We start from the raw sequence: 121,896 nt of genomic DNA on the forward strand, positions 1-121,896 counted from the left end.
CTCAGCAGCGTGTCAAAGCAAGCTCACATCTCAGGCACCTTCCATCACTCTAAAACATCTTCTTGTCATAGCCATTTGTCCGAGTCTCCAGAGCAGAGAGCCTGGCCACTCAAGCTGTACAAGCACAAGTTGATGCCATGGTAGCTGCAGCAGGTTTACATGTGGCAAAGGAAGAGCAGCTGCTTAAGGAAGAAATGGCAAACTGGAAGACAAACAAAAGGAAGAAATGGCAAAAATGGCCATGCATCAGGCCAGACAGAAGGAAGAAATGGCCAAACTGGGGCCTAACAAAAGGAAGAAATGGCCATGGTGCACGCCAGATATGAGGAAGGAATGGCCAGGGCTCAGGCCAGGCTTGAGTTTCTACGGCGTCAACAGGAGACAGAAGAGAAAGTGGCAAGAGCGGAAGCTTCAGAAGGCAGTCCAAGGCACTAACTTCATGCCCAATTTTGAGAGGCCAGAGGGTGGAGTCTCAATCATGTTAAGGCCTATGTGAATGACCAGAACGCACTACATCAAGAACAGGAGGAGGTGATGTGGTCAGCCACAGATCTCCCAAGGTCAAGTGACCACGGTGGTGAATCTCGACCATCAGATGTGACAGCCAGTCAGGAAGCTGACAATGCACCACCTGAATGATGAGAAAAAACCCCCTCAGATCTGGAGAATCTCAACCACCAGATGTGCCAACCAGTCAGGAAGCTGACAACGTACCATCTGACTCACAAGACCTTCCCCTCAGATCTGTGAAATTCACCCCAACAAACCAAGATGCAAGGGGTGAGTGAATTAGCCCATCTACAACAAGAAAGACTCTTCAGCAGGTAGACATACAAGAAGTCATGATTCCTGAGCTCAATGCGAAGGCAAAGGAATTCCGGCCAAATCTTCAAGGTGATTCAAAGATGGATCGGCAGCGAGGAGAACAACCCCCGGCTGGGTCATGGGAAGATGCCATCACCAAGGAGTCCAAAGTCTGCTACGAGTGCTGTGACTCTACAGAACATGCGGCCAAAGCTTGTGCAACTAAGGTGAAAGGCCACCTATGCAAGAGTGACAAGCACCCAGGAGCCTTGCATTCAGACTCTGAGCAGCTACCATGAGCAACTTCTACTCCTCCTCTAACCAAAGAGCTTCAGCATGGCTCTAAAGAGCACCCAGAGGTGCCCACCAAGGTCCACCACACGTCAGTATGTGGTGACTCATCGTTCCCTCGTTCATGCACCCAAGTCTGTTTAGCTAAAGGCTACCAAGATGGATGCCCAGAAGAAGCTATGAAGATGTATGTATCAATAAATACACAAAGCTATTGCTCATTAGCTAGGTGAGCATTCTTCAACCTCTTTGATGTCCCAAGTGAAAAAATGTCTTTCACGATATGAACATGCACTGTGCCACAGAGCACAGCAGGAAGGAAAGTCACTGGAATCCAAATCCAGTTGTTAGATGGGAGTTCACAGTTCCTATTGCCACCATTACTAGAACATAACGTCTTACGCATCTAGTCGTTTGATGGAAGTCCACGGTTCCTACCACCGCCATTGCTAGAATGGGACTCCTTACCAGATGATCGCAGTCAAAGTCCAACACCAGAGGTAGCAAGAACCACACCTCACCTGTCGCACCTGGTGGATCACTTCCCTGCCCTGGATAAGATGATCCAGAGTGGAGTCATAGAGCTTGCCCCACCACTGAAGAAAGATGAAGAATGCTGGTACCTATCATTCTCTGGAGTGTATCACCCACTGAGGAAAGATGAATGCTGGTATCTATCATTCTCTGGAGTGTACCACCCACAAAAACCAGGTCAGATAAGAGTAGTCTTCGATGCCAGTGCGCAGTTCCAAGGCATCTCTTTGAACAAAGTCCTTCTCATAGGGCCTAACCTCACCAACAGTCTGCTTTGGTGGGCTCCTCCACTTCAGAAAGGAAGCTGTAGTGATCATGGCTAACATCCAGCAGATGTTTTATTCGTTCTACATCAGAGAAGATCATCGCAATTACCTGCGCTTCCTGTGGTTCAGCGATGACCAGCACAGCCACCAGATAACAGAATACAGAATGCAAGTACACGTTTTTGGGAATGGCTCTTCCTCTGCAATCGTTAACTATGGCCTGCAACACACCACCCGTATAGGTGAAGCCAAATACGATGCAGATGCCAGACACTTCATAGAATGGAATTTCTATGTGGACAATGGCCTAAAATCCGTACCCACTCCAGCAGAAGCCATAGATCTATTAACAAGGACACATCAGATGTTAGCAGCAGCCAAACTTAGGCTGCACAAAATTGCATCCAACAGCGAAGAAGTGTTGGAAACCTTCAATCCTGAAGACCATGCTAAGGGTCTACAGGACTTCAACTTTGGCACAGACGATCCTCTTATCCAATGCAGTCTCGGTCTGTGTTGGGACTTGAAGAAGAATGTCTTCACCTTTGGAACTCTAGCAAAGAACACTGCCTTCACAAGAAGAGGAGTCCTGTCAACAGTGAATAGCCTGTTCAACCCTCTAGAGTTTGCTGCACCCGTAATAGTCCAAGGGAGGCTTCTTCTGCACGCATTCTCCCAAGACACCACAGATTGGAACAAGCCGCTTCCACCAGAACAGAAGCAAGACTGGGAGATGTGGCATGGATCCCTAAGTTGTCTCCAAAGTGCCCATGTACAGAGCAAGCATGTTCCCACTTGCCACCACAATGAAGAAAGAGCCGCACGTGTTCTCAGGTGCTTAAACAAAGGCAATAGCAGCTGTAGGATACACCAGAGTCTATGGTGGGGAGAGCTACAACATTGGTTTTGTCATGGGAAAGGTGAAACTAGCAACACAAGGCCACACCACACCAAGGTTAGAACTCTGTGGTGCCATACTGGCCGTAAAAATCACAAACCTGACAACAAAAATGATAGACCTTGAGCTACAATCCACCACCTTCTACACAAATAGCAAGGTGGTGTTGGGCTGCATCTACAACCAAAGCAAACACTTCTATGTCTATGTAAGCAATAAAGTAGAAAGAATCAGAAGATCTTCAAATCCTGAACAGTGGCAATATGTGCCAACAGATCAGAATCCAGCGGACCAGGCTATGCAGTCCATTCCTGCTTTACAGTTGGCAGACTCAATCTGGCTAAAGGGTCCTGAGTTCTTGGCTCATCCAGATAACCAGACATTAGAAAAACCAGAACATTACAAGCTTCTAGATGCAGATAAAGAGAACAATGTTCGACCTCAGGTACCCAGCAGATCGCTCAAACAGAACGAGGAAACGGTTGTCCAGACCATCTGCTTTTCAACAATGGTCGAGGAAACAGAGAAACTGCCCTCTAACCGTTTCCTAGAACCAGCCCACTTCAAATGCTCCTCCAAATGGAGACTCCGTATATTTGGCATACTAGTGATCATCCTGCTCCCATGTCTTACCATCCTGGTCCTGTTGCTGAAGAAGACCGAACTTGAAGATTGATCCTCGAACTATGCATATTGTGTCTACCTCATAATTACATTGTTTGATGTTATGACTTTGTTTATCTCAGTTATAGCTATGCATATTTGTATTTACCTCATAATTGCATTGTTTGATGCTATGTTTTTTGCTTATTCTAGTTAATGGTTAGTTAATAGTGGAAATTGTACATTTCCAAGCGGGGAGTGTGCTGGACCAGTATATAGTCATCTGGTCCATTATATAGCTAGCTTAGGAATTAAGAACTGTGTTAGAGCAAGTAGCATTTTAAGGGTTAAAAGCCGTCTCCTTACGAGATGGACTTCTGGGAAATGTAGTTTAGTTGTTACATGGTTATATCTGTGTTCTAATTGGCCACTGGGAGGGTCTTGTGTCTTTATTACTGGACATCCTGTTATGTGCCAGGGTTTTATTATCTCTTTGCATGAATCCTAGCCACAAGGCTAGGCTAGGAGCTCCGTAGCAGCATGTAACATGTACATAGAATGGGGAAATCCATTATTCTTTTACCTACGAGATGGGTCCAGATTACAATCTACATTTCAGAGGAACTTCTGCAATTACTGTGAGTTAATGTCTTGAGGATGCCTGAATAAAAGTAATTTGTATGGCTCATCCGTTGAGTTTATTCTGCCTGTTTCATGTGGAATCTAGCAACCTTCTCTGCATGGGACAGGACATCTGGAGACTTTCTACTCCCCATCTTTCATTCTACAAAGCAGTTCTCATTACTGCTCATTCACAAAGATGTCTTCAGTCAGTCATGATTCACAGTAGAAATGAAAATTTCACTGTATTTTGACTTTTCTTCTGATTGTTCCTGCTGAAAGCAAAATTACCCTGGCAAGCTTTCTTTCCCAGAGACTCTGTTTTGATTTACATTCCTTTCTTTGTCTCTCAGTTATCTATTCAGCCATGAGTAAATTACTATTCTCACCTAGTAATTGTATTGTGAGTTTGAAACTTGAAACAAGACAACAATCAACTTCGTTCACACAAGGTATTTTGGATTTACAAATTTATTACAGTTCTCTACACAATATTAAAACAAATATAGATGTTAAAAATATAAGGTATAATTCCAAATGCAACTACTGGGAAGTAAGTCACAAAGAACTTTAACATGGGAAATTATCATGTTGTGGGGATGAAAGCTAGAATAAGAAAGATAACATTATTGTATGCAATGCAAAAAATGGGAATGGTTAATATAATACATAATAAAGCTTTCAGTCCAAAAGTGATCTAGAACTTTTCACAATGCACGGATACCTCAATATATAGTACCTTAAATTGCCTGAAAGACAAGAAGAGTCAAACAATAGCTCAACTCTCTATAATTTTCATTCAATAGCATTTCTACAATATCAGCAAAGATTAGTTGATTTATATAAAATAGTGCCTCCCACTTCAAACTCCAGGTAGTGGTCCATAACAATGCCATGATTTATGGTGTCAGAAGCTACAGAGAGATTTACCCTTATTTCATTCCCACAAGAAAGTATCAATGTACTTTCAGAACATACCCAGGTTTGAAATCCAACTGAAAAAAAGACTCAGATAAGCCATTTCTTCTACAGTTTCCCATAGGGTCCACCACCTTCTTAAGAACCTGCCCTAAAAAGAGAAAATTGAAAACAGGGAAATAATAATCTAATATTGCTAATTCAGATGATGGTTTCCTCAGGAAAAGGTATAGCTCTGCTACCTTCAAAGCTGATGGCCAAAGCAGACACCTCTCTCAAGGATGCCTTAATCAGCACCTTTACACAATCTCTTGTTTTAATATGTTTTCATCTTATATTATATTAAAAGGTAGTGATCTAAACCACAGGTATCTTAGCTAATTTCCAACTCCATCTTAAAAAGCAATTATTAAAACCTGATTTTTTATTTCATTTTCATTCATTTACTTAATCACATTAAAATATTTTTCCTATATGCCTGAAAAAAATATTCTTGTTCTAGTCTGCTGTAATTGTATATCTCAGAAAGACATTTTGATTGGACTATTATTCTTGCTGTATTAAAGCAATAATTACCTAATATTCATGGCATAACATTTTATGGGTGAAAAAATGAAAGGAAACACAGTAAGCAATATTTTTCATCTCAATAATTTCTTGCCAAAGCTAAATTGCTTGCAGTCATTTTCAAGAATTGTCCTATAGTACTGTACAAATGTGATAACATTTCTGAAACTCTTGCATTGTAGCCTCTTTGGTGTACCATAGGTTTATTATCCTTATCAATTCAATCAATTTAGTTTGAAAAATCAGCACATTTGTTTTACTAAAACAATTGATCCACTGATGGGTGCTGATGTGGATGCATAAAACAGCACAAAATTATTTAATCTATTTTATCCTCTGTGGCTTGTCACTCCATGCTTGGGATTTCTTTTTGGCAAGTTCCATCCATGAGGGTTGATCTGGAGAATGACCAATCTTCCTAAGTGGCTTTACATCTCCTCTTTCAGTTGGCAATGATGGCTGAGCTGCATATGGGGGGAAAAAGTTTCTATTACAGTATTTCTCAAACCTGCAATTGTGAAATGTCAAATAAATATCTGAAAATATGTGGATCACCGATTTAAACAGAACCCATTTACTATTTTTACCAAAGTATTAATTCCAAACTAAGTATGTATTGAAAATTGTTTTTTCATACTTCATGCTGTAGTGTAACTTTTGTCACAGGTGTATTGGTCACAAAAGTTCTTCAATAGGTATCTGAGTACTAAAATCTCCAAAAGGATGGCCAGCTGGTGGTTGATCATACAGGAAAAGCAGGAGCTGAGGGAGCAAACTCACTCTGGCTAATGAATGTAGGGAGATGTAGCAGACTATCTGAAAGACCTTGTGGACCATCAGGGATCTACAGATCCTAGTCTGAGAATCCTTTTTCTGGAAACTCAATGTTCTGTAGTATTGGCTAATCCTCTGAGATTCTATTAGGCAAGGCTGGGTAAGAATTTGATATGTGAAAATGAACTATGAATACAATTTTTATATTGTCTACAAAAGTATTCTAGCACTAAATGTCAGGTTCATCCCATGCAGTATTTTTAGAGAATTAATGTTTTCTAAACATAATAAAGAGAATAAAGGTAAAGGTAAAGGTTCCCCCACACATGTGTGCTACTCGTTTCCAACTCTAGGGGCCGGTGCTCATCTCCGTTTCAAAGCCGAAGAGCCAGCGCTTGTCCGAGGACGTCTCTGTGGTCATGTGGCCGGCATGACTAGACGCCAAAGGCGCACGGAACGCTGTTACCTTCCCACCACAGTGGTCCCTATTTTTCTACTTGCATTTTTACGTGCTTTTGAACTGCTAGGTTGGCAGAAGCTGGGACGAGTAACAGGCGCTCACTCTGTTACGCGGCACTCGGGATTCGACCCGCCAAACTGCCGACCTTCTGATCGACAAGCTCAGCGTCCTAACCCACTGAGCCACCACGTCCCTTTAATAAAGAGAATAAATCTGTATAAAAAGAATCTTCTACATAGGCCACAGAAACAAAACCTAGATTCTTCTACTCCTTCAGCAAGTGAACACTAGATCTTCAGCTCATCTGGATTACACAAGATTCCATATAGAACTGCATATACATTCACAGAAAGCACTTTTATACTTTTGACTATATATTTGAAACATGTATATGAACAAAATCTTAATGGCATGTGACTTAGGCACAAAATAATATTACTATAAATAGCAAATAAAAAGTACTATAGTAATAGTTAATGGGTCTACATATTGTGTAAAGGCATGTTTTGTTTAACCACAGTTTTTTAATTACCCACAATTGGTCGAATTGATACTGCTTGCCAAGCCAAAGCCCAATCCTATTATGGCTTAGTACAAGTCCCTGCATACTGTGGAATAATAGTAGCCCAGTATTTTGACTACTTTTTTCATACCAGGGCTCTGATAGGATGACAAGCTATTTCTTAGTGAAGAGTCTTGCATTTCCAGCTTTGTCTCTTTCTTTGTTTCTCCAACAGAAGCTGTGAATAGGGAAGGTGACACTATGTTCTGAGGCAAATCTGACTGTTGCCTTACCATTTCCTAAATACAAGTACAAAGAGACAATTAGTAAAGTTTTAAATAATTAATTTGGAAAGAGAATATGAGTGTAGTTAACAAACAACACATAAGTAAACAACAGAGGTGGGTCTCCTGCTCATATTTGAAATTATCTTGTTACCTATTACAGTTGCTGCACTCTTCACATGTAATGGACCTGTGGAATTTATTATGATAAGACTTGATAATTGGAATTTAATTCATGGAAGACAGATTTATCAACAGCTATTATAACCCTGCTAGATCAGGTAAAAGGAGTTGCTTATTCCTTTCCAAATTTATGATTTGGAGCCTTTTCAGTCAAGTTTCAGACCTAATTATATTACTGAGATGACAATGAATATGCACTGATAATCTTTGGTGGGACTGGGGTGGGAGTTATACATCCATTGCAGCTCTCCTTTATCTCTCAGCAGCTTTTGATACCATCAACACAGTACAGCTCTGAGGATTGGGAGTGGGAGGTGTACTATTACATTGGTTCTTCTCCTTTCTCCAGGGCCAATTCCAGTTGGTTACAGTAGAAGGACTAGTTCTGGATCCCTGCTGTGTGGAATGCTTCAGGGGTCTACTTTTCCCCCATCCATATTAAACATTTTTATGAAGCCACTGGGTAAGGTCATCCAACAACATAAGTGAGGACACTGATGATATCCAGTTATCCAAGTACCTAAATGATTCTGTCAATATATTTTTCAGTGTTTGGAGGCTGTTTGGGTCAAGCTTAATAAGCCCACCTGGCTACATCCCTGCCCTCATTTTTTAATATCTAACTTTAAATAGAGTTACATTCCCCCACACAGTGTTGGTACACAATTTGGGGATTTCTTGGACTCACAGGCCCTGCCATGGCCCAGAGGCCTTTTCAGAAATGCACTTTGGATGCCAATTTCTAGATTGTGCCTTAGTGATCCCACATTTGAACTATTATAATAAGTGATGGAATGTAGTCTGGATTTCTAGGATGGAGGGAGCACATTGCAGAAGAATAAGAGGCAACTCAGTTCACATCATTTGTGTGAGAGAAAGAGGGTAAAAACAGCCCCTCTCTAATAGTTATGTGGAAAATAACTGGAAGTAGTGAGGAAATTTAAAAATAAATATATATATGCTTTTAGTATTATCATGTAATCATATTTTATATTTTATAATAATCATTTTATAATCAATTGCCTGAGTAGATGCTTTGAGTATATGGGGAAAAATACAAGCCTCAAATGGAGCGGGGGGAGGAGTTACAATGGGGCCCAGTGTGAGTCACCATCTAGGAATTGTTTTTAAGTACCTTCTGGTGCCTGGTACCCCTGGAAGGTGTAGAAGATGGGAGACATCTCTCCTCTAGAATTGATAAGCATGTACACATATGGTCTGAGTAAACAGGATAGTAGGGGAGGGATCTTATTAGTATAATGTAAGCAAACAGGGGCGGAGATAATGTATTCTGTTTAGGTGCTTCTGATAGATTGTAACCTCCAAAGCCTAAGCCAATGGGGCCATGGGGGAGGGAATGGGGCATCGCCATAGGATGTATAATAATATGTGATTTTGGAATTTGGGGGTGTGGTTCAGTGCTTGGCTACATTGCATTGTTTGCCTTCCTGAATCCACCACGCTTTGCAAACTGTTACTTTTTAGATTTTGTTGTGAAGTCTAATAAACTTCTTTTCTATTTGTAACTCAAACAGAGTGGATTTCAATTTGTGGCTATTTTTGTGCCTAACAGTTACCAGAGTATATGTTTCACGTAGGGAGTAGTTCACTTTAGCTTGGCAAGATTCTGTCTATAGGTGTGAAAAAAATGTGCTTAGAAGAATCGTTATATGATAACTTGATTCTTGGGGCCTGACATCCTGTTCCATATGTGGGACTGCTGTTGAAGAGCAATTGAAAGATGCAGCTACTTTGGCAGCAAAGATAGTGTTGGGCATCTCATGATATGCTCATGTATTATTAGGACTCTATGAACTGCACTGGCTCTTGATGAACCTCAAGATGCCGGCTGTCTTCTATAAAATCCTGTGGGGACTTTATTTGGGGGACAGCTTTTCCCTAATTGTTTCTGTTCACTTCATCAGATCTGTCATGGTAGGATGCTTTCGGTCTTTATATTAAGTAGTCCTGGCAGAACTCAGGACATGTGTCTTCTGTTTTGTAGCATCTATCCTGGGGAACAATATCCCCTCCCTTTGCAAAGATCTGGAGAGCTCTCAGCTTATTAGTGTTATATATAAAGTGCAAAGATCTGGCTTTTCCCTCAAACCTTGAAGATTGGTTCTTAGGTAAATCTGTTGGCTAACTTCTTGTTACTGATCTGTAAGAGGAAACAGACTTATTTTGGACCTTGGTGCCTTACTGTGTATATTGATGTAATGTAGATTTTATCATTATTTTGCATTGCTGTTGGTTTTGGTTTTACTCAAGATGGGCAGCCACATAAATTGTATAGACTAAACAAGTATAGAAGAATAATGCAAAAAAAGAAGAAGTTGTACTATTCATGCTAGGATGGAGAAATTGTGGTCATGAAATGCAGTGTTTAATAGCCTAAGGAGTATAATTTGTAGCAAAGGATACAAGTTGTTCATTTCAAATACAGTATGTAAGTACTTTGTGTACTTAAATGATTTATTTAGAGTTTGGGAGGACAAAGTTCTCAACCTATTTGTCATTGTTGAATAGTTTATATGTAAATGAAATACACCCATACATACACATACTTATACATGCACTAAAAGAGGTTCCTGCTAAGAGTTAATTGTAAAGTATAGATGCAAAATAGCATTTGAGGGAGTAAATATACTTTCAGTGCATACTATAAAAGGTTGTCAATGCTGTTTATTATTTTAACACTTTTTAAGATTTTTGGACATCTAAAAAGAAAAAAAACACTAATTTAGTATACTTTTGTCTGTATGGTAAAGCAAGAAGAGGATCATGAATGAAAGATTAATGAATCTGAATAGAAGTTAGAGTCACTAATTATGAAAGACGTATTTTAATCATATAGAGCAGAGGTCCCCAGCCTTTTGGGCACCAGGGACTGGTTCTGGGGAGAGGTTTTTCCACGGACTGGAGGGGGTGTGGTTTTGTGTGCTGCCTGCACCCATGGATGGGGCTTTGCTTGTTTGCGTGGACCGGTTGCTGGCATGCTGCGGACCGGTCCCATTCCACTGACTGGGGTTGGGGATCCCTGATATAGAGAGAATGATCAAGGATTGAATTACAAAAATATCTGAAGAAAAAGCAAATGGATTTAGAACAATGGGAAAACAATAAAATCATGGTTGGGTTGATCCCAAAAGAGAGGCAGAAAATAAATCAGTATATTTATATTTATTATTTTTATAAATAACTCAAGGCAGAAAACATCCAACATATCTTCCTCCTCCTATTTTCCCCACAACAACCCTGGGAGGTGAGTAAGGCTCAGAGAGAGTGAGTGGCCCAAGCTGACTTTCATGGCTAAGGTGGGACTTGAACTCACAGCCTCTTGTTTTCTAGTCTAATGCCTTAACTACTAGACCAAACTGACTCTATATAAAGATCATAGAAGCAAGGATGGTTTGTAAAGGTAAAAAAGTATGTAAGGATACGAAGAATTGTGGTATGAAACATAATTTTAGATATAATTCCATTTCTTTTTATCTTCCAGCTTTAATATCTTTGGCTTGCTATTTCTTGCTACTTTTTTGCACATCCAAATGAGAATAGTTTGGTGAGATATACAAGGAAACACTACAAAAAGGGACACTATTTTTGTTAGAAAGTGCTAGTATTAATAAAGGAATTGGAGCCTTTGTGGGAATTTGGAATTTAAAGGGCAGATCATAGTGAGGATATCTTATACATTATGAGATTTTACATTCCGACTGCAAAGGTGGCGTGATTTACATGGTTTTGATTCCTGATTTAAAGTGGGCATTTTTTCCACAATGACATACATAAAAGGTAAAGGTAAAGTTTCCCCCGCACATGCGTGCTAGTCGTTTCCGACTCTAGGGGCCGGTGCTCATCTTCTGATCGACAAGCTCAGCGTCCTAACCCACTGAGCCACCACGTCCCTATATGACATACATATGCATGTACAATTGAGCAATTTTATACTGACAATTATCAGTATAAACAACTCATTCTAAAATGTTCAGCTTATGCTGTCTTGGTTATAATAGCAACATTCAGAAGTGACACACTTGAGATTCCAACTTAACATTGGTGCCTAATTTGAATGTTTATTTAAGTGTTCAACAGATACACACTTGCAGAATGAAAGAAGTTGTCCCAAAGGTGCTTTTTCTAGAGGCAACTGGATTTTCTTGTTTTTTCTTTGAAGACATTTCCCTTCTCATCCAAGAAGCTTCTTCAGTTTTTTTCAAAGAAAGTTTTGTTCAAAGAAAAAACAAGAAAGTTCAGTTGCCTCTTGAACAAGCACCTTTGGGACAACCATGACATGGATGACTGAGAATCTCCATAGACAATGAAAGAAATAAAATATCTAATAAAGATCATTTTAATATTCACAAAGCTACACTGATACAGAAGGAGTGGCAATATATCTAAAAGTGTCTCAAGTGAAAGACAGACTGGCTTATCCCTAATCACAATAAGGCAGACACATTTGGAAAAATTCAAGGTTTGGGATAGGTTGGAATACATATTCAACTGGAATAGAAAGTAGCAGGCCATCAAAAGGAGGATTCTCACTCAGCATCAGCTTTGTATGATGTCATAAAGGTTTGTTTTCCTGCATGTACCTGGGATATACTGCATTTATCTGGAATAAATGCAGGAATGGTTTATATTAAACTATTATAACTAAAGAGTTATATTAAACTATTATACCGGTAACTAAAGAGTTTGGCTTATTTAAGGAAATTCAAATTCCTAACCAACCTGACCAAACTGTAAGGCAAGGGTCCCCAACCCTGGTCCACCATGCCCCCTCCAGTCTGTGGAAAAACATCTCCCAATGGGACTGGTCCCTGGTGCCCAAAAGGTTGGGGGCCGCTGCTGTAAGGAATATAAATTGATACACCATTTCCCCATAATTTCCTCATAACATAACATATAATCACAGTTTCATGACGGAGATGATAAGACACCTGTCATTACTGGCTGAATTCTCTGAAGCAGAACAGGTTTAGCTGATTAGATTAAAGAGTATCAAGGCTTAGAGGACTGATCAACAAAACTGAAAGATCTGCCAGTGAGATGACACACACCAATCAATCAATGGTAAATTACATACTTCCATTGTTTTCTTCTCTTTTATTTGTTTTTCTGCATCTGCTTTATCCGGTTCCTCTGGCTTCTCTTCTTTGCTAAGATCTTGTTCAACAATCCTTTGCTTTTGCTTTGCTATGCTAATCCAAGCTGGCATTTCAGTTGTTCTTCCATAATCTGTAACAGTCACAAGAGGAGACACACTTGTCTCTGTTGAGATAAGATTTAGGAAGATTATTATAATGGGTTCTCCTTGCCTTTTAGAACCATCTTCCCAAGGCACAAAGTTAAAAAAAAAAAGAGAGCAAACCTTGTCTTGTAAACCTTACAAATGTCTAGCAGTATTTCTAAAGAGAAATATTCACATACATCAAACATCACATACATGCCAAGCTAAGAAATCCAGAGCTGATGTAGGTGTATCATTTCACATACTCACCCCCCAAAATTAGAGCATCCGGACCCTGTTGTCCTTTTGCATGGTCCTAAAGACATGGTTCTGTCACAGTGTCTGGGGATCTGAAGGCATAGCTGAACCCATGCTCTAGTCATATTGATTTCTTATGGGTGAATATGTTTTCTCCCTAGTTGCAAATTATATGTTGTTTGTTTTTATTTTTATATGATTTTAATTATTGTTAGCTGCCCAGGGTCATGAACTTGAGATGGACAGTCATATATACTGAGATGACAATGATGATGTTGATAATGTCAAACATTATAATGTAAAAGTAGACACTGCTGATATAGTGAAAATAATTGCTGTTCTTCTACAGCCGCAGTTATTCAGAGCCAGAAGAAGTAAAAGAAGCAAGAACAACAGAAGTTCATAACTTACCCCTTCCAGGAAATGTCATTATGTATAGTTGCACCTCTGATCTGGACTTCCTTTCAGGTCAGTTATTGAGATTTTAATAAATTAATACAGACTATAGTAAAGGAGATAATTCACATTGATACTAGAAACTAGAGTTAAAGCAACTGGATGGGACTTGTGGTAATTTCCATAAATAGATAAGAGCTCAGGAATTCTTGATCCATGATTTATGGAATAAGGACTGTTCTTTTATCCCATTATCCCATAATCCTGAAATTACATATTCTGGGGTACCTTGTAACATGCTGTATGTTTTTGAGTCAGTCACAGACTAAATGGTTGAAGGAGGAGAATGGCAATTTTGAACACAGTATTTGTATTTTATGTAATTTTAGATTTGTCTTCAACAAACTATCCATGCAACCAACTTACCAAAAACATTTATTGAGCCCAGAATAAAAACAAGTATATTTGTCTCAGATTTTCAATACACAAAAGCAGCTTAATCTTTTATTGATGTATTTATTACATTTAGGAATGGCCTGACTCCAAAACATTTCTGGGCAGCTGCATGTGTGTGAATGAATCAAGTGGGTACATACTATAAAACTTGCATTTGTTAGGAATCAAAATATTTCAGAATCCATTCTACCTTTAATGTTCTTAAATATCAAGGAAAGCAATGCATTACAAAGTAAAAATGAGAGGTATATAAAAATATTTTCTTGGCTTTGTAACCTTTATCAATATAAACCCAATAAGCTTTTCTAAAACAAATAGCCATTATTATGCAAACTGAGCAAGAACCACAACCTTGTTTTTGAAATATCTGTAGAATAAAAGCTCTCTCTTTGTCTTCTATGGAATTTGTGCTTTGTTTGGAAAGTCATACAGGCTTACCATAAAACCACAAATCAATCAACTACATCTACTGATGATGGGATTGAGAAAAAACAACAACTGGCTTTCATACAAACTTTCCAATCCAAGATCAGAATGAAAAAGTAGTACCTCTCTATTAATTTCTTCTCAGTTGGGCAAGAAGCTACCAGTCATATTAGATGTATAACTTTCATTTAACCAGCAGATGTTTCACTATTCAACAAAAGCAACTCAGTTCTTTTGATGTGTTTACAATAAAGACCTATTGGTTTTGTTTCAGAATGCCAGTCAATCATCTGTTATAACTTAAATACTATTGTGCTTTCAGCATTAAGTGTATATTCCAATGTTTATTTTTATTAAAAATGAAGTATTAAACTACCAGATTAAACTCACAAATTAAACACAAAATGTTAATAAATATAGTCTTTGCTTGCAAATTGTACTTTGGAAAGTTGTGGCGAATAGCTGCTCTATACTGGGAAAAGCACATCTAGTTCAAAATATTGCAGGCAGGTGTTATGTTTTGCCTCCCACAAACTCTGAAGCATTTTGGAGGCTGAAATGCTGCACAACTTGTGGAGAGGTTTCTCCCATATCTGGGAGAAAGAGGAGGAGAAACTATCTATCTATGACTATTCATCATAAACTTGTAACTTGTGATCTGATCTGCTGTTTATGATAACTACTTACTTATCAAGTACTGCAGGATTGGAAGACATGGAGAAACCTGGCCCACAGAATCGCCAAGAGTCAGATACAATTTAATGGATAACATCCTCCTCCTCATCATCACTTACTTATCAGTTAAGACTAGGGCCTTAGAAACAAATTTCATAAAGAAAAATAGTATGGAAAGGACTGAACTGATTGAGCTGTACTTAGCATTCCTGCTTTTCAAGGAAGGGAGTAGATTTGGTGCCAATGTGGAAGACGATTGTATTTCAACTTTAGTTACATGTTTTGATTTCTCCTTCATATTAAGACAAGGCTAGAACTCATTCTGAGCTAACCTGCTTGTTTTTCACTCTTGCTTCCTGGGGGGGAATCTTCACACAACTGCAAAGCTTTTTTTATTTGCGAAAGTCTCAGACTTTCAGTTTCCATTATGTGCTACCTGGTCAAGGTCAGGTTTTGCAGGCTTGTGACCATAGGTCCATGAAATCATGGTGCCAGATTTTAATAAAAACCCTAGTACTAACTACAGGTAGCCTTTATGTTGGGAGTTTTTTCATAAAACCTAGCACTGAATTCTATGGATCATCCTTGGGTATCTCTGCTGTCATTGTTAAGGAGCTTCCCACAGTTTCCAAGAGATTTGGGTATTTTTTTCCTTGCTTTGTCTGCTTTTTATATTATGCTTTAAATTTTGTTTTCTTTAATTAATAATAAAGCTTAAAATCTACCATTGGTGTGCTCACTGTCACTGGATCCAAAGAACCAATTGCCTGAGCATCTGATGACTGCCCTGACATTTGACAAAACAGTAGATTAGATGGGCCTCTGGCCTAATCGAGCAAGGTAACATAGAAAGTCAACTTGTCTGCATCTAAACAGCACATCTTATTCTCATCCTTCAAAATTGTATTGATTTGCATTGCATTGTCACTGAGGCTAAGACCACACATGGTGGAAGTACATTTACATCTCTTCCCAAGAAATAGGATTTTATATTTAAAAACTCAGCAACATGGATGAGTTGATCTCTCTCCTCTTTGCTTTTAAAATCAGCTTCACCTTCATTTGTCATTATTTGTATTTTGAACCTAAGATTGTTTATAACCTTCAAATTCTGAGACAAAATGGCAGCAGATATCACAGCTGGCAACGACTTCCCTCAAGATAAGCTTGTTATCTGCTTATTTTGATTTCTTAGTATAATACTGTAGAACAACAACTTTATTGATTAGCCCTTGGGCCATATCAAAGTGCAAAGTTCCAGCAACAAACCGTCACCAAAACTTGATAAAAGCAATCCAAAATGGAATTTGATAAAATACAATTTAAAATGGAATTAAAATAAAATACAATTTAAGATGAAATAGTAGTAAAATACAATCTAAAATGAAATTGTAATAATGTACAATAATTTAAGATATAGATAAAATATGATAACATTATATTTCGGAGTCGCCCTTGCAATCTACCCCAATCAGTCCCACATATGCAGATCTTAACCGCATCATTTTGTTTAAATACTGTGCTACATTAAATGTTATTTTCAAGTTCTGACCAGACATAAGATAAGTTATTTTGATATGGGGATCCCAATGGGTCATTTGTTTGGTATATTGACCAAGATACCTGTCTCTCACCCTCTTATACAGACAACAGTCAAATAGGATGTGAGCCAGGTCCTCTACCTCTGCTGCTCCGCTAGTATAAGGTAAAGGTAAAGGTTCCCCCGCACATGCATGCTAGTCGTTTCCGACTCTAGAGGCCGGTGCTCATCTCCGTTTCAAAGCCAAAGAGCCAGCGCTTGTCCGAGGACATCTCCATGGTCATGTGGCCGGCATGACTAGACGCCAAAGGTGCACGGAACGCTGTTACCTTCCCACCGTAGTGGTCCCTATTTTTCTACTTGCATTTTTACGTGCTTTCGAACTGCTAGGTTGGCAGAAGCTGGGACGAGTAACAGGTGCTCACTCTGTTACGCGGCACTCAGGATTCGACCCGCCAAACTGCCGACCATCTGATCGACAAGCTCAGCGTCTTAACCCACTGAGCCACCACGTCCCTGAGCCACCACGTCTGCTAGTATAATACTGTAATAATGTAATTCTTGCTTTTCTTTCATTTGTCAGTCTAATAAGCTCAAAACCACTAACCTTTAAAGGCATCCTGGCAAAGACAGAGAATACTGGCATAATGTTAGCTTTATTGGATATGTATTAAATAAAATAACTTTCTTATTGTAAAATATTTTATGTATTTCTTTCTTTTTTATACATGCACAGATAGTCCTCACAAATGTTTGTTTAATGACCATTTGGAGTTACAATGGCACTGAAAAAAGTGTCTTATGACCTTTTTCACACTTAAACTGTTGCAGCATCCATCACATGATCAAAATTCAGACACTTGGCAACTGACTCATATTTATGACAATTGCAGTGTTCCGAGGTCATGTGATCACCTTTTGCAACTTTCTGACTAGCAAAGAATGGGGAATCCAGATTAACTTAACATTTTACTAACTTTGCAACTGCAGTGATTCACTTAACAATTGTGGCAAGAAAAGTCGTAAAATGGGGCAAAACTCACTCAACAACTGTCTCACTTAGCAACAGAAATTTTGGGCTCCGTTGTGGTCATAAGTAGAGGACTACTTGTATATATTTCCTATTGTTATTTGTTTTTGTTTTGTTTTTAATGAGGAAAGTGCTTTGGGAATTGTACTGCAATATTAAAAGTCTATGTAACAACTCCCTAAATCATACATGTCAAACACAAGGCCCGGGGGCCAGATGCGAAGTGGTTTCATGTGGCCCATGAAGCCATCCTGGAAACAGTGAGGGAACGGCCCCCCGGCCCAGGCCAGCCAGAAGCCAATGTACAATTTCACGGTGTTCATCTATGCTGAAATGCATTCAGTCTTAGCTCCACAAGGCCAGCTGGAAACAGTGAGGGACCGGCCCATGCTGCGTCGGCACTGCCCCCTGGGTGCATGGTGGGGAGGTATCACCCTTTGTGAGGAATGAAGAAATGCACCATCGCCTGGAAGTGGCCAGCACATGGCCCTGCCTACTTTGGGCAGGCTAGGGCCTGGGCAGCGTTGCGCTTCTCTTCAGATTCAAGCCACCTGGCTCAGCCTCTCAGCACTGTGAGGACAGCACCCCGCTGTCTGCCAAAACCGGGCAGGCTGGGGGCTGGGCAGCATTGTGCAGGTAACATCGACTCTCATGCTGCTCATGGCATCCCCTCCACCAGAGCCCACCAAGCCGGATATGTGAAGTAGACGAGAGTTATGTGCTGGTCACTTCCAGGCGATGATGCATTTCTTCATTCCTCACGAAGGATGACACTTCCCCAGCAGCATTTCTTGCCTGTTTTTCTCCCTCCCTCATCTCAAATATTTTCCTACCACTCTGTTCTAGGAAGGAAGGCCCCCAGGCACCTTTGATGTGAATGATGTAGAGCTGGCCACGCCCACCCAGTAGGCCATGCCCACCTGGCCCGCCAAGGGCAACTGCAATGCTCATGCGGCCCTCAGTGAAATTGAGTTTGACACCCCTGCCCTAAATAAATTAAATGTGTACATTAATGCCTGCAAGTGAAAGCTATCAGTTAGATAGGATGCTAAGACCACATATGGTGGAAATACATTTATATCTCTTCTCAAGAAATAGAATTTGATTTTTAAAAAACAAGGAACTAAACTTAAACACTTTAAATAACCACAGTGCTTTATACATGCCTTACTTCCTGGTCAATGTACATCTATGGCTTTAATTCCCTCATTTACTGTTCTTAACCCATTCAGGGACCAACATTCATTTCTACATTCAGGCAAGTATTTCACATTGCTCAGTGACTTGCCAAGAAATAAATAATAAAAAAAATCTGATCTGCAACCTGCTGCCTCACATAAAACTGTTCTGACTTCCCAAACTTTATTCATTGTAATCTCTCATAATCTTTTGATCAGAATTCTGCCAAACACCTCTTAACAAACTAATATCTTTTTTATAAAGTTTTATTATTTTTTAACAGAATTCAATAATGATTATTCAACAAAAACATGTTGTCTGAGTATCTTATTAACTAATACAAATTAAATTCCTAATCCCTAAATCTTTTCTCTAACCATTGATAAAATAGGTCCCAAGTTTGAAAATATTCTGTTTCTTCTTTTTCTTTCAACCTTAAAGTAAGTCTGTCCATTTCCGCACAGTCTAATATTTTTTTAATTAATTAAACTAATATCTCTGTAGATTTTGTATTTGTTCTGCCTATCTTTTCTTTTGAAGTCAACCATGCAACCATGAAATATTAATTCTTACTGATAGGGAACCACAGAAACTGTGGAATGAAATCAAAGAAAAGTTATTAAGGATAAATATTGTGGGAAGACAGTATACACCCCAGAGAAAGAAATACTTTTGGAAATATTAAAAAGGCAGAATATATTTCCCCAAAGGATCTTAAAGGCAGAAACCCCCCCCCCAAGTCTCTGCCCCAAACAGAAACAAAATCTGCACAAATGCAGATGTGATTAATCTTATCAGAAAGATTGGACCCAGGAAGATTTGAGTTGATGGGATTAGAAAGACAAAGATCCCTAGAATCAACAATACTGCAAACCAAAAATATCCAACACAAGACATCTTATTAAACTGTGATATGCATTTAGAGAAATAGGAATCCCAGAACATCTCATTGTTTTTTTTGCAAAACGTATACACTAGCTAGAAAGCCACAATTTAGATGGAATATGAGAAATAGATTGGTTCCAGTTCAACAAAGAAGTGAGGCAAGGCTGTGTACTCTCTTCTTTATTTATTTAACTATATCCTAAATATATTTTGCAGGAGGTTGAATTGGAAGAAAATGGTTTTAAAACTAATGGAAGAAACATCAATAACCCGCACTAATGACACTATTGTAATACGTGAAAATGCAAATGTTCTGCAAGCTCTAGTTATAAAACTCAAGGACCATAGTGGAAAAATGGAAAATATGAAAGTGACGAAAATAATGAAAACAGCTATAGGCTTGCCTGTTAGGATTGATCATTAATAATGAACTAAAATATACCAATCAAAATCAATCAAAAATACACCACAACTACCACTCAATTGGTTAGAAATGAAAACCTTAGAAAAAATTGTCAGAATCCATTTATATCATATTCATAAATGTATGTTTAAAAAATTATCCCATGGATTCTGCCATCTCCCGAGGAGGAAGGAACGAATGTGGATTCAGCCTGCCTTAGGCATTTCAAAGATTCAGAGAAGCCTTTTGAACTGGGGGAACAAAAGGGGGGGCTAGGATAGGAGGTATCTGGCTTGTGTCTCCTTTGAAGGAAAAGAGCAATAACCATAAAATCCAAAGTTCCTTTTGCCATGAAAGGGATGACACGAGGTGAATGATGGGGGGCTGACCAAATGGGGTTAGGGAAGGGGGGTTGAACAGGGAACTCTTTATAAGGTTTCAATTTGTAGAACAATATTAGATCCTGTCTTGCATTCCCACAGCCAAGCATGACATAGTAAAGATTTCTTTTTGGACTAGAATTGGCTCCAAGAGTTTTGTCTTCCTAAGACGTGGTTTGGGGTGGGTCCTGACAAAAATATTCAAATGCCATGATCTGATTATAACCACAAAATCAAAACTGGGCAGACAAATGTTTTCCTGTGACACTTTATGGAAACAAAAGTTCAACTTGGAAGGAATAAGGCAGAAAGTACCGACACTTTTGAACTTCAGTATTAGTAAGTTTCCTGGGAATACCACAGATAGCCAAGGAAACAAACAAAGCAATACTTTTTTTTAACTTCTTCTCACATTGACATCTTCCCCAAATGCCACTTTGTTACTCAGCCAATGAAGTGTACAATATCCCTTGTTTTTTCCCCTACTTATTTTCATTATCCTGCCACTGCAATAAATTTTGATGGCCAAGACTCAATTTCAAAACATTTTCCTTCTTCCTTTTATTTTACATGGCTATCTTGGTGCTTCTTTTAACAGATGTTTTACTCCTTATTTTTTATCCTAAATTTCTCCAGATACAATTAAAAATCATTGTGATGTTGCTTTTTGCTCCCCCTCCCACCAAAAAACCCCCACATACCTATTATAACTTTTTTACTGGAACAGAATATTGTAATTGAGGCAACTAGATATTTCACCAAGACATACATACGCAAAGCACTTCTGGACACTTTACCAAAAGTGTCCTTGAGTAAAACCCATGAATATACATTTGCTTCCAGGTAGCAGACTTGGCTAACAAACTTGGCCAGTTCCATCTATATTTTAATTCCAGTTATTTGAAAATATGAGTGTTGGTTTGTTTCCCTCCTAACTAGTTACAGTTATAAGTCATGGTCAATTCTAAACAAATAGTGTGTTGAACTGTCTAGAATATTAGTCATATTCCCAAATAGGATGAAATAGAAATAATGGAGTACTGTATAACTCTTTGGTTATAACATAGTAATATGTGTGCACTCTCAGTATATATTTAGCTTTGTCCATAATTTTGATGCCTTTTCCACCTGCTTCCCAAATTTCAGTTAAATCCTCATGGAACCTATACAAGAAATAATGTCTCCTAGGAATTTTCCAAATTAGGAAGTATGTACAGTTAAAAATGTGCAAAATGATGAAGAGATATACGGTACTGAAAAACAGTACTTCCAATAATTTAATTTACTTAAAATCAGTATCCTCAGAAAAGATTCTGCAGAATCCCAAGGATGGGTTAAAACAAGAAGAACATAAGTAGTAGCAAACTTTCAGGATACAGGAAAGCAGATTTTAATAGTTTTCTTTTTTTAAAAAAATCTTGAAAATATGATCTAAATGCCCAGAATAAGGGAAAAAGTAAGGGAGACTTTTCTATCTTTAATATCATTTACGTAAAATCTAGTGACTCTGTGACTTCATTTATTGCACTAAACCATGGTTTGCTGAATAAGATACACACAAATATATAAATATGTCAAAGTCTTACCAGGCACTTCGGAGGGATTTTGTTTCTTTTCCATATTTCTGCTTTCTGTTTTAAATTCTGGATATTTGGTTATCTTTTCCTGCTTTTCTGTGCTTGTGTTAAGGCTAGTAATACTGGAGTGTTGTAAAACAGGTTTTCTTGGCAGTGGAGGTTTTATGCTACCCTGTTCAGAGGATTTTAATTTAGTTTTGAAACTTTCATTGGACAAATCAGTAACATTTTCATCCATTGTCTTCCTGATTTCTCCTTTTTCAACTTTCAGTGAAGATAAAGTCACTTCCCCTTTTACTAAATTAAGTTCAGCATTATCTCCTTTACGTTCCTTTGATTCCTGTCCAATGTCTCTGTATTTCAGTAATAAAGATGTGGACCTAAGTTTGACTTGGAAGGGATTTTGCCCCTCAGAGCTTGAATGGCTTGGACTTGACAGCTGCAGAAGATTACCAAAAGAGTTGCTCAATACTGGTTTTGAATCCAAAGGCTGTGAGGCAAAAGTCTTTGAGTCTAATGCTCTACCAGTAATATCAGATTCTGACTCCAATGAAGATTTCTGTTTATTAATGCATCTTTTTTTCTCTTGTGAAGAATTCATCTCAACATCCTTCTTTGTCTTTTCACAATTTGTGGAAAAATTTACCTGCATGGCAAGAGGCTTCTCACGCTCTGAAGCATCCTTCGTGTCCAGGCTGTTAGATCTAGATCTCCACCGCGCTGATGACACTGAAAACTTTCTCAACCCACAAAGGTCATTGGTTTCTTTCTCTGCTTTCCCACCCAATATACCATCAGATATAGCTGGGAGAGAGTCTTCATCATTAGATTCCAGTTTCTCTTGAGTTGCTTTCATTTTGCCTTGACTCAAAGAAGGCCTCTCTTCCAGTGAAGAGTTTCTGCATGAAGCCAGAGAAATACTACTGTTCTCTGAATGGAGTAAATTAGGAAGCTGGGAAGGATTTGTGGATAAAGAAATGTTAGAATTGGCCAATAAAGATGTTCTCTGTGTAGCTTCCTTATTAGAAACACTTTCCAAAGGTTCCTTAGCATCTTTCAATGATTTTTTAACTGATACATCTGATTCAGAAATCACATATTTTTTGGCAGGGATATTTTTAGCAGGTCTCATGTCATTTTTGGATAGAATACAAGAAATCTGTTTATTTTCTTGGTTTAAAACACTTAAGGGCACATTACTTAAATTCTTAGGAGATATCTCTAAAGTTTCACAGTGGTCTTTGTCATACTGTGAAGCAATATTTTCTTTGGGGTCAGAAGCTGAAGATTGCCTTACAGTGTATACTAATCCCTGGACAGATTCACTGCCCTCTGAAGAGTTCTCATAGCAATGTGAGTCCATCAGAGAAGTGGAGTGTGATGTGTAAGTCTTTTCATCTGGGTGACTCAAATTAGATTGAAGCTCGGAGGAAACCATATTGGACAAAGCTATATTGTCAATCAGTTCCTGTGGACTGGAAGTCACACCTTTGTAGGACTCTTCAACCAGCACTTCTTTCCCAACATTTTCATCTTCCTCAAGAGTGCAGACCATGTCTTTCTGAGATTCAGATAATTTCTTCTGTAAGAAACAAAAAGAGCTTGCACCTTTTCTCTACATCACAGCAGTACTTTTTTAAAAAAAGATTAGTTACTCCTAAGATGGAAGTATCATTGACAATAAAAACTTTTAGCAACCTAAATTAAAAGAGTTTATTGTGGAATTTTGTGATTTTACTCACTTCAACAGTGTGAAAGATTTTCAAGAGGTAGTGGTGCATGTGATGAAATTCACAAGGCACATATATAAGAGTGGTCACTATTTCCCTGTGATTTCAATTACATTTCCCTTTGAACCAGTTCCCATTTCATTTCACTGTTCAAATGAACCATGAGTTCGTGTGCTAATAAATTCAGTAATCATTAAGATGTACAAATTTTGTTGTTCTGATTGCAAAGATTAAGACAGTCATCATTTGGAAATTGTTATAATTCAGAAAAGCCATCCTACTATCCAGGAAACAACTTTCCATTGGTTATCTCTAAAAAAGTTATACATTCATTTTTTTCTTGTATCTACCTGGAATATATAATTTTTTCATTACTAATTAGGAATCATTATACAATAAATGGAAGAGAAATACTGTCAGTCTCTTACTCTCTTTCTATCTTTAACAACTAAATAGTAGGACTGTAAAAAAGGAGATTTGGAAGTACCTCTGAACCTTTAAAACAGCTGCATCTTTAAACATAAGAGAATATTTGTAGTTCAGGGTTTAATTGGAGAGTCCTTGGTGATCTCTGAGCTTGGTTGTTTGCTTGCAAATGTTTCATTACATGACTAGATAACATCATCAGTGAGAGTGAGTGTTCTAGCACTACCTAGGTGGGTAATGAAATATCTACAAGCAACCGAGCAAGCTCAGAGAGTACCAAGGACTCACGACCACATCTTTGTACAGTAGCTGCTTCAGAAGCTACTTCCATATTCTTTGTATGATTTGCATGGAATGGTCCTACTAAATACCAAATCAATGGAATTGTTTTTATGTAAGAACTGATTATTTCAAAACTTCTTCATTCTTCATAGTGCTTTTTAAAAAACTGCATAATTTCAGCCTACAAATGTGGCTAACTTTATTTTTTACACTAGATTTTTTATTGGAAGTGTGCAATATTTTGAATTTAAAGGCAAGAACGTATCTTTGAAATATATGATGAGGCAAATGTAATAGTTATCTGCAGTTCCTTGAAGCGCTCATGCCTTTCCTATGATCATACAGCCATCCTCTGCACTTGCTACATGATGCTAGGAAAACACGTATGGTTTAATGAACTGCAGTGGAGGGCTAAATAGTATACCACAATATATCTTTTTGTCTTCACATAAATTAGAATTCAGTGTTACTTCTAAACATGTCCTTATAATTCTTGTATCTACCTACTATCTATACATTTTCATTTTCTGTTTAAATAATGGTAAGATAGTCTTGGACTACTGTCTTTCCCCGAAAGTAAGACCATTGGGCTCTGAAATAAGCAGAAGGTCTTACTTTCAGGGAGGGCTTACTTTTTGCTAGTACCAGCACCAGTAGGCCACGAGCACACAGGAGTGGGGTGGGGCCTGTTAATGGGATGGAGAAGCAATGCGGCGGCAGACCAGGTACAGTACTGGTATGGCCATAGTGGGTGCGGCAGAAAGGGTGCCAAGCCTGGCGCTGGGTGAGTTGGCCCAGATCTTCCCTGTGACCTCCAGAGCACCCCCCCACACACACACTGCCAGCCTGCCAGGGCCCTTTGCCAGTGGCCACTGGTAGAACTGGCTACTGCCGGTCCTGCCCTCTCCATCCCACTGTCTGCTTGCCTGCAGCCTGAATGAATCAAACCCTCTGCGAGCCCCAGCCTCCACCCACCCTGCCTGCAGGCCCTACTGCTGCTGGGACATTTCTCAGCCACATTGGGAGCGGTGCAGCTGCCAAGTGGCTGCCCGTGCTGCTGGTTTGGTTTGTTGCAGCCGCAGGCAAGCAGATGGTGGGACAGAGAGGCGGGGTGACCGGTAGCCACTGGTGAAGGGCCCTGGAAGGCTGGCAGCAGGGGGGGCGCTCCGGCAGCCACAGGGAAGATCTGGGCTGACTCACCCCACTCCGCACTAGGACTTACTTTTGGGGCTTATATTAGGCCCACCCCTCAAAAAAATCAGCTGCGGCTTACTTTTTGAGTAGGGTTTACTTTCGGGGAAACACGGTATTATAAGCATGCTGTGTACACCCAACTACAGTGGTTTATTCAAGCTGTAGCTTAGCATGAGGTGTGAAGCAAGCTTGTAACTACAATATTAGGCTTACAGGGACAGGAAATATGAATCCGTATAAAGCAACTTTTTAGGGTCCTAAGAGTATAAATCCTTTTATTCAATGGATTTCTATTCAAGTGTTTCCTTCCACTCACTTAATCACCATATGACAGAAAATACTCACATCACTAGTAATACAGGCAGTCTTCAACTTATGTCTTCAACAATTGAGCCCAAAATATATATTGCTAAGTGAAACAGTTGTGAATTTTGCCTTGTTTTACCTTACCACACTTGTTAAGTAAATCATTGCAGTTGTTAAGTTAGTAACATGATTGTTAAGTGATTCTGGCTTCCCCAATGACTTTGTCAGAAGGCTGCAAAAGTTGACCATATGACACTACAACTATCATAAGTATGAGCCAGTTGCCAACCATCCAAATTTTGATTATGTGACCATGGAGATGATGCAAAGGTGGTAAGTGTGAAAAATGTTCATAAATCATTTTTTTCAGTACCATTGTAACTTCGAATGGTCACTAAATACGAGATTGTAAGTTGAGGACTACCTGTATTTCAGGGTGCACCTATTCAATAGGACTGTGCAAAGCATTAGAAAGGCATTTATCACAAAATGCATTAGCATAGTGCAGAGGTCACCAACCTGTGGGCCACGGCCCAGTAGTGGGTTAGGGTTAGGGCATACCCCTTCACTTGTGCTAGTGCCATGGCTGTGGGGTGCAAAAGCAGGCCATTGCTGCACCTTGGGGCACAAAAATGGGCCACTGCAGTGCCTCAGGGCACAAAAATTAATGCACTGCAGGGCATTAATTCACAAATATTTCTTCTTTCAAATATTCCTCTTTCAAATGCTCCTCTCTCTCTCTCTGTCTGTCTCTCTCTCTCTCTCTCTCTCTCTCTCTCTCTGTCTCTCTCTCTCTCTCTCTCTCTCTCTCTCTCTCTCTCTCTCTCTCTCTCTCTCTGTCTCTCTCTCTCTCTCTCACTCTCACTCTCTCTCTCTCCCTCCCTCCCTCCCTCCCTCTCCCTCTCTCTCATCAATTACCAAAGGTAGTCTTCTTATTTTACTAGATCTCTGGTTCCGTGGTTTTATTGAAAGCTTGTGCTTAGCAGCAGAATTGTCCAAGCAAGAGGATAATTCCGGAAGAATATCAAAATCAGCAGCAGGCAAACAGCTGCTATCAAATGTTTGTTGAGTTATAATTGTAGCTTTTGGATGATGGGAGAACAGCTGACTTTCTCTAGAACAGACTCTTGAAGGACTTTTTGTGACCTAAAGCAAAGGGAGAAGGGGAATAGCATCAAAGCAAATCAATAAGAATTTTAAAAGAAAACAAAATAAAACCAAGAAATTCCTAAATGATGTTGCATACTTATTTTATCATCACTAGAATTAACAAATTATCCATAGTTTGTTTATATCTGTTTATATTTTTCTGTAAGTAGAATTTAATTTTCCTATTTTATTTATTTATTTAAACTATGGGGGAGTCACAACTATAACAAAAAAGGAAAAACAAAAAAAACAGGCCCCTAACTTGGGAATAGCAAGCACTTTGCAATTTGCTGACACAGATTATTACATTTCAATTTTTGCTACAGCAAAACAACAAATAGTCGTATTGTACATTAAAAAGTAAAAGTTATAATACTGCATTAGAAAGACAGGCATAAAAATTTTGGTTATGATAGATGTTTAATCCTAAATCAGAATACTTTTTAAATAGAATAATATGGGGAAGCCCATGGTCCCACAGATGATGCAAACGGCAATCCCTGTGTTCAATTATGTTAGTTGCAGCTTCTGAGAATTGTAGTTAACAATATGTAGAAGGTCACAGGTCTGCCCTGTTTATGCTGCAAAGAAAGATCTAAGGTCACCTGGGGAAATCAGGTTGCACAAATATGCAATAAGCAACTTTCTAATTTCTATGGGATATGGACTTTTTCCAGGAAATGTTCCAAAATATACACAGAGAAATATATATGTGTGTGTGTGTGTGTGTGCGTGCATAAGAGAATAGTCAATAGCCTTCATCAGCCAAGTAGTTGCAATTTCAATTGTTAAGGGGGGAATGTGGCCAATCAATAAGAGAAGAATAATAGGGCTACTCAAGAGACCCTGGAGATAATCATTGGACCTGTACAAAATTAACTTTTAAAAACAATCTGAGGGAAATAGTTTAAAAACTCTTTCTGTTTGGGTGACTGCCAGCTTAGCAAATAAAATATGCCTGCATTTGTTTCCAGCTCATTTCTTCCTTAGCCATGTTTGAAAGAAAAATAGATGACAATAGGTGTAATGCAGCTAATGATATCCTTTAATGATATGCTTCATTAATCACTGTTAACAAAACTATTGCAACCTGTCCCTGCAACCTTTCTGAGGCATCCCATGAGATATTACAGCATTGCTGTGAAGTATACAGTAGATACATTTAAATTACCTGTTCTTCTTCTTCACTGCCTGTTCCAGCTAAACTCAAAGAGCTATGATGCTTGTGAGAGTCTGAAAACTGTGGGATGGAATGAGGAAAAGTTTCAGTATCAGTTGACAATATGAAATGAAATATAAACAAAAGCTATAGTCTCTACTATGCCAGTATTTTTTTCAAACTTGGCAACTTTAAGTTATGTGAACTTCAACTCCCAGAATTGCCCAGCCAGCATGCTGTGCTATATAAACACAATATTATACAAACACCACATAGGCAACAAGAATATTTCTATAGAGCTCTAAAAATTAGGAGAAATATGTAAATATGACAGTGGAAACTGTTTTTAGAAGAAAGCTGACCATATTTTCTAGTATTTACGCAGCTTTCTTTAAAAAAAGATATCAGAGTAAGGGATTTTTATGACTGATGAATTAAGTGTTCTCCACTCAGTCTTGAACCAATCCCTCTCCTGTTAATATATCAAAAGAAGGGAGAAAGCACTACTTTAACATTGGTATAGCTCAAAAAACGTAATGTCTATCTCACTCATGTACTAGAAATGAAGTAAAGGTAACATTATGAGAAAAACTACAGGAAAAAAAAGATGTTGTCAAGACATGTTTGTGCTGTGATTAAGTGAAAGTTGGAAAGGCTTTCAGATTAGCTGTCTTTTTGTTTCTACTTCATTTTTAAAAACTTTTGAAGCTGTTCTTTCAGAATAGTATCACAGTCCTGAAGGAATCAAATAGATCTCCAAGAAATCTACTACAATAAATATTCCCTCTATCATTTGACATGATTCTAGGATATTCCATTTCTTACAGTTATTTTTGTGTTTATGCATTTTTCAAGACATCTTTCTGTTAGTAAAACAGGATCTTATCCATAACATACCAAAAAATGAATATTTTTATTATAAACTTCTGTCATTTAGTATTACTACAAAGTGCAATATGAATTCAGATGACAAATACAATCCATAAATATAAAATGTTTTCCCCAATTTATCCTACTTTTGATGTATTGGGATTTAGAATTTCTTGTAGCAAATATGTTTCTGGTGGACTCCTGGGTAAACCATCATCTTCTGAACTCATTCCAGCATCCTCTTGTTTTTTGGAAGGAGTTCCAAACGGATAAGAGAGGCCCATCTTCCAGTTTTGCTGGAGTTTCATCTACAATACCAAATATTGAGTTTTAATATATTTATTATACTATTAAAAAAACAGATTTGCTTTCGTAGATGAAAAAAAATGATGTAATCACCTACTGTTCCTAAAATCACAAGTACACATTCTTTTTGTGCCGTGCAGAAAGATGCATGTGGATGATGTCATTTTATTCTGCCTCTTGCCCTTTACCTTATTTGACTATATACACGGAGAATGTGATTTTATACAATGCTTACATACTACTAAATTATGATGTTGTAAATAATAAACTAAACAATGTTGATCTTGCCCTTGAGACCCAAGGCTTAGAACAAGAGAGTTTAGTAGCAGGAAGATGAACAAGCAATAATATTCTGTTCAATTACTAACAAAGAAGGACAGGATGTTTGTTCCAAAACTATGCACTGAATGAGCACATCCTTACTGCACTGCCCAAAAGGTACCTTTTGGCTTTCAGTGTAGATCATGTGCTACAGTATAACCATCATATAATCACCCTGATATTCAAGTTCCTTAGATGACTAAATTCTCCACATCATTAATTTTATCCATGGGCTGTTAGGCTTTTGAACGGGAAATAATTTTTATAAACTTTATGCATAATTGACTTGCGAGGCCAGTGTGTTGTGCAATTAGTTCACATGGTGTAATAAGATGGAGGGTTTGTGTCACTGTAAGTTGGGGGGTGGGGGTACAAAGGGAGGCTCAGCCAATCTCAATGTATACATGGTTGTACTTTGACAATAAAGGTTCATTCATTCATTTAAATAAATCCTATTGGAAATATTTCTGTTCATTCATCTGTTGAATATCATACTGTCTATACCAAAATCATATTCAAATCTGCAATCATACCAGAAATGAAAAAATCTGGAAATAATGGAAATCAATTATTTCAACAGAATTACCTGCAAAGTCCTAATTCGATCAGAAACATTTTCCTGAGAAAATACTCGAACTGGTGTAGGTGGTTCTTGTGGAGTCTCAGAAATGAAAATGCTGTCATGTGACAAAGCTCTGTTTCCCATAATAGTTCTGTGCATCCTAGGAGAATATGGAAACCTAATTAAAACAACACATATTTAAACCTGGTCTTTCTTTTCAAGTAATGAAGTCTATTTAAAATGCAAATTTGAGTAGGAATATAATGAAGGAAGGAATGGCTGAAGAAAGATGTCCTATAACAGTATATGATGTATTTTGATCTTCATAATTTTAGATACAGAAATCATTTTTGAATACCAGGTCCACCAGAGATCTAGATTCTCTAGGTAGAACAAAGTATAACCCATAATTTAGTCAGAAGGATATAACCAATATATGGTTGATGAATAATTTGGGATTCAGTCATAAGAGATGACCAATATGTTTGCAGAACTGAAAAGGATTCTAGAGAACATTTCCAAATCATGTCAACAATTCTTCAGGTAACCTTAGACCAGTCAGCTCCAAGCTGAAGTTGTCAGCCCCACTAGGTAGATTAGACCAAAAATCAACTCCATGCAAATGCCAAAATTAATTTTATTGAGATAGGCTATGAAAGCAAAATCTTACAAATCTGTTCTGTATTTACTCCTAGTTTAATGAATTAGGAAGGTGTCTGTCAGAATTGCTTCTGAATATTAACTAATTCTGAATTTTAAAAATGCTTCAGCTCCTTTTAACTAGTTAACAATTCTTGCATATCACTATCAAGGTCATCTTCCTTACTTTCTACACCAACCAAGACTCTAATGAGAACCAAAGGAGCATTCCTGTTTATCAAACTTTATATAAAAGTTTATCACCATCAATTATTCTACACTAGTTACAAACTTATGATTCTCTCCCACAGTTTCTGAGAATCTCTACTTTATGATTACTTAGATAATGTTGTTGTTTAAAAACAGTTTTTAATATAGATAATCATTATGCTATAAGTGTCCTTTTGTGGCTTGCTATATTTGTTACAGGAGATAATTTTGTCCTAACAAAGAAAATATAATTTTCCTACAAATATAATACATAGGCATCAGAATAGCCCAAAGCCCTTTCGAAAGAAAAAAATTAGGGGCAAAAAGCAGGGTGCTCCTTGTATTTATTGCAAGGTTACTTAAGGTAAGTTTCATAATTTTTTATGTCTTTGCCGGTTGATGTTAACTTATATTATCCTTCCAAATATTAAGACTTAAAATTAAATATTTCTTCATTAAATAAATGTGCTATAGCAAAGAACACAAAAAGAGAAACTGATAAATAAGAACTATGAGGGTTTCCTAGCATCTGCTACAAATATATTCGGTAAAAGTAACAAAGTAATATTATCCTTCCTAAATATGCTTTCTGTTAGATACTGGGTTCGTTGCTTGATTGACGAGACAAGGCGAGTGAGTTCAGCAAACATCATTGTTTATTTGGTTGCAGGAACTGAACTGAGGAACAGGGCTGCAAATGCGGCAATTTATACCCTGGCCTCTAGGTGGCGGCCAATAGGTTTAAAGCAACCTATTGCCACCCTAGAAGCAGCTAATGGCAGCACTGGAGACGGGTTGTCTGAGGAGCTGGGAGCCATTAGCCAGCTTCCCTGCTTGAGCAACCTTCCAGCAATTAACCCCACGTGATATTTCTAAGCAAGACAAAGCCCAGTACATTACACTTTCCATATTTATTGAACTATCATTTCCATAGCTCTTTTTATACTGCATGAGGATACATTTTTACATTAGCCTTTCTGTACATTGGCTTTGAAGTTATTTTAATAGTAGTACTAATAGGAGATAAAATCATTATGATTTTGTACAATAGCACCTTCTAATGGCAATATTGAGCAAAACATTCATTAGCCTTATAAGACGACATTCTGGGACATTTACTTATTTTTTTGACTTCATAAAGTTTACTTTTCCCAGTATAGCTTACAACAAATGAAAATCACCACATAGTTTGAAAATATTCTAAAATAGTAATGAAAATACTATATAACACACATACACACAATAGGCCTATGCTGCACTTCAGATCCAAAATTGAAAAGGTGCTTTGACGTAAGACATGGGTACACACCTTTCACCTTTTGGTGCTTCCTTAAAGAAACTGCATCTTTTCCTGGGATCACAAATAGTTACACAAATCCAAGAGTTGGAGTTGGAGTTAAAGAAGCACAGAAAAGGTTAGAGCAGGTGTGAATATGCTGTCGGAGTCCACTTAATTCAAATACATTTTTCTGATACTGCACAACTACAAGGAGAAGTTGTTTATGGAACCTGCCCCACAGCATTTTTTCAGTTTCGACTCTGAATGTCTTAAAAAAGTACCTTTCGGATGTTTTGACTCTGAAGCATAAATGTTTAGAAAGTCATGAAATCAAACAGCAGACTAACTGATTGAAAACCTTCCATTCTAGAGACATAAAAGGGAAGAATTTTGGGAGGATATTATTCTCTCACATAATACTGGGATGGTAAAAAGAGGTTGCTGGCAGGATAATGAAGTGTGCCTGTTATGTACTGGGCTTTTGGAATATCACCATGTGCTCTGCTGGAGAACCAACGGCGCCAGTCCTGCTATTGGTCAACTTTGGGCGGCAAGTATAGCTTCAATCCGATTGGTTAATACCATAGGGCCTGGCTATATATTGAGGCAGGGTGAATCCAATCACTCAGTACAGTTTCTGCTTAAATAAAGTATGTGTTCGTCTGTACTCCTCTGCGTGTTCTCGTTCCTGCTCATCAGAGCCCACGACATAATAGTGGCGACGAAGGTGGGATCCTGCTTCTCCACCTGAGGGCTGAAGTCATGAGGGGACGGCATTAATAGCCTTGGTGGAGCAGTGGGCTAATGCCTGCTTAAGTAACACCAGCTGCCTGCAATTAGTGCAGGTTCGCATCCCACCAGGCTCAAGGTTGACTCAGCCTTCCATCCTTCCGAGGTAGGTAAAATGAGGACCCAGATTGTTGGGGGCAATAAGCTGACTTTGTAATAATGCCGCTTGGGGGGGGCGAAAGCCCTAATAAGCAGGCATATACATAGAATGAAGGCTTATTGCTAAGCACATTGATTGTGCTTAGATTGTAAGCCACCCTGAGTCTTCGGAGAAGGACGGGATATAAATGGGATTAAAAAAAAAAGATTGGCCGTCTTACCTCTCACAGGTAGAAAATTACCTATGAGCTAACCAGATAGCAGAGGAAGGCCTAAAAGCTGCAACATTGCTGTGTGTATGTAGGCCAGCGACTTTTGATTTAGCTGAGAACCTCTTCACGCCAATGCCTATCGAAGCAGTATCTTTTGCTGACCTGAAGAAGAAGCTGACCGGGCATTTCCAGCCCAAAATGTCGGAGATGGCCTGGCAGTTTAAATTTGACCAAGTGCAGCTTCCTGGTGAGACAGCATCCGAGTTTATCGTGGGCCTAAGACAGGCCATACATCTCTGCAAATTTTCGAATTTGGAGGAGCGTTTGAGAGACCGACTCGTCTGCGGACTACGAGACAGAACTTTGCAGCAGAGACTATTTGCCAGACCAAACCTCACGTTCGCTGAAGCTCAAGACGAGATCATGGCTGACGAAGCAGCCGGAGGTGCAGTACAAACTGTACAGCCCACCAAACCCCCAAAGACAGAAGTTTCTGTCCAACACGAGGTCGCCATTGGCACCGGAGAATCATATGAAGAAGAGGAACTCAAAATTAACAAACTCCAGAGACAGCCAAGAGAGCAAAACCACCAAAATCAACAAAGAGAGAATAATTACAAGGTAGTTCTCTTACCGAGATGTAAAGGGTGCAGAAGCAACCACTCCCACGCAGACTGCAGATTCCATTCGGCCACGTGCACGGCTTGCGGGAGGACCGAGCACATTGCGGTGGTATGCAGGGCTCACCAGAGAGACAGGCCACCCAAGCACCAATCAGAGGAACCGACTAGGAAAGGAACTGGGGCCCTGGGTCCAGTCAGTGTGGGGTTCTTCAGGAGCCGGAGAAGCATTTGTCGCACTGGGGCTCGACGTCCCCTTAAGCCTAAACTTAAGCTCTCAGTAGAGCTAAAAGGAATTCCATGCAAAATGGAATTGGACTCCGGCTCGGCGGTCTCAATTATTTGACAGGACACATTCAACCTTGTTTGCAGACACAGCAACCAGTGGGCTACATTAAGACCGTCAGACATTATTTTAAAAGATTTTCAGAATGCTCAAGTTAAAGTTAAGGGTGAAGCCATGGTATTGCTGAAATTTAAAGGGTTTTTGGGGCACCTGGATGTCATAGTAGTAGAGGGGCATAGAACAAGTCTTATAGGACTTGATTGGTTTGAGGCTTTGGGCATTCAAATAACGGGCATTAACCGGACACAGACGGCAGATCTCAAGGCTGTTTGTGAGGAATTTGCGGATGTGTTCGAGTCAAAACTAGGAACTTATAATGGGCCACCCATCTCGTTTAAGTTAGATCCTAACGTTGTTCCAATAAGAGTCAAACCTCACAGAGTTCCTTTCGCCTTAAAACATAAAATCGATGCTGAATTCGATAAGTTAGTAGAGCAAGGTGTATTGCAGCCTGTTGATGGGGGGGAGTGGGAAACTCCTATTGTCACCCCACTTAAGCCCAATGGATAGATTTGCATTTGCGCAGACTAAAAATACACGATAAATAAAGCTTTAAAGCAACATGCATACCTGGTTCCAATAGTCAGCCATATTCTAGCCTCATTGCAAGGGGGCACCATTTTTGCTAAACTCGATTTAGCACAGGCATATCAGCAGCTGCTGGTAGACGAGGCCACAGCTGCAGCTCAAACTATAGTGACTCATAGAGGAGCATTCAAAGTCAAACGCTTGCAGTTTGGGGTTAGCGTTGCACCGGGCATCTTCCAAGGAATTATGGAGCGTACACTTAAAGGAATTCAGGGTGCCTGTCCTTATTTTGATGATGTTCTCATTGCCGGGGAATCCCCAGAAATATTGGCCAACAGGCTCAGGGCTGTGTTACAAAGGCTACACGATGCGGGCCTCAAGTTAAAGAAAAACAAATGTAGTATTGGGGTTTCTTCAATGGAATTCTTAGATTTCCGTATTGATGCTAGTGGAATTCACCCCGCTGAGTCAAAAGTTAAGGCCATCAAAATGGCTCCTAGGTCACAATCAAAGGCAGAACTGCAAGCATTTTTGGGCCTCCTGAATTTTTATCACACATTTCTACCTCATAAGGCTGCAATAGCTGAGCCCCTCCACAGGTTACTTGATAAAAAAGCCCCTTGGAAGTGGACTGAATTACATGAAAAAAGTTTCCAGAATCTAAAGGCCCTCCTTTCAGATAAGTCCACTGTCACTCATTACATTGAGTCTAAACCTGTTTGCCTTGCATGTGATACATCTACCTACGGGGTGGGGGCAGTCTTAAGCCACATTGAGAAGAATGGGGATCAAGTTCCTATTGCATTCTATTCTAGAAACTTATCTGCGGCTGAGCATAATTATGCACAGATCGATAAAGAAGCCTTAGCCATTGTGGCTGGAGTCAAAATATTTCACGATTACAATCATGGCCGAAATTGTTGGCACCCCAGAAGTTTTTCCAGAAAATCAAGTATTTCTCACAGAAAAGTATTGCAGGAACACATGTTTTGCTATACACAGGTTTATTCCCTTTGTGTGTATTGGAACACAACAAAAAAAGGGAGGAAAAAATGCAAATTGGACATAATGTCAAACAAAACTCCAAAAATGGGCCGGACAAAATTATTGGCACCCTTAACTTAATATTTGGTTGCACACCCTTTGGAAAAAATAACTGAAATCAGTCACTTCCTATAACCATCAATAAGCTTCTTACACCTCTCACCCGGAATTTTGGACCACTCTTCCTTTGCAAACTGCTCCAGTTCTCTCTTATTGGAAGGGCACCTTTTCCCAACAGCAATTTTAAGATCTCTCCACAGGTATTCAATGGGATTCAGATCTGGACTCAATTGCTGGCCACTTCAGAACTCTCCAGCGCTTTCTTGCCATCCATTTCTGGGTGCTTTTTGACGTATGTTTGGGGTCATTGTCCTGCTGGAAGACCCAAGATCTCGGATGCAAACCCAGCTTTCTGACACTGGGCTCTACAGTGCAACCCAAAATCCTTTGGTAATCCTCAGATTTCATGATGCCTTGCACACATTCAAGGCACCCAGTGCCAGAGGCAGCAAAACAACCCCAAAACATCATTGAACCTCCACTATATTTCACTGTAGGTACTGTGTTCTTTTCTTTGTAGGCCTCATTTCATTTTCGGTAAACAGTAGAATGATGTGCTTTACCAAAAAGCTCTATCTTGGTCTCATCTGTCCACAAGACGTTTTCCCAGAAGGATTTTGGCTTACTCAAGTACATTTTGGCAAACTGTAATCTTGCTTTTTTATGTCTGTATCAGCAGTGGGGTCCTCCTAGGTCTCCTGCCATAGCGTTTCATTTCATTTAAATGTCGACGGATAGTTCGCGCTGACACTGATGCTCCCTGAGCCTGCAGGACAGCTTGCATTCCTTTGGAACTTGTTTGGGGCTGCTTATCCACCATCCGGACTATCCTGCGTTGCAACCTTTCATCAATTTTTCTCTTCTGTCCACGACCAGGGAGATTCACTACAGTGCCATGGGTTGCAAACTTCTTGATAATGTTGCGCACTGTGGACAAAAGCAAATCTAGATCTCTGGAGATGGACTTGTAACCTTGAGATTGTTGATATTTGTCCACAATTTTGGTTCTCAAGTCCTCAGACAGTTCTCTTCTTCTCTTTCTGTTGTCCATGCTTAGCGTGGCACACACAGACACACAATGCAAAGACTAAATGAACTTCTCTCCTTTTTATCTGCTTTCAGGTGTGATTTTTATATTGCCCACACCTGTTACCACTGCCACTAATGGATCCTGATCCAGCCCCCGCTGCTAAAATATTGTCTATTCAGGATTTACCTGAGTTTCCCCTCTGTGCTGGGGATATTGCTGCTGAGACTGCTACAGATAAATGTCTGAGCAGAGTATTATCATGGGTACACATGGGCTGGTCGGAAAAACGTCCAGGCCCTGAGTTCCAAAGTTATTTTGTCAGGAGACATGAATTGTCTGCACATAAGGGTTGCATATTATGGGGCAACAGAGTTATTATTCCCACAACTTTGAGGGACAGAGTCTTACATTCCTTACATGAAGGCCATCCAGACATTGTATGGATGAAAGCGTTGGCTAGGAGCTACCTGTGGTGGCCTGGCCTGGATAAGGCTGTAGAGGATCAAGTTCATGGTTGCTATACCTGTCAGAGGTCTAGGTCTGAAATGCCTCAGGCCCCAGTTCATAGGTGGGAGGAAACACATACCCCCTGGTCCAGGGTTCATATTGACTACGCTGGGCCTTTTCAAGGACAGCTTTTTATGGTAGTAGTGGATAGCCACTCAAAATGGCTGGAAGTAGTTCCAGTCCCTAATATGACTACTGCTAGGACCATCCAGGTGCTGAGAAAACTCTTTGCAACACATGGGTTGCCTTGGTTTCTGATAATGGGGCTCAATTCACTGCTGCTGAGTTTCAGGCTTTTCTCAGAGCTAACCTCATCAGACATGCTATGTCTGCACCATTTCACCCCTCTACGAATGGACAAGCCGAACGCATAGTGAGGACAATGAAGGAGGCGTTCAAGCGCATCATCACAGGTGACTGGCATCATAGACTGGCAGATTTCTTGCTCTGTCAACACACTACACCCTGCACAGCTACAGGAAAAAGTCCTGCTGAGCTTCAATGGGGACGACGATTGATTACTAAACTGGACAGGTTGTATCCAGACAGAGTGGCATTCGAAGCCTCTAAACCTAAACCCCCGAGGGGGCTGCAAACAGGTGATTGGGTGTGGGCCAGGAACTATGGGCCTGGAAACTTGTGGGTTCCTGGTCAGGTGGTCAAAGAATCCGGACCCCTATCTTACAAAGTGGGGTTGGAGGGAGGGCAACTGGTCAGAAGGCATATTGACCAACTTAGAAAAAGATTCCCAGAGCGGTCACTAAGTGAGGACTATGGTACAAGTCCCGAAGTCCTCAAGTTGGCATCCAGGCCAGCTCACACCAGTACCACCAGGGTTTTCCTTCCTCAGTGGAACTTGATCCAGAAGAGGAGCATGGCAGCTCAGAAGTGCAACATGGAACCCCTGACCAGGCAAACCAGCCGAATTTCAGTGACTGTTGTGCACACTCTGCTAAACAGTCAGACTCTGGGGTGGGCCCACCGGAAGAGGCCAGCCAGAGCAATGCAACTCCCCTAGACACAGGAGCTCAGGGGGACATGGGTCTACCAAGCCCACTGGGTAAGATGGTAGACCCCAAAGTGACTGGAACCCCTAGGTGATCATCCAGACCACATAAACCTCCAGCATATCTTAAAGACTATGATGTAAAATAAAGTGATGTGTAACTATATGACAATCTGCTACTATCTACAGAAATTGGGGGCACATTTAACTGCTGTATGGCATGCTCATTGAGACGTTGTTTTATCTCTTTGTAGTAATTGCATTGTTACATCGTTCTTTAATATCTTTGTAGTCCACTCTACAAGACACGTCTGAGAAGGTCGCGTAAGGACTTCTAATTACCTTAGCTTACAAATCATCACATTTAGTATTGTTTAATATTATTCAGTTTGGGCCTTGACAATTGTCAAGGGTATTATAGTCTGATCTTAGGAGGGAGGGTTGTTATGTACTGGGCTTTTGGAATATTACCACATGCTCTGCTGGAGAACCAACGGTTCTCCAGCATCTCAGATAGGACAGCGCCAGTCCTGCTATTGGTCAACTTTGGACGGCAAGTATAGCTTCAATCCGATTGGTTAATACCATAGGGCCTGGCTATATATTGAGGCAGGGCGAATCCAATCCCTCAGTACAGTTTCTGCTTAAATAAAGTATGTGTTCATCTGTACTCCTCTGCGTGTTCTCATTCCTGCTCATCAGAGCCCACGACATAATAGTGCCTAATGTACTTCACTGGCAAGAATATTCACAATATTTATTTATTAAATTTATATGCCACCCTCTCATTGGGACTATCACTAAGAATGTCTATTTCTAACAATGCTTGCTGTTCTCCAGAATGGATGGATATCAGAACATTCTTCTAATTATGTCTTTTTAACAGCTTCAGAGAAGTGTCCTAGATATTCAACAAATGAAACATTTGTACACATGGAGGATAACCCTTTAGAAATAACACTGCTTTTCAGTCAATAACAACAACTTGCTTTGGAAAGAAGGAAAAGGCAAGCATGTGACTTACTTCAGATCATCTTCAGAATCATAATCTACATGCCTAGATGGTATAGCTGAGATATCAATTGCAGACTGACATGTGTTGATATTACTACTTCCTGAAGATGCTAATGTTTCTTTCCTTTTTCTTTTCCCAAAGAACTTTTTAATAGATTTAAACTTTGACTTCTTCTTTCCTAGGTGAATAGGTATTAATGAGAAATAATTACTTTTATTCAGTGTTTTCAAAGAGACACAAGGTCAGAACAAAATGATATGAGAATCGTTTTCCAACCTGGGCAATTCCTCAATTTTTATTCCTAAAATTGACTGCAGCTTTCATTGAAAGAGATATGAAAACAGGAACCAGAAATTAATGATACTAAAAGAAAACTAACTGTTTTTCCCCAAAATTGATCATCTAAGTTACAAATATAATTCTGGCTTTAAATTATACATATAGGAATAATTAATCTAACCTAACTTGAAATTGCTAAATGTCCATTCCAAGTTTAGAGAATGTCTCAATTTACTCATAATAAAATGTAAGCTTCAGAATGAGCATATTTTTAACTATAGAGGACTATAAGCATATGAATATTTTTCTTTAAGGTGTTATATTTCTTCCACATAACATAGTTACACTTTCCTATAGATAAGAATCAGTGAATTCAGTGCAGTTCTTTTTCAACAGAATAGAATTGTACCATAGAATTGTACCACCAACTAATAAAACAATGTTTAAATATGTTTATTTTTAAATATGCCTTTCATTATTTGGTCACCAAGTAAAATGGTGTTTCTAAATACTTACAAGTCAGGAGATACCATCTTGATCTTTAAAAAATAAGGTAATGTTACTCGCAAATGTGAACATACAACAACACATAGCTTCTTCTTTGGAATAATTTCCATTCAGATACAAATCATAAAATAGACAGGTTGATTAGTTATATACATTTTAACTGACTATAGTGCATGAAGATTACATTGGATAATTGACCTAAAACAAACAGAGTTCCTATTCTGCACAGCAAAAAGAATTGTTAGTAGTTATCAGCATTTTCTCAAACATATAACTAAAAAGAGACATTTACCTGAAACCTCTTCCCCAAATCCTTCTGCTTCTTGAAACTTGATATCCATTGACCTTGTGAAATTCATATATTGTAGTAGTCTCTAACATAGAAAAATAAAAAGTAACATTTGAAAGTTAAATGCATGGGGTTTTTTTGACAATACATATTTCTTACTCTTGACCACACTCACTTGATCAGCTACGAACCCTAGTTAGGGTGTCCCATTCAATGACCAAATCCTGGTCATATTTTTAAAAAGGATTTTTTAATTGGAATAATCCTCTTACTCAGTTTTGAAAAAACTGGGTGCAAGATTATTATAAATGCATCAATATGGTGGTATTTTAATACAATATTGCTTAGTTAGAGTAATTGACACTATCTGTTTTCATAGCTGAATATTTTAACATACAAACTAGTTAATCCCTGAAATATATCATTGCTCAAAAATGATTTAGAAACTGCTTGCTTTGTTTATTTGCTACCTCTCAGAGCCCTTCCTAAAATTTAATTACAGGTAGTCCTTGATTTATGACTAAGGAGATCCTCAGTCATCTGGGTCATGCTTTTTTCTCCCCAAAAGGCAACTAAACTTTGTTTTTTCCAAATAAAGTCCAGTTGCCTTTTGAAAAGAAAGAAAAGCACCTTTGGGACTTGACTTACGACCATATTTGAGCTGAAATTATGGCCGTATATTGTGCTGATCATTAAGCAGGTCATATTTATTTATTAAATTTATATGCCACCAACCTCCCTGATAGAGTGACTCTGGTATGTGACCAACCCAATTTTACAACATGTTTTGCAGCAGTTGTTAAGCAAATCACCATGGTCGTCAAGCAAATCCACATTTATTAAGCAAACCCTGGGATTTTTTTGCTTAAAACCAGAAGTAAATGCCAATTTCTAGAAAAAAAATGTTGTGAAACAGTCATGTGACTGTGGGATGCTTCAAATGGCCACAAATGCAGTCTAGTTGGTGAGCACCAAAATGTGATCACATGACTGGGGGTAGTGGTCAGAATTTTGAAGTTCGGTTGTGTCTTTTTTTTTAATTTTGTGTGCTATCTGTAAATTTATTAAATTTATTTATTTATTAGGGGTTATTGCAAGATTTTGGGGAAGTCTGAAAATCTTCCAAATGTCTTTGATCATTCCTGCCCAAATTACAGATACATTTTTAAAATATATTTTATTGATTTTTTACAATAGCAATCTTTATTGCTTAGTAAACAGCATGTTGTCTGAGTTCATATATTTTTAAAAAATAATTTCTAAAATTCCATAATCAATATATTAATGATATATTTCTTTGATCTTCTCTTCTTCCAGTAGTATTCTACTTTGTCAACATTAAGTGAATATAATTCTTAATACTTTCGATACATACAAGGTTTGATATAAACATTTTTCTTGTGTTTATACAAATAACAATAACATCCAGTTTAAATTTTAGCTAATTCTTAAATAGAATAATCAAATGTCTTTTAACATCAAAAGTGGGATCTATAAACCAAATTTCCATTATGTATGTGCACAAATTATAATGTCTAAAATATGCCTAATAGATACATAAACACATTCTAGTTCTATCTCATAAATATTTTCTATTTTAGATCCTGATAGGTCACTGATTACTAAAAGGATAACCTTTAATGGTTCTCTAAGAACTCACTTTTTAAATCTAACTCTGGCTTTTCTTCTTCTTTTTTTTTTGCCAATCAGGTTTCCAGACCAAGGCCTTTGAATTGCCAGATAGGTCTCCCTTCGCTCCAATACATATTGTTTGAATCAAAGGAAGCCATCTAGCCATCAGTGATTCACAAAAACCAAACCATTTGTAATAATTATGTTGTTGCCCTGTTAGTTCTAGTCTTTGTATTTGCTCTAAAAACTTTATCTTCAGTTCGGTCTGGATTCCTCTTCCATCTGGGTTCATCTGTGAAGAGTCTTATCCAATTTTGTAATTAAAGCTTGGCTATCCAGGCTTTCAGGAAACTGTCTTTGTTGATCTTCCACGTCCTCTATGTTAGTATCACTATCTTGCACATAGTATACTTCTAAAGTTGTAGGCTTTTTTAATGGAGTCAAATGTTGAGTATTAAGTTTTCCCATAGTTTGTTGTTGGCGCTTAAGGTTATTTGCCATAGCAATAGTTCCTTGTACTTGTAGATTTGTCAGTTCGTTGGATAGTTGTTGCTTATATTCCTCTGTCTCAATAGTAATATTTTCTAATTTTGTTATATTCTGAAGTATAAATACTTTAGTTGCAGTCTGGGTTTCAATTCGTGACTTAAGGTTAGCAAGTAAATTATTAAATCTGGAGATCGACATCTCAGTGACTCTGTAGATTGTTTCAAGTAGGAGGTTATAATCAAGCAAGGTTTGTGGCTGATCCTTCTCCATTTTGTAATAACTATAAATAGTTCTTGGTGGAGGCTATTTTTCAAACAAAAATCAATGAGTCCACCTCCACAAGTCTAAGCCAAATTCATCTCCAACTGTTTCAGGTTTTTATCTTAATGCCAAGGTCAGTCCAAAATGTAAGCAAACTTGTGTGCCAATAGTATTCACTAGATATCTCCAGAGTACTTTAAATCCTTTTCAGACAGTATCTTTTTATTTATTGCTTTTTTGTCCCCTTTTTTAGATTAACAGGTAGAATAGTCCATTTCTGTAAATATAGGAACTTTGGGCCAAACGTAGAAAGGCAGTAAGTCCAATAAATCAGTACAATTTAGTAGAAGGCTTTTTCTTTTTTCTCCCAATGTAGAGAAAGGACACTCTTAAGGAGGGTGGGAAAAAAAAATCCCTTCCCTCTCTCCTCGCAGGGGGAAGCAAATCCAAGAAGCTTTTGACAGGGAAAGTAGACAATTAGGAAAACAAGAAGGCAATTCTCACCCAGTTTTCAAGTGCTTTGTTGTGCTTTTGGCTTCAGCAGGAAATGGCTAAATGATGGTCCATGGGAGTGGCTGACCCTTTCTTCTTCAGTTCAGAGAGTAGCTCCAAGCTGACGGGAGGGCCACCCGCCTTCTACCGCTGACTGGAGAGACCTCTCACCCACTCATCGCCCCTCCAGGGTGACTTTTGACCCCTTTACAGGGGCTCCCCGATGAAGAAATCCAGGCAACACGAGGAGCAATTCCCTCATGCATCTGGCTGCACTGAAAATTTGGAACCAGAAGCCCACATATAACATCTTTTCTGATCTGTTTCAATTGTATTTGTAAAAGTCATCTTATTAAGTCACTATGGGTCCTGTTTTCAAGATTCTTATTTAAGCTTAATTTCCCCTCAGTATTCAGACCATTCTTATCAGTCATAATTTTCTCAACTTTTCATTCACATACACCATCCCATTATTTTTACATCTCATATATTATAACAAATACTATACTACTTATATATCTTATCCCTCTTGCTGTCGGGCCCTTTTATATTCAAAATTTATCTATTCTTTTAACCATATTCAAACAAGTGTTTAATCATATAGTACTCCATCTGGTAAGTTGAACTGAGTCTCTTGAATCTAACTCTAGACTTCTTCTTTTGCCATGTAGCTGTCCATATTAGTATGTTCCACTTGCCAGGGGATTCTTCCTCTATTTACATCGTGGTGACCAAAACTGGATGCAGTATTCCAGGTGTGGCCTTACCAAAGCATTGTAAAGTGGTATTAGTACTTCACTTGATCTTGATTCTATCCCTCTGTTAATGCAGCCTAGCACTGTGTTGGCTTTTTTGGCAGCTGCAGCACACTGCTGGCTCATACTGAAGTGATTGTCTACTAGGACTCCGAGATCCCTCTCACAGTTACTACTATTGAGCAAGGTACCACCTATACTATACCTGTGCATTTGATTTTTCCTGCCTAAATGTAGAACCTTACTTTTTTCACCATTGAATTTCATTTTGTTAGATAGCGCCCAGTGTTCGGGTCTGTCCAGATCCTCTTGTATTTTTCTTCTGGAGTATTGGCTATTCCTGCCAGCTTGGTGTCGTCTGCAAATTTGATGAGTTCCCCATCTATCCCCTCATCCAAATCGTTAATGAAGATATTGAAGAGCACTGGGCCCAGAACAGAGCCCTGGGGCACCCCACTACACACTTCCTTTCATGTAGATGCAGTTCCATTGAGGACCACACGCTGAGTATGGCCTGTCAGCCAGCTACGAATCCATCTGGTGGTGATGCTATCTAACACACATTTTTCTATCTTATCAAGTAGTAGGTTGTGATCTACTTTATCAAATGCCTTACTGAAGTCCAAGTAAATTATATCTACAGCAAGTAAATTATATCTACATTTGTGAATATTGTTGGGAATAGGAAAGACAAGTTAAGTAGAATTTTTTGTCTTCCAAATTCTAATGATTCTCCTGGCAGCCCTATAATCCATTTTGTTACATTTTCTTTCTTATCCTTAAGTTTGTTTTGAAGTCCTGAAAGATAAAATATCTTTTCCATTTTCATTGTTGTGACAAAATCTTGCAGATTTTCTTTTGTTTGTATTAGCTTTGGTTCTCTTCATTTGTAGCTTCCCCATTTGGCTCACTTTCCTCTGGTTTATGTTCTTTTATCTGATTTGTTTGTTCATTCTTTATCGTTGTTTTCTGAGAGTTTTTTAATTGTAAGTTTAAGTTGGAGATGTGCTCATTTTATGTCATTAAAATTGTTTTTAATCTCATCATTGTTGTTGTTAGTTGCGAAGTCGTGTCCAAACCATCGCGACCCCATGGACAAAGTTCCTCCAGGCCTTCCTGTCCTCTACCATCTTCTGGGAGGGTGATGTCTCTGCTTTTTAGTGTGCTGTCTAGATTTGCCATGGCTTTCCTCCCCAGGAGCAAGCGTCTTTTAATTTCTTGGCTGCAGTCCCTGTCTGCAGTGATCTTGGAGCCCAGGAAAATGAAATCTGTCATTACCTCCATTTCTTCCCCATCTATTTGCCAGGAATTGAGAGGGCTGGATGCCACAATCTTGGCTTTCTTAATGTTAAGCTTCAAGCGAACTTTTGCACTCTCCTTCTTTACCAGAAACAAGAGGCTCTTTAGTTCTTCTTCACTTTCTGCCATTAGAGTGGTATCATATGCATATCTTAGGTTGTTGATATTTCTCCTGGCAATCTTGATTTCAACTTTTGATTCATCTAGCCCTGCCTTTCTCATGATGTGCTCTGCATATAAGTTAAACAGGCAGGGCGACAGTATACAGTGGTTCTGTGTCCAGTTCTCACTGTTGCTTCTTGACTCACATATAGGTTTCTCAAGAGACAAATAAGATGGTCTGGTACTCCCATCCCTTTAAGAACTTGCCACAATTTGTTCTGATCCACACAATCAAATGCTTTAGCATAGTCAATGAAGCAGAAGTAGATGTTTTTTCCGGAACTCCCTAGCTTTCTCCATGATCCAGCGTATGTTGGCAATTTGATCTCTAGTTCCTCACATCCCCATTAGGTTGAATGAAATTGACCGGTTCTATGAAGCCCTACAGCACCTTATAGAACTAACACCAAAAAATGATGTCCTTATCATCATAGGGGATTGGAATGCTTAAGAAGGAAACCAAAAGATAACCAGAATAACAGGCAAGTTTGGTCTTGGAGTACAAAATGAAGAAGGGCACAGTCTGAAAGAATTTTGTCAAGAGAATATGATGTTCATAGCAAACACTCTTTTCCAACAACCCAAGAGATGGCTCTACACGTGGACATCACCAGACGGTCAACACAGAAATCAGATTGACTATGTGCTCTGCAGCCAAAGATGGAGAAGCTCTATACAGTCAGTAAAAACAAGACCAGGAGCTGACTGTGGCCCAGACCATGAGCTTCTCGTTGCAAAATTTAGGCTTAAACTGAAGAAAGTAGGGAAAAGCACTAGGCCACTCAGGTATGAATTAAATCATATCCCTGATGAACACACAGTAGAGGTGACAAATAGATTTAAGGAATTAGATCTGATAGACAGAGTGCCTGAAGAACTATGGACGGAAGTTTGCAACATTGTACAAGAGGTAGCAACTAAAACCATCCCAAAGAAAAAGAAATGGAAGAAAGCAAAATGGCTGTCTGAGGAAGCTTCGCAAATAGCTCAGGAAAGGAGGGAAGCAAAAGGCAAGGGAGAAAAAGAAAGATACACCCAATTGAATGCAGAATTCCAGAGCATAGCTAGAAGAGATAAGAATGCCTTCTTAAATGAACAGTGCAAAGAAATAGAAAAAACAATAGAGTAGGGAAGACCAGAGATAAGAATGCCTTTGTATCCTAGAATGTGAAGTGAAGAGGGCCTTAGGAAAGCTGAGCAACAACAAAGCTAGTGGAGGTGACAGTATTCCAGCTGAACTATTCAAAATCTTAAAAGATGATGCAGTAAAAGTGCTACACTCAATTTGCCAGCAAATTTGAAAAACTCAACAGTGGCCACAGGATTGGAAAAGATCAGTTTACATTCCAATTCCAAAGAAAGGCAGTGCCAAAGAATGTTCAAACTATCGCACCATTGCACTCATTTCACATGCTAGTAAAGTTATTCTTAAAATCCTACAAGCTAGACTCCAGCAGTATGTGGATCAAGAACTACCAGAAGTACAGGCAGGATTTCGAAGAGGCAGAGGAACTAGAGATCAAATTGCCAACATACACTGGATCATGGAGAAAGCTAGGGAGTTCCGGAAAAAACATCTACTTCTGCTTCATTGACTATGCTAAAGCATTTGATTGTGTCGATCACAACAAATTGTGGCAAGTTCTTAAAGGGATGGGAGTACCAGACCATCTTATTTGTCTCTTGAGAAACCTATATGTGAGTCAAGAAGCAACAGTGAGAACTGGACACAGAACCACTGTATACTGTCGCCCTGCCTGTTTAACTTATATGCAGAGCACATCATGAGAAAGGCAGGGCTAGATGAATCAAAAGTTGGAATTAAGATTGCCGGACGAAACATCAACAACCTAAAATATGCAGATGATACCACTCTAATGGCAGAAAGTGAAGAGGAACTAAAGAGCCTCTTGTTGCGAGTAAAGAACGAGAGTGCAAAACGTGGGTTGAAACTAAACATTAAGAAAACCAAGATCATGGCATCCGGCCCTCTCAATTCCTGGCAAATAGATGGGGAAGAAATGGAGGTAGTGACAGATTTTATTTTCCTGGGCTCCAAGATCACTGCAGATGGGGACTGTAGCCAAGAAATTAAAAGACGCTTGCTCCTAGGGAAGAAAGCGATGTCAAATTTAGACAGCACACTAAAAAGCAGAGACATCACCCTGTCAACAAAAGTGCGTATAGTCAAGGCTATGGTCTTCCCAGTTGCAATGTATGGCAGTGAAAGTTGGACCATAAGAAAGGCTGAGCGCCAAAGAATTGAAGCCTTTGAACTATGGTGCTGGAGAAGACTCCTGCGAGTCCCTTGGACTGCAAGGCGATCAAACCAGTCAGTCCTAGAGGAGATCAACCCTGACTGCTCTTTAGAAGGCCAGATCCTGAAGCTAAAACTCAAATACTTTGGCCACCTAATGAGAAGGAAGGATTCACTGGAGAAGAGCCTAATGCTGGGAAAGATTGAGGGCAATAGAAGAAGGGGACGACAGAGAATGAGGTGGCTGGATGGAGTCACTGAAGCAGTAGGTGTGAGCTTAAATGGACTCCAGAAGATGGTAGAGGACAGGAAGGCCTGGAGGAACATTGTCCATAGGGTCGCGATGGGTCGGACACGACTTCGCAACTAACAACAACAACAAATGGTCTTCCGAGTTGCAATGTATGGCTGTGAAAGTTGGACCATAAGAAAGTCTGAGCGTCAAAGAATTGAGGCCTTTGAACTATAGTGCTGGAGAAGACTCCTGTGAGTCCCTAGGCAATCAAACCCGTCAGTCCTAGAAGAGATCAACCCTGACTGCTCTTTAGAAGGCCAGATCCTGAAGTTGAAACTCAAATACTTTGGCCACCTAATTAGAAGGAAGGACTCACTGGAGAAGAGCCTAATGCTGGGAAAGGTTGAGGGCAAGAGAAGAAGGGGATGAGAGAGAATGAGGTGGCTGGATGGAGTCACTGAAGCAGTAGGCGTGAGCTTAAATGGACTCCAGAAGATGGTAGAGGACAGGAAGGCCTGGAGGAATGTTTTCCATGGGGTCGCGATGGTTCGAACACGACTTCGCAACTAACAACAACAATTTCATCAATACTCTTTCAGATGTGAAATCTTAATAGTATTCATAATTTTTAGATTTATCCATACTGTAGTATTATTAACTTCATTTCAATATATTTCTGTCCCCCATAAACATTAATTTGCCGCTTCCATCTATGGAAGGGTGGGGATGTGATCCCCTCCTCACTTTTGGAGAATTTTTTGCTTCTTGGGGATCTTTTCCTGGAAATCAGTTACAAAATAGGAGAAAGAAGATCGATATTCTCACCCAGTTCCAAGCATGCTGTTCACAGTTGTTTTGGTTAGTGCTTTTGGACTTCAGCTGCCGGTAGCTTGGGCTAGTCCTGCTTGGTTGGAGGGCTTCTCCCAGATCAAACAATCAACTGCTGTCGTTCCGTGATCAGCGGGGGGGGGGGTGCCTTTTTCTTCATTGCCTCTCTGGGGCAACTTAAGACCAATTTTAGGATGAAACCAGTCATGGGATGCGGAGCTCCGCAATCCCTCGGCTACATCACTATGACGCAAGTCCGGAATTACAAATACATTTACAAATTACAAATACATTTTCTCAGGATATTTTATGTAGTTTTCATTGATTCTGGTTTTCTGCCTTCAATTTTGTAAGATTTTAAATGAAATAAGTGTTGCAGTTATTATGTATATATACTTCAGGGAGAGGGGACAGAATACATTATGTCATTTTGTAAAATGTAAAAGTTAAATTTTGTTCCACATCAGTTCATATTCCCATTGGTATTTTTTTTCTGGTCCTGCTGCAGACAGATTACAGTATTGTTCTCCTTGCATCTTTCTCCTGCCGATATTCTTCAATTGGAGGAACAGCTCCTTTCTATGAAAAGAGTTCAGCTACTTTATTTATCTGACTGAGTTTAGGGTTAGAAGGAATTAAGGATAAATAGGGGAAAGATGCTTTGGATATAATGTTCCCTGGAAGAGTTTGAAAAATTAGATGGGTGGTAGAGAATTCATATTTTAACACACTGACTGTTTTAGTCTGGATGATGAAATTTTTATGTTATCTTCTACAATATGTTCATTTACTAAAGCTATAGTTTTAATATTAATTTCTCTTTAAAGTTTAAACAAGGAGCTAAGAATATACTATTCTCCAATACCTACAGTATGAATACTTAAATAATTGTATAAAGAAGAACAGTAAGTTAAAGTGATGAATTTTCAGGCTCTGGGGTGTGGTAGAAAGACAAGGAATAGCATAGCCTCAAATATTACAATTTTAAAAAAATAATAAGAGCCACTTTGGTCTAGTAGTTAAGTCACCAGGCTACAAAATGGGAGACTGTGAGTTCAAGTCCCGTCACAGCCATGAAAGCCAGCTGGGTGAGTTTGGGCCAGTCACTCTTTCTCAGCCCAACCCACTTTACAGAGTTGTTACTGTCGGGAAAAATAGGAGGAGGAAGGTGAGTTATTTCTAAAAATAATAAACTTGGGTTTCACCTCCTCATCTCCCTCCTAGACATCTGTTTCTAATTTTATGGCAGACTCTGGGGTCCTATATCTTGGACAATACATTTCAAATGTCTAACTTGTAATTTATCTTGACAGTGCTAGTAATGAGCCTTCACTTTAACCAATCTAGCAACAGGCTACATGGCCAAGGAGAAAGAAGAGAATACAACTCTGAACTGACTCTCAAAGCAGATACACAATGTCCAGCATTCTCAGCAGACCTTAAATATCTGCAAACAGAACCATATCCTACATTTATTTAGCAAGTAGCAGCTTTATTAGAACAGCAAGGAAATAATGATTTTTCCAGAGCTGCTGCCACAGTTTGAAAGCTTTGCAAACAAAAGCTTTTTAATGATGCATGACAAAAAAAATTAAACTTCCCCTTAAACTTCTGGGGGTGATATTTTTTGCTTCTCTCTCTTTTATTGAATATTTTTTATTGTTTATTTTTCAAGGTTTTTATTATTTTACTATTTATTACTTTAACCAAATGCCTTTTATTTCTTTTTCTTTTTTTCTTTAATGTTTTTCAGTGAAGTTGCTTTTTGAAAAAGTTATTCTATATTATTATTATTATTTTATCTATGGAAATATTGGGGTGTACCTCGGTGTGCTTCACATTTAGGTCATCTTTAATTGCCAATTGAAATTGGAATATTAAAGGGCTTAGATGTCCTTTGAAGAGAAGATACATGGCAGGCAAAGTCTCCCTGTCCTCAGACTTTCAACAGCAAAAATCACTAACTTCCCTTGGAGACATTATCTATGAAATAAAAACAATCTCAACTTGCTGTAATAATTCTAGGCAGCCAAGCTTATTTGACTTTAATAATAACCACTATGTGATAAACACATTTCCTCATCTGACGTAATCCCCAAGGATCTAACACAAAGCTGAAAAAAACTGGAGTTTAACATGGAACATAATGCTAAAATATCCATATACTTATTGTTATGTCAGTAGCTTTGTTGCAAAGAAGGTTCCTTTGAAGCGGGAGATTTGGGTGCAATTATTGGCTAATGTTGTAAAGGCGGGAAAACCCGGGCTTGGGATTGGATACAGTTCAAACAGCTCGAGTATATAAGCCGGAGTTATTTTGACAGTTGTCAGTTGACATATGTGTATTAATAAACCTTATTGCTGTTAACCTTCACTGAGTCATTCGTCTGTCCGGACTAAACAACTGGCGACGAAGGTGGGATTGACGGCGGACTAGTGAAGGATCGGCGACAAACAGCTGCGCGTAAGGCGGTAAATTTAAAAAAATTCAGTCAACCGCAAGCGGCCGCGGCGGAATCAACAACCCTCCGAATGGCGCAAATTGGTTCTTTAAAAGAATTCGATCCTAACTTCCCAGAGGACTGGGAAGAATATGTGGGACAGGTCGAAGGGTTCTTGCTCGTGAACGGCATAACCGACAACCGAAAAAAGGCAGCTGCCTTACTAACTATCTGTGGCACACCTGTGTACCGGGTTGCCGTAGGACTTTGTCAACCATTGCCGGTATCAAGCGTTTCGTATGCGGATTTACTGGCCAAATTAAAGGTACATTTTACGCCGAAACGATCAGAACTCTTTTGGCGGCGCATTTTTAAAAAACGAAATCAGAGACCGGGCGAATCAATAACCAAATTCGTTGCTGCGGTTAGAGAAGCAGCGTTACGTTGTAAATATGACAATTTAGAAATAAGGATCCGTGATAGAGTGGTGCTGGGCTTGAGAGACGAGCAGTTACAAAATAGAATTATCGCTAAGCCCACCGGCGACTTGCAAGAAGTCCTCGACGAACTTTTGACATATGAATCCACTGGGTATCGCGACCCCCCCCCGCAATAGCACGGCTGCTTCTTCTGAAATTAACCAAGAAAGCCTTGTGAACAGTGGGGAGGTGGACCAACAATGGGAAGCCGACATAGCCGAAGTCACCAGAAGGTTTGGGAAAATGGCGGCAAAACCATCCCGCAGCGAAGGACAAGAACCGAGTCGCCGATTCCAAACAACAACACCACAACGACAACCGAAAGATATTCCAACAAGACCGCACGACAGCGACAACAGATGTGGAAGCTGCGGGGGCAACCATCCCCGTGCAACATGCAGATTCCGCTCTGCTAGATGCAGATTGTGAGGAAAGACCGGCCACATTCAAGCCATTTGCAGGGGTCATGCACGCGACAATCGTCTACACGAAATCGACGTTTGGGCCGAAGGTAAGGTAACCCCTTACTATAGTGGCAAGGAGACCCCTAGACCTAGGACACAATACCCCAACCGCGGGGAGGTGGCGCGAGTCAATCACATAGGAAAGGGAAAAATAAACTATATTTTGAGACCAAAATTAAAAATCTTAGTCCAGTTGCAAGGAATTCCTTGCAAAATGGAAATTGATTCTGGGGCCTCAGTGTCCATAATTTCTAGCGAGACCCTTAAACAGATTGAACTTAAAAGTGGTCGTAAAATTCCACTTAGTTCAACCAAAATTCAATTGGCAGATTTCCAAAAAACCCCAATAAATATTAAGGGAAAAGTTACCCTTAAAGTTAAATATAAGGGGTTTAATGGATTCTTAGACTTAATAGTCACAGAAGGCCATAGAACTAGTTTAATAGGCCTTAACTGGTTTCCTGCCCTGGGAATTTGGGTCGGGGGAATAAACACCATTAATAATAATAAGACCCTCAAATCTGTCTGCGATGAATTCGCAGACGTATTTGATGGGTCTTTGGGTAAATATAAAGGGCCCCCAATTAATTTTAATTTAGACCCAGCAGTTAAACCCATCAGGCTTAAGGCCCGACGGGTGCCTTTTGCCCTTAAGCAAAAAATCGAGGCCGAGCTCGATAAGCTTGTAGGCCAAGGCGTTCTAGAACCGGTCGAGGGTGGCTTGTGGGAGACGCCAATCGTCACACCCCTTAAACCTAATGGGGATGTGAGGATTTGCGCTGATTACAAGGCCACCCTGAACCTCGGAATGAAAAAGCATGCTTACCCGGTCCCGACGGTGAAACAGGTCCTCGCCACGATACAGGACGGCGCCATATTTGCCAAGTTAGACTTGGCGCAGGCGTATTTGCAACTTACTGTTTCCAGGGAAGCTGCTGAAGCTCAAACTATTGTTACCCACAAGGGGGCGTTCCGAGTCCACAGACTGCAATTCGGTATTGCAGCAGCTCCAGGCATCTTCCAGGAGGTGATGGAGAGGACCTTAAAGGGCATACCTGGTGTATGCCCTTACTTTGATGATGTTTTAATAGCTGGAAGAAATGAAGAAATTTTAGCTGAGCGTCTGGAACAGGTATTGGGAAGATTTAGGGAGGCTGGACTTAAATTAAAAAAGGAAAAATGCTGTATAGGAGTTAAATCCACAGAATTCTTAGGATTTAGAATAGATAAAAATGGAATTCACCCTACAGCTGATAAAATTAAGGCAATTAAATTGGCACCAGAACCAAAAAACAAGGCTGAATTACAAGCCTTTTTAGGATTAGTCAATTTCTATCATACATTCTTGCCACATAAAGCTGCCATCGCGGAACCATTACACAGACTATTAGATAGAAAAACCCCATGGCAGTGGCAAGAAAAACATAGACTCAGTTTTCAAACTTTAAAAGATATTTTATCAAGCCAATCCACAGTTACTCATTTTATTGAAAACAAACCGATCTATTTAGCTTGTGATGCTTCACCTTATGGTGTAGGGGCTGTTATCAGCCACATGGATAGTCAGGGCATTCAAAAGCCAATTGCATACTATTCCAGGACGCTTACTAAAGCTGAACGGAATTATGCACAAATTGATAGAGAAGCATTAGCTATTGTGGCAGGAGTAAAAAAGTTCCATGATTACCTTTATGGTAGGAACTTTACCATACTCACTGACCACAAACCATTATTGGGACTGTTTACCACTGATAAGCAGACACCCCAAATAATGTCTCCCAGAATGCTGAGGTGGTCAATTTTCCTCTCAGCATATTCATTTTCACTGCAACATAGACCAGGTAAGGAAATGGGCCATGCAGATGCCCTTAGTAGACTGCCTTTAACCAACACCGAGGAGGACCCTGCCCCAGTAGGACAAATTATGTCATTACATGAAATTCCTGAATGCCCCTTAACAGCTAGAGACATAGCTGAGGCTCTAAAAAAGACTTTATTCTCAATAGGATTATGACCTGGGTACTAGGGCGTTGGCCAAGTACTAACCCTGATTCCAAGTACATCCCATATTTTAGGAGGAAGAATGAACTATCATCCCATTTGGGGTGTATATTGTGGGGTAACCGTGTTGTTATTCCTGAACTTCACAGGAATACAGTTTTAACTGAATTATATGAAGGTCACCCTGGAATTGTTCGAATGAAGGCATTAGCTAGAAGTCATTTGTGGTGGCCGGGGCTGGATAAAGATATTGAAGAATGCGTTTCAGGGTGTTATCTGTGTCAGCGATCTAGACCAGAGCTGGCACACGCACACACGCATAAGTGGGAATTGGCCAGGAATCCTTGGTCTAGGATTCACATTGATTTTGCAGGGCCATTTCAAGGCCTAACCTTCCTAGTTGTGGTGGACAGTTTCTCTCGGTGGCTGGAGGTAGTGCCTGTTAATTCAATGTCATCTGGTAGAACAATACAGGTTTTAAGGGGCCTCTTTGCCACTCATGGGTTACCTGATGTGATTGTATCTGATAATGGGCCCCAATTCACCTCTGCTGAATTTCAGGATTTCCTCAGGGCCAACTCGATTAGACATACAACATCAGCACCTTTCCACCTGTCCACCAATGGCTTGGCTGAACGCAACGTGAGAACCACCAAAGACGCCTTGAAGCGAATCATCCGTGGCGACTGGCACCAAAGACTTGCAGACTTTTTGCTGACTCAACACACAACCCCTTGCACGGCTACTGGGAAAAGCCCTGCGGAAATGAGGTGGGGCAAACGGCTAACCACTAAACTGTTACATCCTGACAAACTACCCTCAAGTGCTGAACCTGACATCCCAAACAGGTCCTTCAACATTGGAGACTTAGTTTGGGCCAGAAACTATGGACAGGGAGACAAATGGGTTCCAGGGGTAGTCACTGACAGAATGGGGCCGTTGTCTTACACCATTGAGGGGGAAGGGAATAGAGTAAGTAAAAGACATATTGATCAATTAAGGAAGAGGGTTGCCGGAAGTTTGCCAGTCAATGGGGGTCAAAACGTACACGGGGGCGAGACCGCATCTTGGCTTAATCAAAACAACTTGCCAGTCAGTGGAGAAGTGGAAACTCAAATCAGCGTGGTGGCAGCAAACCCACAACATTGTCAGATTGATTGGGAGCTGTCCCCTATGAACAGGCCAGCAGTACCTGAACAACCACAACTGACACAACAGCAATCACAATCAGTTAGTAGTGAATCTTCAGAGCCTGTAACCCAAAATTCCAGACCCATAAATATCAGCCAGTCAATCAGACAGTCAGTTAACAATGACATAGGTAGCCAACCCAATAGATACCCATCTAGGGTCCATAGGCCACCCAAATACTTAAGAGATTACGTCAACAAATAACATCAACTGGGGGGGAAGGGGTGTTATGTCAGTAGCTTTGTTGCAAAGAAGGTTCCTTTGAAGCGGGAGATTTGGGTGCAATTATTGGCTAATGTTGTAAAGGCGGGAAAACCCGGGCTTGGGATTGGATACAGTTCAAACAGCTCGAGTATATAAGCCGGAGTTATTTTGACAGTTGTCAGTTGACATATGTGTATTAATAAACCTTATTGCTGTTAACCTTCACTGAGTCATTCGTCTGTCCGGACTAAACACTTACCGTATATCCTTGAAGACCACCTGGAAATTTCAACTTGTCCATAATGCAACATCATGCATAGTGATAAGGGCTCCTAGGTTTGTCTAAGTAACATCTTTGTTGTGCAAGCTGCACTGACTTCCTCTTTGTTTCTGGGTGCAATTCAAGGTGATGCTCCTTACCTTTAAAGCCCTATATGGCACAGAGCTAGATTATTTGTGGGACCATCCTTCCCTAAGGATATCTATCCATCTTCCCAGGTCAGATATGATGAGCATGCTCCTCATCCCTTCCCCTAATATTGCCATAAGATAGGAGCTAGGAAATAAACCTTTTCTGTGGCAGCCCCTGCCCCATTAATATCCCAAAGGTGCTTTTCAAAAGGCAATTGAACTTTCTTGGGTTTTTTTTTCCTTGAAAATGTTTTGCTTCTCATCCAAGAAGCAACCATGACCTGGATGATGAAGAATCTCCGTAACATTCTGCCCCATGAAGTTCAGGAGGTCTGTACCTACCTAACTTCATAAAGCACTGAGGACCTGGCTTTCCCCCCAAGCCCTCAGCTAAGATTAGATAGCTCAGCTGTACATCTGAAGTTTGACTTGGCACCAGGTTTTTGTTGTTTTCAATATTTTAATACGTTTAGTCTTATAATTTTAATAGGGTTTTGTATGTTGTTTAATTTCTAATTGGGAGCTATCTAAAGTTGGTTATAAGATGGGCAGCTATATAAAAGTTTTCAATTAATAAATAATTCAATCTGTGATTTTTTTTAAAAAAAATCTCAGTTTTCAATTAAAAAATTTAAAAATAATGCACAGGAAGTATACTTACTTATACCTAATGATTATTGTTAATTGAATTCCTCAGAAACAATACTACATAATCATCTAAGATGAAAAGTGCCCCTTTGATGACCTCTTAAAAGATACCATAGTCCATTTTGTATGAAATTTGAAAACACTGAAATCTTTATTTTAAATTTATTAAGGATTTTATTTTTTTTGTTCAAAAAGAGATGTACTTTTTAAATTTTATAAATACTTACATATACATAATGAAATTGTAATTTTATGACATGTAAGGCTCCTTGTTTATTTATTTATTTAATTTATTTATCAAATTTTAAAATCTTATTCCCACCTATTTGCATTCTGCTCTTTCATTCTTTTCTCATGTCATTTCTTTTTTCTTGTTTAAATTCTGTAAAATATTTAATTAAATATTTTAATTAAAATATTTTACAGAATGAATTTAAAGAGAGCAAGAGAGAGTACATGAACTTAAAATAATAAAACCAATATCTTATTTCTTACTTCTCTATCTTGATAGAATAGAATATCTATGATAGAACAATTAATAAAATATTCAGGCATATCTAAGTCCATTGAGACTTCCACACATTGGGCACCAATGAGACTTAAGCTCATTTTTGTTTCAAAGAGATTACAATATACCCAACTGTCTGATACCAATAAAAGGTAATCAACAAAAACCACCATTTTCAGAAACAGAAGCTAATTATTATCAATGCATTTTTGAGCTTTATAATCAACCTTCATAACAGACTTTTTATCTCCAGAGATATAGGATTAGCAGATGAGAGACAAGCATGGATAGTGCTAGCAAATTTCTTCTGTCTGTGGAAGATTAATGTAGTATATCAATATCTTCAGAACTAACATACTATCATCTGGAATATTAGTGCCCTTTTCAAACAACCCCAAATGCTCATTCCAAATTCTAAATAACCAATTCTTCCCTTGGTGAATGAAAACAGCCTTGTACACAGGCTGATATGTCACCAGATAGGTAATACTTGAATTCCACTTGGGCTTCTTGTCCATTAACAAGCATCTGACATTTTAATAGCCAAGCAAGGTAAGGGATTATATGGACACACTGTCAGCTGCCACCTCATGCTTGCTTGTGATTCGCTGTTATGTGGTGACAGTCTGCCATGAACTATGAAGAAGTGGGGATGCTTGGGAAATTGAAAGTAGATGCTGTGCCTTCTCAAGAAGCTGCTTCAAGGTCACCCAGCTGGAAGAAGGAGGGAGCAGCATACCAGATCATGTTGAACTGACCATTAGGAAAACAGTTGCAAGACTTTAATTGGTTACCTTGGGGTAGGAAATGAAAGACAATTGAGGAGGGGAAAGAAGAGGAAAGTATAATGGAGGGATTTTGGTGTGTGAATCTCAGTTCTGGCTATGCATTACTGCAATACACTTGACCTCTAATAAAAATATACCTTACTCAGCAAATGGAGTCAAGGATTGTTTTCTACTTAGAAGGTTTAAGTCTGTGGCAAGTCTGACACACATATGTGATTTTTATGTCTTTACTTATGAAAATACAGTACACTGTTGTCCAAGTTTTATTATTTTGATGATTAACAATATCCAACTTAAAAATATTATCATTTTCCCTTCCAGATACTAAATATAATGGAATGAATTCCAAAAATATTATTCAATATTATCATCAAATTACAATTACCATGGCAAGTTACAAGGGAAAGACAATGATGCAGAGTTGTACACAAATATATTACAGAGGATAAGGAGAACACCCCAGTTGTTTTGTTTGGTACAGCTTAAGAGATATCATGTGATAAAATGTGGTACAGTATAAACTTTGAACTTATAGAAATTGCTTAGGTTTTGTAATCTTGCTATTTTGAGGGGATACCAATATAGAAAATTTTGCTTTGACAATGTTTATTTCAATAAATTTGTTTATTACAAATAAATAAAAAATCAATAAGCACCAATCAATTCAGATAGCATATCCAAAATGATCTAACTATCACTATTATATCTTGACTGCAGAAACAGTTACTTTGGAAATTAATTGCCCCCAACTCCAAATGATGCAGGGCTCTTCACAGTATAACCCAAAGACTAAAATACAATACAATACAGAAAAAAACCCAACCACGAACAAATAAGAAAACCGGTAAAGAGTGGCAAATGAGGCCAATAACAACAGAGAAACGAGGCTCCAACGCCATTTAGAATGCTGGTAGTCCTCAACGACCACAATCAAGCCAAAAAATTCTGTTGCTGAATGAAACATTTGCTCTAGCATTCATTTATGATATAATAGTTTTTGTTTCCAACCAATCCTTTTTTATTATTTTATTATTCACCTAATACAGGTAGCCCTTGATTTACGACCACAATTGAGTCCCAAATTTCCATTGCTAAGCAAAATGGTTAAGTGAATTTTGCCTCATTTTTTGACCTTTCTTGTCACAGTTGTTAAGTGAATTACTGCAGTTGTTAAGTTAGTAACATGGTGGTTAAGTGAACCTGGCTTCTCCATTGACTTTATTTGTCAGAAGGTAACAAAAGGTGATCACATGACCCCAGGACATTGCAACTATCATGAACCAGTTGCCCAGCATCCGAATTTTGATCATATGATCATGGGGACACTGCAGTGGTTGTAAGTGTGAAAAATGGTCATATGTCACTTGTTATGTACTGGGCTTGTGGTGATACACCACGTCCATTGCTGGAGCAGCCAACGGCTCTCCAGTAACCCAGACTGGCTGTCTCTGGTCCTGCAATTGGCTAGCCCCAGGCGGCAAGAGTGGGTTCAAACCCATTGGCTGCCGCCTAGGGGCTAGACTATATATTGTGGCTGGTTGCAGCCCAAGTTTCAGTACAGTTCTAGCAAGAATAAAGTATGTGTTATCCTGTACTCAGCCTCGTGTCTTCCTTCCTGCACCAAAGAGCCCACTACTTAACAGTGGCGACGAGGGTGGGATCCTGCTTCGCCAATTAAGAGCTGAAGTCAACGAGGGGTCGGCAGCACATGCCGGAGGAAAGAAGCATTTCCCCCCCCCTCTAGGCTGGCTAGCAAGCCACACTAGCGGCCTCGCGCTCAGCGGACACATTCCCTGAGCCTAGAAGCAGAATCCGAAGATCGCAGGAATTTGAAGGAAGAATTTAAATGCCTTACATATTCATACTTATCCTCTAAGCAGAAACATGGAGCTTTTTCAACTTTAGATTTCTAGTTCTGCATCTCAGAGTAAATCTGATAAATCTAATACAGAATGTAGGAGAGTATCTGGTAAGCCATAGTTAGGTCATGAGTTTAGTTATTTTAGGAGAGATTACCAATAATTTTTAATTAACTAAATAGCAATGTATGCACAGATAACTAAATTCATTTTTATATGAATCTATCATGTTGTAATCCGGGTAAACATAATATCTTGTCCATATAACTGCTGAAAAGGAGGGCAAGAGCTAACAGTGTAGTGACTTCATATATGAGTAATTAAGACCCCTACAACTGTGTTAATTTAGAAATATTGTTATTATTATTATTGGCAGGGATAGTTTACACTGGCTTCAGTAAAAGTGGTAAAGATATGATTACCTATTGTCCATATTGGCTTGTCACAATTAAGAGAAAAGAAAAAGCAATTGCCTAAACATAGTACCAATATGGCAAGAAGTAGTACAAGGAGATATTACTGACCTTGAGTGATCTAGCACAGTTTCTGCAATATTAGGCTAGGTTTTTAGTCTTGCAAAATTGAGTATGTGAAGATTATTTATTTGTGATCAAGGAACCACACTGAATTTAAGGTCCACAAAAGCAATCCACAGAAAAAGGGAGAAGTCATGGTCATCTATCTGTTCTATGGTATCCTTGAATATCCTGTTTCAATATCATGCAAAGACAAAATTAAACAAACAAAATTACAGTATAATGTGATCTGGGAATCTAGCCAAAGTATGATTTGATTTCATTATCTGAATAAGGATTCATTTATTTAAATAAATTAAACAAAGATTCTAATACATAATTCACAAAATGTTGATCATAAACAAAAGCAGTAAACACAAAGAAGTTTTAGAAATTTAAATTTAAAATTCATAGTCTGCTTTGCATACTTATAAATTAAATAAGCAAAATAACATTGAAAAGCTGCATTTGTAGAGAATTCTCATTTTAAAACATTAAAAATGTATGCAGTTTATTTACATTATTATCATAGTCAACAATGTATCAATTTTCTTGAGGGTCATATACATATACTATACTATCACTCCAACAAAGTTTTTTTAATTACATCAAACCTGATTAATCATAAAAATGTAAAGGCTGTTTCCTACACTATAAAAATGGAAACAATAAGCAACATTTGGCAGTATTCCTAATTAAATTAAGTACAATAGAAAAATGCTTGCTCTCTTCTATTTTGTTTGCATTAGTAACCAAGAAATCTTTGGAAATCTTTGCTTCAGTTAGATCAATAGGATGTGGAAGTCTTTACCTGAATACAGTTTTGATTTACCAAATCCAGTAACTAGGAAAGTACATGGTTGGAAGATAAATGCCTCACCTTGACAACCAACAAAGCAGTAATAAAAGCGGAATCCTAATCCTATTCTTCACATTAAAGGAGGCTGAAGTAATGTTGGTTCAATGTGATTTAAACGGCAGAGCCCTCCTCTTATAAACAGGCAGGAATGTGTTATGTTACAGAGCTTCTTCCCAAGTGTATGCAAAATATCGCCTTGGGCCGTGCAAATGATCCTGGTCTCCGTTGCTGAATGATTTCATTCAAACAGAAAAAGCCCCACTATCCGAAGTTGCTAGGAAACAAGGAAGGAGTCCCTGACCTGAATTCTTACTAGAATTTGATGTTGCCCAGGAAGCTATGGTCTCCACAGTTCCTTAGAATTGGATATATAACTTTACACAATATATAGAAATCTCAAAAGTGAAATTGTTAAGATAGTTTGTGGAAAAAGATAGTTAATATTCAATTATACACCCCTAGAGAAAATATATTGTTTTCAAAGACTACAAGAATGCCATTTTGCTTTATAGTTGTGCTTCTGATAGAAGCAAAGTACTTCCCCCCCCAAAAAAAAATTATGTGATCAATAACTGCTTTGGGTTGTGGGCTGCTCTATAAAGAGAATTCCCTTTCCCCATATGTATTGTTCTGTGGTCCCACCTCTACTTGCTCTGACACTCTTAACACTCCCCCTAATTGCACAACACTAACTTCATCCAATCCTTAGCTCAAGCATCCAACAGCCTTGAGTCATCAGTAAGGGTATTGGACTAAGGATTATTTTCTCCTTGAAACCAATACTATGTCAGTCATGCCCCTTGGTCCTTTAATTAAGAATGACTCTTAACTCCATTCAGTGTGAAAGGTTTAGTTTACTAAAGGCCAAGTGGATTACAGCACAGCAAAGCCAAAACTGAAGTTTGCATGACAGATTTTCCCAGTTAACTTTCTGTGTCCAGTTCCTCCCCCTTGCTGGTCCCTTATTGTCCAATTATATTTGAATAAATTGTTTTGGGAACTATCTCAACAGGAGGCTGGTTGGTGAGCCATTCCATTTCATTCCCAGCATTTTGACCTTAAGTTGGTGTCTCTGGAAGGTATGATGAGTAGTTAACTTCTCCCCTCTCCCAACCAGCTCCTTCTCCCCATAGTTCATAGCAAACTGGCAGCTAGCAGATACGAAGCTCAAGTGTATGATAGCAGTACTGACATTCCACTTCTCTCCTACCTTTGTAAGCCTTTGTCAATTCATTATCTTGGAGATAAGACAAGTTGACCTATTGTAGATGTGAGCAGAGTTGGGAAGGTATTCCTCTGGTCACTAGATAGCCTTGACTGTACTCATGTCTCTCCTACATTTGTCCTCTCCATTAATACTATCCTGAAGGGAAATTAATTTATTCCCAGGCTTTCAAGAAGATAGAGGAATGGAAAGCAAACCAGCGGTATTTCAAGAAATGGTGTATTTGAATAAATTTGTATCTACTATATTTTGAAATTACATCCATGAGGCTATTTATCTTTTGATACAGCAGCCTCATTTTTCCATGTGTACTTTCCAGAAAATGGAGAATGATAAACTACACTTTTGCTGCTTTTTTGCTAGTTTCCCTGCATTTACCAGTTTCAACTACAAATACTAGTCAGTTTCAGCTATTCTGCTCTAAAACACCTATCCAACTGCATATGAATTTTAGCCACCTTTTATCTGAATGCCAACTTCCTGTTATTTCTGCCTGTGATTCTTGATTCACCTCAAGGTTTATTTTAAATTGTGGTGAATTTAAAATAAACTGTCTCTGATCTGGTCTTCCAATGGTGCACTCCCTGCCATCATAACTGAGTCTATCCATCTTGCTGCTGATCATCTTCTTCTCTTTCTTTCCACCTTAACCAGCATTAGAACCTTCCTTTGAGATGCCAGGCCTCCACATAAGGTATACAAAGTAGGATAATTTAAGTTTGATCAGTTGAGCCTCGAGTGAGAACTCTGGGTTGTTACTATATAAATGAGTGACTGGATATTTCCCAGACCATCTTTTCTATGTTGAAACTGCTCTCTTGCTCAGAGTTACAAATCTGAAGGAATGTGATCTGCAGGGACCCTTGCTTGAGCCTTCTAAATGATGGTTCCCCAGTCTCTAGGACCACTCTCTCTCTTTCTCTATTATATTATCAAAGAACTGCAAAAAATGTCACTCTACAAAAAGGCATTGGGACTTAATCAGCTTTCTTGCTGTTACATTTATACTATGATTTTTTATAGTATAAATTGAATTTTATGTTGTTATGTAAACTGCTAGAGTATTCAGAAATGGAGTGTCACATAAACCAAATAAATAAATTCTAGCCCCCTTATTACAGAGGTAAAAACTGAGAGACACGCAAAAATTCTTTCCAAATTTTTTTACCTACAATATATGGAATACTGTCAGAATATGGTAAATCTTCTGCTGGTCCAAGCATTTAGAATGACCCTGTAAAATGTATTTGCTAGGATCACTACAGTTACATCAATTCAAACATTTTAAAATGAATATTGTGTTATAATGTAAAGTTCCACAAACTTCCAAAGTAATAAATTAGTCCCGTCTCTTCTGTAGAAACATGCATCATTAAAACATCCATCTCTGAATCCTAAACAAACAATAATGAAACTTTTAAAATATGTTAACAACACATACTGAACCCATACATTTATATCTTTTTTTAAAAAAGTAATTATTTCAATTATTAATATGAATTGGGAAGAACACTTGTATAATAATTAAGTATAGGGTTGAGAAGGGGTTTTTTTTTCTTTTTCCTTTTTTTTTGTCCTTAATATATGTTTAATACTATTAAGGTTTGTTCCATTCTATATAAGCTAGAGAGTGTCCTTTTCTTATTCTAGTTTTTTTTTATATATATATTTAATATTGTTAAGGTTTGTTTTATCCTATATAAGCTAGAGAGTGATGGATTTTAGAATTTATAGTTGTTAGTATATGGTTGCTTAGGTTTGCTTTTTTTTATATATATATACCTTGTATTCAGCTCTGGGAAGTAGGGGGGGGAGGGGGGGAGGTAGGGGGGGGAGGAGGGAGGGGGGAGGAGGGGAGGTAGGGGGGGAGGAGGGAGGGGGAAGGGGGGTTTTTTAAAGGAAAATTGTATTTTAAAACTTTTCAATAAAAAAAAAAAATAATAATTAAAGTCTGACAAATATTATTTCCACCTGAGCATATTTCACTAATAAATTACTTGAGAAATCCCTTTGGAGTCTAATGCAAACTGAGCCATGTGGAGCACTGATTCCCAAGTGATAAAATGTAACCAAGCAACACTACCATTTTTACTCTACTCCATTCTTATTGCAGCCTATAAAGAAAGAATAGCCTTTCCATTGCCATAAGACAAGCACTGAAAACTGATAGAGAAAGTAAAGTAAAATGTAATAGAATGTGTTTCTCCTGCTAAAATTATAATTATACAATCTATCATAGCTCTAGACCTGTTTTTCCATCTTACTATTCTTTAGAGCAGGGGTGGGGAACTATGGCCCTGTTATGATCTGTGGAATTCAACTCCCAGAATTCCTGAGCCATTATGGGGTCATAGTTCCTCACTCCTGCTTTAGAGGGAAAGGAACCATAATTTATATAACACAACTAGCTCAGAACAATAAATTATTAATTGGGACACTGAGAAGAAGCAGTGCTTCTTGATAGCTTGAACGCCATTAATACAAATCTCCCACAAATTCACACACAATATTTAACCAATCCAGCTATATTTACAGCTTAACATGTCATATGAACCTGCTCTGACTCCAGCTCACTGAAAAAAAAACCATGATTAAAACAAAACTTTGCTCAGTGAGACATGTCCAAGATCAGAAGGTCGGCAGTTTGGTGGGTCGAATCCTGAGTGCCGTGTAGCTGAGTGAGCGCCTATTACTCGTCCCAGCTTCTGCCAACCTAGCAGTTCGAAAGCACACAAAAATGCAAGTAGAAAAATAGGGACCACTACAGTGGGAAGGTAACAGCGCTCCATGCGCCTTTGGCGTCTAGTCATGCCAGCCACATGACCACGGAGACGTCCTCAGATGAGCGCTGGCTCTTCGGCTTTGAAACGGAGATGAGCACCGGCCCCTAGAGTCAGAAACGACTAGCACACATGTGCAGGGGAACCTTTACCTTTACCTTTAATGTATAATCAGAAATAAGAAAAAAATGTTTTACTTAGGCTCACCAACCCTCTTTAGGTTGACTGAGATCAATAAATTCTGAAATTTGGCCAGCACTGGGGTAATATAGTGCTCAGTAACAGGAACTGAAAGCTAACTGGGGAGCAGGCTGTAGGAAGAGATATTGATGGAGCTGTTAGAACTTACTGAACTCACACAGCTCACTACATTTTATAACATTAGTTTGTGGATTAATTTATCACATGAACTTATAAAGAGAGTTAACTGAATAAACTATGATTCAGTTAACTATGGGTTAGTATGTTGTACAACCACAATTATTCAAGACCAAATGACATACATTCTGAAATGGCACATGAGGCATGGCATATGAGGAAGAAAATCTGTACCTAGGTTACATTGATTAAACCAGCCAACCTGGGAGAAAGACTTTTGAATTCCCTACTACAAGTAGTCCTCAAACTACCGATCACAATTGAGACCAAAATTTCTGTTGCTAAGCAAGACAGTTGTTAAGTGAGTTTTGTCCCATTTTACAACCTTTCTTGCCACAATTGTTAAGTGAATCACTGCATTTGTTAAGTTAGTAACATGGTTGTTAAGTGAGTCTGCTTTCCCATTGACTTTGCTCATCAGAAGGTTGCAAAAGATGATAACATAGCCTGTGACATTGCAACTGTGATAAACATGAGTCAGCTGCTAAGCATCCAAATTTTGATCACATGACCATGGGGATAATGCAACAAGTGTAAATGTGAAAAACAGTCATAAGTCACTTTTTTCAGTACCATTGTAACTTCAAAAGGCCATGAAATGAATTTTTGTAAATTAAGGACTACTTGTATTCCTCATCAGGGACAAAGAGAAGAAAAGCGACAAATGGAAGTGGTAGGAAGACTCAGTAATTAAGTTACATATTATAAGATCATTAGCTTAATGTTAGTCTGTCACTTATTGATATCCAAATAAGATAACTAGTAATTTGAATAAAGAATCAATCACTGACCATTCAGTTCTGAAAATGCAAATGCTGGCCATATTTCAAACATTATAACCACTTATCTTCAACAACATTCTCATCTTATCTCAACCCAATATTCATCAAGCCTAACTAAGAAGCTGTAATACTGGTATATATAAAATAATTAAAATACTTTTAATAGTTTTGTAAGCTTGGATGTGGATGTTTATTTTGGACTACTATTAAACTGTGGCTTTGTTGGTAGCTTTTCAAGATTGCTACCTTTTAAAATAAAAAACCTACTTGTTATCTAAAAAGCTTGCAATAACTTATAAAAATCTTGTTTTCTGCAAAAAGAGGGAAATATGATTGTTAAAGTCTTTCTGAAATGTTTTCACTTATGAGTAACACATACCACCACAACTGGGACTGGAATTTTGGTCATTGATCAAAGGAGTCATTAAGCAAGATACTCACATGACCACTTCGCTCAGTGAAAGCAATCCTGACTCTCCCAATTGCAAATGTAATTGGAGGAAACTTGAACCTTCAGGATCCCCACATTGTTTCTCCAGTCCAGAGAAGGGGCTCCTCTCCCTTCTTCACAATCCCTGCTTTGTTTCTCCAGCCAGCACACTTGTTCTCTTCCACATATGGAGGGGAGAGGAACTCCTGTGCTGGGCTGCAGAAAGGAAGATCCAAGCTTCATTTCTGCAGCCACCTATATGTGGAAGGGATGGGAAATCTTTTGGCAGGTAACAGCAGCTTGCAACTTCCATGCCAGCTTCTCCACTGACTTTTTAGGGAAGCCAGCAGAGAAGCGTGCAAATGGCAATCACATGATTGTGTGCTGCTTGCAGTTGTAAGTGCAAACAGGTTGCCAAGCACCCAGATCACAATGATGTAACTGGGGATGGGCAATACGACATGTTAGGATGATTGAAAGTGCTTTATGGACGATAAAACACCCTTTCCAAGCCATCATAACTTTGAACAGTTGTTAAACAACCAGTCATAAGCTGAGAACTACCTCTAGTTTGAAACAAATCACTAAACTTGCTCCATTTCAATTTAATCTCCGAGTAAATAAATAGAACTCAATAATTAAGTATCCTACTTTGGACACATTAGGTGAAGATCTAGTTCCCTGGAGAAAGCTCTAATGCTGGAAAAGGTAAAAGAAAAGAGAAGAAGACAACCAACAGCAGTTACAGTACACTAATTAGTTACTTATTTATTAATCAAATTTGAATAACTGCCCATCTCACTGTTGGAAGATCTGAAAGACCAGATAAGGGACAGATCATCATCATGGAGAATATCTATGTGGTAACTAAGAGTCAGTACTGACTTGATGGCACATAATTATTTAAAAACTAAGTCCTTTCAGAAGACTTCATTGCCTAGCTTAGTTTACTATCTTCCTTTGATCTGAGGGTCATAGCAGGTTTTGTATAGCATGCTGCAATCTGAAGTGAGTAAGATCAAGGTTCATGTTAAAGTTCATGTTTTTGTTGTTAAGGGCTGCAATGTTTAATGACTCGCAAGTCTCAAGACATTTATTTGTCCCTTACAATAGGGGCCCCCAATTCTCAGGCCACAGACCAGTACCGATTCATGGCCTGTTAGGAACCAGACCACATAAGCAGCGCGAGTGAGCAAAGCTTCATCTATGCATGTACAGGATCTAGGTTGCACATGAACCATCCCCCTCCCCTCACCACTGTGGAAGACAATTTTTCTTCTAAAACCTGTGCTTGATGCCAGAAAAGTTGGGGGGGGCACCATATAGCCTTCAAAACGCCCATTAAATGCTAAAATAAATTTTATATACAGGTGATCCTGCACTCACAACCACAATTGGGACCATAATCTTGTTTGTTCAGCAAAGTGATTGTTAAGCAAAATGTCACATGACTGCTTTGCAGCACATGTGTGAGTTGTGGGGGGGGGCAGTGTGGCACAGAGACACAGTGCCCCTAGAACCTTTAGCAAGCCCATCCTGGCCCAACAGCATAGCGAATAGCAGGCCTTTTTTCAGAGGCCGCTTTGCACCATTCTCCAAGCTGGCATCCCATTCACACAATCCTTTGAATGTTTCATCCTCCAAATTGCTCGTGCCATTCCTACAAATTACATGATTCTGATCACATGGCCACATGGGGCTGTAACTTCAGGCTGAAGTTTTAAATCTGTTTTTTCAACACCATCAAAATTTTGAATGGTCACTGAATGGTCATAAGTCAGACTGCCTGTATTTGATCCCATCCTTTTCTGGAGGCTTTGCCAGAGACACTGGCAAGATATATGTGGACACACCAGTCTGTACTTTTTGTATCTTTGTAGAGAATTAAGATTGTTATTCCATTTGGCCCTCTTTATACCAGTTTGTATCCTAAAAAATGTGACCGATCTGTATCATCTCTAGCTGGCTTTGCAAAATGTCAGTTAATTGACAATTCTAAATTATAGATCTCTTCAGATCATGTAACTAACATGTCTTGAGAAAAATACCTTCAAGACTTGGACACATATTGAAATGAATAAAAAAATGAAGATAGCCATTATATGTCTGCAGATGTATAGTTCAAGTTGCAGGTTTGATTGGAACATGAAAGAAAAACATCATGGAAGGTAGCAATGGCAAATACTTCCTGTACTATTGCCAAGGAAATACATGCCCAATAAGTATTCGAGAAGTGAGGTTTATTTGAAGGAATGCAGCATTTACTTTTTTATATCTTAACATGATACAGGTAGTATTCAATTTGTGACCCTAATGGAGTCTGCCAATTATAGTAGTAAGTTGTGATAGTTGTAATGAAGACTGTCATATGACCAACCTGATTTTATGACCTTTTTTGCAGCAATTGTTAAACAAATGCTGCAATTGTAAACTGACCCCTGCAGTCACTAAGCAAACCCATTGTTTGCTTTAAGGCATTTTTGCTGAAAACTGGATTTCAGCCAGCAAAAACCTCATAAATCACAGTCATGTGACTGTGGGATGCTGCAAATGGCTGCACATGTGGGCCAGATGCTAATTGCCAAAAATGTGGTCGCATTATTTGCAGAGTGGGAGGGTGCACCCATCAGAACTTCAAAAATGGGCCTTAAGTATTGGGGGTACATAACTTTGGGGAGTCTATTAGGTGATCTATTGTAAATCATGGACTGCCTGTACCGATTTCCACCACAATGGTTTTAAAATGCATCACAGTGATTGAACGTAAATTGAGGACTATCTGTTCCAGTTTCCATCACAATGGCTTTAAAATGGATTATGAAATAATGTCAAATAGTAGAAATTATCAGGGGCTGCAAGAGATCTGCTAGCCACTACAAGCTGGCACAACACTCTCCTGCCCCTGAGCACTGTCCTCTATGCCCATTCTGGTTTGGAGAATAGGAAGATCTAGATCTTTCAAACTGGCTTCTCACTTACAGGATGTCCAGGATAATGCCTGGCCCAGAGATCTGAAGGACCAGCCTAACTAGTGACAGTCATGGATGGTGGGGCAGATTAATACAGTGGGATCTCCATTAAAACCTACTTCCTACTCAGCCCTCATCCACCTTAAGAAGAATAATGGGTGAATGAATGTCTTCTCATTGGCTGGTGACATCTGGTAGGAGGGAGAGAAGCAAAGCCAACTTGATCCACCAATCCTTTCTCTTAGCAAATTTGCACACAATAAAGAACTGGTTCCACATTTCCTATGGCATATTAGGGATCTGCAACAGGGCCAGCCGTCATTTTTGCTGGTTCAAGGAGGGCGGACAACACTTTGTGCTTTGAGGAACAGCCCTAGCTTTGGGTTCTAAAAACAAGAAAGTATCTCAGTGCTAGTACTCGATTAACTCCCACTTACATTAAGAAAACTACCCCATCCATAGTTTCTTGAAGACTGCCTGAACCAGGAGTTCAAATAATAAACCAAGATTTCTTTTCTGTTATTATTCTGCTTGGTTGTTTCAGCCTATGGAGATTCTCAGTCATCCAGGTCATGGTTGTTCCAAAGGTGCTTTTTCAAGAGGCAACTGGACTTTTCAAGAAAGTCCAGTTCCTTCTGGGGGAAAAAAACACCTTTGAGACAACCATGACCTGGATGACTGAGAATCTCCATAGACATTCTGCTCGGTTAGGCTGAAACTCATGAATCCACACTAATCTTCTGGAAATTAAGCGGGCACTCTCAGGTAACTGTTCCACAAAATGTCCTTTGCTCGAGGAAACAGCTTCCTACTTATCGCTGCCAACAAGCGAGTCTGCACGCACCAGCAGAAGTCTTACTTTTTTACCTCCTGGGACTTCCTTCAGGGCAAACAAGCAGCGGATTAGGCGGCGCACAAGGAAACCAAAGAGCTTTGAAGGCGCAGCCGGGTGGCGAGGCTGGCCTGCTGGCTGTGCGCGCTCTGACGGGAAGCTATATTCCCGCCAGGTGCGCCCCAACCCGGAGGGCCGCTTCCCCTGTCTAAACTTCGGCAGCCTTGCCGCTCGACAGCCGCGGCGGCACTCACCTTTCCGTCGGCCTCGTGGAGGCAAGAGATTGCCAGCGCGGAAGAGAGGCCCACTAGGCACCTTGACCGAGAGCGAGAAGTAAGAGGCGGAGCGCAACTCCGGGCGCTGCCAGGGGAGACGAGAGGAGGGAACATAGGTCATTCACGAAGCAACCCATTGGCATTCCCAGCTTGAGCAGAGGGAACCTGAGCTGGAGACTCGCTCGAATCGCTGCTCTCCCTCCTGAGACCGTTCGTGCCACCTTCCTCGCCGAAGCATTGGCAAGAAAGCGTCCGCCTGACATTGCAGTCCTGTATTGGCTTATTATCTAAGAAAACTCTGCTCAATTCCTCAGGGTTTGTCTCCGAAGAAACGAGGATTAGGTTGATTACGGAAAAGAATTGTAAAAATGCGCCCCCCGGTTTCGCTTCCTGCACCGAAGTTTAATGTCGTCGGTCACAAAGTAAATTACTGCACGGCACAAGCCTTCGGATATACCGCTCACATTCAGTGAGGCTCATTGGCAGTTAAGCGAAAGAATAGGATTCTTTGAAGGTTGGGGAAAACCTGGCCATAATGGGCACGTTTGCAGTGATATTGATGCAGGTAGAACTGGAGTGTATTCTAGATAAATGAGAACGGTTAATAACAGTAGGGTTTTAGAATAATTTTACTAACCCCTTAATTCCTCTAATAAACCATAGGGTAAAATAGTCCAGAACACCATCTTCCCAGCTGTATTAATAAAATCAAAGGCCCGTTGGAAGGCATAAATGCAGTAAGTGACAAAATTTCCATGGAAACCCATTTCCAGAGGAAAAGCTGTATTTCAAGCCTCTAACTCCAGCTTCCTAATCAGCCAAAATAATCATATTCAACAGTCATAACAAGATTGTTTTAGAAAACGGCCAGGAGTGCCAATTTAAATGGCTAGTCCAATTTAAATCTTATTAGTCATATAAAACTAGAGGATATTGGTATGCAAACCTGGAATTATTCTACGAAAATCACAGACCATTACTGATTCTAGGAAAATTCTGTTTTTTTAAAAAGATAACTCCCAAGATGTCAACTTACTAATCAGTTAAACTAACCAAATTTCACCAGTTTTGTGAAATTAAAGGAAATTAATGCTAGACATCTAATTTTTCCATGGCAACTAAATTCTTTTTCTCCCAGAGGAGTATCTTTCATTGTTGAACAATCATGAGGAAATTCTTCTTGATACCCAACCATAAATAATCTTGTAATGTAAAGTGTAAACCTATTCTTTCTTGTCCTGTCTCCTGGAACAAGCCAGTCTTCTATATGATAGCGCCTGAGATTCATAGCTGTCATGTGTCCCAAAACACTTGTTCCCAGACTAAATATTTAATGCTGCCAATCGTTCTGCCTAAGTTTTATAATATTTTAGATGTAGTCTGAACAATATAGAATAAACAATTACTTTTCCTTATCTTACATTATACTTTTGTTAATGCAGTTTAGGGCATTTTTTGTAGCTACATCTTACAATGGACATGTTCAAGTTATGATTTGTTAAGACATTTATTTTTTACTGATTTCAATAAGTCAAAGTATGAGTAATGTGGATCTCCCCAATGCAAATAAAACTAACGTTTTAATGAATCTTGGAAATTCTACTGAAAATGATATGAAAATGATGGCACTATGATAGAAATACATAGTGGTTAAGGCATCAGGCTAAAAAGCGGGAGACTGAGTTCAAGTCCTGCCTTAGCCATGAAAGCCAGCTGGGTGACTATGGGCCAGTCAGTCTCTCTCAGTCCAAAATTGTTGTGGGAAAAATAGGAGAAGGAAGATGTACTGGATTTGCTTTACACAAAATATATGTATGAGTTTTGCCAACCCTCTCGTCCATCACAGCCTATCAAACTCTATTCCTTGGATACCCTAAACTCCAGGAGTAGTCGAGTCAGTGTGGGTATCCAGAGATCAGCACACTCTTTGTGCTTTATTCATTCTCAGAAGGAGAAATTGGGATAGAAACCACTGACTTTGTCATCAGCTTTTTAAAAAAATAATTCAAGAATTGAATGATTGTGTAAAACTGATTTTGTCTATCAATTTCTCGAAATGTTAAATAATTTAGCAAATGTGCAACTGAGATACAACAAATAAATGAAGAATAAGAAGCTGTTTAAATTTTTCATTTAATATATTTGATGGTGTGTAGTTCAATTTTCATTTCAGAACATCTTTTTAATAATAAAAATTATTTTATAAAACAATAATTGCTTTTATTGTAATGCCCCAAATAAAAGGCTTCTTCAGTTAATAAGCACTCTGAACATTATCCTTTACCAATTGGATTAAAGCAACTGTTTTAATAAATCTTGAGTTTGGTTTGGCATGTATTGGTATTTCTATAACGGATGTTAATTTTTTCCATATCTTCTTCAATTAGAAGTCCTTTGACATAGAATCCCTATGAAAGAAGAAAGAAATTTTGTATTTTATCCAGTGGTGATTGTCCAATCCTTTCACAGACAAACATACATAACATAAATCTCTTTTTTCATTCTTGAATTATAAAGGTATCAACAAATTGTGTTTTGGGTAATACTTATGGTCTCTGTGGAAAAACATGCCAAATTTTATTGCTTATCTCAAAAGCATGTTTAATCTATACAGTTCTATAATCGATAGTCCCTCCCAAAATAAGCTCTTACAAAAGCAATAATTTTGTGGTAAGGAAAAGGAAAGGAAACAAAAGATACTGAATGATATGAGGAGATCTAAATATCATTGAATGAGTTTACATCAACAGCATCTTCAGGAACCTTCTGCTTGCATCAGGATGATGAAATCAGCATTGCAACAATAGTATCTGACATCATGATTAACATGCAAAAAGGTGGGGGCTTGGTGCAGGACAGTACTTTTGTCAGTCTGAAAATGCTCCAACCCCCCAACCTCCCTCCCCAGCTTTTCCATGGTTGACACTGATATGTTAACCTAACCAAAATATGTGCTGAAACAGTTCAGAACACAAGAAAACAAATTAAAATTATAATTCTCTTAGTTCTTGACACTTGATATTTTATGAGCTATTTTGGGCACAATTTTGTGGAACAGCAACAAAGAAAATTTCTAATTTAAGGATGCCTTTGTAACATAATAAAAGAGCAGGTCTCTACCTGAATAACAGTGAGAGAAAGGAGATATATTTTTAACAGACATTTTCTTACCCATCCAAAGATCTATCCAGAGACCTCTCAGGAGACCAGTGCCGGGAACGTTCAGGTGATATTGATCTTATTGTAGAAGTTAAATGGTATGAAGCTGTACGACTCTGCCGGCGAAGTTCTTGGACTGCACGTTCCCTAATTTTTTTTTTCAAAAAAATATTTAAATAAGAGTACTTAATGCACATAACTTTCCTAAGTCCAGCAGCTAGTGTCTCTTAAAAATCTCAGAGGGATATTTTTAACTTTTGATTTTTAAAAGGGACACAAATAATTTTTTTCCTAATTTTGGACAGTAAGTGCCTAGATATTGAAGTAAGGACAGCACATAAAGGTCAAAGAGTAACTGATTCAATAAAAATATTTAAAACAAAATATCAGACATTTGAGTTCAGAGAGAATTGGACTAGATGGAATTCTATCAGTGACTTGGAATTCTATCAGTGACTATTTCAAATGTAGACCAAAGTTCCAGCTTTCTATGGAATTTCGACTAGAGTTATTTAAATTGTTTCCTTCTAATTAGTATAGTGTTTGTCTTACTGGTTACATACAAAGACCAGAAGAAAGTAATACAATATTTTTGCTAGTCTCCCCAGCAGCATGTTTATTATTATTTTTACACTTACATATAAAGAGACTGCTAAAATCTTATTTTCTCTTTTTACAACTATTGTCTCTTCAGGTCTCCGGCCCATTTATATGGTGAACACAGCCTATTGCCAAACATCCTTTCCTCTACTTTGGTCTCACTTTTGACAGTGATTTTATCTCCTTTTATTTCAGTCTACTCAGTACAAGGTTAAATACATGCAATGGTGGGAGAAGCTAATGGAAAAAGAAGCTCAAAAGTTCTTAAGGAAGATTATATTGAAAATACAATTAGAAACAAGGCTATGTTAAAAGAGCATTTGGAAGCAGTTTCAATAAGGAGATAAAAGGTAAGTAAAAAAAGAAGTCAATGTGACTAAAAAAAAGCTTAACAAAGTACTGAAATAAAAAAGATACATGCAAGAAATGAAAACAGAACCAGATCACAAAGGAAGACTACAGAGTGGTAGCCCCCCAAAACAGAACTGATATCAGGAAAGTAAAAGATCATAATTTATTTATTTAGTGGATTTATATGGCCACCCATCTTGGAGGCCTGGCTTTGAGCAGCTCACAATATTAAAAATAAGAACATACAGAAAAATATATAAAACCCATACTAGCCGGGGGAAAAATCACAAAGCCACAATCCAATACAATATAACCAAGCAACAGGCTCAAAACCTCCAAATCCCATAGCCATTTAATCTTGCTAGGGTTGTTTTGAAGCCTGTTGCATCCTGTCCAGGCACCCACAGCCTCCAGAACTGGAACATAACTCCACCACATCTTTCAGATGACCTAAAGGGATATGTAAACGCTGGGTATAATCAGCATACTGATAATACCTCATCCAAAACTGCTGACCTGGCTTTATGAAGATGCTAAATCGGAAATGAAAAAACACCAAGCCCTGAACAGTGAGGTCTAGCAATAGCTTCTTGAGGAGGGGGTGAACTTAGGAATCTAAAATACAAAGGAAAGAAATGGGATAGGGAGTACTTCGCTTGCTCATAGCAATCACACAGATAGTCTTAGAATACAGGTAGACCTCACTTACCAACCATAAATGGGATTAGCAACTCCATTGCTACACAGCACGTAGTAAAATATATGACTACACAAAATTATGACATCAGTTCTGGCTACAGTCTTTAAGTGAATCATTGTGAGTTGTTAAGTTCAATGTCATAAGATCACAACCTGCAATTTCCTACTGGCTTCCCCAATTATTTTGCTTGTCAGAAGCTGCCAGTAGAAGGTTGCAAATGGTAATCACATGACTATGGGACACTGCAGCCATTGTAAATGTGAGCTGGTTGCCAAATGCCTAAACTGTGATCATGTGAACAATGGGCACTGCAATAGCTTCAACTCTGAAGACCTCTCATAATTCTCCTTTTTCAGCACCATCATAACTTTGAACAATTGCTGAATGAATATTTGGTAAGTGGGGATTATCTGTGGTTGATTTCAAACTGAATGAAGTAGCAGTATGTTAGCTGCAAAGACAGCACATGGAATTCTAGGCTGCATCAACAGATATATAATTTCCAAATTTACAGATAGTAATTGCTGCATCTGTTCTGGTTAGACCATCACCTCAAGTATCTATTTTATTTATTTATTTATTAAATGTATTTGTTGCCCATCTTGCCACAAGATGATTTCTGAACAGTATACTTTAAAAAAAATCATAAAAATGGATTGAGTTAGAAGGACAACAATGATCAGAGGACAAAAAAATCAGTAATACAAAGAAATATTGAAGGAGTTGGATATGAGAAAAGATGACTGGGTAGTATAAACACACTCTTCAAATACTTGAAAGGATGTCACACAGGAGGTAAAAACCTGATCTCTCTCGTTCCAACACAGAATGATGGGGTGGAAAAGGAATTTCATTTGGATTTTATTCAGAGCCAGGGTAAATACCACTGGAAAATCTGAGTTTGAGAGTAAGAATAAAGGAAACTATTATTTTAAGTCAATTATCTAGCCTAAAGTTACCTGTTCTGGAGTCAGTCAATGGTAACATTTTTCTTGATCATTCTGTGTTTAAACTCAAGCTCAGCTTTGAAATACATCTACGTCATATAGTTATGTTTTTCATTAACTCCTGTTTCATTACTCTATTAGGTAACATTCACCTCTTTGGCCCACTGGAATTGTATTTAGGTGATTCTAGACCTCTCTGCCCAGATCTAGAGATACATTTTTTTTTCAAGAGACAAAATAAGTCAGGATTTAATGATGGATTGCAAAGTAAGAAAACTGCCATTCTCTCACTGCTAAATTTAATGTAGTACACAGCTTCATATCTTTATTCAGTATTGGCTGGGGTAAATAATCCATGTTCTACAGATCATATGCAGCTCTCAGCAAAGCATCTGTTCCAACAACATGAGACTATGCCACTAAATTCAGTGGCAAAATCACCAACACTTGATAACATAGATTTTAAAGGTTCTTCTCTTTCAATCTGAAGCAAAGAAGGGAACTGCCTTCTGGAAGCTTATCATCCCAATTTTTCCTCTTAAATCCTCCTCAAGAAATAACTTGAAATCATACCACCAGCATTCATTTATTTGTCACTGAATTTTGGCAGTATGATTTTGAATTTGGTTTGAACTATAAACATTTGAAATAGGGTCTGTTTTCCTTCCAGTGGCTTCCTGCATCACCTACAGGTAAAACTCAAAAAATTAGAATATCGTGCAAAAGTTCATTTATTTCAGTAATGCAACTTAAAAGGGGAAACTAATATATGGGATAGACTCATTACATGCAAAGCAAGATAGTTCAAGCCGTGATTTGTCGTAATTGTGATGATTATGGCGTACAGCTCATGAAAACCCCAAATCCACAATCTCAGAAAATTAGAATATTGTCAAAAGGTGCAATATTCTAGGCTCAAACTGTCCCACTCAAATCAGCTAATTAAGCCATAACACCTGCAAAGGGTTCCTGAGTCTTTAAATGGTCTCTCATTCTGGTTCAGTAGGAATCACAATCATGGGGAAGACTGCTGACCTGACAGTTGTGCAGAAAACCATCATTGACACCCTCCATAAGGAGGGAAAGCCTCAAAAGGTAATTGCAAAAGAAGTTGGATGTTCCCAAAGTGCTGTATCAAAGCACATTAATAGAAAGTTATGTGGAAGGGGAAAGTGTGGAAGAAAAAGGTGCACAAGCAGCAGGGATGACCGCAGCCTGGAGAGGATTGTCAGGAAAAGGCCATTCAAAAGTGTTGGGGACTTTCACAAGGAGTGGAGTGAGGCTGGAGTCAGTGCATCAAGAGCCACCACACACAGACGGATCCTGGACATGGGCTTCAAATGTTGTATTCCTCTTGTCAAGCCGCTCCTGAACAACAATTAACGTCAGAAGCGTCTTACCTGGGCTAAAGAAAAACAGACCTGGTCTGTTGCTCAGTGGTCCAAAGTCCTCTTTTCTGATGAAATAAATGAACTTTTGCACGATATTCTAATTTTTCGAGTTTTACCTGTATTCTTAAAACTCCCCAAAGTATTTAAAAATTAAATCATGGGAGTTTTACATGGAAGGAAGTGCATTTAAGGACAATTAAGTTTCATTCAGAGAAAACCTGCCTATAAAACTTTGTGATAAGTCCCAATAAATTACCTGGTCCCAATAAATAAATTTGGGTCACTGAGCAAAGTAGTCATTGAGCAAGATGCCCACATGACTGTTTCACTTAATAACTATAATCCTGGCTCTCCCTATTGTGGTAGTTAAGCAGTTGTGAGAGTCATTAACTGAAGTGCAGAGTGCCACAGGGGGTGGAAAAGTCCCAGGGAGGCCCTGTGCCTACTGGTGTGCAGAAACCTGCCTGGGACCTGCAGTCCAAGCTTTCTCCCCACCACACCACACCCAGGTGGGCCAAGCCCTCTCTCTGTTGCACTATATCCAGGAATACCTACCTCTGTAGCTGCTGCCAGATGTGTCCAATCAATACAAGGTGTGGCCTACTTATTGAGGCCAACTCACACCATCCTACAAATGGCCCCTATTCTTGCAATGGTTCATGAAGGCTAGAAAACTAACAAACACAACTAACCTTTAGAATGAGAACGCTAGCAAGTAAGATTAGCCTTCAGAAGGATGTTTGCTGGCTTTTTAGCCAGAAAGCTAGCAAATGTGGCTATCCTTCAGAAAGATTGTGGTAGGAAGGCTAGAAAGCTAGTGAATGCAATCATTCTTCTCATACTTTGCAAGGCCCCTTCTCCATGTGATTTGGAGAAAACCTTCTGAACCATCACAAAGTGAAGCCTCTTGGAGGATGGCAGTGGGACAGCCTAATTAGTGGGATGTGTCTATCAGCGGCTTCGGAATAATGCAAAGGTAAATGGACCCTGGCATGATAGCATGGGAAGAACTGGCAGGAAGCAGGCCAAGGCCTCCAAAGCCAAAGCAGTTTTGTGAGTGCTGGTGGGCCAGGTGAGGGGCTGAGATGGGGGAGAGATGGGCAAGTGGGTAATTGCAATGCCCTGTGGTCAACTGTAAGGGCAAGCAGGTTATCAAATGTCCAAATACTGATAACATGACACAGCAGTACTGCATCAGGGGTCATAACTCTCTTCATTCAGCATCATCATACTTTCTAACAATCACTTGAATGAATGGCTGTAAATCAAGAATTACCTGTAGGATGAAACTGTCTAATTGTATAATTTTAATAAATAAGCATAAATTAGATATACAGTATATCTATTAAAAGAGCAAAACAAAGCAGTAATATAATATAGCAATTTAAATTTAGAATATGTAAATAACAAAAGGTGATTGTAGTTTGTCTTTTTTCAAAACAACAGCACACACACACACACACACACACACACACACAAACACACACACACACACACACAGTATGTACAAATAGGTCTATGCTTTTAGTCTGCCTAAAATGGATCTAGAGATAGAATGTGTTTATGAAGGCGTAGAATGATGGACTACAGTAAAGCAACAGGTTCCCAGAAAGGAGGTAGCACGTTCCAAGTTGGGGGCAGGGGTGTGTGTGTGTGAGACAAGACACCATGCAATCCAGAGCTGGATTGTGAAAAGAGATTTAGGATATCCACTTCCAGAGTATATGCATTTCCATTAGATTAGGATAGTGTAGATTTAGTTTGGCAAGATTCTGTCTATAAAGTGTTAACAAATAAAGAACTGAATTTTGACTAGATTGTTTTGTCAGCTAGGCCTGACAATCTGCTTACTAGCAGTAGGCATTTGCTCAACTCATCCCCATACCAATAACAACAGAATAAATAATTTTTCTCCACAATTTGCATAAGAGAAAAAGTGATTTAACCAAATTACCCCTCTCTACCCTTTATTCCAATACCTTGTCCTATGTTTGTGGTTCATAATTCTGTTTTAGAAATTATATAGTGGGTTAGAGAGTTAAGCTATTTTAGATAGTAGAGGTCACACAAATATAATAAATATACCTAAAGATGGACCCACAGTCAGCACTTTTATACTTCCAGACCAATTCAAATAAAAGTTTGGACTTTTATTTGAATATACTCTTGAAAGTGTTTTTAGTAGCTCTATTAGTCAGAAATAGTAATTTCCCTAAATCTGCAGTGTTTAGAATATTTTCCTGGATGGTACGTTTTGAGGCAAGTTAAAGTGATCAATTTTATTGAATTTCCTTGAAGTCTGGAAGTATTGGGGCAATAACTGAAGATATAGTTAATTCTGGGCTATTCCGCTCATCAGATTACTTACTGAAGGAAGATTAGGAATGGTGCATTTTAGTTACTTTTTATAAATAATTGGATTTTGTAATGAAATATGAAATATGCAATGGAATGATTCAGCCATCATTCTTTGAAGTCTGCAATATTTTCAGGTTTTTATGAAAAAAATCTGTAATCTACAAATATACTTGCTCTTTTCTATTAAAAACAACCTATAAATACCCACAAGGTTTAAATGTAGTACTTGCTAGTTATAAAATAAAATCCGACTTATTTCAAACTGATAAATAATCTGATTTATATCTGTGGGGTACAATCAAATGGAAGTCTATTCCCAACTAAGTCATGAAATAATACAAATTGTAAAAAATAGTACTTGTTCTCTAACAAGCATGCTCCAATGCTGAATTTTAGTCTTAGTTCTAGTGGATATAAATTAGTAGCATTATTTAATGACTTTAGCCCTGGATTTTTCTAAATTAGTTAAAATGTATATTATTAAACTGGGAATAACAGATGTAAATGATTAAAAATGTGGTCACACACTTGCCTTTCAAAGCGTTCTGTGCCCAACTGTCTTTTGGTGATATCTAACTCAGATTCCAGTTGAGTAATTGTGTTTTTGATCTGTGAAAAATCTCGACTCTGGATAGCGCTATAAAGGACAAAGTTGTCACTTAAACTGAAAGGATGTAACTAATCAAATATAACAAAATAAAGAATAGGATTAGTTTTTCAAGAACAGCTTCCAATATATTTGATACAAAAAAAATAGTTGGATAAGCTTCCAGAAGGAAAACAGAAACAATTTCATATTTTTGCTGTGTCTAAAGGCATTAAATACCCATATTAAATTTTTCTAACTTTACTGAACAAAATTGTTTTCATAGTAAGGTACAAATTGTTTTAAAAATTCTAATATCTATTTTATTCCCATGAGATAGATGCTGTTTTGCCTAATATTTAGTTTCCCTAGTTTCAAATAACTTTTAAATAAACTATCTTCCACTCTAATAAAGGGTCTCCTAAAGAAGGTAAAAATGAAAATAACAAAAAGTATAACAGCAATTCTTGTGATAATTAAGTGTTATTTCTACTGGTTACTCACATTTTGCTTTCAGCCATAGTAAGTTGTTCTTTAAGAAGATGTATTTCAGAATCCTTCTCTTGACTTATCATCTGAGACTGATACTCTTTTTCTCGATTGGATGCTAACAAAGTTTCCAAGTTTTTAATTGAGATTCTTTCATTGTTGAGTTGCTTTCTCAGAAGTTCTATTTCTGAGTGAGATGATTCCCATTCATTCTGAAGCTGAAAGCCAAAATAATGAACATTCTTATTTTCTTTAATATGTACTATATTAGAAATTGATAGATTACATTGTAAATTGCAAAGAAAATACCATGCTTTCTCCTCCCCCTACCCCCCCAGTACCTATGGATATCAATCTTTTCAGCTTTTCTTTCTTAATGTAAAAACTGTAACCCTCTCTCTGCTAGAACTTACAGTGGTATTCTCTGAAGATAGTATAGTAATCTTTCTTAATGTGCAAAAATAAATGGGTTTTACTTATGATGTTAATCCAAAACTAAACCAATTATTGGATTCTTGGTATTCTTTGAGTTTGGCGGTTTTCTTGCAGACATTTCATCACAAAATATAATACTGTAACATCACTGAACCCTGAAAGTGGAGTTTTCTGGTGGTTCTTAGATAAGTTATTTGCCTTGCCAGTTTGGAAGTGGTTTCCTTTCCAACTATTGTAAACCAATGACACTGTACACTAACCCTCACAAATCGTGACATGGAGATATATGGTTTAAAAGTTAAGGCTTTTAAAGTTTTGATTTAAGCCTTTTCCCAATTTGATACTATTATAAGACATGATCTGAAGCTCCAGAGTTCCAGTGTACATACACACTAAATTATGCAAGCAGAATATAATCTATAATTTCCTTTTATATGCTGGACAATATCCTAGTCCTTAGTGAGGAATCTTATACTGTAGGGCATTCCATCCCATACAAAATATATCAGAACCCACTAAATAAATTTAGAATATTTAAATCAAGATGGATTACCTATGAACCACATGGAGATACCACAACCATTTTAATAGCCCCCAGATTTTAATATCAACTTCTAAAGTGGCTGTCAAAATCAGAAGACTGGTAGTACTTTTTCAGACTATCATTATCTACCACTCACTTTCTCAGATGCACAAAGTGACAGACAGGCCAAATTTCACACAGAAGATTTAATGGCAACAGATTTGACTTCAGGATTGCATTATTATCATGCTTGAAGTGCTCTGAGCTTCTTAAACCCTTTTAAAATTAACCACGACCTACTGTACACAAAAACAATTGCCTGCCTTGGCTTAATCTAAAGTTTATTTGCAGGTATTTCTCTTTTTGAAATGAACCAGTCATAACTTTTATTCAGCTCAAGTATTTAAAAAATATATCAGGAGTTTTGAAAAAATATGAAAAATATTTAGCACAAAGAAATAAAAATGATTTGATGGTTAAAAAATTATCATTCATTCCCCAAATTTTCTCACTCATGTTCCCCAGAGCCTAAAAGAATGAATGATGGATTCATATACATCAACTCAATTATGAATGGCAATATTTGATTGTTTTAAAGAAAAAAGACAAGTTTAAATTAAGTATCTCTCAAGAATCAATGTAGAATGAGATAGCATTAACAAGGTTCTAGAGTTGGGACTTCAATCATACAGTCACACATGCCTTTTTGGCTTTTTTTGAATTATACCCGCAGAGATCCCTATGTCTACGAATATGCTAAATCCACATCCAAGATTCAGTTTCTCAGATAAGCACAGATAGTACTTACCTTTTCTTAGCAGCTTTATGTATATCCAGACCATATGGTATACAATGTATTATTTGCTACAGAACAATCATGGCACCAGAGTTCATGAAAAACAGTAGTATTTGGCAATGTTTTCTTCTGCTTTGATGTTTAAAAATTAAACAAGCTCCCAAATAGAGATATTAGAACAGAAGACTACATTGGTCAAGTAGATGTGTGCTCACAAGCACTGACAGGAGAGCAACAGCTGTTGTTCTTTTCTAGTAGCTGAAAAGATATGTTGCCTATGATTTAGGAAATAACAAATAAGGCTCTGCAAAGTTCAGATTTTAAGATTAAAAGGTGCTTCAGAATATGTAAGAGTGGGAATGAAATACATGTAAACAAATGCATGATATAATTGTACATTTTCCTGGAATCATATGGCTGTGTTCTACTGAATCCTTGGACCACAAAGCAAAATTGACACACTCACTCATACATACACACACCCCTCTCATTTGAAGGTATGGTATTTTACAGAAATCTTGTGTTACCACTTTAACCTTAACAGATTCTATGAATCAGGGATATGAGAATATACTTCCTGTGATAGAGAATTTCCAGTCCAGGTGACTCTGAGAAAATTCTGACATGTAAAGAATTTTCCATGAACAGGAAGAATTAAATGCAAGCATTAGGAAAATGTGTATGAGTTTTCAGCTTTAACGTTTGCTCTCTATAAATCAAGCCGAAATTATATTATACCTACTCTTTCTACTTCTTTTGTTGTGTTCTTTAGTTGCCGACTTAATAACTCATTGCTAGTGTCCAGTTTAATGCACAGTTCCCGAGCAGAAGTCAAATCTGAGAGTATAGAAACCTTTTCCAGGTGGACTTTCTCAAGTTTCTCCTCCATTTTCACCAGAGACTTACCTAAAGTAGAAATCTGTGACTTACAGGCTTTTTCAGATGCTAAATGCTGCCCCAAAAAATAAAAGTTATTTATATTATAAATAAACCAGCAAGAGTATCTTCAAGAAAAAAATTCTTAATAATAAGCATGTTTATCTAAATAAATGCTTCTGTTTTATGTTAATTTTGAAATGTTCTAGTCAATAAAAATAAAAGCAGAATCTAAAAATACATCAACAAAACTAAACATTTTATACCAAAATGTATACATACACACATACACACACGCAGAGAGAGAGAGAGAGAGAGAGAGAGAGAGAGAGAGAGAGAGAGAGAGAGAGTTAAGAGACTTTATAGCACTAGTAGACCAATCCAGAATTCCATGTGAAGTTCATTGCACATTGAAAGTATCATGTGGTATAAATATCAGTGCAACTGTTACATCTACAAACAAAACTCTTGATAAAATAGAAAACCATGTGAATCCTGAAGAATTTGTGTCATAATGCAGCAACTAAATGGAAATGATATATGTTATTCAAAATAAAGCACAATTGTTTATTTTATAGAAGCTAAGAATTAATACAGAAAGAATTATTTTAAAAAAATCTTACTTTGGGAATGTAAATTCAGTTTTGGAGTCAAAAAGAAGATTATTCAATGAACAAAGACATGCATACTATTTTCAAACAGCCGGACTAGACATAGACAATACTTTACAATATCTCGTATCTACTATCTAAAAAGATGGATTCAGGCTCTGTTGAAAGTTTGTGATTCATAATTACCAGAGATAAACATTAATGCCTTTCCACTCCTATAATCCAATCCTAAACTTTCTTAAGAAATACCAGAATGTTTTAAAATCAAGTACAGCAAATGGTCAATACCTTTCCCTTAAACATCCATTTTGAAAGTCCCTGCTGTAATCTGATCATAAATGCAAAGCATCAGAAAACATTCCTTTAACCCTTTACTCATGTGGGAGGTAAAGAATAAGTGTTACATAGACCATCTTTAAAAATCTAAGAGCTGTACAACTAACTAGCCATTGAAAGAAAATGAGAGAGAGAGCTAGAGAAACAGAGATAGAGACAGATTATAAGAGGAAGCTTTTAAAACCTACTTGTCCAATTGCTATTTCATGCGATTCTGTTTGCTCTTTCAGTCTATGGTTCTCAGATTCTACACTGAGAAGTTCCCTCTGGATGGAGTTATAATCTTTTTCCATTTGATGCAACTTTGATTCCCATCTGTCTGCCTGGTCACGGACCATGTGGAGGTTTTCCATAAGATCTTCGTTTTCTTTCTCCTAAAATACAAATTTTGATTTTATTTTTGAGACTTAGTTTACTATCTGAAACTATTAAAGGTAGTTCTCAACTTACAACAGTACGTCTAATGACCATTTGAAGTTACAATGGCACTGAAAAAAGTGACATGACCATTGTAGCCTCCCCATGGTCATGTGATTTACATTCGGATGCTTGACAACTGGTTCATATTTATGACGGTTGCTGTGTCCTAGGGTCAGATGACCACCTTTTGCAACCTTCTGACAAGCAAAGTCAATGGAGAAGCCAGATTCACTTAACAACTGTGTTATTAATTTAACAATTGCAGTGATTCACTTAACAAATGTGGCAAGAAAAGTCATAAAATGGGACAAAACTCACTTAACAAATTTCTCACTTAGCAACATACAGCCTGAGGTCAATTGTGGACATAAGTTGAGGACTAACATTTAATGGTGCATTTGTAGGTTTGCTATTATGTACAAAATCCTGATGTCTTTTAAAAATGCTTTAGATTAAAGGTTCCTGCAAACTGAATGCATCACATAGTTACATGCTATTTATAATAAAAGTGACTGATAAAAATGTTTTTTATTTATTTATTTTACTTCCTGGAGTTTAAGGTGGCATATACAGCATTTTGTCCTCCAATTTTCTCCAGTACAAAGAAGAGAGAGTAGGTTAGTCTGAGAGACTGAGTGGCTCCAAGTCACCAAGCAAGCTTCCATGGTTGGCAATAGTCTTGAATCTGAGTCTTCTCAGTGTTTGTTTAATACTTTGACCCTATACCATACTAGCACTCTCTTTTCAAAGGCAATTTTCCTGCACTATAGTTCACGCTGCTGAAAGCAGAGAGGGAATCAATCTTTGGATAAATAGCTTTCTCCTTTCACAATACTGGATCCAATTTATCATATGCAAATGTTGATCATGAAAATATGTAGTATAAATTTAAACATTTTAAGTAATCACATAACCAATTGGGATCAATTAAAGCATCATGGATCAATATTTCAGCAGTGTCAAAGCTAATGCATTGTCTGAGCACAATCACAGAAATTCAATGGACAGACTTTAAATATTTTTTAAAGCCTGACAGAATTACCTTTTGCATTCAGACAGAACTTTTAATCATACAATAATAACAACAGCATGTAGACTTATATATCGCTTCACAGTGCTCCATAGCACTCTCTAAGTGGTTTACATATTGCCCCCAATAATCTGGGTCATCATTTTACTGACCTCTCAGAAGAATGGAAGGCTGAGTCAACCTTGAGCCAGTCAGGATAGAACCCCTGGCAGTAGTAAACACTGAATATTTAAAAAGCTATCAACTAGGTCATTATTAGGAAGCTGCAAGAATTAAGGAACTTTTTGTTGGCAAAATATAAACAACAGTTTTATATTAGTTGCTAAAATTTTGCTGTTAATTAAGATTTTCTGAAATGGGTCAGACTCAGGTAACTGGCCTCTTGTCAACACGTTATTTTCTGTTTTTCATTTGCATGTCTTAAATGTTGAGTTCTGTACCTATTTTGAATGGATATCATTGGTAAAAAATAAACAATGTTAAAGGCAATATTACAGGTACTTTCAATTTATTTTCACAACTGGATTATATCTTTGAGATAACTTATATCCCTGGTTTTTAATATAACAAATTTGATTTTCTATACAAACAAATCATTGTATTCTTTTAATATCTGAACACTGCAAATTCTATACATACACACACACATATGTACACATCCAGTATGTGTATTTGTATGAGTATGTGTACGTGCATATGCATATATTTATATTCTTGTTTTATGTCATAAAAGAAGAGAGTATCCCTTCTATAGGCCTTGAAAACTGGATTTAAAAAATGTTGTACTGTAATCGCATCAAATCAAAACCTTTTTGGGCTGTTATTATTAATAAAACTTTAAAAATAAAATTTCATAAAATATAGTAACTGTAGTACAAATAGCTATGACAAGCACAAACATTTGGGTTTAAACTTCAAGCATAGGTAGAACAGATACTACAAATAATAGCAACAAGTGAGTAATCTAGAAAGATATGTCAAATAAAAGCAATGACAAATAGATATTGTGCTCTCTACCAGGGTAGATCTTTAAAATGGAATCAATATTTATCTTATTGTGATCAATTATTTATCAGATAAGACCTATGCTTCCCCGACCCACTAAGATACTTCATGCTTCCCCCTCCCTTCCTGCTGCACTGGACTCACCATGAAAAGATGTGTCTTCTCTCTGACGTGGTTCCCACTCCGCCCGGATCTGAGGCTAGGGGATGCTTCCGCGCACCTCTGAAGGCCCATCTGGGCGCCAGAGGCCTTCTCTAGGCTGCTGTTGCCTGGAAATGGGCCACTGGAAGGCCACAGAAGCATTCCCTGGCCTCAGATAGTGGCTGCAGTGGCCTGGAGAAGGCCTCCGGCTCCCAGATTGGGCCACTGGAGGCCACAGAAGCGTCCCTTGGCCCCAGATCCGGGCAGCAATGGTCTGGAAAAGGCCTCTGACATCCTGATCCAGCCTCCAGAGGCACGCAAAAGCACCCCCCCCCGGCTTCAGTTCTCTTCTCTGTTGCAGAGAACAAAGGCCTAAAGTATCACGAGAACACACAAGATCAGTATGATGAGATCTCGCCCCACTGATCTCACATGATCTTGCGTTACTTTAGGCCTCCATTCTCTGCAAACTCACCAAAGGCCTGGAGCAGCCAAGAAAGCAAAGGATCTCAAACTTCACAGGGTGAGTATTGAAGGCCTAGTGCCTCGAGAGACCCGGGGTAGGGTGGGAAGAAATAATCAGAGTGAATGTTGCAGAGCCTCTGCGGTCACTCATAAGGGCAAATGACTGCCATGGTGCTGCAATATTTGTAACTTCGGGTCTTGCTCATAAGCACTAGGTGGCGCTTATTGCATAATTTCAAACGAGCGTTAAGTGAACGCTCATAACTCAAGGATTACCTGTATATATAGGAGGTGGTATTAGCTTTCCCTTTTTATATGGACAGTCGTCTCAGTCCAGATTGTGCCACTGTGTATTTACAGTTAAGAAACTGGATCTGGACAACATGCAATTTTCATATATAGTTTTCTAGAAAAGAAAGATTTAGCCAAAAGGAAAAGACAGTTATAGTTTCCTCCTGCACTTGCCAGCTTTTCCTTGAAAGTTTTTCAGTAGTCATTTCCCAGTAATATATTTTAAGGAAAAATTAGAGAAAAATCACCTGCAAGTGAGAATGAAACTGAGGAAGAATAAAACAGCTCCTTCTCATTTGACAAATCTCTCTTCAAAATTTTGTTCTTTATATTAGCATTTTAAGGGAAACATGGATGGCTTTCATGTGTTCTTTCATCTCAAACTGATAGGAAATTCTTCAGTCCAGTCAATTATCAATAATTTGATAATTACCAACAATTGGGCATGTCTTGGAGTTAAAAAAAAGGGGGGATGGGTGTCAAATTGCCCATGCCCATTCTAAGCATTGGCCATTCAAAGAAAGAGACACATATTGTGGCAGGAATCCTTGTACTAAGAAGCCTTTTTATAGTTGTATCTTTTCAAAGTATATATTTACTTTAGAGTTCAGCAAGTTCTTCAGTCTTTGCAGATCTTCAGTTTTCAACTTCATATCCTCAAGGTCATTCTGATATTTATTGAGTTTATCAAATAGAAGCTGTCAAACAAATATGAAGCATTATTTCATATGTTTAATTTATTCATGTGTTTAATATGATTTGATATTTAAAAGCATTAATAAGTTATATTGTTACATATAAAAAGATTAATTACTTTAAAATTGATAAAATGTATTTCAGTAGTGTTATTCTTTATTCAAGAAAAGTTGAGGATCAAGCTAGGCTGCTGTCTGAGTCTGACTTATATAAGAGAAAGCTATAGTGGACACAGCCCTCAACCTAGATGAGGGGCCTACAGAAGGCTGCAGTAGCAGAAACTTTTCTAAGACATATACAGGTAGTTCTTGACTTACAACCACAATTATTTCTGGTGCTAAGTGAAACATTTGTTAAGTGAATTTGTTATGACTTTTCTTGCCACAGTTGTTAAGTGAACCACTGCACTTGTTAAATTAGTACCACGGCTGTTAAGTGAATCTAGCTTTCCCATTGATTTTGCTTGGGAGAAGGTTGCAAAAGCTGATCACATAACCCTGGGACACTGTAACCATCATAATATGAGTCAGCAGCCAAGCATCCAAATTTTTATTACATGGGGATGCTGCCATGGTTGTTTGAAAAATGATCATAAGTCACATTTTCAATGCCATTGTAACTTTGAATGGCCACCAAATGAAGTGTTGTAAGTTGAAGACAACCTGTACAAATGAACAGATAATCCAATGTGCATTCCACTATGAGAACGCTGCTAAGACCTTTCTTGTCTGTGTATAGCTCATAAACAACCATTCTGATTATTGGTTTTTTTCCTTAAATGCACAAGTTGATTCATGGCAAAATACAAAATTCTTTGAAACTCTATGAAGTAAAGGATTACTCTGTAATGTCCTTATTAAAGCCAAAAGAAATACTGACAAAATAATGCCTTAACTAAAATGAAAACTAGAAACAACCTTGGGAAGAAACTATATACCTGGGAATAATACCACTTGTTATTTGTGCAAGGCTATAGTTAATGGATTAAGTGGAGACCTACTAGTTTACTTTCATGACAGGCTGTAGTAAATGCCAGCAAAAAACTATTTTCAGTGTAACACCTGCAAATTTGAGCTAGCTAATGAGTCAAATGGTCTGCTCATTAGTGAATAGAATAGAATAACTTTATTGTCACTTTGAATGTACACTAATCAGCATACATTAAAATGAAATTTTGTTGCATTCAGCTCTCAAAGGGTCACCACCTCCAATATACACTATATAAATGTAACAAAAATAAATAAATACAGAATTATGCATATACCCACATATAGATAAACAACAGTCTAGTTCGGGTTATGTATACATATGCATAGTGAGAAAAAAATTGCTAACAGAACACTTAGATTCCATAAAGAAAGCATCACTAATCAATGTAAACATAATTGAATCACTTTAAAAAATTTAGATAAGAAAAAAATATAAAATATTCAGTTTTGCTCCGCTGAAGCATGGAAATCAGAACTTCAAGAAAGACGATGGGTGCTCGCTTCGGCAGCACATATACTAAAATTGGAACGATACAGAGAAGATTAGCATGGCCCCTGCGCAAGGATGACACGCAAATTCGTGAAGCGTTCCATATTTTTTTAAAAAATAAATAAATAAATAAATAAAAAGAAAGACGATGGTAAGTCAATGGAATAAGACGACAAAAATGTATAATGTTCAAGGAACAGAGGTCCCAGTGATTAAAAGTATTTCAGCAAAATGAAAAACACACCATTTTACTTTGTTATGATTTCTATGTTACTGCCTTCCTAAATTTTGATATTTTTTTAATTAATACAAATGGAATATGTGAAGCACAGTTTGCACCAATGAAATCATGTCTTCTGAGGACCAGAAGCCATAATATTTATTTCAGCAAAAAAGTTGGTAAGCAAATGGAACTCATGAATCTTTAATTCATGCATCTCTTTCAGTGTTCAAGAGAAATAAACCATCAGAATATGTCCCATTCCTTAGGATGCATTTGTTCCACATATCCAAGATGATAAAGAAGTAAGTACAAGATTTAATTCCATTTTGCTTCAACTAAAGAGAACATGCATAGAGTATTGATAATTCCTTGGAGAAGAAAGCTACTACTTCAGCCTACAAGATTAAAGATGAAGGATCTGATGAAGCATAATTCCAAGGTTTAACCTGAACATATTACGGTGAAAACCCAATGATATGTATTTATTACAGCTTTTATTGTTTTAAATCCCACTTTTCTCCATGAATTCAAAAACAGATACACACACACACACAAAGAGTATTTCTTCCAATTTTTCCTCACAACAAAATTCCTATGGATTTAAAAATGGCTTAAAGTCATCCATTGAGCTTGTATGATTGATGAGGGACTTGAACCTGGATCTCTCTTATCCTAATCTTGCACCTTAGCTATCAAAATTCATTGACCATTTGGAATAAATAAAATATTGGTAAGTAGTGGTTAAGGTCTGTTGTCCATTGTCCATGGTGTCGCGATGGGTCGGACACGACTTCGCAACTAACAAAGTGACTAAGGTACTGGACTAGAAACCAGGAGACTGAATTCTAATCCACCTTTCCTCATGAAACCAAACTGGGTAACTTTAAGGCAGTCACTCTCTCTCAACCCAACCCACCTCACACAATTGCTGTGGGGAAAATAGGAGTGAGGAGCATAAATATGTATGCTGCCTTGTCTTAAAAAGACAGAATAAAATAATAAAATAAAAATAAAATATTTCCATCTCTTAGTAGATCTCCAAGACCACCGTGTTTCCCCGAAAGTAAGACCTATCTCGAAAATTACCCCTATCTTGATTTGGGGGGGGGTTAATATAAGCCCTACTCCAAAAATAAGCTCTAGTTTTGGGGTGAGGACCAGCCTAAAAATCAAAATAGGGCAGGGGTACAGGGGTGGAGCTGCCCCACATACCCCGCACCAAGCAGGATTTTCACCCCTTGAGTGACAAGAACTTCACACACAGCTTCCAGCAGACCTCTCCTACCTGCTTGAGGCACCCTGTGCTCTCTACTCTCTATTAAGAAACTGAAAATCCTTAGATTTCTGCTCCCTTTTGCCTGTAGGGGCTGGTTGAAAAAAATAATCAGGATTTAAGATCTGTCAGCTGTCCTCGATATGTGGAAGGGACACATTCAATAAACGGCAGGAATAGAGTTCAGATCTTTAGATCAAAGCTCAGTTTTCCATCCCACCAAAAGAACTCAGCAGGCAGTCTTTTCAGCCAGTTCCAAGATGAAAGGGAGTCCTCTTAATAGTGGAAACAGCTTGCAAACTTCCCTGCTGGATTTACTACTGACTTTTTCTGCAGAAAAGATTGCAAGTGATGATCAAATGATCATGAGGTGTTTGACAACTGTCATAAGTGGGAACAGATTGCTAAGCACCCAGATTATGATCACATGACTGAGGGAGAGGTCAATATCTTACAACAGCCAGAAGTACTTTACTTTCCTAGGCTGTTGTATCTATGAATGGTCATTAAATGTATAAATGTATAACAACTTAGATAGAATTCATTCACATAAATATATCTGTACAATTATGCATTTATACTTCAATCATTTAGACAGAAAAAAGTTTGCTAGAAAGTTCTTAATGTTTATATATCCAACTACTGATTTTCAAAATTGTAACTGTTACTCTGCTAATAAAAGACCAGTAAATTATAGATAGCTTTGATAGAAATATCAAAGTTAAAGATTTACACAAAGGTAAATTTACAAAAGTAGGATTTGAATAGGGTTTGAATGGAAAGAGAGAGATGATGGGGCAGAGAGTGTAATGGCAAACAGCAAGCATATACTGTTAATATTTTATATAAAAGACTGAAAAGTTTAAAAGCAAAATGGACCTATGGAAAGCTACAAAGAATCAACACTGGATGGAACTAATGGAGGAGATGGCATCTGGGTCAGATGAAAGCTGGGAAATATGGAAATCACTGAATAGATTGTGCATGGGTACAATAAGATCCAGAGATACTCTGAACAAATGGGGCTATCTGATGGCTTCTGCCCTTTGTGATTGTGGTGACATGCAAATAACAACATATAAGTATATCTATCCTTTTTGTCCTGATCAATCTCACTTGAGGACCTCATGGCAATGAGACAGAACACAATTAATATTGCTTCTGGCCATGTTTTGTTTAACTTGTATATATTTTAATATTGTATTTTATGTCTTACATTTTATGTTGTATAGTATGCCTTACTTTAATTGTGATGCTTCTGACACAAATAAACAAATAGATCTTTTACCTGATTTTCTTGCTTAAAGGCACAAAGTTGTTCCTTTAGTTTTGTATTTTCCCTAGTTAACATATCTTTCTCTCTGCCAGTCTGATTAAGCTCACTATTAGCATCATCTAACATTTGGTGTAGTCTGCCAATATCTTGTTCATACTTGCATAATGCTTCAGTAGAATGCCTATGTAACAATAAAAAACCACAAAATTTTCACACAAAATATTAATAAAAAGGACAGACTTAAAATCTCTTCATAATACCAATTCCATGTGGATAAGAATATAACAACTGTGAATACAATGTCACACTTCTTCCATAATAGAAAGACTCTAATTTAAACAATTGTTTAAAACTGGCTTCTATTTACAGTTTTTAAAATTATGATACTTCAAATCCCTCTCTATACTGAGGAATCAAAAAAATATTAACAGATGACAAATACAGAATAAATGAAGTTATTAAATAGTAATTCTAGCATTATATATTGAGCTAATGCAAATATTGAAGTGGAAAAATCTAAATTTAGAATTCTGAATCTTACTTTGATGAATGTTCCATGTCAGAAAGAATACCCTTCAGATCTGAAATTGTCTTCTCCTTGAAAATAAATTAAAATTTCTCTTTAGTTAGTAAAAAGAGATGAAACAGACAAAAACTTAGATGTTTCTTTTAATTAAAACATTTTTTCATAAAAGTTATCAGATTAAGAGTGCAATAACATGTAGATTTACACAGTACATATTTTTCCACAATTATGGACTTAATAATATCTTACTGCCAATAATAACTATTGCTTTTTCTCTATATTGGTTTGACAAAAATTGGAATATGTAGCTGATTTGAAAAGAAAAGGAAAAAAATTATTTCAAACTGAACCAGATTTAAGAAGCACTGTCATTTACAATCCAGCAAAACATGACATTTATCATATAGTTAGCTGCCACATCCAGGCTTTTAAAAAATAATGTAGAAAGGGGAAATCTGGATCGACATCTTATCACAGAGAAGTTTTTAATTTTTCATCTTTTGATGTAGTCCCAACAAATCAAAACCTTGGATCTCTTATTTGATACTGAAGCCCCCTATTTATAATAGTTCAAGTTGAACAGAAAAAAAATTCTAATTCAATTCTCCTGTTCTTTAAAAATTTTTACCACTGCAGACTGATACCTGAAGTCATTCTAAGTTAGATTATTGCCATAAAGCATATTGGTTTGGATCAAGGAAGAACTCATATAAGGACTCACACAAGGAACAATGTTTATCTAATTGGTTCAAAGAACAATTCCCAATAATTATTGATGAGATACAGTCTAACTTAATATGCACATGAGATAAGCCCAATATGTACTTCAAGCACCAACATAAAAATCATAAGCAAAGTTATTTGGGAGTCATTTATGCAGAAATTATCAGTTATTATTATTTTGTAGAAATACAACATATACCATAAGTACAATTAAATAGTACAAATTAATACATAGATATTGTTAAACCTAAATATTTTGGATATTGCTAAATTAACGGATATTAACAATTTTAGTACTTTTTAAAAAAAATACTGAAGTTAGAAACATCCAGACAGGAAGCATACCCACATGAGCTAATTATACTTATTAGAACATTATATTAAGAGAAACCTGCAAGTCTGAAAGCACATTTTTCCTCTTTCACCTTAGAAACCCAAGAAATTAGGAAGGGAGCCTTCTGAGACATATGTTCATATTCCTTCTGCCAGCTAAGCTGCCTTTTATCTGGCCATTCTCTTGGTTGTGGCTTTTCCCATTGTCTTCTAAGGTCATTCCAATATACCTTTACACTTTGCCAAATTCATATAATTAGCAATATATTTTCCTGATTAAACAAAAATTACAAAAATGAACATTCCACAGAATAGCTGATTCTGATGCTCCATGCCAAAAGTGAGGCACAAGTGTTTCAGGTTTTTTGACTCATATATAGAGTAAAATAGTGTTGCTATGTTTCAGATACAAACTGAAACACAGTTGTTCTGATAGAATTGATTTGGATGAATGTAAGTTCAGGAGAGGTGACAACGTATAAAGGTATCAGCTAAAGGGATGTAGGTGATGAAGAAAAGGTATGTACCATGAATATTGAAGGGGCAAGTGGATCAGTGGGATATACGGAACAGGACGTCAATAACAACTGAGAGTGACTAGAATAAAAGTCCTGGAAAGATTGGGTATCAGTACTGGGTCATCAATGTTTGTTGAAGGAGAGAGAGAACTACTGCTTGTTAAGAAGTGCAGGGACAATATAGAGGTCATGTGTAGAAAAACAGGGAGGGAAATGACATCGGCCTTGCCCTATTTGCTCTGCAAAATCTCTCCAGATTTTGTTTCATCTGAAACCTTAAACAGCCAAAACATTCTGGTTTTGTTTCTGTTAAACAGCAGATAACTGGAACAAAACCCGTGTTCTGTTTGGTGCATAGTCACTGAGAACACCTAAATTTAGAATAATTTGTAATCCTGAAATTGTACTATATAAAGATTTTAAGTATTCTCAACTACAGAGATTATAACTAATCTTCATATTTTGGATAAATGTTTTCCAATAGTACAATGACTAACTAGTTTCATTTTACATTTACTGAGTACAAATATTATATGTGTTGCATAAAAACAGCCCACAAGAATGGCCATTTTTAAAAAATGAGAAAAAAGGCTGTTTTAAGAAAGGTTATACTGTTTTAATACATCCTAAATAATAATAATGTTTCTGGAATCTAAGAGAATTTTTAAATGTGTATATAATTTACATATAAATATATATTTTTGAACAATCCTAAAAGTCAGCAATAATCAGAATGTGAATTCATAAACATGCATATTAAATCAACGTATTGAAATATAATTGTTCCAATTTCCGTTATCACTGTGTTCACATAATGCTCACAGTTTAAAAAATGAGTTATATGTTTTGTTTTGATTGATCTATTGATAATATACAGGTGAAACTCGAAAAATTAGAATATCGTGCAAAAGTTCATTTATTTCAGTAATGCAACTTAAAAGGGGAAACTAATATATGAGATAGACTCATTACATGCAAAGTAAGATAGTTCAAGCCGTGATTTGTCATAATTGTGATGATTATGGCGTACAGCTCATGAAAATCCCAAATCCACAATCTCAGAAAATTAGAATATTGTGAAAAGGTGCAATATTCTAGGCTCAAAGTGTCCCACTCTAATCAGCTAATTAAGCCATAACACCTGCAAAGGGTTTTTGAACCTTTAAATGGTCTCTCAGTCTGGTTCAGTAGGAATCACAATCATGCGGAAGACTGCTGACCTGACAGTTGTGCAGAAAACCATCATTGACACCCTCCATAAGGAGGGAAAGCCTCAAAAGGTAATTGCAAAAGAAGTTGGATGTTCCCCAAGTGCTGTATCAAAGCACATTAATACAAAGTTATGTGGAAGGGGAAAGTGTGGAAGAAAAAGTTGCACAAGCAGCAGGGATGACCACAGCCTTGAGAGGATTCCTCTTGTCAAGCCGCTTCAGAAGCGTCTTACATGGACTAAAGAAACACAGACCTGGTCTGTTGCTCAGTGGTCCAAAGTCCTCTTTTCTGATGAGAGCAACTTTTGCATCTCATTTGGAGGACCCAGAGTTTGGAGGAAGAATGGAGAGGCAAACACTGCAAGATGCTTGAAGTCCAGTGTGAGGTTTCCACAGTCTGTGTTGATTTGGTGAGCCATGTCATCTGCTGGTGTTGGTCCACTGTGCTTCATTAAGTCCAGGGTCAATGCAGCCGTCTACCAGGAGATTTTGGAGCACTTCATGCTTCCTTCCGCAGACGGGCTTTATGGGGATGCTGACTTCATTTTCCAGCAGGACCTGGCACCTGCTCACACTGCCAAAAGCACCAAAACCTGGTTCAATGATCGTGGGATTACTGTGCTTGATTGGCCAGCAAACTCGCCTGACCTGAACCCCATAGACAATCTATGGGGCATTGCCAAGAGAAAGATGAGAGACATGAGACCGAACAATGCAGAAGAGCTGAAGGCCGCTATTGAAGCATCCTGGTCTTCCATAACACCTCAGCAGTGCCACAGGCTGATAGCTCCCATGCCACACCGCATTGAGGCAGCAATTGCTACAAAAGGGGCCCAAACCGAGTACATATGCATGCTTATACTTTTCAGAGGTCCGATATTGTTCTATGTACACTCCTTGTTTTATTGATTGCATGTAATATTCTAATTTTCTGAGATTGTGGATTTGGGGTTTTCATGAGCTGTACGCCATAATCATCACAGTTATGACAAATCACGGCTTGAACTATCTTGCTTTGCATGTAATGAGTCTATCTCATATATTAGTTTCCCCTTTTAAGTTGCATTACTGAAATAAATCAACTTTTGCATGATATTCTAATTTTTCGAGTTTCACCTGTATGCTTTGAAAAACATTTTTCTAAAAATAAAGTTCTCTCAATAATTCACAAAACTACGAACATACAAAAGCAGTATTAATCAAAACTACAGAGGCATTCACATATTTAAACTTACTTTAATGGCCAAGCTTTCTTCAAATGTAAGAATTTTTTCTCTTTTATCTTCTAGAAGATCTTGTAAAGAATCCTTTTCTGCCTCCAACTCAGTTATTGTATCATTAAGAGTACAAATATGTCCTTGTTGCTCCAGGCTTTCTTTTGAAAGTTGTTCTGCACACAATAAAATAATTCAATCAAATGGTTGCCATTTTGAATTTTTTGACATTTCCCATTGCCCTAGGAATGTTCTGTGTGAAACCAAACTTTTTGTTTGGAAGCTATGGTTCGGTGGTACAGGCTGTCCTCAACTTATGACCATTCATTCAGCAACTGTTCAAAATTACAACTGTATGGAAAAAATGGAGTTTCAACCTATGCTCAAAGTTACAAGCAATGCAGCACCCCCATCATCACACAATCAAAATTCAGGCACTTGGCAGCCCACTCGTATTTATGACTGCAGGAACAATACAAACCCCCCCCTCCCAATCAATCTCCTCTACCAATCTATGCATAACTCTATGCCCATTTGGATACCCTGCAGAGTGGCATTAGACTGTGGCAGCACTGGGGCTGGAGCTGAAGTAGAGGCCTGGGACCTTCAGCAGTTTCAGCCAGCTGCCACTAACCTCAGACCTTTACTTCAGCCCTTGCCTTTGCCACTGAGAAGTGCTGCCTCAAGCCTCACACCCCTGGCCTTTGCTACTCTTGCTGTTCTCAAGCTGAGTATCCCATCAGCTACATGTGCCACACCTTCCTTAAGCTGGCTTCGTGGTTCTTTCCCCAAGCAATGTCACATTCCTTTTACAAGCTGGCCTCATGTTTCTTCTGCAAGATGGTATCCTATTTTAACAATTTTTAGAAACCTTTTCTTTTCCCCAGGTCTTGCAAGAATGAGACTTCAGCTCGAGAATGGCAGGAGACCCGATTTCGTGCATGATTTGGAAAATGAGGTTTCTGAAACATTGAAGTTTCCAAAACATCATTCAGTATGTTCTCTAGCCTAATTCAGAATGCTGATTATCATCTATATAGTTCAAGTTCAGGCTTTCTAAGGAGCTGCCTGCTGCTATATATTTCTGATTTTCTCTCAAGTAAATTTGCTCTCAAAAGGCCTGTGAATTCTTTCCCACTAGCCACCTTGCAGCAAATAAACATTTTGTTTACATGTTCAAATCCAGAAAGAACAACTGACAGAGACTGGTCAGTTCCCATTAGCATTTCATAGCATCATCTAGATTTATTTAACCATTCTTGTGCTAGATTGTCTCCAATGATGACAAACTTTGTAATATCACTGGATGATGCTATTAAGTCACTAATTGGCCATTAACATGTTACTAAGTTAAAACAATTTGGTAGAAACATACATCGAATATCCTTAATGTTTAAGAACTTATAAAGTACATATGGTCCAGCATGGATCTTGCAGAGACCACACTTGTTTGCCAGTTTGGTAGAGCTTTCTGGTAGGCTACATTAGATGAACTATACTGGCAGCAGACTCACAGACATTATTAGTCAAATGGCAAAACAAGATGATAGAAAGCATGAATTTATTGCCATAGTGATGACAATACTTCCTTTTCTTCAGCAAAGTAAGAGATTGTCAATTTCTTCTTTACAAAAACCCACATTTTAATCAAACTACAGCTGCTGCTGAATTTCAATACCAGCAGTCCAAACAGCAGGAGCTGGATTTCGGCAGGATCTGCTAGAAAATCTGTAGGCAATTATTCATAAACTACCAGGCACCAGTGAATAGACTGGAGGATTATTTCAGAGCTGTTTAATGAGAGAAGAACAGAAATCTAAACCAGAGAAAAGACGACAATGTCTCAGAAGATGACTTTGCTCAACAAAGATCAGAACAATCATGGAAAAAGTTAGTCTAGCAGTTTAAAACACTTGGAATATCCTACTTATAGGTATAAATGCAAATTATTGATATTGCTATTACTGAATAGAAAGAACTATTAAAGAAATATATTTTTATAAAAATTACATGAAAATTACTATTCAAATACACACACTTCTTAGAATCTACTGTGAGGATCATTCAGTGTAAACATACAATATACAACTTCTCCAAAATCAAGAGTTAAAAAGTAAAACAACCTTCCTCAACTTAGATCCTTGAGTTGCAATAACATTACAATCCCAGAATTCCTAACCAGCTTTCTCATTCTGAGAATTCTAACTAGAGATTCTGTGAACTATATTTTAAATACCATAAGACTAAATCTAAATCAATTGAAATTTGCTTTTGTAGTCAGCAATTTCACCATCACTAATTATATCTGCATTCCTACCTACCTGTTCATTATTCTTAGAAGTTCTTGAATAACTAATGTTAAGTGAGAAAACACATTTTAATAAAGACATATTATAAATATGTTGCTTTGGCAACCACTTTTGAATAAAATGTGGGAAGATAAATAAATAATAAAAATCACAGCACTTTTACTGTAAAAAGTAGTTCTATTGAAAAGTGTCTCCTTTTGCCCTAGGAAAATTATAAAACAAATTAAAAGAAATTTGAAAAAAACAAGTATTTAATATTATTTTAATAAAATAGTATATTTCATTTTTACATGACTTGAGATGACATGAGGAAAGAGCATCAGCACGTTATTAGTTCAGTCTTCTGAATTGTACATATGTTAATAGCAAATTATGTATACTTTTCTGGTGCTTTCATCAATAAAATCTAAGCAGTTAACAAAAAGTAGTATATAACATCTACAACAAAATGATAAATCTCAACAAACTATATAAATAAAATCCAACATTTAATAACAGTAATAATAACAACCAATGCCATCAAACATCTCCAAGAAGAATTGGAAATTGGCTGACAGTTGCCCAACACAACTAAATTCAAGGCCAGCTCCATCTGGCACCTCTACCTCCCATCAGTCTTTCACCATGGCCTAGATGTTATTTAAACATACCAATTTTTTCATCCAAACACATAATTTTTTCTTGAGTAAGTTGTAATTCATGTTTTTTCTTTGAAAGTTGTCGTTCTGCTTCTGTAAAGTTATGTTCTATCTTTTCATTCAGTATGCTGAAAATAAGACATTTAAATTAATTTTTGCACCCAAATAAGCAGTACCCATAAAAATAACCTAGTGATAATGACTATATCATCACTTACAACAGAATAAATAGTTTCAGACATAAGATACTTTAGTGGTTTACAGTATCATTAGGGACATTGCTGTTGTAAAGTATCAGTAATAGATTCAGGCTTTTTGCTACCAGAGTGGCGACTGGATGGTGCTATAAATTGATAGTGTATATTGCCACAAAATGTCTAAAAAAGGAAGTCTAATATTCAAATTAGGCACCTATATTTAGAACTACAGTATGAAATGAGCTCACGTAATTAACAAATACATATATTTTCACATTTTTAGATCAGACAATTTTTTAAACAAAGAACTGTTTGCATCTAGGCCTTGCATTAAATGAATAACATACATACATGATTGTTTCAATCTATTTTCTTTACCTTAGTGAAGTATTAGTTGCTTTCTGTCTATTAAGTTCACTTTCAGAATCTGCTGCCCTTCTTGCCAATATTTTCATCTCCCTTTCTACAGACTCAATAGCATCCTTCAACAGTGCTATCTTCGATAATTGTTCTAATCGTTCATTGTCAAGCTGATAAAGAATCATTAAGAAGTACAGTTATTTCACTTTCATCTGATTACTTCAAATTTGGCATTCCTAATTTTCTATAGAAGAAAAAGTCTTTTTCTAGAGCAGGGGTGTCAAACTGCCGGCCCGCAGGCTGGATGCGTCACCGGGAAACCACGCCCACCCCATTGCCGGCAATGGGAAAAAAGCTCCGATACGTTGTGCGACGTCACTAGTTTGACATATCTGTTCTAGAATAACAAAGTAAATTTCCTCTAAAAGCAGTCTTCCCATCAAAATTGGAATATGCTTTTATGATAAACATAGGGGACTAATATTTATTTTAGAAAAAGCTCCTTGTATTAAATTACTATAGGCTACCATGGTAGAATATTTGGCCAAGTATTCTGCTGTCAGAGGGTATTGTTCTGGCATTTGTTCCTCAGTTTCTCCATCAGTTGTAGATGATGGTATCTAGAGAGATGGAATTTCACATCCAAGAGTTTAAAAAGAGCACTCCAAAGATCTGCTATGAATTGTGGATTTCTATCAGAACTCAAATGATTATCCAAGCTATCATTTTGTAAAACCTATTGAAATCACATACAGGCATACTCAGAAAGGAACCCATGACAAGGAAGGAAATGGGCTGATAGTATGCAGGCTCTTCATACATGACAGATCATTGTAAAGTCCAAACAAACTATTCCAAGGCCCTTATGTGGAGGGACGAGGCTTTGATTAGCAATATATAAGCCACAGAAAAGAGAATGAGGACTTTTGGGCTGGTCCCATGACAAGAGTTGCAGGATTTCTTTCCTCAATTCAGTCATTCCAGCACAATTCTGTCTGCTCCCAGAAAAAAAAGGGGGTGTGCGTGTGTGTAATGGCAATAGATTTACTAAGATAATCTATGCCTGCAAATAAGAATATGTTAGCTGTTTTGCTGAACACAGCTCCCAATGTTTCACTAGAGTGGAGGCAAAGATTTCAGGACACAGGATGGAAGCTGAGGAAAAGGTCCCAATTCTGAAAGACTTCCTTGATGGTCAATAGCTGCTTGTTAAAAACACCAGCTTATCTCCACTAATAATAGCTGCTGATAAAGGACATGCAGGAGAGAAAACTACTCCACACCTACAGTTTTTTACAAACAAAATTGCAAGGTGAAATCAAAGCTGCACCCCAAAGAGAAGGGCAATACGACAGAGAACAGAACAATGTGAATTATATATAATAGATTTTTTACAATAACAATCTTTAGTGCTTAGTAAACAGTGTGTTGTCTGGGTTCATATACTTAAAAACAATTAATAATTAATTTCTATAATTCCATAATCAATCTATTAATGATATATTACTTTAATTTTCTCTTCTTCCAATAGTATTCTCCTTTTATCAACATTAAGCAAATATATTTAATATTTTCAATATATACAAGATTGAATATAAATATTTTTCTTGTGTTTGTACAAATAACAGTAACATCAGCATATAACACCTTTTCTGATTGGTTTATATTTCAATTATATTCATAAAAGTCATCTTATTAAGTCACTATATATCCTCTGTTCACGATTGTTATTTAAGCTTAGTTTCCTCTCTATATTCAAATCATTCTTATCAGTCATAATTTTCTCAATGTTAATTACCTTTAAATATCCAAACTTTTCATTCACATACATCTTCCCAATATTTTTATATTTCATATATTATATACTAATTATATATCTTATCTCTCTTACTGTAGGGCCTCTTTATACCCATGATTTATCTATTCTTTTAACCATATTCAAACAAGTGTTTAATCATATAGTACACCATCTAGTAGGTCGAATCAAATCTCTTGAATCTAACTCTAGCCTTCTTCTTTTGCAAAGTAGTTTTCCAAGTCAGTGTATTCAGGTTGCCAGGAGATTTTTCCTGTATATTTGTGAATGTTGTTGGGGATAGAAAAGACAAGTTAGGTAGAATGTGGATTTTTGTCTCCCAAACTCTAATAATTCTCCTGGCTGCTCTATAATCCATTTTGTTAGATCTTCTTTCCTATCTTCAAGTTTATTTTGAAGTTCTGAAAAATAAGATATCTTTTCCATTTCCATTGTTGTGGGAAAATCTTGCAAGTCTTCTTTTGTTTGTATAGTTCTCTTCATTTGTAGCTTCCCTCTTTGGGTCTCTGTTATCTGGTTTGTTTGTTCATTCTTTGTCATTGTTTTCTCAGAGTTTTTTAATTGTAAGTTTAAGTTAAAGATGTGTTCTTTTATGTTGTCAAAGTTGTTTTTAATCTCATCATGATTTGAAACCATTGTCATTTGAATCTGTCTCAGCATTGCATGCATTTCCTCCTGGAAAATATTTGCCTTGTCTTTAAGTATTGCTCCTGCAGAACTTTGATGTTCCAGGCTAGGGCCTTCAGAAGGAGATATTAGGTGTGGTTTCCTGCCACTTTTTGATAGGCATGTAACATCCATTTTGTCTCCCCCCTCCAGATAGTCTCTGTAATTAGCCTTGTCAAACCAGCCAATCTTAAAGTCCAAACAACCAAATCTTATATAGTTCTTATCTTTATAATCCAATGCGTTTCCAATTACCAAAGCACCATTAAAAGCAGCATTTTATAATAGTTCTTCTATTCAGGGATCTTACAATTATCAGCCAGTCAAATTTAGAGTCCAGAATGTTTCACCACCTAGGAGCTTTCCAGTAAATTCCCCCCTAAAATATTAGCCAAAAGTCAAGGTTTTTCTTTCTCTGCAAACAATTCTTAAGCTTAGAAATCACAGCTTAGTAAATATTTATAGTCCCAGAAGGTCAGCAGTTTTTAAAACAAATATAGTTTTCATTCTGTAGTAGACAGCCCAGTATATTTTCTTTCCTCTGTTCCTATTTGGTGAGAAGTCACTGAGGTTCAAAGGAACAAGTTGTTATTTCTTGGCTTTTTGCCAATTTCTGAGTCAATTCAGCTATTGTTCTATGTTCTAATCCTCCACTAGATGTCAGTAGGCATTCTTTTTAAAGCAAAAAGTTATTTTCTTGTAATTTCATCAATACTCTTTCAGATGTAAAGTCTTAACAGTTTTCATAATTTTCAGATTTATCCAGACTGTAGTATTATTAAGTTCATTTCAATATATTTCTCTCCCCCATAAAAATTCAGTCGCCACTTCCATCTATGGAAGGATGGGAGTGTGATCCCCTTCCTTCTCACTTTTGGAGGATTTTTTTACTTATTGGGGATCTTTTCCAGGAAATCAGTAACAAAATAGAAGAGAGAAGATTGATATTCTCACCCAATTCCAAGCACGCTGTTCACGATTGTTCTAGTTAATTCTTTTGGACTTTGCTTGCTGGTAGCTTAGGCTAGTTACCAGTATGAAGCTAGCCTTTCTCCTGTCGGGTTGGAGGGCTTCCCCCAGATCAAATGGATTGATTGCTGTCTTTCCGTGATCCATGGGGGGAGGCCTCCTTCTTTGTCACCTCTCCAGGGCGACTTTAGACCCATTTAGAGTACCCTGGCATGGGGTGCAGAGCCCCACAATCCCTTGGCTTTGTGGTGCGGCACAAAACTGGAAGGTTTGTTGAACTTCAGAATTTCACTTAAAGGAATTGCCTTTCTGATAGGATGCTCAATAGTGTGAGCTGCAGAATTAGGAATAAATATATAATCAATATACTGCCAAGACCAAGAGGTTCTTTTCCAATATCTGAACTACCTCCCCCCCAACACACACACTTCTAATCCAGTGTCTGAAACATTAGACCAAACTGGCTTAAAACTCTTGCCTTGCTTATCATAATTAATGAAGTTCTACAAAAAGGTATTTCAATATATCTTACCAAGTTGTTATATTCATACATTTTAGCTACTGATGCCAACATTTATCAATATATTTCAAGAACATTTTTCTTACACTTTGAATATTTAATTCCAGCTCCTCAATTCTCTGTTCCAGGTGAGCCTTTTCGTTCAATGCAGTGTCTTGTGCAATCTATGAAACAAAAATCATTAAATTATTTTTCAGTGTCTTAAACTTTAATTTAGTAGATTAAATCTTTGGGAATATGGTATAACATGCATATACTACTTAAATGAGCTTGGATAAAAAGTCAAACCTTTAACCTCTCTCTCAAGCTATCACGTTCAGCGGCCATCCTTCGAAAGTCAGAAATGGCTGCATCCCTTTCTGTTTCCACACGTCTCAATACAGCCTGAACAGTCACTGCAGTTGTAGAAGCTTTGGGGATTTTCATAAGTTCTTTTCTTTGTTGATTTACTTCCTCCTGTGCCTGGTGTTTAAAATTAATATTTAGGCATGTATCTATTTGTGCTAAGTATATACTGAATATTTAACTTATTAACAGATCTGATCCTAGACATTTGGTGGTTGACCAGAAAACTAAAACTCTTCCCCATAACTTGTACATAATTTGACTGAAGAGATAATTAATTTTTTTCTTCAATAACAGTAATAGATCCACTTCTGCCATAACGACTAGCAAGCTTAAGAGATGCAGGGAAAGATGTACCCATAGCTCTGTTCTTCAGCATTATCTGTTCCCTTCCAGGATTTATAACTTAGGGAATCTGCTTATTGGGTATAACATACATTAGGAAATCACATAAATTCAAAATATGTACCTATAATATGAGATAAAAATGTAAGTTTAATAAAATATAACTACAGGAGCTAAAGACTATGGGACTGCATGGTCTATTGTTTGCTACAAGAAAGATATAAATTGGTTTCCCTAAAATCAGGGAAAGAAGCATTAGTCTTAACAGATCTACCTATCTGTGTACATATTGCAAGTTATTCCTCTATCTTTCTTTTGGCATAGGAACTGCTTATAGCAATTCTAAATGGCTTTATTCCTCATACTCAAAATCCAAAGGATAAATGATGGTATAACATAGGTCCATCAATGACGGTTACAATAAATAATGACATCTCTATTCAAAGGCAGTCTAATATAACTTGTTGATAAATAAAAATTCATGGAGATCTTTCCCTTCTAACTTATTAATAACAGTCTTGTCAAAAAATAATCTGACTAGCTACTGTCGAAAAAGTTGCTAAATAAAATAAACCCATTATCATAAAAACAAGGGATATTTTATATATTATTTTTTATCTCATTAGCATTTCTACATAAGACCACAGGAGAAAGATAACTTCTGTGAATTTATCACTCACTGCATCTTTTACTTTCCTAATTTATGAATCATTTCCTTATCAGCAATGCACGAAGTATTATACATCCTCATATAAGACAAATATGGAGGAAAAGATCCAAAAGAAACAACATAATTTACAAAACTTGTTTCCTTTGTACAAAAAAAAATCAAACTATCAAAAGACCAGAAGAGCAAAACAGTTTAACAAGTTGGTTAAAATATAAAGCTACAGAGATATCTTCAGACAGGGACTGCAAAACGTAGGGGAGTGTTATTGACAATTCCAACTTATAATACTATCTATCTTAGGGGAAGGCAATACCTATAAGGCTATTTTAGATTATCCTAAATACTTAGCAGACATTTTATATTATAATATATTCAAATTTATATAATCCTTTGTAATATATCAAAAATTGTTTTTATCAAAATGCTTTATCCAAAAATTACCTGATCATAAAGACAAACAGCTTTGTCTCTTTCTGCCATGAGAACTTTGATATTCCCCTGGAGTTCTGTTATGTGACGTTGATATTTTTCTAGCATTGTCTTAAACTCATCACGTTCTATCAAAATTTGCAGATATTCTTTATCACAGTGACTTCCCTAAATGTTTAATGGAGATAAAATGCCCATTGCCAAATATTTTAAATTTATTATAAGATTCTATATTCACATTTTGAAATTCTTTCTTTTTTGGAAGGGAGAACTGTACATAAGTTTAGTTTGCAATATTCCAAATTTCAAACTATTTGAACATTTTTATTAGTTTCATAGTTATTATGTTACCATAAGTATGTTTTAAATGGATGATTTGAAATATATATAGCTCTTACTTATCATAAAGGAAAAATGAGCAAATGTTGTGTATTTCTTCCAGTTGCCAATAGCACAATAATTCTCTTGCTAAACTATTATCAATCTATCCTTGCAATATAGGCAATTATGATTAAAGAGAGTAGGTAAGTTCTTATTACTTAGGTAAGTAGGATAGCTAAATTTTGTATATATTGGGATGGAAACTGGAAGGCAAGCAGTGTCTGATCTGGCTATGCCATCAGAGAATTCCATAGTTATAAAACAAATTGAAGTAAATTTAAAAATTATGCCTCAGAAGAAGGCATTATTAACAAACCATGTCAATAGTGTTGCCAGGAAAACTTTATGGATATATCCTTCAGTTTGCCAAAAATCAGGCAAGCTTGGAAGACTTTACATTATTATATAAATTCATTGGAGAATAAGGTCTGTTTTTTAAAATCTTATGACTTCAGTATAATTAAGCAATAAAAATTAAATGCAAACTTTCTGTATTTTAGAAAACAAAAATATATACCTGAATTGGGGAGGAAACCTTTGAAATAGAACAAGAAGGGGTGCGCTTAGGACTTGTACTTCGATACATCTTCTTTAACTTTTCTGCTTCAGATTTATAATAATCTTTCTGTTCTTCTATTGTTTTTATAAAATTGTTGAGCTTTTTGTCTGACTTTTCAACATCCAAGGCTGCCTTTTATGTGCATGTGAAAAACACAATTACTAAATTCCATGTTTAAAGGTTTACAGAAATTCTCTGCATAAGAATCTAAATATTTTGTTTACTTTTAATCCAAAGTTGTCCTATTTTTTAAAATTATTAGTTGTATGAATTTGTTAAGGAAAGGCTGACAAGAGAAAACAAAACGATTTTCACTGAATAGTGAAATAATGAATGTTAATATTTAAACTAAAAATTTAACAGAATCGACTAAATTTATTTATTTTATTGAAGAATGAAGTTTCTATTCTATTCTATTCTATTCTATTCTATTCTATTCTATTCTATTCTATTCTATTCTATTCTATTCTATTCTATTGTACTCTACTCTACTCTACTCTACTCTACTCTACTCTACTCTCATATGAGTTTCCAAGGAAAATTTGCTAAAAAGCCATGATGGTCATAAAATTGAAACTTGTGAAGAGACATTATTACCTATATAAATTACTTAACATGTATATCATCCACTATTTTGCTCATGCTGTGTTACTTTCATATCTCATTCTTTCATGTTTTTCCAGCAAAATATATATATAACAGAGTACTGAATAAAATAAAAATTGGGGCAAAGACCTAAAACCAGGATGGTCAGTCTTTTTGGATATATATATATATATATATATATATATATATATATATATATATATATATATATATATATATATATATATATATATATATATATATATATATATATATATATATATATATATATATATCCAAAAAGACTGACCATCCTGGTTTTAGGTCTTTGCCCCAATTTTTATTTTATTCAGTACTCTGTTTTTATTGTATTTTTACCTGATCTTTTCGCATTTCTACTATTATATTACACTTATAGTTTTCATCTATATGCTGGTGAGGTAATTTAATTCTCTTTAATTAGTTATTGTGGAGTTTGGGTTATGAGTCTATAATATTTATAGGTTTATAGTATCGTAAACTTTTTAATGAAATAATTTAAATGTCAAGTAAAATAAGTATCAGTTTTAAAACACAAGTAACATAATATTTATTAGAAAAGAAAGATATGTAAAACTTACAGATTTAAGAATGCTGACCGTATGTTCCAATTTTTTAATAGTATTTTGTTGGCATTTAATCTGAGACTAGAAAGAAAAAAATATTTAACTATTTACATGACAATAATGTATTGCAATTACTCCATAAGCTGAAATAGCAATATGGGCTATAGTGAAATACCAGATATGTAGCAAAGATAGAAATAATGGGCTCACTTCCCTCATCCATGCAGAAATCACATATTTACATATCTTTCATTGAAAAGCAATCACTCTATATAAAACTATGCATCCATATCTTAAATCATGGATACAATAAACTTACAATGTAATTAAAACAATACAGATACTGTTTTTGCGAGCACGTACGACCAGGATTGACATCACTAATTAAGGTAATAATAACGTACATCATGCAATCACATTACTTAGCAATGGCAATCCCAGTTGCTGTTGTAACCCAGGAAAAGTGGGAATCAGGTAAGGAGTATGGTGGGAGTAAGGGATACCACAGACAAGCAATACTGAATGTGGGTGGATTGGTGGGGTCCACAAGTAGGTTGGCGGAGCAGGTTCTGGGTAGGTTAGCAGAGGCCATGGCAGGGCCAGCAAGGGGTGTAGGCAAGTGTAGTGATGGCAGGTGGTGAGGGGCACAGATATGAGTCATGAAATGCAGGTGGGGCAGTGGGGTGTGTTTGGACAGGCAGTGAAATGGAATATGAAATTTCTGGGATATTGTGATCTGTATAGAGCTCCCCAGGAGAAAATGTAGTGGGAACAACTTAATGAAGCAATTTGCAACCTTCTTTGATGGCTTGTGGAAAGCTGGCAGGGAAGCTGCAAATGGGGGTCAAGTGATGTGGCTTGTTGCAACACTGTAATTGTGAACTGGGCGTGCCTGGCTCGTGATCATGTGAATGCAGGAGCATTTCTACAACTGGAATCTTGAGAACCAGTTGTAACATGACTTTTTCAACACTGACATAACTTTGAATGGTCACTGAATAAAGGGATATACGCCGAAGATTACCCAAAACCAACAATGCAACATGTGTTATACTGTAATTACACTGCATGTCTAAAACATTTCATGTAATAAATCAAATACCTTGGCTTCTGAAAGTTCCTGGCCAGCACTATCAAGTACAAACTCTTTTTCTTTTTCCAGTTGTTCAGCTATCTTATCTACATGAGCAAGTTCTTTACAAAGATATTCATTCTCACTGGTCAAATTGTCCACTTGGGTTGTTACTTTCTCCTTACTATTAAGTATTTTTCTAACATGCTTCTCCAAATCAAGATTTTTTGTTTTTAGTTGTTCAATCTGGTGAGACAAACAAATTTTTATATTTCTTTTATCACAGAAACAAATTTATTAATATATTGTATGAAGTAAGGCCTTGCACATGTCATTATTTCCACTTACTGATCTCTATAAAGCATTTTAGGTCAGCCATCAGCTATGATATTATTCTAATTGCTGCTGAACACAAAACATTGAAACAGGCAAGGAAAGCTGTGGACAAACCAGTGTTCCCTCTAACCAACCAACCACAGAGAATACAAAATATAATTCGGCTACTAGCTTACCCTCTTGCTAAAACAAAACTCTCTCCAGCCTCTCCAAATACAAAGAAGAAAAAATATGTCACTATTTGGCAAATAACCAAGTTGCTGATATAAGGGAATGCTGCCTGAACATCAATTTATTTTTTTCTGCATGTACATTTTCAATTAAAGCTACACTGAGGGAATTATACTGCAATTTTGCAACCTAATACTTTTTGCAGGAACTACAGACTTACTGCAGCTTGTAGTTTTTATTCACTCTCAGGAGATGAGAGAAAGAACAAAGTACTTACTTAAAGCCAAAAACTGGAAGATGATAAAGTGTGAAGAGTTCAGTTCATGCTGTATACATAGACTAGAAAATAAAATCATGCCATTCTCTACTGGTACATGAAATAGCCTAGGCTAATTTACATTCTCTAATTTTGTTCCCTGTAGAATTTACTAAGCGAGTTCTTAGTTCAGGAAGTCAGAGATGGGATGAGATAGGTTGAATAGAAAAACAGGGGCATTTAAAAACAAATCTACATAGCACTAGTATCACTAATAGCTATGTTTTTGCAATTTGAGTTAAATCATAGTTAAGTCTAATATGGGAAAACCTTCACAATGTGGCAAAAGCTTCACAATATTGATTTATGGCATAGCTGCCACATATAGCCCTAAGTAAAAAAGGAGTTTTTATAATTGGCCTATGGTCAGAATTATATTTTCTGAAGTTAAACAGCAATTTATTACATTTAGGTTAATAGGTAAATTAATGGAAGTGTTCAAAGATACACTTTAAGGAACACAGTTTACTTCTGTTTGTATTCTGGAATCAAAATTTAGATTAAACTATCTGATCTCCATAAAGTGCTCTCCACTTTGTTCTGAAAAAAGATAATTATTTATAATATGAATATAATTCACATATGTCTAGTGATAGAATGGTTTTAATCCTATAAATTAAGACCCAATATCATTGATTTTGACACATTCTGAACCTCTTTTGGGTATCTCGGAAATCTCAGCAGTAGAAAGTTTTTGTTTTGGGATAATGTAGGTCATCTGTCATTTATGAAGCAACAAAGTCTAACAGACTAAAAGCAACGAAAGTAGGTTTAGTGTTAAGATTTGAATAATTTCTCTAAGTAATAAATTCTTGCCAACATTATACACTAAACTGTTTAGAAAACCTACTTTGGAGAGATACTGAAGGTTCAAGCTAGTGGATCCTGCACCTGTGGGAAAAACACTGGGATGATGATGATTGTAGATTTAAGCTACATTTGATCTCTATACTATGTTAAAAAGCAGGGTCATCTAATTTAATTAGCACAAAGTAAAGGAACATGGAAATTTATCCTGCATAATGAACAGGAAGTATTTAAATTCTACCAAATTTTCTCCAAGAAAACCATTTTATTTACACTGATTTTTTTCCAAGGACTTCAAAACTGTGTTTTATTATCATTAAGTTCGGTTATGCTATAAGATGCATGGTAATTCCAGTTATAAATGTGGCATCTAAATGAGAATATAGTTTTCAAATTCTGTCCTACTAAATCTATACCAAATTTGATATCTTCTTTGCAGAATTAAAACAGTTGAACATAGGCTACAGTTCAGATGACATACTAAACCATCTAGTAACTTCAGGATATCTGAAAATTATCCGTGGTCTTCCAGTGAGGAGATCACATTAGGAGAGTTAATTCTCTGCCACCAATACTGTTAGGCTTAAGAACACTCAAACACAATAAATGATATATCATCTAATATTAATATAAATCCCTGTTGTAGCTATTATACATATGCATATAGGAAACCTTGAAATCAACAACCTACATCAAGTTTGACACTTACTTCCTTAGTGACAAGCACAATCTTTATCTGTTTCTAAATAAACCATCAACCTTGTTTTGCCATGAGGTCTGAATTCAGACTGACAAGAGCTAAACAGTCTTGATACATCTAGGTGGTTAGCTTCTCTCTATAGTGTCCATAAGTAAGTGATCTTACTCTTCTGGTGACACACAGTAAGAGACCATTAGTATAAAAGGTACTAAGTCATAATGATAAAATGTCATCACTGATCCTAGGCCATGATCTTGTCTCTTTGTCTCTATGGAGAATACAAAAAAAGCATTTTCTCACATTATAGCAATCTAATTAAGTGATGTCAGTGGAAGTTTATTCCATATATATATGGTTGTTACAAAATAGTATACATTTATGACAACACCTCCAAGAGCAGCTCCTGGATTATTTTGTCTTTGCTTCTAAGGCTGTCTTCAGATTTTGAAGTTCTGTCACTTTCAGTAAATGGATCTCTTAATGCAAGCTCTTCTCTTGTGGTTCTCTATAAAACAATTAAAAATAACTTCAGTCAAAATTTGTGGTATTTATTGCTACATTTAACTAAAAGATGCAAGCTGTCTGTTACTGCCAGATGAAAATACATTTAGCCTAATTTATTCAACTTTACTTGAAAATAAAATTGACAGGGTTCAATAGGGACTATATTAAAATGGATTCAGAAATTCTTGGAAAAATCATGCCTAAGTACTACTTATTCTGCATTTATTTATTTAATTTTATTTATTTAATTTTTATACCGCCCTTCTCCCGAAGGACTCAGGGCGGTGTACAGGGCAATACAATAAAATACAATATATAAAAATTTAAAAATATTAAATACAATAGCCCAGTTTAATAAATTACAAAACGTTAAAATACCCCTAAACCCATCAGACCAGGCCGGCTTCTTCAAATAAATGTTTTTAGGTCACGTCGGAAGGAGCGAAGGTCGGGAGCTGTCCGGAGCTCCACCGGTAAACGGTTCCACAGGTCTGGCGCGCCCACAGAGAATGCCCTCCCGCTGGGGGCCGCCAGTTGACACTCTTTTACCGACGGCACCCTAAGGAGGCCCTCTCTGTGGGAGCCCTCTCTGTGGGTACCATACTGAAGGGAGGATTCAAACGGAGCAGTCTGTCAAAATTTTAATTAGTAATTCAGTATCAGTGATTAGCTTTTTTTCAACTTGGTTTTGTCTAAGGTAGTGGCGCATTATTGAATTGTAGAAATGTAGTTCAGCATTATCTAGGAGAAACAATACTGTGTACAACTGACATAGATCATGAGAAACCTTTTAAGTTTGGGGACATATCTGGAATCTTGAGAAAATGTTACTGGTTAAGTCAGACAAAATGTTACTAGTTTAAGTCAGAAAGCATTACATAAATGAGGCAAGTTAAAAAAAAATAAGAAAAATCCAATTTCGAAAAGAACAACATTCCAAAAGGTGGGCACCATGGCCGAGAAGGTACATCTTCTGGGACTCACCAAATGTAAGTCTGAAGGTGATGATACCCATAGAATGCATTCTCTGCCAGATCTAATGGGGCGGCTGATGTAACTGAGAAGAAATGTTCCCTCAGATAGCCTGGTCACATCCCATGAAGGGCTTTAAAGGTTAAAACCAGCACCTTGAATTGGACTCAAAAACAAACTTTATTTAATATATATGCTGCCCACTTTTCAGAGATGGGCAGCATATAAAAATAATAAATAAATACACTAGCAACCAATACAGCTCTCATAGTAGAGATATAACATCAGTGGTGGGATTCAAATATGTGAACAACCGGTTCTCTGTGTGGGTGCCGCTTCCAGAAGTCCATTCTGGACCTGGGCAACAAAAAATTAGCTACCGGTTCTGCCAAACTGGTGCAAACCGGCTGAATCCCACCACTGTATAACATGCACTGTTTTAGGAGTGCACATAACTGCCCACATTGCTGCATTCTGTAGCAGCTCAAGCTTCGGGATATTCTTCAAGGGCAGCCCCATGAGGAGTGCATTGCAGTAGTCCAGTCTGGAGGTGAGTAAAGCATGAGTAACTGTAACCAAGAACTACTATTGCAGGAATGGGCATAACATTTTACTGAAATCAAATGGAAAAATTTAAATAAAGATGGAGAATTTATCATCAAATTTAAAGATATAATAGATATACAAATAACAATTAATTAACATCAGGGAAACAAAGATAGTAATTATAGTATACATCATCATGATACTTTTCAGGAAGTGTCAGCTAGTCAATTAACAGAAAAATATCTTGGATAATAGCCACAGGTTTGATAACAATCAAACAAAGCTTGGACACTTTGTTATATACCCATCTGAAACTTTACCAATGGATAAATGTTGCAAATAATGAGCAGTTGAGCTGCAAATTAGGCTTTGGTGGGTTCACAAAACTAGTCACATGCATTAATCAGAGGAACCAAATGAAACTAGAAAAGCAGTAAGTATCCAAAGTTATTCAGAATGGGTTTAGCATAAATGCCAATATGAAGTATGAACATTTATTTGACTCGTATTTATTCCAATATGTGCACTTAATATTGCATTGAATAAGAGGATAATTATTCTGTGATACTTCTTTAAAAGTGATCAAATAATGGAACTGTGGGAAGTCAGCCCACCAGAGAAGGAAATATTAAAAAGACAGAAAAATATATTTTCTAAAAGGATCTTAGAGGCAGAAAAGCACACGCAGTTTTTTTAATAGCCCCAAGTCTCCCTCCCCCAAGCAGAAACTAGCTCTGTACAAATGCAGATATAAATAATCCAGGAAGGTTGGATGCCCCCAGCTAGAAGATTAAGAAGACAAAGACCTAAAATGTACATACCCCACCCAAGACAGGACATAATAGGATTAACCCACAGATACCAAAAGAGCACACTCAGACTCAGGTCAAAGTTCATGCCACAGGAACAGGAAACAACTCCAAACAAAAGGCTCTAGAGGGTATAAAAACCCACTCCCTACATGTGCTCACTCTCTTTTCTGCCAGAGCCATCTTTCTGTCTGGCTCTCATCTTCAATAAACTGCAACCTTCTTTCTAAAGCAGTCGCCATGTTGTTTATCCCCGGCTTGGACTGAACCATGATGAAGACTTTTCTTTCAACAGAACTATTAAATGTGAATTAAAAACTCAATACAAATATAAAAAAAATCAAAGTATAAAATATTCATTATCAATAATAGCAAATTTTATATTTAAAGAGAAATATCAAGTTATTTGTGAGAGGGCAGGCTGCTTGAAAATTAGCTAGCAGCTGGGCTGATGGTGCCCTGGCCCTTTAAGAACTTTCTGTAGCCACCCAGCTTCCCAGCAACAAGCAGAAAAGCAGCAGAGTGCAGTGGGTGCATGGGAGTTGTTCTGAGAGAGAGATGGGAGGTGGTTTCTGTCACTTAGTGGAATTAAAGCCACTGATAGCAGTCTAGGGCTAATAGGCAGAACTATCATTCTTTAGCAGTAGGGCTCACAAATTGTAGTAGGCTATACTAGTAGACTATACTAGTAGAAAGAGTAATAGTAGACCTGGGGAAGTATGTAAGAATAAACTATGAGTACTACCCAGTGTGTGATTGTGTATGTGTTACCTAAAAGCCAAGAGTGCTTGTATTAGTTTTGGGACCCCACTGACTTTGGGTTTTGATAAAAGAACCTGTGACAGTATTTCAAATGCAATCCAAACCCTTCTGTGCTTATTTAAAATGAATTTCCATGGACTTAAATTACCAAACAGCAGAACAATCCAGTCAACCACTAAAGACTAATTTGCATATTTTGGTTATTCAGTTGCATGAGCCAACAATTCTACCCCACAGCCTTCCCTACTTTCTAGAATTTTAAATAAAGTCAAGATAGTTATGGAAGTATCACAGTGACAGCTGCTTCAATGGATTGGGGAAAGGTGAATTGGATACATGGGAAAACTGTAAGCTTATCTTCCTAAGGTTTTTTTTAAACATAAATAGAAATGAACTACATAAAGAAACGCAGTTTAACTACTTATGAGGACTCTCAAAAATATTAACAAACATACTTTTAAATGATTAATCTAACAGTGACCAAAAATAGACCAGTTGGTATTCTACTTTTGTTGTTGTGTTGTCAGCTGCTCAGAATCACCATGGTGAAATGGATGGCTGTATATATCAAAAAGCTGAGATATTTCCCATATATGCCAAGGATTAATTAATCGCTGTGTTTTAAAAGTGCATGTTCTTGGCTATATCACTAGAATTTGGAATCTATCATGGATTTATCAAACATGGAAGTGGGAAAAAGAATGGTCATACCACAACAGAAGGAGAAATCTATACCTGAACTGTAACAATGGACTGTTGATAGGGGTTTTTTTTTCAAAAAAACAACAACAACAATGAAGAACGCGGGCAACATGGCCAAATTGGGAGAAATATTTTGTTTCAAACAAGAATGTCCAGCCTTTCATTTTCTCCTAAAGATATGATAATTAAGTTATGTAATATTCATACCATGTGTTTGCATCTATACATTTTCTTCTGAGAACTAGCTTACACATACATAAACTTCTAAAGACAATAAATCTTTGTTTATTTGTACTCACTTGGAGGGTTAACAGAAATTGGGAATGATCACATCTCCCCTCAACCTTCATAAAATTACCTGAACCCCCATTTCAGAAGAGTCGTCTCTTGACTCCCTCATCCTGTGGAATTAACCCCAAAGTTGCTAAGTACATATGCCAGAAGGGTGCCTCCTTATCCTATACACACTCTCTGTACCTTTGCAAGAAATTCTGGTTTTTTCCTCCGGCGCCCAAGGAATTTCCTAGAAGTCATGACGGCAGCTAAATTGTGAGCGCCAGAAAGTGTACTGCCTGCCTTTTCTCATTCCTTCTCTCCTTCCCGGTTTCCTCAACTCGCTTCTCAGCTTTACCCGCTACCTCGCCTCCTTTTTCCCTCTCAAGCCAGACAGGCCAATGAGCAACCAGACTGGCAACGGGACGATTCTCCGCGCCCACCCGCCCCGTAACTGTTTGGCAGGTGCAGCCAGTTCCTCCTCTCTCCCCTCCCTCTCCGCCAGGCAGGCAGGAAGAAAGGAGGATAGGTCAGAAGACAAGCACTAGTGGCCTCGGCCCCGATGGGGCTTCTCCTAGGGATGCCACCTGCTTCCCTGGACGCGCTGCCCCCTACCGGTTTGCCACAATAATGTCTCCTCTCGGCTCCTCGGCGTCTCCTGGTAACCCCCCGCCCCTTGCCCTTCCGATACCTGTTACACTCAGCCGGCCGAGTAATGCTCCGCTTTTGACCCCACCCCGCCGTTTCATGGGCGCACGCGCGGCGCGCTTCCGCCGCTTCAACCGCCGCTCGGGCTTTAAACGCGTCGCGACAACGTCGGGAACGGGCGGGCGGTCTATTCCCAAAATTCCATTGAGCGCCCAATTGGATGCGCATTCCCTGGTCAACTGTTAAGAGCCTTGGATGGATGGAAGGTCCTGCGGCAGAGATCAGTTATTATTATTATTATCATCATATACACAACAATGTGCATCACAGGTGCCAGTTCTTTTAGTTCTTTTTTCAGTTCCACAAATTCCGTTGAAAAAAGGCGCCCTTCTGTGCGTTCTATGACAAAAAAAGCCCTGACAACTACCACGTGAGGTAGGTTGGCCTGAGAAAGGAGGAAAGTGGCCGAAAGACAATTTGCACAGTACACACACAAAAAAGATTAGGGGTAATAAATAGGTACACACCTGTCTAAAAACCAAAGGGTGTTGAAATGGAAGTACCCATCCTAGAAAAAGGAATGACTTGCTAATATTGAGCGTTTGTTGCTCACGTGCAACATTTGGGAATATTCCAAATAAAGACATTTACTTCCATTTGCTAAAAAATATGGAGTGCTTCTTTGAATTAGAGGACTCCCCATAGCAGTTGGTTGAAGGGAGGAATAGGAGGAGCTAGGCCCTGTAAGTTTTAGCAGAGAGAATTTGTAACCAGGAGATTGCTTAGCAAATCAGCCAATACAAAGGTGCTCTTCTAACCTAGAAGAATCTTAAGCTCATTGGGGACTATGCTACTGGCATCAATCCATTCAAAAAAAATATGGAAATGAAAGAGGGCAGAATTTGCTAGCAGTTCTAGAATGCTTATTACTACTACTTTTTAAGAATACTCATAAGTGAAAAGAGAGGAAGATGCCATCTACAGGTGAAACTCGAAAAATTAGAATATCGTGCAAAAGTTCATTTATTTCAGTAATGCACCTTAAAAGGGGAAACTAATATATGAGATAGACTCATTACATGCAAAGCAAGATAGTTCAAGCCGTGATTTGTCATAATTGTGATGATTATGGCATAAAGGTAAAGGTAAAGGTTCCCCCGCACATGTGTGCTAGTCGTTTCCGACTCTAGGGGCCGGTGCTCATCTCCGTTTCATAGCCGAAGAGCCAGCGCTTGTCCGAGGACATCTCCGTGGTCATGTGGCCGGCATGACTAGACGCCAAAGGCGCACGGAACGCTGTTACCTTCCCACCGTAGTGGTCCCTATTTTTCTACTTGCATTTTTACATGCTTTCGAACTGCTAGGTGGGCAGAAGCTGGGACGAGTAACAGGCGCTCACTCTGCTACGCGGCACTCGGGATTCGACCCGCCAAACTGCCGACCTTCTGATCGACAAGCTCAGCGTCCTAACCCACTGAGCCACCGCGTCCCTGATTATGGCATACAGCTCATGAAAACCCCAAATCCACAATCTCAGAAAATTAGAATATTACATGCAATCAATAAAACAAGGAGTGTACATAGAACAATATCGGACCTCTGAAAAGTATAAGCATGTATATGTAATCAGTACTTGGTTTGGGCCCCTTTTGCAGCAATTACTGCCTCAATGTGGCGTGGCATGGAAGCTATCACCCTGTGGCACTGCTGAGGTGTTATGGAAGACCAGGATGCTTCAATAGCGGCCTTCAGCTCTTCTGCATCGTTCGGTCTCATGTCTCTCATCTTTCTCGTGGCAATGCCCCATAGATTATGGGGTTCAGGTCAGGCGAGTTTGCTGGCCAATCAAGCACAGTAATCCCACAATCATTGAACCAGGTTTTGGTGCTTTCGGCAATGTGGGCAGGTGCCAAGTCCTGCTGGAAAATGAAATCAGCATCCCCATAAAGCTCGTCTGCAGAAGGAAGCATGAAGTGCTCCAAAATCTCCTGGTAGACTGCTGCGTTGACCCTGGACTTAATGAAGCCCAGTGGACCAACACCAGCAGATGACATGGCTCACCAAATCAACACAGGCTGTGGAAACTTCACACTGGACTTCAAGCATCTTGCAGTGTTTGCCTCTCCATTCTTCCTCCAGACTCTGGGTCCTTGGTTTCCAATTGAGATGCAAAAGTTGTTCTCATCAGAAAAGAGGACTTTGGATCACTGAGCAACAGACCAGGTCTGTTTTTCTTTAGCCCAGGTAAGACACTTCTGACGTTTGTTTTTCAGGAGCGGCTTGACAAGAATACGACATTTGAAGCCCATGTCCAGGATCCCTTTGTGTGTGGTGGCTCTTGATGCACTGACTCCAGCCTCAGTCCACTCCTTGTGAAAGTCCCCAACACTTTTGAATGGCCTTTTCCTGACAGTCCTCTCCAGGCTGCGGTCATCCCTGCTGCTTGTGCACCTTTTTCTTCCACACTTTCCCCTTCCACATAACTTTCTATTAATGTGCTTTGATACAGCACTTTGGGAACATCCAACTTCTTTTGCAATTACCTTTTGAGGCTTTTCCTCCTTATGGAGGGTGTCAGTGATGGTTTTCTGCACAACTGTCAGGTCAGCAGTCTTCCCCATGATTGTGATTCCTACTGAACCAGACTGAGAGACCATTTAAAGGTTCAGAAACCCTTTGCAGGTGTTATGGCTTAATTAGCTGATTAGAGCCTAGAATATTGCACCTTTTCACAATATTCTAATTTTCTGAGATTGTGGATTTGGGATTTTCATGAGGTGTACACCATAATCATCACAATTATGACAAATCATGGCTTGAACTATCTCATATATTAGTTTCCCCTTTTAAGTTGCATTACTGAAATAAATGAACTCTTGCATGATATTCTAATTTTTCGAGTTTCACCTGTATGTAACAATCTCTGATTTTGTTTCCTATAGAGATGGAAATTCAAAATTATATCCATTTGGTAATCATAACATGGCTTCCAGTCATGTCTAATTGCATATTCATTGCCTCTAACTTGAGATTTTATGTTTGTGTAGGTTAGACACTAACTTTGTAGTTGTAACTTTTGCATTTTCCCTATCATTTCACCTTTATCTTAGTGTCATAGGAAATCCATTCAAATAATGCCCTTTGATGGTTAGCAATGTGCCTTGACAAAAACACTCAGACTCCTTAATTTGTATTCTATATTAAGTTATACATTAAGTTTGTTAAAAGATTATTAAACATTTTATATGATAAATTTGTAATTATATGAAGTTATACATTGTTTTACATGGTAAAATTCAGTGAGTGGAATGTCTTGAACAGCTTGCTATGTGCATTGCTCAACATTTAGCAACATTTGTTTATGTAATTCAGATCATCAAATGTTTGCTTCTGTCCTTAAGCCAATGTTTCTGATTTATACAGCTGATTTATACCTGTACATATGTTTAAACATAAAAGGCATCAGTAAATTTACCATGTGTGCAACCTTATACTTTTTCATTTTCTTTAGTTATAGATAACCAAAGTTGAAATTAGACA

General features: G+C 37.7%; 2 protein-coding genes across 8 annotated transcripts; both read right to left on the reverse strand.

The window, feature by feature from the left end:
* Window positions 1-4,492: 4,492 nt before the first annotated feature.
* On the reverse strand, window positions 4,493-71,411 carry CRACDL (CRACD like). Of its 4 annotated transcripts, none has more exons than XM_081327135.1 (12): window positions 71,342-71,411; window positions 60,842-61,024; window positions 40,917-40,998; window positions 39,848-40,016; window positions 30,479-30,614; window positions 29,412-29,573; window positions 28,408-28,476; window positions 27,006-27,233; window positions 22,159-23,728; window positions 12,801-12,985; window positions 7,390-7,537; window positions 4,493-5,966 (listed from the first exon to the last, which is right to left on the reverse strand). In XM_081327135.1, exons 3-12 carry the CDS (start codon window positions 40,981-40,983, stop codon window positions 5,827-5,829), a joined length of 2,874 nt encoding a protein of 957 aa, XP_081183261.1. In that variant the 5' UTR covers window positions 40,984-40,998; window positions 60,842-61,024; window positions 71,342-71,411; the 3' UTR covers window positions 4,493-5,826. The 4 variants fall into 4 exon arrangements, with proteins under 4 accessions (XP_081183261.1, XP_081183262.1, XP_081183263.1 ...); XM_081327136.1 differs by having other exon boundaries at window positions 12,801-12,952; window positions 22,159-23,731; XM_081327137.1 differs by having other exon boundaries at window positions 7,390-7,476; window positions 22,159-23,731.
* Window positions 71,412-73,478: 2,067 nt separating this feature from the next.
* TSGA10 (testis specific 10) lies at window positions 73,479-118,131 on the reverse strand. Of its 4 annotated transcripts, none has more exons than XM_081326420.1 (20): window positions 117,913-118,131; window positions 113,529-113,645; window positions 110,841-111,056; window positions 109,754-109,819; window positions 108,507-108,680; window positions 107,621-107,776; window positions 106,108-106,281; window positions 105,906-105,983; window positions 101,867-102,018; window positions 101,304-101,419; window positions 98,366-98,520; window positions 94,361-94,416; window positions 93,832-94,000; window positions 89,472-89,570; window positions 85,709-85,894; window positions 84,440-84,649; window positions 81,959-82,161; window positions 81,401-81,505; window positions 74,534-74,668; window positions 73,479-73,770 (listed from the first exon to the last, which is right to left on the reverse strand). In XM_081326420.1, exons 1-20 carry the CDS (start codon window positions 117,967-117,969, stop codon window positions 73,746-73,748), a joined length of 2,649 nt encoding a protein of 882 aa, XP_081182546.1. In that variant the 5' UTR covers window positions 117,970-118,131; the 3' UTR covers window positions 73,479-73,745. The 4 variants fall into 4 exon arrangements, with proteins under 4 accessions (XP_081182546.1, XP_081182547.1, XP_081182549.1 ...); XM_081326421.1 differs by having other exon boundaries at window positions 117,735-118,018; XM_081326423.1 differs by lacking the exon at window positions 84,440-84,649.
* Window positions 118,132-121,896: the final 3,765 nt, after the last annotated feature.

This window comes from Vipera berus (genome assembly GCF_964194415.1).
Source record: "Vipera berus genome assembly, chromosome: 4".
Taxonomy (NCBI): Eukaryota; Metazoa; Chordata; class Lepidosauria; order Squamata; family Viperidae; genus Vipera; species Vipera berus.

What these genes read in the sequence shown, in the direction of transcription:
- CRACDL (XM_081327134.1), bottom strand. Translation starts at nt 40,983, where the DNA reads ATGAATTTCACAAGGTCAATGGATATCAAGTTTCAAGAAGCAGAAGGA. An exon ending in GATTCTGAAGATGATCTGAA is followed by an intron (nt 30,615 to 39,847) that starts GTAAGTCACATG and finishes ATATTCTCCTAG; the next exon opens with GATGCACAGAACTATTATGG. An exon ending in AAATCCCTCCGAAGTGCCTG is followed by an intron (nt 12,986 to 22,158) that starts GTAAGACTTTGA and finishes TTATCTCAACAG; the next exon opens with AGACAAGTGTGTCTCCTCTT.
- TSGA10 (XM_081326420.1), bottom strand. Translation starts at nt 117,969, where the DNA reads ATGACTTCTAGGAAATTCCTTGGGCGCCGGAGGAAAAAACCAGAATTT. An exon ending in CCTTTAAGCAAGAAAATCAG is followed by an intron (nt 89,571 to 93,831) that starts GTAAAAGATCTA and finishes TTTGTTTGACAG; the next exon opens with CTTCTATTTGATAAACTCAA. An exon ending in AGAACTTGCTGAACTCTAAA is followed by an intron (nt 85,895 to 89,471) that starts GTAAATATATAC and finishes TTTGTATTTTAG; the next exon opens with GAGAAAGAAAACGAAGATCT.